Source organism: Meles meles, chromosome 10 (assembly GCF_922984935.1).
Source record: "Meles meles chromosome 10, mMelMel3.1 paternal haplotype, whole genome shotgun sequence".
In the NCBI taxonomy this organism is placed as follows: Eukaryota; Metazoa; Chordata; class Mammalia; order Carnivora; family Mustelidae; genus Meles; species Meles meles.
This window is the reverse complement of record NC_060075.1, coordinates 42,955,028-43,076,923: the sequence shown is the minus strand read 5'-3', so window position 1 is coordinate 43,076,923 and position 121,896 is coordinate 42,955,028. Positions and strand designations below refer to the sequence as shown.

At 39.5% G+C, this 121,896-nt stretch overlaps 1 protein-coding gene across 1 annotated transcript; it reads right to left on the bottom strand.

Annotated features, from left to right (window-relative positions):
• Positions 1-12,082: 12,082 nt before the first annotated feature.
• On the bottom strand, positions 12,083-71,679 carry TBX20 (T-box transcription factor 20). The gene is made up of 8 exons (XM_046021271.1): positions 71,553-71,679; positions 67,869-68,121; positions 66,626-66,790; positions 62,418-62,526; positions 57,805-57,963; positions 48,202-48,278; positions 15,197-15,309; positions 12,083-12,423 (listed from the first exon to the last, which is right to left on the bottom strand). Exons 1-8 carry the CDS (start codon positions 71,677-71,679, stop codon positions 12,083-12,085), a joined length of 1,344 nt encoding a protein of 447 aa, XP_045877227.1.
• Between the last annotated feature and the right edge of the window lie 50,217 nt (positions 71,680-121,896).

Genomic DNA, 121,896 nt, shown 5'->3' with positions numbered 1-121,896 from the left:
ATTAACAGAATAAAGCATATTCTTATATCCTTGGTTTAGCCCTTGAAAGTACTAATCTGGTCACTTTTTCCATTTAAAAAATAATTTTTATAAGAATGTTCATTGTATTATTATTTCTACTGGTGAAAATTAGAAACAATCTCAACATCAAGTAATGAATTATAGAACACTCATGCAGTGACGTGTCCCCAAATTGACAAATTCATTCATTTGAATATTGAAAAATACTCATGATATAGTGTTTAAAGTGTAAGAAGCAGGATGTATATGATTTAGGCATATAGTAAATACATAATTAAATATATGGCAAGTTCCATTTTAAATCTTTTACATAGTGGACTCATACGTGGAAGATTACTGTGGTGCAAACTTAAGCTAGTAACTTAGCCACTCTAATATTAATTTTCTGAAAAATGCTAAAGCAAATAAAACAAATACATGCTTAATTAAAAAAAGTTCCTATATCTTGCCCTAGATTGACCATATTAAAATTACACTGGTCAGTATTACTTAATATTTTCCTAACCTGAATTCTTTTTCATTAAGTTATATTTCTATGTAGTTCTATTACTAGACAGTAATATGAGTTCTAGGTTCATTAGTTAACTAAAAAAAAAACTGAGAGTTGCATAAATATGCGTTTTCTTACTAAGAAGAGGAAGAGATTTGTATATGTGAGGGAAAACATGGCTGAATAGAATTATGGCACATTGTCATCTTTCTATAACTTCCACAGCAGTCACTTATTTTACTTAGTTATTTTGAACAGTTTTTTGAGTTGTATTTTAGTTACATTCTTATTAATGACAGTATCTTAAACCAATATGCCTTACACTTATCTATGATGAACTGATAATTAAAATAAAACATTATAATTTGAGGGGTACCTGGGTGGCTCAGTGCGTTAAGCCATTGCCTTTGGCTCAGGTCATGATCTCAGGGTCCTGGGATGGAGCCCCTCATCGGGCTCTCTGCTCAGAGGGGAGTCTGCTTCCCCCCTCTCTCTGCCTGCCTCTCTGCCTACTTGTGATCTCTCTCTCTCTCTCTCTGTTTCAAATAAATAAATCAAATCTTTAAAAAAAACATAACTTGATATAATACAATATATTCTTGAATATTATATCCTATTTAAAGTGAATATGCCTCGTGATTTAGCAAATCATTTCTCTTACATAGAGATTTCTAATTTAGTCTGTTATATAAAACTCATTTGTTTTCTCTTTGTCTCTCTTAGTAAAGCCATTGGTAATTTTTACCCAAAAAATGCAGTGAAACAAAATAACCAGCAGATGGCAATAATGACTTGTAAATCAGAATTTTTAAAATTTTGGTAGTTTTAAAATTTATTCTTAAAAAAAGAAAAAAATCACTGTTCTTGTAATAAATCAGTTTACTAAATATGAAATCTAGGGAAACTCCAAATTTAATCCCACATAAAAATAATTCTGTTGCATATTTTATATATCAAATGATTAAGATACTCATGACCAATATTTGGTTTTTGAAATAATAATGACTGCTTAAATTCATTCAATTAATTTTTTATCAAGTTTAAATGTTTGAACTTTACATAAATATAAATTGAAGTGGATAGCTAAGTTATATCTATATCTAGCTTGATTATGTGGATCAGGAAAGAGAGGTAGTTCAGTGAACATCATTTTGAAAGGTTAAATTTTCCACTACAATTTAATAACTTACCAATTTCACTTTAATTAATACTCTTCTGCATAAAAGATGGGTTGTTATCTGTGTTGTTTCACAGTTTCTTATACATTAAGGTACTTTTTTCCTCTTCAGCGGTACAAGGAGTTGGAATTGGCGTCAAAGAGTGTACCTCTAGCCTGACACCATTAGATACTTCCAAAGATGGTAGCAGAGTTTTTAGGATCTCATAATTATGTCAACTGTAATTGAACTGCATATCCAAGATTCTTTTAGAGCCATTTTATTTAGTCATTTCTTCCTTTAAGAAGTTCTAGAAGGGTGAACCAAATGAAACTCTTCTTCTGTTTTTGTAGGACTTCCTATAAATTGGCAAAGATGAAAAAACTTTTTTTTTTTTTTTTTTTTTTTTTTTTTTTTTAAAGATTCTATCTATTTGACAGCGAGAGAGAGAGAGATCACAAGTAGGCAGAGAGGCAGGCAGAGAGAAAGAGTAAGGGAAGCAGGCTCCTGCCAAGTAGAGAGCAGAGAGCCTGATGTGGGACTCAATCCCAGGACCCTGAGATCATGACCTGAGCCGAAGGCAGCGGCTTAACCCACTGAGCCACCCAGGCGCCCGAAAAAACTTTTTAATTTAATCATGTATCTCTTTTTTTTTGGTCTCCAGAAAATAGGATATCTGTAGGTATGTGCTTCTTGGTGACTGTGGGTTTTCTAATTGGTCAGTTTCTATATGTTAAAAGATCTTTCAAATTCTTCGGCAAGTTGCCTCCACTGAAAGAAATGTTTTTGCACACGTGTATTTTATAAAACAACTACTTCAGTCTAAAACCATTACACATCTTGGATTGATTCATTTTTTAAATAGCATGTTTGATGCTGTTGATTTACTTTATAGATCCTCCTTTAATTCTAGTTGTATGCAGATGCTGCTTCATAGGAGAAAATGGGAAGTCACCAGGTTGTGGCTAAGCATACAGCTTGAACGTAAACACATCTGTATATAGTGCTTTGCATGAGGCTGCCTTTTCATCCACATGAAAAAGGTACCAGTGGTAAGTTGGAATTTCTAGTTCTAGTCTATTTTCTGTGTCCACGAGGGGCTTATTCTCTTTCTAAAACTGGAGCTCCTTCTGCCACCCATACTCTATTCAGTTGTTACCAAGCCTATACTAGATGAAATGAGATCTCTTTGCCCTTGATAGCTTTATATAGGCAGAATTCATTCAAAGTCTTTGATTCTGATTAGTATTTGTACAAATACTTAAGTAGTAAGAAAAATATGCATCTTGAGTCATACAGTGCCCTGTATCTAACTCTCTCTCTTCTTACCACTGCTTCCCTTCTCTCCTCATTTGCATCCAGCTACATTCGGATTCCACCCTGAGGGTCTTCCTCTCTGCAGTCTACCCCACAGTTTATCCCCATCCTGTACTCCAGTTGTTACACCTCACTGTCAGTCCAGATGAGCTAAGCCTATCTCCCTCTAACCTGTTCAGCTCAGCCCCAACCTGGCCTCCCCTCCATCCCTGGTCTCTGTTCTGGGTGGGTCCTCCCTGCTGTCCAGTCTTTTGGTATCATGGACTACATTACTTCCATGCTATAACAGAACTAAGTTGGAACCAGACTAAAAGGGAGAAGGAAAAATATCCCTAAGTGAGTATAAGTGTTTACATTAAAACCACCAGACTCTTGCTTTGGGCAGCAGAGTCCTGCTTTCACATAGATATTGACCCATCCCCAAAAGATAAATTTCCTATTCTTTGCCATAACCTAAAACTTTTCTTGAGATGCTTACCAGTGACAGTACTATAATCTACTAAGAAAGAATTTGTTGGGTCATGCAGATTTTATTTTTTTTTAATATATTTTTATTTATTTGACAGAGAGAAATCACAAGTACGCGGAGAGGCAGGCAGAGAGAGGAGGAAGCAGGCTCCCCACAGAGCAGAGAGCCTGACGCGGGGCTCGCGGGGCTCGATCCCAGGACCCTGAGATCATGACCCGAGCCGAAGGCAGAGGCTCTAACCCACTGAGCCACCCAGGCGCCCCAGGTTTTATGTTTCTTGATCAAGGTTGTTTACATGGGTTCAGTAAAGGTAATGTAGACTTTCAAAAAATTTTCTTAAAATTTAGAAATATTTGAGGGGGTAGCATAGTATCTCAGTTACGAGTACAGACAGGATTTGAATCCTGGCTATCTTGCCGATCTACATTTTGAGCACTAGTTTTCTCTACACCATAGCTTTTTCATACCTCATATGGAAATAATACTAGCTCCTATCTCAGAGAACTGTTGCATAGATTAAATAGTGTATATAAAGTGCATAGATATAGCAAATGTTCTATAAAAGAAGTTAATGCCATATCAAGGCTCAGGGAAGAGAGGGAATTATTTATATCATATTTTTCCTGCCCTAGGGAGTCCAGAGATTTAGTTATGATTCTTTCTAGGAAAAAAAACCTGGAGGGGATAAAAATAAATTAATATAAATGGAGGGTCTAAGGCCATACAGTGCTATCAAATAAGCAGTATTATCTTCCTTTTACAGGTTAAAAAAAAAATGAGGTAGGGAGAGGATTCTAGAATGCCCACTCTTAACTCACAAGTATTTAAGATTTATTCTTCTTGAAGTCCTTAAAGTTGACAAGTTGGGCACTAAAAATGGAAATAAAATATTTGCTGCATAGCTTTTTCTATTATGTTTTAAAATAACAATGAGGTATAATTCACATACCGTAGAAGACATTCTTTTAAAGTGTAGAATTCAGTGATTTGAGTATATTCACAAAGTTGTGCAACCATCATTATTAGTTCCATGTTTTCACTACCCCCCAAAAAAGCCCCCATGCCCATTGGCAGTAATTCTCATTCCTCCTTCCTCCCAGCCCTGGGTAACTGCTAATCTGCCTTCTATCTCTATGACTATACCTATGCTAGATATTTCATATAAATGGAATCAAACAATATGTGGTTCTCTGTGTCTGGCTCCTTTTACAGGTTTTCAAGTTTCATCCACGTTGTACTATTTATCAGTACTTCATTTCTTCCTATTCCTAAATATTCCATTGTATTAATATGCCAGATTTTACCCATTCACCAGGGCTTTTTCTACATTTGTCTATTATGAAAAATGCTGCTGTGATATTCATGTACAAGTTTTTATGTGGACATGTGTTTTCATTTCTCCTAGGTGTATCCCTAGGAGTGGAAGTCCTGGGCCGAATGGCAACTCTCTTTAACCTGTTGATGAATTGCCAGGCTGTTTTCCAAAGCGGTGCACCATTTTCCCAACCAAGGTACAAGATTTATTTTCTTGACCCTATATTGTTTGTTAATCTGCTTGTCTATTATTTCACCAATACCATACTACCTTTATTATTTTAATTTCATAGTAAGTTCTGAAGTCAGGTGTGGCCAGCCTCCAACTTTGTTCTTCTTCAGTATTTTGTTGGCTATTCTGGGTCTCTTACCTTTCCATATAGAGTGAGTTTGTTGGTAGCCACAAACATTGCTGGGATTTTGATTGGGATTATGTTCCGTCTATAGATAAAGGGGAAAAGAACTGACATTTTGAGAATATTGAGTCTTCTTATCCACAAACATGGAATATCTCTCCATTTATTTAGATCTTTGATTTCTTTCATCAGAGTTTTATAGTTTTTCTCATATTATATTTATACTTCAGTATTTTCTTTTGCCTTTTTGGGTGCTGATAATAAATAGTGTTATGTTTTTAATTTCAAATTTCAATAGTCCATTGCTGATATATGGGAAAGCAATTTACTTATTTATATTAATCTTGCATTCTATAACCTTGATATAATTTCTTACAAGTTCTATGAGTTTTTTGTTGGAAGCATGTTAATGTTCCACGTTTTTTAAAAAATCGAGAAGAATGAAAAGGAAAAAAGTCTTTAAAATTGTAAGCAACTGGCTGGCTTGGTTGGTAAAGCATGTGACTCTGGAACTTGGGGTCATGAATTCAAGCCCCACGTTGGGTATAGAGCTTACTTATTAAATAAATAAATAAATGTTTATTATGAAGAAAAAAACCTATTCGAAACTGGAAAGTGAACCCAGTTGTATTGTGAATGAGTGACATAACCATACAGGAGGATAAAAAAGAAACTGATCTAAATAACTGCTATATATGTGACCTGACTGTATTCCCTTAGTTGGGGGTGGGGTGGCAGGGAGCAACTGCAAACAAAAATCTGAACTCTTTCTAGGTTTGTTTATTGTAGTTTTATGAGTGAAGCAGTATGAAATTATTTGGGGTATATGGTAGAATTGAGTAAGTATGTTGATGTTGGGAGCCAGAGTTCTCCCTGTGGAAGAAGACACATACAGATATGGAACAGGTCAAAAGCACGGGAAAAAGTCCCCTATGGGAGTGCACTGGAATTGGAAATAGCAGTATAACCCCATGATGTCTTATACATCCTGTACACACACACATGTATGTGTGCTTATATACATATATATCCCCAATTATGTTGGCTGAGATGGCCTAGACACAAACATACCCCAGTGATCACATCTGGCATCCAGATTTTGATTTCTAATATAGTTCCTCAACTAAAAGGAATCTGATTCCTTGGAGAAATAGCTGGTTCCAGAAAGCGTACAAGATGAGCCTCGAACAATGTGTTATGCCAGAAACTGAAGTGCAAAAACACACACACTAAAAAACCAATTAGGGCATGTCAAAAGGACACAGCCAACTTGAGGGGCTCCAGATGACCAAATCTGGGGTGATTTGAGCATTAAGATAATTAAGAATGGTAATAAATCATAAAATATTGAAAAACAGGAATTCTTTTGCCATGAAAGAGACAGGCCAAAGAACTGTACTAGCTTAAAGGACTGAAGAAGCATGATGACTACAAGCAAGATGCACTCCTGCACTGGATCTGTGCTGAAGGAAGAAATATGCCACAAAGGACATCACTGGGTCATTTGACAAAATTCGAATACAGATGGTAGTACACGGCATTTTACCACTGTTAATTTTCCCAAATTGGTAACTCTCCTGTGGCTATTTAATGGAATCCTCTTGGTTTTAGGAAGTGCACTTTGAATTACTTAGGGATAGTGAAGCATGATATGTGAAGCTTACTCTCAAATGGAGGAAAACAATTTGTATATATTACATGTGGAGGGGGGCGGTACATACACTACCTCAGTGTGAATGCAAATGACCAACCAAATGGGGGGAAGTTCACAATGGATGAATCTGGGTAAAGAGTATTTCTTTATACTCTTTATACAGTGTTTCTTTATACTATCCTTGCAGCTTTTCTGTCAGCTTGGATTTATTCCAAATAAAAGATTTTTTAAAGGTTGGTGTTTGGCATGCACAAAAAATTAAGAAAAATAGAGCAGACTTCTGAAAGCCGAAGGTATGATAAGGTCAGATATTCTGAAGGACTGCCATGTGGAAGGATTAAGACTTTGAATTTAGCTAATCTTATTTTATATCGGCCTGCTTTGGGTAATACCATTACAGCACATTCAAGAGTTCAGGGCTGGAATGAGAGGTAGTTGTTTAAGCTTTATGGAGTCTTCAGTATCATTCCGTACAGAGAGGAGAAGTCCCATGATTCTAAGTGTTCATCAGGAGGAGTAAATGAGTGAAAGGGATTAGGTGTAGAACGGGAACCAGTGGGAACTTGTGAGCAGTGTCTTCTCTACAATTAAAGACAAAAATCAAATTCTGTATAGCAATCTTGTTGGTGGTGTCTGGCCTGAGAGTGGCCAGCTATGTCCCCTAATATTACCTAATCCATTTTTTTTTCCAGGTGAGCAAACAGGTACTAAAAGTCATGAAGCAAGTGTGTAAGATAAAGAAAGGTGTAAATGTGTGCATATATATCAAAACACACCATTTTTAATGAAAGAAATTAATATCCGCACATGTGTACTTCTGTACAATTTTGGGTAATATATAATTTTAAGCTGTTTACAAATAACATGTAATGCTTCAAATATTACATAATGTTGATAATACATTTCTAGCAGAAATAAATATATTGCACTTAAAAAGAACTTCATTAGATGTTACTTCATAGTATTAGGCTTATAACTTCTTTTTTCATAAAACATTTCCCCTGCCCTTCCCCCCACCCCCAACACACACACTTCATTACAGTGACTGTTCTCACACAATTCATTAAGCAAATGAACACAGCAAACGACAGAACTGTGATAGAGTCTACTAAAGAGGCTATATCAATTTTATCCTTTAGGAAATAAAAGACATTCTTTCATGTTTCTGAAAATAAGAAAAAAAATGAATACACATTTTAATGTATCAGAAGTAAAATACAACAAATTGTATTTTTTGTCCAGATGTATTATTTTACCAATGTTTTTATTTTCTTATTATCAGGGGAAGGGATTAGAATTGAGGGAGGGACAGAGAAAGAAGGGCCAGAAAATACTTACGGATTATTTGCCTATCAAATATTTATAAATGAACCTTTGCGTAGTTAAGCATGCTGAAAAAAGATAAATATTAGAATATTTTATAATTGGTATGGAATATTAGGGAAGAAATTATTTTATGGTTTCCTAAAGTTTTAAGAATCTGTAACCTTCCCTTTGCTTGCTTACAGAAAATCCTTGCATTCTGAAATAATATAAAAACATGTAAAATCCATTCTTCCACCCCAGCTGCCTAAAGGAGTCAGCTGAAAATCTTTTCTGTGTCCACTGCTTGCTTTCTTTATAGTCTAGACTAGGATATAATAGCTTTGTTTTTAATGATTATCAATTCCATACATGTTTATTAATGTAAAGTTTCCTTACTTAGTGGAAGACTGAATAAAAATACTGTTTTTCTTGCAATATGTGACCCTGCATATTACATAACTGAGTTTTTGGAACTTTAGTTGCTGAGTCATGGCTAAGTTTGACTGCATATTTAATGGGGTGATAAAGCCATTCTATCCATTTTATTCAAAGCTTATTTTTCTCAATAGAATTCAGTTTAAATAGTAGTAAGACCGCCTGAAAAGCTAACATGAGATTTAGAAATGGGTTAAATACCCTAACCTCTCTCTGAAAAATCCATAGGAGTATGGGAATAGAGATCCTTCCAAAGCTATTTTTTCTTGGGCATTTGGAGGGTGTCTTTTTTCTTTTTTTGCATGAGGGGCTGGAGAAGTGTAGTAACAGATGTGGATGAGAGTGGGGGAGGGGAGATCTTGGAATACCCCAGAAGTTAATGTAACTTCTATTAGTATGACTCTACCACAGGGTTTTTCTTAGTATCTTTTTAGTACCTCCCATTCAGTGCCATCTACTAGGAATAATAACAAACCTTTGTTAGAATCTCAAAAGGACTCGCAGTGCAACCTAAATTCATTAATATAGAACTTGTAACCTAATAACTTGTGAAGTATTAGACACCAGATGGATATATTTAACACCTATATACTGCTAAGAGTGGACAGAGGAGGGGAAAGACTTGAAAAAGTAGTAAAAGAAATAACTGAACTTACTCAGCATTATTGATACATGTTTTAAAAACAAATCAGGTCTGCAGAACCTACTAAGATTTGAATTAATCCCTTCACGTTAGATAAAGCAGTTCTGGAAGGGCCTCATTTTAGCAGCACTGCGCATTAGCCATGCATTTTGATACTGTAATAAACCTTGGGGGAACCCTGGATTTATTCCAAATATACTATAACTCGTGCTCTGAATTATTCAATTGGCTTTCCCAGTATCTAGTTCTTGCAATTACTTTTGGTAGGATAGATTTTAAACTTTAAAATCTTAAATACCCAATACAGTTAAAGAATCAACAACTGGAATAGCTCAGAAAGACCCCGATTGGAGTAAATTTCTACCCTTGGTTCTCATGGCTAGGATGACTTTGATCAGTTTAAGCTCCATGTACCTTGTGCTTTTTATTTCTGGTTCAAACAATGCCAGATACTTCAAGAATACATCCAATTTAGAATTTCAGGTGTTACTTCCAAAGAGCATGCTTTGGTATCCTAGTTTTTGCTTTTCTCTAAGCACTCTACTTATTTTATTTATTATTTATTATTTATTGCTTAATTACAGTATCAAGTTATGGAGTCAGGAAATACTGGCATAAAACCATATTTAGCAAAAAAACACACCACCCTACTTTAAGATATGTCAATTGGGAAAAATGTCTAAGTGGTATTGAACTGATCCTGCCATTCTCATCGGAAAGATTCACTTTAGTAGACCAGTAATTTACCAGAGTATCGAGTAGCATCATGTTAAATAGCATCTAGTTTTGTTATTCCTGCCGTAAGCAGCAGTACTGTGTATTGAAAGGAGCACTTGGCAACAGGCCAACTATTAAGTGTCAAATCCCTATCCTAATCTGTATGGTTATTTAAACATTACTCATAGCTGCTTTTTTAAAGAAATGCATTATCTATGTTGTGGAAACATAGTTTGTTGAAAACAAACTACCTGTGGATACTATAGCATAACATGCAAGAAGTTAGAAATTAGCCTATGATGTCTGCCATAGGACCTGGAGATGCTTGGCTGGCACAGCCCATGCTTCTCCATAAGTAAACTATGGGACATAGTGGAGAAAATTGACAAGTCCAGCAACAATGGCATCACATAGGCTATGCCATTATGCCTTGTCTCATAGACTAGAAATGCCCCAGAAAAGCATTTGGTATGGAAAAGCATAACAGAACAACCAAATAAAATTCCATGCAGTCTGATAAGTATATTGCGTTTACTCCCGCCTCTACTCTCAGCAGTGATATTTCCCATCTCTTTTAACAGGTTCAGGACTTTTACAGTCAGAACAAAGTAGATACAACATTTAAATTAGGTTAAGATAGAGTTTTGGGGAACACTATAAAGAAGACAGGTTATATCTCATAGCTAGAATGTATTATATCTAAAGTTGAAGGACTATAATCTTCACTAAATTTCTGTTGTTAAGGAAACGGACTGTTAAAAAATTCCAAATACACTTCCCTGACTGTAAATGCTTAGATGCATGTTGCCACCCAATACAGAGATTATATATCGCTAAAATATCCTCAATTACTAAACACTAAAGGAAGGCTTAAGACATTAAGAATGCAAAATAGAGGGTAAATGCTTTACATTGATTTACAAGCACTGCCAGTGTTTTAGTCAGGGGGTCACTGAGTTGACCTATGATTTCATATAATGGACTAGAAAAATGGTAAAGGAGTCACTGAATGAACGTAAGAAAGAAGGACAAACCAGATATAGGTGCACATAAGTCCTTGTAAGCATAGGTTAAATGGTGGCTATATGGGCATTCGGAATGGTCATTCACAAATCCTTGTCAATCAGTGGTAACAGCTAATCTAATAATAAAGCAGATTTACCAAAAATGAGAATTTGGCCCAGGACATTTTACCACCCAAAAGGTCTCTCAAAGCTGAACTAAAAATGAAGAGATCTTTGGTACCCATGGCAGAGAAATTCCCTTCAGAACAGGGCAACTGTCTTGTTACTGCAGACTGAGAGAAAGTCTCACATGGCATCTCATAGAGGCTTTAGAAATGTTCCTCAGTGAGTAAGTCAGTAGTGCACTTAGAATGCAGCCCAGAAAAATAAAACCTCAGTTTTACGATGTAACACATAGAGCCTCTTGCTTCAGAATTGTGTATAGGTTTTTCCTACACAAATGACAAGTAATTGCAAGAAAGAGAATTAGGAAGAAAGAAGACAAGACTGGGAAAAAGAGCTTGTCAGGTACTGGCCCTTCAGTATTACAAAAAGAAATTTGTAAAGTCATTACTACCTATTCATCCACAAAATAGGATGCTTTGGCATTGTCTCAACCCCTTCTCCAGCAAACTAATACAAAGAGAAACTAAACATGCTTAAGCTACCACACTACAAATGTTTCTCTATTGGCTCCCATTTTTCTACAGGGAGAAATGGACTTAAGTTAGTCACTATGCATTATAGTCGGTATGTTATATATATTGCCTCTTTGAAGATTCTTTTAACCTGTGGAAAGCAGAAAGAAAACCATATCTACACATTGATTTTATACATTACTGCACTGACACAGCATTTTTAACTGCTAGGTATAATGCACCTTAAGATTCATCTGCCTTGTGTTATTAAATTTCCTGGATAAGTTAGTTACACTATTAGCTGCTGGACTTAGGCAGGCTAAGTCTACATTGATTCTCTCTCGAACCCAAGAGCTGTCCCCAAACTACACATGACTCCCGGTCTGTGGTGCACTCCTTCAGCAGTAGGCTTAATTGTGAGTCCAGCTCTCCTCTTTAATAGGTCCCATGTCTCCTGGAGAGCTCCTGCTCTAATACCCAACATCCCACCCACCCAACCCTGCCCCGTATTTCCATACCCATTTGCACATTCTAGATCTGGATTCTCCTAGGTTTAGAAGAGTCATACAAATGGTGTCATCACAGCAGAGGAATGGCGCAGTCCTTGGATAGCAGCGTAGGGTCCCTGCTGAAAGTAGTGATGGTACCGGGGCATGTGGAATGAGGGGAATGTCGGGCCACTCCCCTGCATGGAGCTGGCAATAGCTGATGGTGTCAGAGGCATCCCAAGTCGGCCATAGGGTGGCAACGAGCCCTGTATAGGGTGAGGAATGGGGGTTGCTATGGATGCTGTGCTGGTGCCCAGTGCAGTCAGGGGCTGGTGGTGCTGAAACCCGGGGAAACTGGATGAAGAGGACACCCAGGAGCTGAGAGACAAGTTTTCGGATGTTGTAAAGGCTGACCCTGGAAAGAAAAGAACTCATTAGACTAGGAACTCTATTTTAGTGTGCAAATCAAGAATTACATTATCTGTAAGGACTGATTTATTTATTTATTTTTATTTTTTTTAAATATATAATAGATCTACAATTTAAAAAGACAAGCATGTCAACCATGAGTCACAGCTACCTTTCCAGGTAAGATATCATTTATACCATATATGGAAGAGAAAATTTATGAAATAGAAAAAGACTTATTAGATGGTCTACATACTCCTAGAGAATGGCCAAAACACTAGAACTTTGCCTGGAAGTGATAACTGGATTCCCTTTAAAGGAGCCCAGGTGGCTGCTATCTGTCCTGACCTCGACAACATGCCTGGAAGGTAGGCTGCACATATGAGCCTCAACAAACCCTGGTTTCTAAAGGCATTGTGAAAGCTCCCAAAAATGGTTTTCTTTTTATAGCTTTCATAATTCTTTATTAAATATTTGACAAGTTGAGGGGCACCTGGGTGACTCAGTTAAGCCACTGCCTTCGGCTCAGGTCATGATCTCAGGGTCCTGCGATCATGCCCCACATCAGGCTCTCTGCTCAAGCAGGGAGCCTGCTTTCCCCCCTCTCTCTGCCTGCCTCTCTGCCTAATTGTGATCTCTCTCTCTCTGTGTCAAATGAAGATATAAAATCTTTTTTTTAATTTATTTATTTTCAGCGTAACAGTACTCATTGTTTTTGCACCACACCCAGTGCTCCATGCAATACGTGCCCTCTCTATTACCCTCCACCTGGTTCCCCAACCTCCCACCCTCCGCCCCTTCAAAACCCTCAGGTTGTTTTTTAGAGTCCATAGTCTCTCATGGTTCATCTCCCCTTCCAATTTCCCACAACTCTCTTCTCCTCTCCATCTCCCCATGTCCTCCATGTTCTTTGTTATGCTCCACAAATAAGTGAAACCATATGATACTTGACTCTCTCTGCTTGACTTATTTCGCTCAGCATAATCTCTTCCAGTCCCGTCCATGTTGCTACAAAAGTTGGGTATTCATCCTTTCTGATGGAGGCATAATACTCCATCGTGTATATGGACCACATCTTCCTTATCCATTCATCCGTTGAAGGGCATCTTGGTTCTTTCCACAGTTTGGCGACCATGGCCATTGCTGTTATAAACCCTGGGGTACAGATGGCTCTTCTTTTCACTACATCTGTATCTTTGGGGTAAATACCCAGCAGTGCAATTGCAGGGTGATAGGGAAGCTCTATTTTTAATTTCTTGAATCTCCACACTGTTCTCCAAAGTGGCTGCAACAACTTGCATTCCCACCAACAGTGTAAGAGGGTTCCCCTTTCTCCACAACCTCTCCAACACACGTTGTTTTCTGTCTTGCTAATTTTGGCCATTCTAACTGGTGTAAGGTGATATCTCAATGAGGTTTTAATTTGAATCTCCCTGATGGACTTTTGGGACTTCCTCAAGATCAAAAGCTTCTGCACAGCAAAGGAAACAGTCAACAAAACAAAAAGGCAACCCACGGAATGGGAGGAGATATTTGCAAATGACAGTACAGACAAAAGGTTGATATCCAGGATCTATAAAGAACTCCTCAAACTCAACACACACAAAACAGATAATTATATCAAAAAATGGGCAGAAGATATGAACAGACACTTCTCCAATGAGGACATACAAATGGTTTATCAGACACATGAAAAAATGCTCATCATCACTAGCCATCAGGGAGATTCAAATTAAAACCTCAAAAGATATAAAATCTTTAAAATATATACTCAACAAGTTGCAAGAGTAAGAGTTTCTTATATTACAGCATCCTTAAGTTTTAAAAAAACGTTGACACTGAATTTTCTAACTGTATAATTAATTACTAGTAGTACATTTGGATTTAGTTTCAAGAGATGTCCTGTATTTTGAAAGATTACACTATTCCATATAAAGGACATAAAAATATGACAGAGGGCTCTGTCCCCACATGAACATCCTTGTGTTCAGGGTTAGGCACCTTCTGGACTCCCAGCTGCAAAGTGCTCCTCTGTGAGCCTTTGGGACAGAGGAACTTCTCAGTATTCCCCCACTGTCACCACTGGGGCCACTGCCTGTACATAATGCCCTTCACTAGGAAACTCTTCTTCTAAAAAGTGTTTTCTGGGGTACCTGGGTGGCTCAGTGGGTTAAGCATCTGCCTTTGGCTCAGGTCATGATCCCAGGGTCCTGGATTGAGCCCCACACTGGGCTCCCTGCTTAGTTGGGAATTTGCTTCTCCATCTCCCTCTGTCCTTCCCCACCCCTGCTCATGCACAGGTGAGCTCTCAAATTAATAAAAACTTTTAAAAAGTAAAGCAAAATAAAATAACTAAAAGTGTTTTCCATTCTAGTCATCGATCCTAATAAGATAGTTCTGGAATATCTTAGAAACAGATACAGTCCCTGATTTCAGATTATAAAATTGGGGTTCAGAAAGACTAAAGGACTGCTCCCAGAGTCCAACAGCTCTTTGGTGGTAGATCACAGACAAGTAACTCCTGAGCCCTGACTCAGAGACTTGATGTCCTTTCACTAGAAAATCACAGGAAACCATCAGGTAGAAAAAGTACTTAAGACTCTGAAGCAAAATAATGAGCTGTATGAAAATCAGCCTCAAGAGCTGTCCTTCCTCAAGAGACTCCTAAAATACTTCTGGGGCAGAATGCCCCTGAGAACTACAAGTTTCATCACCTACTTTTCTTTCTCATTCTGGGCGCTCTTGCTCCCAGCAGTTACTCCACCTGGTAGCTATCTTACCTCGATTCTGTGTTGTCTGAACCTCATCCCCCAGCACATCCTCTTCTCCTCCATAGGTACGGATGGGTGAGCGGGCATAGGAATGCTTCTGGATCAGGCTCTCCACGCTTTCCCTAAGTTAGAGAGGGACACATCCTGAATAAACCACAAAGTCCTTGGAGATGGAGATGGGTCTGAAAGATAATTTACTAGTCAGTAAAACCATCTTCTCAGCCAAAAGATGCCCACTTCAGGGAAAGGTGACATTCAAAACTTGTATATTAATGCCACTATAGACTCCTCAGAAACATGACCTCAGACATGCAAATATAAGCAAACGTAACTGGATAGGATAGGGACAATCCCCGGAAAGCCTACAACATGGAGGACAAAGAGGTGAACAAGGAGCCCGAATGTAGAGTTTAGAAACATATGAATGTAGAGTTTAATGGTTTGAAAAATGAGGGAGTGAAAATCCTGAGGAACTGCAATGACTCTTCGAACTTCATCAGCTAATGAATATAAAACAAAGGCTTGACTGAGACGAACTGCACTTACTCAGCATTTGATGAAATGCTGGCCAGAAGTTCAGAATGTCATTAGTCATAAAAAGACAACGTTCACTAGTAAACCCAGTAAGAGCACAAACTACATGACAATATGGGTAGTTGGGATAATGTACACTTGGAGATTCCTGTTGCTTTAAAACTGAAAATTACAGAAAACCTGTGAAGGACACAAAATGGCCATTGGGAAATTGAGGCCCCCAAATAAATTGGTCCATTGACTTTAAAAGTGGTTTTCCAGGGTGACTGAGTGGCTCAGTGGGTTAAAGCCTCTGCTTTCAGCTCAGGTCATGATCCCAGAGTCCTGGGATCAAGCCCCACATCGGGCTCTCTGCTCGCCAGGGAGCCTGCTTCCCCCCTCTCACTCTGCCTGCCTCTCTGCTTACTTGTGATCTCTGTCAAATAAATAAAATCTTAAAAAAAAAAAAGTGGTTTTCCTGTTGAAACATAGTCTAACATAAAGAATGCAGTTAACTTTAAAAATGAGAATTATATTGGTCTTGGCCCATTTAACCAGCTGTTGTTTTGGGGGGGGGGGGGAAGTCAGCAAGAGTTTAGCCAAAGAATTATTTGCTAAAAATGAAGTTGATAGCAGGTTTCAGGATTACATAGTATACATCTCTAGAATAGCTGTGGCCTAAAGATCAACATTGAATTAACTACCAAAGGACAGAAAAAAGAATTAAACAATTGAAAAAATTTGTGTTTTGAATGAAGAACAAATCAAACATCAAATTTCACATTGAGGGGACAAGGAAAGCAAGTAAAATGTCACAATAGCTTTTCAAAATGTAACACCTGTCAACATTTCACATAGATATATAAACTTTACTGGTGAAAAAGTACTAACAGTGAACCTGGCCTTCTAGAAAATTGTATATTCAGACATGAAAGCATTTTGTCATATACTTGCAAGTGAGAACGTAAGGGTAAGCTTAAAAGAAAAGTTAATTGTAACTATTCAAGTTACATCTCCATTCCCAGGGAGTTTTAAAATAAGCATACAATACCAACATGCAGTCAAAATGATTGAGATCCATATCCAATAAATTAACATACAGCTAGCTTAAAAAGTAAAATCATTCCATATTTATTGATATGGAAAGAACTCTAATATATAGTAAGTGAAAAAATTACAGAAGATATATAGGTATAAAGTATGTTACCATTTATGAATTTAAAACAAGGAATATATATGCATATATATATGCATATTTCTGTATATGTATATGCATATTTCTGGAATGTTCCAGTTTCAAAACAGGAAACTGCCTAGAATAGGTCGTCTCTGTATGGCGGAACCAGGGATTTGAGGGACTGAGGCAGTGTTTCCCAACTTTGTCTTGACTCTCAAATTTGCCCCAGTTCCACTTGAGTCCCCTGGGGCTCTTAACAAAGAAAAACTAAATTGAGGTATAATTAATATACAACAAATGGTATATATTTAAAGTTTACAATTTGACCAGTTTTGGGCATATGTGACCAGTGACACCACCACCACAAGTAAGAGAACAAACACACCTAACACTGACAAAAGCTTCCTCATGCCTCCTGGTCCCACCCCAACAAGTCTGACCGAGGAAACCACTAATATGATTTCTGTTCCTACAGATTAGTTTGCATTTTCTAAAACTGTATAAAAATGAAATCATATCTCATGTTTTCTTTTTTTTTATGTTTTCTTTATTAATCTGGCTTCTTTCCACTGAGCATAACTATTTTGAGATCCATCATGTTGGAGCGTATTATCAATAGTTGAATCTTATTCGGAGGAGTGCTGTGGTCCAAGCTATAGTATGGACTATAGTTTACCTATTCACCTGTTGAGCAACATTTGCCTTGTTTCTAATTTCTGTTACACAGGAAGCTGTTACCCATATTCACATAAACTTTTTTTAAGCGGACATATGTTTACACATCTTATTTTTTAAAAAGGTTTTTAGTTACCAAAAAGGTTTTTAATTACAAATTTCAAAGCTATCAGTCTGAAACCACAAGAGACTCTTAATCTCACAAAACAAACTGAGGGTTGCTGGGGGGAGGGGAGAATGGAGAGGGTGGTGGGGTTAAGGACATTGGGGAAGGTATGTGCTATGGTGAGTGCTGTGAAGTGTGTAAACCTCGTGATTCACAGACCTGTACCCTTGGGGCTAATAATACATTATATGTTAATAAAAAAAAAAACTATCAGTCTGTTTCTTCTTGAATGAATTTTAGTAGTTGTGCCTTCACGGAATTTGTCCATTTCATCTAAATTGTTGAAATTATAAGCTAAGTATTCATAATATTGCTTTATTATCCTTCCTTTCAGTATCTGCAGAATCTGTAGTGGTTAATCCTCTTTTTCCTGGCTATGGTAGCTTGTGTCTTCTCCCCTTTTTTCCTAATCAGTTTGGGTAGAGGACTGCCAATCTTAATAATCTGCTTTGTTTTTCGGTCCCACTTATTTTTCTCTATTGTTTTCCTATTTTCTATTCCATTTATTTCCATACTGATGTTTATTATTTCCTTTCTTCCACTTATTTGGGGTTCTTGTTGGTTTGCTCTTCTTTCCTAGTTTCTTGACATGAAGCTGCAGTCATGGATTTGAGATTTCTGTTCACTCCTACAGCAGGAATGTAGGGGTGGCTCAGTCAGATAAGTGTCTGACTCTTGGTTTCAGATAAGGTTATGATCTTGGTGTTGTGGGATCAAGTTTGCATTGGGCTCCACACTCAGTGCAGAGTCTGCTTAAGATTCTCTCTCCCTCTGCCGTTCCCCCTGCTTGCTCTAGTTCTCTCTCAAATAAATAAATCTTAAAAAAAATAAAAATAAAGTGGGAATGTAGCCTATAAATTTCCTCTATGTTTTAGCAGCATCCTCCAAGTTTTTATGGGCTACATTTACATTTTCATTCGATTCAAGATATTTTCTAATTTCCTTGTTGATATCTCCCATGACCCTTGGGTTATTTAGACATATGTTATTTAGTTTCCAAATGTTTGGGAATTTTCCAGTTATCTTCCTGTTACTACTGCTTTCTAATATAATTCCATCCTGGTCAGAGAACATACTTTGTATGACTCAAATGCCTTTAAATTTATTGGGACCTGTTTTTTGGCACAGGGTATTGTCTATCTTAGTAAATGTTCTGTGTGCACTTGAAAAGAAAGTATATTCTGCTGATATAGGACAGAAAATTTTATAAATGTCAGTTAGGTGAAGTTGGTTAACAGAGTTGCTTAAATCTTCTATATTTTACTCATGTTCTACTTGTTCTATAAGTTTTTGAGAGAGGAATAGTGAGGTCTCCAACTATAATTGTTTATTTTTCTATTTCTCCTTACAGTTCTGTCAGTTTTGCTTCATGTACTCTACTCTGAAGGTCTGTTAGGCACATAAATATGTAGGACTGTATGGTCTCCTGATGAATTGAACCCTTTACAGGCATACCTCAGAGAGACTGTGGATTCAGTTCCAGGCCACCCCAATAACATAAATATAGCAATAGAGCAAGTCAAATGAATTTTCTGGTTTCCTGGTACATATAAAAGTTATGTTTACACTACACTGGAGTCTATTAAGTGTACCATAGCGTTATGTCTAATGAAAACAATGTATATACCTTAATTAAAAAATACTTCATTGTTAAAAAATGCTAACCCCATCTGAGCCTTCAGGAAGTGGTAATCTTTTTGCTGGTAGAGAGTCTTGCCTCATTGCTGATGGCTGCTGACTGATCAGGGTGGCAATGCTGAAGGTTGGGATGACTGTGACAATTTCTTCAAATAAGGCAATGAAGTTTGCCATATAGATTGACTCTTCCTTTCACAAATGATTCCTCTGGGGCATGTGATACTATCTGATAGCATTTTACCCACAGCAGAACTTATTTCAAAGTTGGGATCAGTACTCTCAAACCGTTACTGCTGCTTTATCAACCAAGTTTATGTAATATTCTAAATCCTTTGTTGTCACTTCACCAGTCTTCACAGCCTTTTCACCAGGAGTAGATTCCATCTCAAGAAACCACTTTCTTTGATCATCCCTAAGAAGCACCTCCTCACCCATTAAAGTTTTATCATGAGCTCATGGCAATTCAATCACATCTTCAGGCTCCAATTCTAACATTAGTTCTCTTGCAATTTCTGCCCTATCTGCAGTTACTTCCTCCACTGAAGTCTTGAATCTCCAATTTGTAAAAAATGCAGCCTCTACAAATCACAACAAAGCAATGTGCAATGTAATGCAGTATGCCTGCTTCAGTATGAAATGATCTACTATACCCATGGTAAGTGCTTTGCTCTGAAATCTGTGATATCAATAGAGTTATTCCAGTCTTTCTTTTGACTAGTGTAAACATGGTATATTTTTTCTATTGCTTTCTTTGAATTTGTTGCCTTTATATATAAAGTGCCTTTCTTAAAAGACAGCATATACTGGGATTGTGCTTTTTAATCCAAACGGACAATCTCTCCCCTTTAATTGGGTATTTAGTGCATATATATTTAATGTGATTATTAATATGGCCAGGTTGAAGTCTGTCAGCTTTCAATTTGCTTCTTACCTTCTCATCTGCCATTTACCCTTTTCTTTTTTTGTCTTCTTTTAGGTTGCTTTATTCTTTCATTTCATCTCCTTTGTTTGTTTATTAGCCATAACCTCTATTTTAGTAGTTGATTTAGTATCATAGTAAATATTTTTAACTTACTACAATTTACTATGCAAATGATATGATACCACTTCAAGTGTACTCAAAACTTATAAGAATATATTTCCATTTCTCCCTTCCATCCTTTGTGTTATTGTCAAACGTTTTACTTTTAAATGAATCTGGCGGGCGCCTGGGTGGCTCAGTGGTTTAAGCCTCTGCCTTCGGCTCAGGTCATGATCTCAGGGTCCTGGGATCGAGTCCTGCATCGGGCTCTCTGCTCGGCAGGGAGCCTGCTTCCCTCTCACTCTCTCTGCCTGCCTCTCTGCCTGTGATCTCTCTCTGTCAAATAAATAAATAAAATCTTAAAATAAATAAATAAATAAATAAATGAATCTGGCATTACATTGTTGCTGTTTTGATTAAATAATTATTTTTAAAAGATGTAAATAATATGAAATCTGATCTACTTATCCTTGTAGTTACCATTCCCACTGCTCTTCATTCCTTTGTGTAGATCCAGATTGACATCTAATCTTCTTTCTACCTGAAGGACTCCCTTTAACATATTTGTAGTATATTTTGCTGATGGTGAATTCTTTTAGCTTTCATATATCTGAAAAATGTTTTCATTTTACTTTTATTTTTTTGAAGATATTTTTGCTGAGTATAGGATTCTAGGTTGACAGACACGTTTTCTTTCTGTACTTCAAAAATGGTGCTCTACTATCTCCTCACCTACTTTTTTTTTCTATTTACTTTGTTTTTGTAAAGAAATCTGCTTATTGTTGTTCCTTTTATGTGATATCTTTACTTCCCTCGTTGCCTTCAGTATTTTCGCTTCATCATACATTTGAGCAATGTTAGTATGATGGGCCCTGGTGTTATTTCTTCAAGCTTCTTGAGCCTCTTTGGATTATGTGTTTTAAGTTGTCATTAAATTAGAAAAAAAATTTGGATATTACTACTTAAATATAATTCTTCTCCCACCAACCCCCAACGTCCCATCTATCTTTTAGGTTCTCCAATTACACACATATTAGACTGCTTAAAGTTTTCTCATAATTTACCAGTATGCTTCATCTTTAAAAATGTCTCTTTGTTCTCTGTGTTTCACTTTGGATAGTTTCTATTGTGTGTCTTCAGTAGAATTTTGATTTGAATATTTTGGACATCTTCCATCTCTAATTTTTTGAACATAGATAATAATAATTGTTTTAATGTCCTTGTCCTGTAATTGTAATATTTGTGCCAATTTTATTTTTAGTTGATAAGTTTATCACATTATCGGTCATATTTTTCTACATCTTTATACTTCTGTTAATTTTTTATTAGATGCAAGACTGAATTTTATCTTCTTGGGTGCTGGATGTTTTTGTATTCCTATAAATATTCTTCAGCTTTGTTCTGGGATATAATTAAGTTACTTGGAAAAATCTGATCCTTTTGGGTCTTACTTTCAAGATATCTGAGGGAAGATTGGAACACTGTTTTAATTTTTCCTCATCATTGAAGCAAAAACCTTCTGAGAATTCTATCAAATGCCCTGCAAATCAGAAGGTTTTCCAGTCCATCTGTTAGATGTCAGAACAGGCACTATTTCCACTCCTGTATAAATACTAGGCCCTGTTTCCTCTAATCTTTTCAGGGGTGTCCTCCCCCTCCCCCAGCCTGTGGTAGTTTCCTTGGATGCATGTGCTAATCCGATCTCTGCTGAACAGTCAAGAGGGATCCCCTAAAGATCTTTGGAGTTCTCTTATCCTACAGTCTGTCCTGTGGATTCTGTTTTGGTCTCAGCAGACTCTTAGCTCTAACTGTTAAACTCGGGAAATTTGCCAAGCTCTGCCTGTATTCTCTGCCCTTGTGCTACAGCCTAGATATACTCTCAAACCATATGCTAGTGCCATCATAGGTCTCACCTCATTTGATTCCCAACCCTTGGGGAGTACTGTCTTTTTTTTTTTTCCTAATGTCCAATATAATAAAAAAAATTGTTTTATATATTCTTAATTATTTAAGGCAATAGAGTATACTTGGTCCTTGCTACTTTACCTTTACCTGAAGCAACGTCCCTCCTGGAGATCTTCTAAAAATTTGAAAATCCAGGCCACACCAACAGAATAAGTAAACCACAATCTCTGGGGGTGAGACACAGGCTTTGGTAATTGTTAAAGTTCCCTAAGTGACTCCAATGGGAATGCAAATTTAAGAACAGAGGAAAGGTATGTGATGGATGTTTTTCACCAGATACTCCCCTGTACCCTCTGAACTTTGAACATATGTATTGTTTATTCAAAATTAATTTGAAATCATAAAAATGTCATGAAAGTAATACCATACCAATTAACAACAACAACAACAAAAAAAACCACTGCTGAATTAAACATCAATACTTGGTAAATTTCTTATAATGAATTGATAAAACTTATCATTATCATGCTGATTTTTATATAGTATTGAAGTGTATATTTTATATAGTATAGCATTGAAGGTAGAATGGAATATTGGAAATATCATGGTTTTTAAAGTTATTTATCGAACGGATGAATGTTTAGATGAGTAGGTGGACCACCTAGAATCATTTTCACATTCTAGTTCTATTACTTCCTTAATCTCTCTTCATCTCTAAATTGAGGAACATAATACAGCCTCACATGGCCATTAATTCATCCAAAAATATTTACTAAATACTTATAACCGAACAAGGGACTATTTCAAGAATTGTGGATAGAGCAATAAACAAAACATAAAAATCCCTAACAGGACAGTAGTCTAGAGGGAAAAGAGAGAGGGAGGCATTAAGAAAAATATGAAGCATATTAGGTGACGATAATAGTGCTAGGGAAGAATAAAAATAAAACAGTGATAAGAACTGTAACTGTGAGGATTAACTATGATAAGGCATTTGAACTGGCCAAAACAGTCTGGCACAGAGGAGTACTTAGTAACCCATAAAAGTATCTAAAGCAGGTAAAAAATATTTTATTCTCTTAGATTATATTTGTCTCCAATTTATTCTACCCATCTGAATAATCCTAATTCAGAATAATGAGATCCAAACAGGAGGTTTTCTTCTTGGTGACAGAATACTAAAGTCAGCAGAGAACTTGACTACAGTGTTATCTGCAGTTCTGCTATAAAATTAGATCTATCGTGGACATAAAATGTTAAGCTTAAGTAAATCCGTATCACCTGTTTAAAAGTGAAACCTATTTTAAAAAAATCTCTTGAACAGACTTGTTGAATCCTTTGACTTAGACGTATTGAGATGAAAATAGTTCATTTACTAAGAGGCATAGTAAATACATGAAATGCAAAAATTAATGGAAAGCATAATCTGGCATGACATGGATCCTAATTAATCAATTTGCCAACTGCCCTATATTTTAACCTTTCTATGCCCACACTCTGGTAATGTCGGACCCCCCACAGCCTTAACAGCAGATGTCACTTCCTCAAGGACTTAATTAACTACAATATTAGAGAGTCGCTGTCTTTGTGGGTAACTCAGGTCATTAAGAAAAAAGGCAAGTAATCTTGGCAACCCTTACTAAAGTGAAACTGTAACATACCAAGCTGATGTCCTTTTAGTCCTTTTAGTCACACCAGTGTGTGTCATACTGTTAATATTTACTTAATATTTAATTATTTAAAGTGAACTTAGGTGGTTATCTTCACATGAGAGAGGAACTTGCTTCAAATACCCTAGGAAACATTTCTCGCTGTATAGTTACAAAGGAATGGCCATCAATGAGCCCATTTTGGATTATCTATTTCTGAGGTATATTCCTCTTCCCATCCTATGCACATAAACTACTCAACCCAAGCATTTAAATTCAAAACCAAAATGTAGTATTTGCTTCTCTAAAAGTACCCTTATATAAAATCACTTAAACATCTTTCACATACACACCCAGATAAATCACTTCTGAAATATCATAATGAATCACTGCCTTCTGAAGTATCTTGCTTTTCTATAAGAAGTACATTATATTCATTTTGTCCTTGGTAGATCACTGGTATCATTACTTATTCTCATCTCTAAGAGGGAGGAAAAAAAGGATTTTATCGAAGTGATTTACTTGTGTCAGGCCTGGAAGTGAACTGAAAGCAATGGCAGTTCTTATATAAAGGATGGCATAATTGAATTATTGCCTTTTAAGTGATTGAAAACAGTGGTGCAATATCAGGGCCATCTCTTTGAAGATGTTGCAAAGAGTAGACAGCCCACTTTGTTTACTTTGTGTCTAATCCCTGTTTCTAGCAGGATGAAAAGTACAAAGAATTTGTTAGCCTAGAAACCCTATTGCAAGGACTTCTAAAATCTGTACCCTGAAAAATAAGGGATGACTCACCTAATGGGTTAAGTGACTTAGGTATCACAAGCTATGACAGTGTCTTGTAATGCTCAAATCTCTAAAATCCCAAAGCAAGAGACTGTAGCTTTTGTAGGCTTCCTTTGGATTTAATAGATAAATAAAATAGGGTACCATTACTAAAGTACCATTACCGGCCGCTCTAAATATCTAACACTATATTATTTTTCTAGGCAGAAAAAGTACATTATTACCTTACATATCTTTAAAAGATCTCTTTTGACTACCATGTAACCATCAATTCCAAGAATAATATATGTGTGAGAGATGCTATCATAGTCAGAAGGTGGGCAAGATAAAGGGTAGCTGCAATGATTATGTTGATCCTGCCAAAATGTTCAGACCTGTTTGAAGTCACTGTTTGTTCAAACTCTAGATAAACAAAACCAACACTCTCTATCAGTATTGGAACTGATCGTCCATCATTGTCTCTGAAACTGGAGTGCAAATTTCTCAGCGTTCAAAAAGCAAAACCTTCCTTTTCTCCTCACTTCTTCCTTTGCACCATCACTATATCTAATATATTCCTCTTCTACCGTACTTACTAGATTGATCACAGTCATGGGATGGCATGACTGTCTCTACTACTGTGCTGTTGGCCTTCAAACAAGGAGAGAATAATACTTAATCTAGGCAGTAATTCTCAAACTTCAGTGTGTGTTGTGGACTAAATGTCTGTGTCTCCCACAAAATTCCCATGTGGACATCTTAATTCACATTGTGATGGAAGTAGGAGGCAGAGCCTTTGGTAGACAATTAGGTCTTGAGGGTGGAGCCCTAGTAAATGGGATTAGTGCCCTTGTAAAAGGAGACAGGAAAGCTTCCTCTGGTTTTCTCTTTTCTGCTTTTCAGCCATGTGAGGACACACTGAGAAGATGGCTAAGAACCAGGAAGCAGGCCCTTATCAAACACAGAATCGGCCAGCTTGCAGAACCAGGAGAAATAAAGATCTAGTGTTTAAAAAAGCCACTCAGCCTGTGGCATTATTGTTAGAGCAGCCCAAACTAAGACAGTGTGCATCAGAATTAACTGCTGGACTTGTCAAAACACAGACTGTTGAGCCCCACCCTTGAGTTTCTGATTCATTAGGTCTGAGGTATGGCCTGAGAATGTGATTTCCTGTGTTTCCAGGGGATGCTGATGCTGCTGAAACAGAGACCACACTTGGAGAACCACTGACCCTAGTGTCAAGGTTACAAGTATGTTCACTGGCACTTCCTTCGCTTGAATCCTAGCTCTGCCACTTGTGAGTTGTGTGCCTGTGGGCAAATTGCTTCATTTCTCCATGCCTCAGTTTCTTCATCTGTAAAATGAGAATATGAATATGGTCTAGCTCTTAAGGTTATTATTAAGATTATTAAGATTCAATGAATTAACACACATAGAGAGCTGGGATATAATAAGCATTAATAAATGTTTATAGATAAAATTAAATTCTTGCTGTTATCATTGAGTAGCAAGATCAGGTGTTCCTCAAGCTGGTTACAGAATCATGACCATTTTAGATAACATTAGGATTTACAGACACTATAACTTGCCATGTTTCATTTAAACCATCCTATACTATATAGGTCAAGGAGAAAATTAAATAGAATTTCAATTTGCATTCTAACTTTCTCTCCTAAATACAGGCCTGGGAAAAAACTGTTTAGGGAGAAAACGTCATTCTAATTTATAAGAAACAAAATATTTAAAGTTGTTCTTACTCATCAATTTGTTCAAGTTTACATCGTCTTCCTGGGTCTCTGTAAATAATTCCTTGTCACAATATTTCCCCAAAGATATATGCAGATAAGGTTATAAATTACTGGAAGACAATATATCAACATGTGTAGCTTCCACAAAGTACTTAATAAATGAAAACTTTAGATAATACAATTTGAGATGCTTTATAAATCATTAATTTTGAGAACTGAAATATATAACACAATTCATCTTAGAAAAGCAAAATAACTCTAATTTTTTAAAAAGCTTTTAGACTTCACTTTATTATTTATTTCACTTAATCCTACTGGTTTTTCTTTCCAGTAGTAATATATATTTCTGGTTTTCTATTATCACTAGCAACTTAAATAAGTAAACTGGACCAATTAGGGGTAGAGGGGAGAAGCTATTATGTTTAGTTTCTAAGTCTTACAGCTGTGGCAACTAGAAGAAAGCTCAAAGAAAGCAAAGTACAGATCACTCAGCCTCTAAATAAACTTTAGTAAATTGTGAGGTAGGGAACAAACGTCCTTCATATACAGATAGAAAGACACAAGCAAGAAAAAAAAAAAAGAGGACAATTTACAAGTATAAGCCAATTGTGAATAACTCTGCTACTCTAATTACCTGACTTACTGGTTTGTTTAACACTACTTTGTAAAATAAATGCTTCCTCTTATAAGCTCTGAATAAATGAATTAACATTTTCAATGCAGAAACACAGCTTGCTAGTTAAAGGAATATTGCAGTGACTGTAAATTGAAAAAAAATTAATTCTGTTAAAAGCCATATCTTCCTTGAGATTGTTGTCAACAGATTATTTTACTTTATTCAACTAATAGATTTTATTTAGTAGCAGACTTTAATCCAGTTACTAAACAAAACTGCTTTTCTTTTATGCATGTAGGCTCTTAGACTATCTCTCCTTTGGAAATGATTTTTTAAAAAATGTTTCTTCCCTAAGAAGGTGTGTGACTGGATTCCTTATTTGGATCTGGGTTTTGATTTCTTCTATAAAAAGAGAGTATGGTAGACAGCTGGTGGGCTGGATTAGATGATCTCTAAGATTCATATGGTGCTAATGATTTATGAATCCTTAAATATATGGAAAGGAAAAATTAAAAATAGCTATTTTGAAAAAGTCTAGTGCTAGTTGTAAAGAACCCTGGACTCTAAACCCCACATCTACTAAGTGTACCCTGAGCAAATCACTTGCAGTCTCTGGGCCCTCGTTGCTTCACTGGTATAATGATACATAAATTGTTGGATGGCTCCCCAAGTCTTTCGAGCCTCAAAATACATACTTCCTAGAAAGCTTGGCTGCAGTGTCTTTTTGGAAATTTAACCGCAAACTATCAAGGCACACTTAAGTATGAACAATTTAAAATATTTTTCTTATGTTGTAATCTGTATTTAAGAAAGAACTATATGCCAATAATTAAAGTCATTTTCATTTATACAAGATATACAATCACCTCAGAAATAAAATTCAGTTTTTAATTCTTTGATTTAATTCTTCATTCCTAGCAACATCACATTCCTGGGGTATATCCCTCCACGCAGAGGTGACACAGAAGTCTTCTGTCCTCCCCTACTACAGAAAGCCCCGGCCAGCTCTGTCGCTCCTGTTAAGGCAAGTGGGTCCCAGGGGAAAACTGTGGATCACTGGGAGCAGGGGTAGATCCAAAGGGCAGGGTTTTAGCAGACTTCACTGAAATTATATTTCAGTTTTACATCATTACAGACACTGCCTAATCTACTTTGTAAGAATCTCCGTAATGCTCAAGTATCATTGTATTCATGAAAGATTAAGGGAATTAGCAAGTTTTATGAGCATAACTATTTCTCTATTCACTCAGTTGAAGCTTAATCTACATATTTTTTCAGCTAATATGGTCCCCTTCTCCTAATATACGTTACTTCTCTCCTTTACCTAAATCTATTCTGCTGGTTTTTCCAAAGATAGGATGTAAAAGTGATACAAGAATTTATGTTGTTGGCTATCTGGGCAACAACTATGAGGCTGGACTAACCACTTCACAAAATGCATGACTTCGGGATTCCTAAATATCAGAGTTCTCTTTTTTCAAAAGCTAGCCAAAATGCTTAGAAGAAAGTCCAATATCAGCAGATATCCTGAGAAGAGGTAAGTGCAGAAGGAAAGGAAAGATCAGCTAAAAGTACAAAGAAGTCTCACTCTAGATCAAACCTCAAGAAAAAGGTAACTATTATGTCCAATGAGATGTCCTTCAGCAGATGAGTGGATAAAGCAGATGTGCTTCATATATACTATGGAATATTACTCAGCCATCAGGAGGGATGAATATGTACCATTTGCATTGACATGAATGGAGCTGGAGGGGATTATGCTCAGTGAAATCAGTCAATCAGTGAAAGGCAATTATCATATTGTTTACTCATATATGGAACACAGGAATAGCACAGAAGACCACAGGGGAAGGGAGGGAAAATTGAATGGGAGAAAATCAGAGAGGTCGACAAACCATGAGAGACTATGGACTCCAGGAAACAAACTGAGGGTTACAGAAGGGAGAGGGTAGGGGGATGGGGTAACTGGGTGATGGGCAGTAGGGAGGGCATGTGTCGTGATGAGCACTGGGTGTTATATGCAACTAATGAATCATTGAACCCTACGTCAAAAACTAATGATGTACTAGGTGTTGGCTAATTGAACATAATAAAAAAAAAAAAAAGAGGAGAGTTTTAAAGAAATAACTGTACTGTCAGACATCTGGAGAGAGTATTGAGCATGCCATCTATTCCACTCTACCAAGCAGTCCCACCACAGTGGTGCAAGTGCCAGGTGTCTGGAGGGGATCCTGGGAAATCCACATAATCCTCCCATTTCACTTCACCCATGAATTTCCACCTCTCTGCTTCTCAAGGTATCAGCAGAGCTTTTGACAATTCAAAAATGATTCCACTGGAAAGCTTATTAGAATATAGTGAAGGGAGAGTCTTAGATTATACTCCAATGACTACTCATTATAAGGAAGCACAAGGTACAAGGGGAGTAAATGAGTAACATTTCAGAGGACTGATGGCACCTTCTTTCCATCCCTTAACGACACCTATGAGTGAAGAAAACAGGAACACAGCAAGTTCAGGGAACTAGGGATCCTCCTCTGTCTTTTGATCAAGGACAATAAGGAAAAACAAGGAAATCTTTTGGTCATTCCAGAGAAGAGACTGTATCACTTAAATGGGAAAGAATATTAGCTTGCCACCAGAGGGCGACAGCCACACTTTACATCAGGAGACAATAACAACATAGTTAAGTTATGGTAGGAAAGAAAATGTGAGGCAAGGATTGTCTATCAAGTCAAACTGACTTTTGCAAATAAAAACGACAAACTCATGTTCATGCAAAAGGCAAGGAGTACTGGCCCCACGAGCTTTTCTTGAGGCATCTAGCAGAAAAGGAGCTTCAGAAAACCAAAATGGGGAGACAATGACATAAGATGCATCTGTGGTCATTATATCTATATTTACTTGAGGAACTAAGATTAAACCATGGTGATAAGAGAGTACATGTGGGGGCGTCTGGGTGGCTCAGTTGGTTAAGTGTCTGCCTTCGGCTCAGGTCATGAACTTTCGGTCCTGGGATCAAGCCCTGCATCAGGCTCCCTGCTCAGTGGGGAGTCTGCTTCTCCCCCATCCCCTGCTCTCTCTTTCGTTCTCAAATAGGCAAATAAAATCTTTGAAACAAAGAAAGAAAGAGTACCTGTGTGATGAGTCTATACTCTGACAAGGTAAATCAAATACAATTCTCAAGAATGGGAGGAGGACGGGGAGGGAAGATGGTAAGTAGAATAAGGTTGTCAGTCATCTGTATTTAACTGAGATAAAAGGGTAATGACTTCAAATGCTGAAAAACAGGGAAAGTGGGGGAAAGGGAAAAGTTACTAGTTAATTACAATTCTGTTCATAGGAGGGGACCTATAGAAAATTAGAAACAGGGGACTAGGAGTTTTTAAAAGACATTAGTGTAAAGGAAAACAGAGTAAGAGTACAAACCTCACTAGATACCAAAAAATAATAGTACAAAAAAAGGTTCCTAAGAAGACAGACCACACAGCAAGAGATTATTTACATAAGACGTGTTTATCTATTTAAATATAACAAAACAACTGAACAACTAAATTCAAACATATTAATATGTACATTATATATATACTTTATATATGTTTTAACTTATGTACAACGTATAATATTAATGTACATTGCTATGTAGAAAAAAACAAGGTAGAAAATGTATAGAGCATGTTAACATTTAAGAAAAAGAGGAAAAAATATATAAATGTATACCTGCTTATATTAAAAAACACACTGGAAGGATAAATAGTCCATTTTTTGTTGTTTTTTTTTAAATGGTTACTTATAGGAGAAGGAAGAAATAGGGTGGAGGGGATTGGGAGAGAATCTTGAGATCTTTGAATAAGCCACATTCTGTCTTAAAACCATGTAAATCATTTATTAAATAATCATGTAAGAAAATTACATTTTTAGTTCAAAAAAACCCAGAGAATACAGTAAAACAAATGAACCTAAATGTATATCACTGGGTAATAAGAAAAACTGCATAGGGAAATGCTCCCAAATGACTTTAGAAGACTCTAGTAGTGAAAGAAGAAAAAGAAACTAAATGAACCAAAAACACCCTGGCAGAATCCACACTAACAATGAAAAGAACTACCACAAAAAGATTTTCAGCTATTTTTAGTTGCCATATTGTTGCAGGTATGTGATTCACATATTGTGAGACTGCTGTGTATCTGTGCACTCTGAGATAAAGCAAATGAGTAATGACAGAACGGTCCATCATTCCCTGTATTAGCGAGAGCTGGATTCACAGCATAAGAGAAGAGATACAGACAGAAGGCCGAAGAGGTTGCGTAAAAGCCCGATCGCCCTGAATTTAAATGAAAAGTGTTAGTTTGAACTCATGTTGGATTTTAACTTTAAAGTCCAAGGGCATGTGCCCATTCTCTTCAAACTGAAAGCTTAGGTGGAGAGGTGGTGGCTCACATTTTACTTATTTGAAGTTTGAGTACCTGATTCTTATACATTTCAAGGATGTTACTTTGCCATTTTAAAACGCGAATCTGAAAAATATTAGAAAAAGCATTTTCAAATTCCCTCACAATAAACCGGATGATGTTTTAGGAGTCTTTCTCACATCTGCTTTCCCAAAAGCCTCTCATACTGTTCTCTGAAGACCCTGAAAGTTTTTAGTGTTCAGAGAAAAAAAAAAAAGTTACAGCCTATTTTCCAATTATTCATCACAGTTCAGGTTCAAGACTAGAAAATGGATAAAAATAACATAGATAATTGCAATCTACAGTCTGGGTTGTATGCATGCCTGGGTTGTCCCTTTGTTGCCCTACTCGGTCACCTTTCTTTGGCTTGACCTTAGGCACTAAAATGACCCTGTGAGCTTGCCTAACTACCACTGTATATCGGAAGGACGAGGTGCGGGCAGAGATCACATCTCGCCAGCTCTGTCAACACGCTCAAAATGAAATTCTAAGTTTCTTCATTTTAACCCAGAAAGAGGAAAAAATCATCCTATGGACATAAAATTGCTGCGTAGAAGTTTTCCTTGCTGTTAGTATTTCCACGGCCCCTTAAAGCTCAAAGCCAGGAATCAGCAAACTTTTTCTAAAAAGGCCAGACAGTAAATATTTAAAGTCTCACATGTTTTATGGTCTCTGTGAGATCCACTCCACTCTGTCTCTGTAGCAGAAAAGCAGCCACATGTAATACGTGAACTGAAAAAACGGACTGTGGTCCAATAAAATTTTATTTATACACAATAAAATTTAATTTCATATTATTTTTGCATGTCACAAAGCATCCTTTTTTTTTTTTTCAACCATTTAAAAATGCAAAGACCATTCTTACCATATGGACTCTACCAAACAGGCAGCCAGTAGTTTGCCAACCCCTGCTCTAAGCTATTTACCTGATTAGAGGTGGGCCCACTGACTCTGCACTGCTCCTCACAAATATCTTACTGCCTCAGAAGCTCCACAGGGAAGCTAAGAGCGCTGTCAGAACCAAACACTACTTCCTTTTTAGCACTGTAAGTCATTACGAAAGATCTAGAAAGTACCCATAAACTGTGAACCTCTTCAGCAAAGTGGCCAAAACATTTGTTGTTCCATGGTTTGATGCACGTAAAACTTCTATCCATTCCCAGAATATTAGATTTGCATCTTTCCTGAAGTTTCCTTCCTCATCTAAATTAATAGAGTGGCTTTGAGCTCTGAGCAAAAAGACCTGATTCCTACTGGGCTTGTGTCCAAATTTCATGTGTTTGTAAGTTTTATTCAATGCCAGGGGATTTTAAACTTATTTTATTGAGACTTTCAGTACAAATCCTGAATGAATAAGGTGAGATAAGCTTATGTATTTAATTCTCTGTCCCAGTGACATGATTGAGAAAACAAAAGAAACTCAGGAAATCAGGTACAATGCCAACTACACACTTAGATATTTTAGCCACAAACAGGAGAGGGTAAGGGAAGCATCAGTGTGCTGATGGGTGCCCAGTCATCACTGTACAAGGGAGAAAGCTAGCTGGGGAGGGAACAAATGAAAAGGCCTCTGCCAGAGCTTTATCTACACCCCACCTTGGAGCAGCACAGATTAATAATAAAGGCAGGTCTTTGAGCAGCTGACTGGGAGCAGATTCTCACGCTGCTGGAGGCTAGGACTAAGGAATCTCGCCACAGTGCTCTCAGCCAGCACAGGGTGGTTATGGGATACTGGAGACGGTGGGTCCGTGACTATGGCTAGCTCTGGAGGAGGGCTGCGAGGCTGCTCTGCGGGAAGGGTGGGAAGTGTGGTGTAGATGATTTCTAGCTGCTGAGGCAGACTGAGAGAGGAGGTTGGTCCCTGCATGGTGAAAACTCCCTTTCCAGGGCTATTTTCACCCACCTGCCATAACTCCCTATGTCAAACAGAGTAATTATACTTCCACAGTGGCAAATTACAATAAATTTAAATTGTCATCCCATTCTTGGGTCTGCACCTGGAAGATTTAACAAAGATCCACATGCTTTTATTCAAAATTAATCTCAACTTCAAACACTAAGCAAACAGACATCCTGTTCTATAGATGACCTAGAGCAAAGTAGCTGGACATTAACAAAACATTCAGCAATTCAAGAGATGAAAACGAATTTCAAAAAGCAGAACAAGTGCTCTCTTTTGAAACTGACTTGTTTCAAGACAAGGAGAGATATTTTAATTCTATATTTTCAAATTTGCAGCAAGATTTAATACTCTCTCTTAACAAAGCAGGCACTAATGGGCATGAAAAGGAAACCATATGGATGGGAAAGTATACTCAGAAATGGCAAATAATCACCACATCCTCAAAGAACTCAATACCCAAAACACTGGATGCCACAGAAAACAAAATCAACAAGTCAGAAGTCTTATATAAGAAATTTTCCCTACACCAGAATAAAAAGTTAAGGAGATGAAAATTATTAAACAGAGAAGAGAAACAGGGAATAGATTCAGGAGATCTAACATACATAATAATAGGAGTTTTAGAAGGTCTGACTACAGCAGATCACTTAGAAGCAAAACAAAGAGGAGATAAAGAAGAATGAGAAGACAATCTTCCCAAGCTGAAAAACCAAATTGAGTTTTGAATTTAAAGCATTTAATTATAGAGTAAATACTAATTTTTACAAAGCTACAACTGGACAAATACTGACACAATTTCTCAATTTCAAAGAAAATATTCTAAAAGCATTTTTTCCAGATAGAAAAAAAGGTTAGTTTCCAACAAAGGGAAGACAGTGGCTTTTATTCCGCAGCATTTAAAAGCCAGATGGCAAAGGACAGCTGAAAGAGTTCTGAGGAAAAAAACTATGACCACAATGGCAGCAGATCCTCTCGGATAAGCAAAAACTTATAAAGAAAAAGGAGCCATATATCCTTCTCTGGCCAATTACTTAACATTTACCAACAACTGAGAGTAAAGTCAGAACACAATTCCAAACATTGGAGAGATTATAGAAATGAGCAATTAACAAAGAAATGACTGGAATTCAATTTAAATGATTGTAGTTGAGGTACTATGAGCCTTACAAAAAAATTCTGAGAAAGAAAAAGATACACTAAATCTGGATTTGAAATCCCAGATTATTTAAACCGAAATGATGGGTTGAAGGAAGGGTAGTAGAAAGAAGTATCAAACACTAAGTATCTCCTATTTTACAAGAAAAGAAAGTATAGTTTCTGACAGTAACAGAGATATCAACTTTATGTCTTTTAGAATTTGAAAGCATAATTATTTAAAAAATACAATTAACATTAGAGAAAGGACTTTGGTTTCAGACAAACTAAAGTTGGTGTGAGGTTCAGCTCATACACAAATTGTGTGAATAAATAAACCAGTCCCTCTAAACTTTGCTATGTCATCTGCCAAATAGGAACAAAATGGTTCTTTATCATTGGATTATAGCATTATTTTGGATTATATAGGATTATTTTGACGAGTGACAAAAATCAAGTGTGTAAAGCATATAGTCCATTGCCTGACAAAAACTTGATAAATATAACAAAAGACAAGAAGAAAAAATAAAAATGTAAAGTAAATAGCTGAATTAAACATAGAGCAGAAATACCAAACATATCAGTTATTACAATATTGGGAGATGGATTACATTTTTCTATTAAAACACAAAGACCATCACACAAAATTTTTTAAACTACAGATATTCTGTAGTTACAGAGTATCTTTAAATCTATAGATACTCTGGGGTGCTTGGGTGGCTCCGTTGGTTAAGCAACTGCCTTTGGGTTAGGTCATGATTCCAGCATTCTGGGATTGAGCCCACATGGGACTCCCTGCTCAGCATGGAGCCTGTTTCTCCCTCTCCCCTTGCTCATACTGTCTCTCTCTCACTCTCTTCCAAATAAGTAAATAAATAAAATCTTTAAAACTATAGATACTCTGTAGATACACATCATTATTTACTCAACAAGTATGTTGAGTGTGTACTATGTACCAGCCACTATTCTAGGATCTAGGGATATAGTAGGAAACAAAAGACAAAGTTTCGGGGCCCCTGGGTGGCTCAGTTGGTTAAGCGGCTGCCTTTGGCTCAGGTCATGATCCCCCAGGGTCCAGGGATGGAGGCTCACATCTGCTTCCCTGTTCAGCGGGGAGTCTGTTTCTCCCTTACCCTTTACCCCTCCTCAACTTCTATGTCCTCTCACTCTCTCAAATAAAATCTTTTTTTTTTTTAAAAAAAAGGGCACCTGGGTGGTCCAGTGGATTGAACCTCTGCCTTTGGCACAGGCCATGATCTCAGGGTCCTGGAATCGAGTCCCTCATCCGGCTCTCTGCTCCACAGGGAGCCTGCTTCCTCCTCTCTCTCTTTTCCTGCCTCTCTGCCAACCTGTGATCTCTCTCTCTCTGTCAAATAAATAAATAAATAATCTTAAAAAAAAAAAAAAAGGACAAAGACTTAGACCTATTCAGATTTGAGGGCAGCATATTCCTTGCAGAAGATTAAAGTAAGTATAAAGGCCCTATGGCGAACCTGGTCCTGGGTATGCTAAGAAAAGTGAGCAAGAGAAAGAAAGGTAGAAGAGTTCAGAGACAGAACTGAGAAGGCTGGGGTCAGATTCCACAGGGCCTTTCAAGCCATGTCTGAACTGGGATTTTACCATCACTGAGAAGGTGAGTCATTAGAGAGCTCTGAGCAAGAATGATGTGGTCCACCTTGCTTTCTTCAACAAGATCCTTCTGACTGTTGTACTAGAAATGGATTTAAGGGCAGTAAGAGTAGAGGGAGAAAGACCAATGAGGAGATTAATGTAACAATCTAGGAAAGAGATGACGGGATCACAGATAAAGGTGATTGAGGTGGAGATGATAAGTAGTCATTGGATTCCTCTGAACAGTCTGAAGGATTAACTGACTGACTGGATGTGGGCAATGAAAGAAAAAGAGGAGCCAAGGATGACCGCCAGCCTTCTGGCCAGAGCAATGGGAAGGATGCAGCTGTGTGCAGCACAGGTGGGAAGAGAAAGAACAGGCATGGAAGAGTAGGACTGGGCACTCCTGTTGCAGATATGTGAAATTCGAGGTGTCCCAGCTGGAGAGGGAAGACTAAATGAAATAGCCAGTCAGATCTTTGACGCTGAGAGGCCAGAAGCAGAGATGTAAATTGGATAGTGTCAGCATATAGTGGCACAAAACTGGGTCAGATTAACCAGGAAGTAGGTGCAGACTGAGAAAAACAGGTCCCGGGACCAAGGCCCAGAACACATCACTGTCTAAAGACAGAGAACAAGAGGAAGAACCAAGCAGGGTGGGGGGAGGAAAGAATGGCCAGTAGAGGAGAATAAAAACCAGAAGAGTGTGAGGTCTTAGAAGCCAGGAGGAAAGTAGGAGAGAATAAACAGCAGTGTCAAACCCGACAGGCCAAAGCAGATGAGGACTGAGAGTGACCATTCGATTTAGCCATGCAGAGCTCACCAGTGACCCAGAAAAGGGTGGAATGGTGGAGAAGGGGGTGAAAGTCTGAAAGGCAGGGTAGGAAAGACAAAGGGAAGAGAATACACACAACTCTTAAGCAGCTTTACCATGAGATGGAGCAGAAAACTGAAGAGTCAGTAATTGAAGAGACAAGTGGAATCAAGAGAAGGTTTGTACCTTCATGGAAGAAGGTTATTATTATTATAATGTCAGGATATTGGATGATGCAAGAGAGAGGGGGGTATCCTGCTGTAGTAACAAGAGATTTTTAAAAATTAAAAGGCAAATAAAGCAAAAATTTTAAAACCATAATAATATAATACTAGGCAAAGTAGAATCCAAGACAAAGAGCATTAAATGGGATATATTTACTGATAAACTATGGAACTCAAGTAGTTTAATAAGTCTTCCCCATAAGAGTACTGTATCCAAAGGCACCCAGGTGGCTCAGTCAGTTAAGCATCTGCCTTCTGCTCAGGTCATGATGCCAGGGTTCTGGGATCGAGTCCCACATCTGCTCCTTCCTCCCTCCCATTCATGCTCTCTTGCTCTCTCACTCTTAAAATAAATGGATAAAATCTTTACAGGAAAAAAAAAAAAAAAAGTACTGCACCCAGATGAATTTATAGGCAAGACTGTAAAATGACTTCCTTGCTATTTAAACTGATCCAGACAACAAAGAGAAGGAACATATTTCAACTCATTTGAACAAACTAGCAGAAACCTGATACCAAAAACTGACAGAAAGGAAAGAAGAAAAAAGTAAAATCTGTTTCAAAGATTGATAAAAAAAAACAAACTTAAGTACAATACAAGTAAATTAAATCCACCATGTATTATAAGAAAGCCAGATAAAACCAATACAGGATTTATCCTAGGAATAAATGGAAAATTCAACATAGACACTATAATTGATACTATTATTATTTTAAAGTAGAAAAATAAAACTGTCTCAAATGATAAAAGAGCACTAAATATAATTTCAATTAATATTCAGAATAACAAAAAATTCTTTAGGCATAGAAGGGTATTGCCTCAATATGATAAAGAATATCCTCCTGAAACCCATAGCCAATAAAAATCATATATAATGACCAAACATTAGAGACATTGTTAAACAAGTCAAAAACAAGAGAAAAATGCCAACAATCATCATTACTTTTTAGTAGGGACCTGGAAATTTAAGTCAGTTCAATACAAGGAAAAGACATTTTTAAAAGCATAGCTATTAGAAATAAATACATGAAATTATCATTTTTTACAAATTATATAGCAATCTAACCGGAAAATTCAAGAAACTAAATGGAAAAATTATTAAAACTATTTTTTTGAAGTTCAGTAAAATGGCAGTACGCCAAAGACATAGGAATCAATAGCTTTTTACAGACTAAACTAGGTAGATTTCTAATTAAAAATTCTACTTCCAAAAGCAAGCTCTTTCCTCCCAAAAAAACTCTACTACAGTACTATTTAATACAAAGGTAGTGTGAGCCATATATGCAATTTTAAATAGTCTAGACATCACATTTTTTAAAAAATAGGTGAAATTAATTTTAATATATTTTATTTAACCCAACATATGCCCAAAATATTATTTTAACACCTAACAATATTTTAAAACTGTTCTTGAGATATTTTCCTTCTTTGTTCAAGGAGCCTTCAAAATCATGGGGTTTGTTTTTTGTACTTACAGCACATCTCAATGTAGAAAAGCCAAATTTCAAGCCCTCACTAGCCATCTGTGGGCAGTAGCTATTGATTAAATTGGACAGTGTAGCTCTAGTAGACTAGCTATAATCCTAAGAAAATACAGGCAGGACGTACAAACTTGAAAATATCAAAACTTCTGGGGCACCTGGGTGGCTCAGTGGGTTAAGCCTCTGTCTTTGGCTCAGGTCATGATCTCAGGGTCCTGGGATCCAGCCCCACCATCAAGCCCCTGCCTCCTGGCTCTCTGCTCAGCAGGGAGCCTGCTTCACCCCCACCCCACTACCACCCCCATCTCCACCCTCCCCACCTCTTTGCCTACTTGTGATTTGTCTATCAAACAAATAAATAAATAAATCTTAAAAAAAAAAAGAAAGAAAATATCAAAACTTCTAAAGAACTTAAGAAGACATTTCAGTAAAAGGACAAATATATGACATATTCCTAGAAGGAAGTTCCAAAACTGTAAAGATACCAATTTTCTCTCCCAAATCACTGTATAAATTGAACATAAGCCCAGTCAAAATTCCAAAGACTTTTTTGGGAAGACCTGACAAAATGGATCCAAAGACTGGAAGTCTAAATATCAAAGAATATAAAGAAAATTTGAAAATAACAAGTAAAAAGGTTTGGAGTTTGCCATATCAGATATCTAAGTACCATCAAATATTTATGTATTTTATCAATTTACAAAAATAAAAACAATATTGGAAGATCAATAAAGAGACTACAAAAACTACTACAGGCAAAAATTTAGTATATGATAGAGGGAATTATAAATAAGTAGGAAAGGAATATGTTAGTTAATACATGGTATTGGAACCACTTATAATAAACAGACATGTCCCTGTATATTTTTTAATAATATTTCTGTGTTAAAATATTCTATTTATCAAAAACATACACAGAAAGCTAATTTCAAACTGATAAAATGGTTCCAATATACAAGCAAGAAAAATACTCATGTAAGTAGCTTACATAGATCAATAAAAGATAAACAATCCAAAAGAAAAAAAAAAAGCTAATGACATAAACAGGCCAATTTACAAAAGAAAATACAAATTTCCTATCAAATTGGCAAAGATGAAAAATTATGTTTGACAAGGGTACAAGAAATGGGCACTCTTGACAATGCCATGGACAATCATTCTTTGAAGGAAACCTGGCAGTTTGTATGAAAAGCCTTAAAAGTGTGTATTATCTTTCCCATTATATAAATTATCTAAACTAGGCAAAATCATAAAGACAGAAAGTAGAACAGATATTACCAGGGGCTGGGGAAGAGGAATGGAGAGTTACTATTTAAAATAATGAGTACAGATTTTCTATTTAGGATGATGGACACACTGTAAATGTAAATGTAAAATGTAATATGGGGATGGTTGCACAACATTGTGAATATACTTAATGCCACTGAATTGTTTACTTAAAAATGAATAAAATGGGGGTGTCTGGGTGGCTCAGTGGGTTAAGCCTCTGTTTTCAGCTCAGGTCATGATCTCAGGGTCCTGGGGTCAAGCCCAGAGCCCTCTCTGCTCAGCAGGGAGCCTGCTTCCCCCCCAACCCCCAGCCTGCCTCTCTGCTTACTTGTGATCTCTGTCAAATAAATAAATAAAATCTTTTTTAAAAAATCATCAAAATAGTAAACTTTATGTTGCATATGTTACCATGATTTTTTTTAAAATTCCATTGCATGCCGTACACATTTATTAAACCATTTTCCTATTAGTGAATATTTAGGTCTTTCTCAAAGTTTTAACAAATAAAAAGATTATGATTTAAAAAAGTATATCCCTCCATCTATATGTAGCCTACAAGAAACTCATTTTAGATGCGAAGACACCTCCAGATTTAAAGTGAGGGGGTGGAAAACAATTTACCATGCTAATGGACATCAGAAGAAAGCTGGGGTGGCAATCCTTATATCAGACAATTAGATTTTAAGCCAAAGACTATAATAAGAGATGAGGAAGGACACTATATCCTACTCAAAGGGTCTGTCCAACAAGAAGATCTAACAATTTTAAATATCTATGCCCCTAACGTGGGAGCAGCCAACTATATCAACCAATTAATAACAATATCAAAGAAACACATCAATAATAATACAATAATAGTAGGGGACTTTAACACTCCCCTCACTGAAATGGACAGATCGTCCAAGCAAAAGATCAACAAGGAAATAAAGGCCTTAAGTGACACACTGGACCAGATGGACATCACAGATATATTCAGAACATTTCATCCCAAAGCAACAGAATACACATTCTTCTCTAGTGCACATGGAACCTTCTCCAGAATAGATCACATCCTGGGTCCTAAATGAGGTCTCAACCGGTATCAAAAATTGGGATCATTCCCTGCATATTTTCAGACCACAATGCTCTGAAGCTAGAACTCAATCACAAGAGGAAATTTGGAAAGAACCCAAATACATGGAGACTAAATAGCATCCTTCTAAAGGATGAATGGGTCAACCAGGAAATTAAAGAAGAATTGAAAAAATTCATGGAAACAAATGATAATGAAAACACAACAGTTCAAAATCTGTGGGACACAGCAAAGGCAGTCCTGAGAGGAAAATATATAGCAGTACAAGCCTTTCTCAAGAAACAAGAAAGGTCTCAAGTACACAACCTAACCCTACACCTAAAGCAGCTGGAGAAAGAACAAGAAAGAAAGACTAAAGCCAGCAGGAGAAGAGAAATCATAAAGATCAGAGCAGAAATCAACGAAATAGAAACCAAAGAAACAATAGAACAAATCAACCAAACTAGGAGCTGGTTCTTTGAAAGAAATTAATAAGATTGATAAACCCCTGGCCAGACTTATTAAAAAGAAAAGAGAAAGGACCCAAATAAATAAAATCATGAATGAAAGAGGAGAGATCACAACTAACACCAAAGAAATACAGACAATTATAAGAACATACTATGAGCAACTCTACGCCAACAAATTTGACAATCTGGAAGAAATGGATGCATTCCTAGAGACATATAAACTACCATAACTGAACCAGGAAGAAATAGAAAACCTGAACAGGCCCATAACCAGTAAGGAGATTGAAACAGTCATCCAAAATCTCCAAACAAACAAAAGCCCAGGACCAGACGGCTTCCCAGGGGAATTCTACCAAACATTTAAAGAAGAACTCATTCCTATTCTCCTGAAACTGTTCCAAAAAATAGAAATGGAAGGAAAACTTCCAAACTCATTTTATGAGGCCAGCATCACCTTGATCCCAAAACCAGACAAGGATCCCACCAAAAAAGAGAACTACAGACCAATATCCTTGATGAACACAGACGCAAATATTCTCACCAAAATACTAGCCAATAGGATTCAACAGTACATTAAAAGGATTATTCACCACGATCAAGTGGGATTTATTCCAGGGCTGCAAGGTTGGTTCAACATCTGCAAATCAATCAATGTGATACAACACATTAATAAAAGAAGAAGAACCATATGATACTCTCGATAGATGCTGAAAAAGCATTTGACAAAGTACAGCATCCCTTCCTGATCAAAACTCTTCAAAGTGTAGGGATAGAGGGCACATACCTCAATATTATCAAAGCCATCTATGAAAAACCCACTGCAAATATCATTCTCAATGGAGAAAAACTGAAAGCTTTTCCGCTAAGGTCAGGAACACGGCAGGGATGTCCATTATCACCACTGTTATTCAACATGGTACTAGAAGTCCTAGCCTCAGCAATCAGACAGCAAAAGGAAATTAAAGGCATCCAAATCGGCCAAGAAGAAGTCAAACTATCACTCTTCGCAGATGATATGATACTATATGTGGAAAACCCAAAAGACTCCACTCCAAAACTGCTAGAACTGTGTCCAGGAATTCAGTAAAGTGTCGGGATATAAAATCAATGCACAGAAATCAGTTGCATTTCTGTACACCAACAACAAGACAGAAGAAAGAGAAATTAAGGAGTCAATCCCATTTACAATTGCACCCAAAACTATAAGATACCTATGAATAAACCTAACCAAATAGGCTAAGAATCTATATGCAGAAAACTATAAAGTACTCAAGAAAGAAATTGAGGAAGACACAAAGAAATGGAAAAATGTTCCATGCTCCTGGATTGGAAGAATAAATATTGTGAAAATGTCTATGCTACCTAAAGCAATCTACACATTTAATGCAATCCCTATCAAAATACCATCCATTTTTTTTTTCAAAGAAATGGAACAAATAATCCTAAAATTTATATGGAACCAGAAAAGATCTCGAATAGCCAAAGGAATATTGAAAAAGAAAGCCAAAGTTGGTGGCATCACAATTCCGGACGTCAAGCTCTATTACAAAGCTGTCATCATCAAGACAGCATGGTACTGGCACAAAAACAGACACATAGATCAATGGAACAGAATAGAGAGCCCAGAAATAGACTCTCAGCTCTATGGTCAACTAATCTTCGACAAAGCAGGAAAGACTGTCCAATGGAAAAAAGACAGCCTCTTCAATAAATGGTGCTGGGCAAATTGGACAGCCACATGCAGAAACCTGAAAATGGACCATTTCCTTACACCACACACGAAAATAGACTCAAAATGGATGAAGGACCTCAATGTGAGAAAGAAATCCATCAAAATCCTTGAGAAGAACACAGGCAGCAACCTCTTTGACCTCAGCCGCAGCAACATCTTCTTAGGAACATCGCCAAAGGCAAGGGAAGCAAGGGCAAAAATGAACTATTGGGATTTCATCAAGATCAAAAGCTTTTGCACAGAAAAGGAAAGTTAACAAAACCAAAAGACAACTGACAGAATGGGAGAAGATATTTGCAAATGACATATCAGATAAAGGGCTAGTGTCCAAAATCTATAAGAAACTTAGCAAACTCAACACCCAAAGAACAAATAATCCAATCAAGAAATGGGCAGAAGACATGAACAGACACTTCTGCAAGGAAGACACCCAGATGGCCAATAGACACATGAAAAAGCGCTCCACATCATTCGGCATCAGAAAAATACAAATCAAAACCACAATGAGATATCACCTCACACCAGTCAGAATGGCTAGAATTAACAAATCAGGAAATAACAGATGCTAGCAAGGATGCGGAGAAAGGGGAACCCTCCTACACTATTAGTGGGAATGCAAGCTGGTGCAACCACTCTGGAAAACAGCACGGAGGTTCCTCAAAATGTTGAAAATAGAACTACTCTATGACCCAGCAATTGCACTACTGGGTATTTACCCTAAAGATACAAACGTAGTGATCTGAAGGGGCACATGCACCCGAATGTTTATAGCAGCAATGTCTGCAATAGCCAAACTATGGAAAGAACCTAGATGTCCATCAACAGATGAATGGATAAAGAAGATGTGGTATATATATATACAATGGAATACTATGCAGCCATCAAAAGAAATGAAATCTTGCCATTTGCAACGACGTGGATGGAACTAGAGGGTATCATGCTTAGTGAAATAAGTCAATCGGAGAAAGACAACTATCATATGATCTCCCTGATATGAGGAAGTGGAGATGCAACATGGGGTGTTAGGGGGTTAGGAGAAGAATAAATGAAACAAGATGGGATCGGGAGGGAGACAAACCATAAGTGACTCTTAATCTCACAAAACAAACTGAGGGTTGCTGGGGGGAGTGGGGGTTGGGAGAGGGGGAGTGGGGTTATGGACATTGGGGAGGGTATGTGCTATGGTGAGTGCTGTGAAGTGTGTAAACTTGGCGATTCACAGACCTGTACCCCTGGGGATAAAAATACATTATATGTTTATAAAAAAATAAAAAATAAAAAAAATTTAAAAAAAAAATTATATCCCTTTCTGCCCATGGGTCCTGTCCTCATGCTTTAAAAAAACAACCATTTGGCGCAAAAAAATAAATAAATAAATAAAAATAAAAATAAAAAAGTATATACCTAGACCCAGCATTTTTATTTGTTAGTATTTATCCTACGGTAATAATAAAGAATATAGGAAAGGTATATATTTTCTTCCTATCTCTGTCTGTAATAATGAAAAGTGGGAAACCTAAATAACTCAGATATAGGATTGGTCAAATAAATAATCATATACAGTAGAAAATTAGGCAGCCATTAAAAAGTATACTACAGACATATCTACTGATATTAAGCAGAAATGATTAAAAATAGTATGTACGCAGGGCGCCTGGGTAGCTCAGTCAGTTAAAGCCTCTGCCTTCGCCTCAGGTCATGATCCCAGGGTCCTAGGATCGAGCCCCACATCGGGCTCTCTGCTCAGCAGGGGGCCTGCTTCCCCCCTTTCTGCCTGCCTCTCTGCCTACTTGTGATCTCTCTCTCTGTCAAATAAATAAATAAAATCTTAAAAAATAAAAAAATAAAAATAGTATGTATGTAAACTTTAAAGGAATTAAATGCTCATACATGCATAGGAAAGTTCCTGGAAGAATGTCTTTGCCAGTGGTTATCTCTGAGTGAATGGGATTTGTTACTTATTTAAGTTCTTTTTCTTATTTGTTAGCATTTTTCTACAATGAGCATGAACTCTCTTTGGAGAAAAAAAAAGACTAACAAAAGAAAAATTTGAAGAAATCACTGAAAAACGTTCCTAGTTATTTTTCCTCAAAAGTAACACTGTGCTTTCCCTTACTGTACAAAGTTCCCCCACCCCAAAAAGAAAACACTAAGTGACAGTCAGTCTGTTTATTATTCTCTGACATACCAGCAGATAATTCTTTTCCTGAACAAAATAACTATAAATTCGGTTATATTGAGAAATCCCTTTAGGCTTTTGGTTTGCTTCTAAGCTGTCCACTATAGGTATATGTGCAAAGCATCTAATGAATGAAGGAGATGCTGTCAGGAGAGAGTAAGGCTACACATGGAGCATCCGAGACATTCAAGTGTCTGCGCAGGACCTAGTAAAATGAGAGCAGGGAAACTGTAATGCCTTATACAGTATCCCAAACGCTTGTGCAATTGTAGAGAAATAATATAATGAGTTTAGAGATATAAGGCAAACAGATCCAGTCCCAACAACATTTTTCTTTGGGTGTCCCACACAGAAGTTGTAAATCTGGAACAGGAAACTTGAAATCATTAAGGTCACATATTTATAACATCATATTCAATTAGGTTAGAAAAGTGCAATTTCTGTCATCATGTCATAAAAAGATGTGTTTTTGTCTCAGATCTCTTATAGGAAAAGTCCCCTATATTGTTACAGATAGGGCTGTTTTCAATCAGTTACAAGGAGCAATTCAATTACTAGATGGTTTAGTGCAGTAACTGACTCCAGACTAATTTAATTTCTTTAGGTCTCTAAAGATCAATTGATCTGATTTGACCCATCCCCAAAGGCTGTTTAGGGAAAATTCAGACTTAAATACCTGGAAATGAAATCCAAAACCTTGGCCAATTTCACACTAGTTAGGTCATCCTGCAAACTTTCAGCTGGTCACAGAAGATGCTCTCTTCGCCCTCAGACCATGGAAAGCTACTCAGCTTCATAGACATGTGAGTGCTCCCCACAGCAGGATGTTTATTCGATCAGTGGAAAATGTGCCTGCATGCATTATCAAATCTGCTGTTCTAAAGGGCAGTCTGGGGACTTGTATCTCATGAACACACGAGCAAATAAGGGGCTATTTTTACTCCAGGAGTAGTTTATTAAGACTATTAGAAGTACACTTAAATGGGGCAAAAAATTATAATTATTTCACATTTTTAGATTTATAAAGTGTTTCATAAATGCCACCTTACTTGATTCTCATAATAAACTTTTGAATGAGCGGGGTTATTTTTCCCATCTTCTAGGTGAGGGGACAGAGGCTAGGAGACTTCTCCAGGATCACTCAGCCAGTAGAAGGCAGAGCTGGGACTCTAACGCATGAGTTTGTCTCCCAGTAGATCATGCTCACCCCTTGATCAGAGACAGAAGGTTAAAACACACCACTACTGTCGCACTGAGCCACTGTCTTCGTTCTCACCTGCTACATGACTGAAACGGAGAGGTTCATTGTTTCTGGCTCTCCAGAAATAAGAGATGAAAAAGGTCATGCCTGAATGACAGCAGCCTTTATCAATGGACTTATTTGTCACCCACATTTGCCACATTCTCTCTGACTTGGGTCTCAAGGCCAAACTGCTTGCCTATGTCCCACCTCAACTGGGGAGCTATCCATTTGGTGTCTCAGTGCAGTCTGCAACCAACTTTCAACCACAAGCTCAAGTTTCCTTCCCTGATCTCAGCACCTTCAACCATTTGTCAAGTTCTCCAATGACTTAATTTCTCCCTTCTACTTAAATCCCACAGCACCTGCTCCACTCTCAGCCTCTCCTGCTGGCTTCTCTGCCTCCCTACTGAGCCTCTATATCTTTTCCTCCAAATCAAAACCACCCCGTTATACCTGCTACTTGGGAGGGCAGAGGGAAGGATCAGACAGATACTGCTAAAATGTGCAATGACCCCTTCATTTGCATTTCTAGGACAGGTTGAAGAGAAGTGGCAAAATCAGGAGATGTGACCATGTGTCAGGTAACAAAGAGTGTGACAGAAATGTGTAGCAGTTGGTGGGGAGGAAATCACACAAAGATTTGGAGGTAAAATACACCAGAGGCCTGGTGGCTAGGGTATACCATCTGTCAAATGTACACTCCGGGCCACATAAAGAAGTAGAGAAGATGAATAAGGTCTAAAGATCTAATGGATAACATAGTGACTAGAGTTGATAACACTGTATTGTATAATTGAAATCTGCCAAGAGAGTAGAACTTAAATATTCTTGCACAAAAAGGAAGTACAGAAAATTCCATAGCATGGGTAAGGGATACAAATAATCAGTTAGGTTGAAAAATCTTCTCCATTAAAAAAAAAATGCACTATTTTTTTGACATTCCTATGGGCAAGCTGTGGATCTCAACATAGACATTACTCACCACATAGAGGATCTCACACTGCATAAACCATTTTAACTAAGTTTTTTAAAGTGGAGTAAGTTACAGGCACATGATTCTCGTTTGTCTTCTTAAAGGTTCTGAAACCTGATGTCTCTCCTATTAAATATAAGCAGTCTATGCCACATTTAAAATATGGGCCTTGAATTAAATGACATCTCCTTGCTTCAAAGTTCCAAACTACTCATATTCTCCATGCTAGCAAATATGTCCACTTTAGAAAGCAAAGGCTATCAAGATTCCATGTCTCTGCACATTGCCACCTAAGAGAGGAAGCTTAGCATCATCAAAAGGATTGAGTCTTTGGTAAGGAAGAAATCCTATTTTTTACAGTTGAGTCAATGTCCTAACCAAAGAAACCACCTCCGCGCAAACACAGATGCAGGTGCGGCAGCTGTCCCAGTTTAAGCAGCCACATGTCTACAGGGCTTCTAGGTGGAAGGGAAGGTGGGGTGTGGGATCAGAGACTATCTACAGTAAGGTTATGGCACTTTGGCGTTGAAAGGACTGTGTTCTTACAAACCCACTCTTCTCTTTATCTTATCTGGACAGAAAAGGAAATAGAAAATTCTCATTACCTCTCAATGTCAGTGAGCCTGGAGGAGTCCCGGAAGCCTTTGGCAAAAGGGTTGCTATCTATTTTCAGCTTGGTTATCTGCAAAGGAATGAATGGGTAACAGGACAATATCATTTCTGAGGTCAAGGAAGTGAAATCAGAAATAAAGAGTTTGTTCATTTCCCAGGCCACCCTCCAAATACTTAATGTTTCTTAGGATCTTGAGAAGGGTGGAAAGTGATAGAGAAATTCATGGGAAGGATGACTCACAGCCAGGTAGGACAACTGGTCAAGGAGGGCCTCAGAAATGAGGGATTTGAGGACTGGCTGGTCCTAGAAAATAGCCTGAAGGTCAATGGCTAGAGACAGTTAGGGAGAGGGACTTTCATGAATGATGTGGCTGCCCAGTGAAGAATTTAAGAGAACTGTGAAAGGCTAGGGCTTGCCTGGAGAATGGGAGAGCCCTAGAAGGCCAGCATTGGTGGGTAATGGGGAACACAAACAAAAATGTTGCCTCCTGCTGACTTGGCAGCATCATTTGTGAATCCTATGGGCACATACAGATAACATAATGGAGAAAAAGATCAAATGGCCAATAATAGTTTCATGTTCAATACTCTATTGAAATACATGACATAAATACATGATATAAACCTTTCAGAATATAAATTTACCCCTGCTCCCCTTTCCATCTGACTAAATTAGAATCAACCAGTCTTTTGTTTTCCTATTTATAGACTATTTATAGTCTATATTTATATAGACTATTTATAGACTCTGTGCTTGTATAAAAGAAAATATTCCCTAGTAAGAGCCATAGTCTGAAGTATTAAGTATCTAAGAAGAACTAGTCCTAATTCCCACAGCATTAATATTAAAGTAAAAAGATCCACTAAACCATATGCATGGTGACTCCAAAGAAACAGACATTAGGTTGTGAAGCAAAAAAAAAAAAAAATAAGCACTGATTAAAAGATACTTGACTTATAAAATTCCTGATTAGAGCCAAGAAGAACCCACAAGGACCAAGACACAGCTAGTCCCTATCTGAATTGGAACTTTAAGATTTTATTTATTTATTTGACAGACAGAGATCACAAGTAGGCAGAGAGGCAGGCAGAGAGAGAGAGGAGGAAGCAGGCTCCCTGCCGAGCAGAGAGCCTGATGCGGGACTCGATCCCAGGACCCTGAGATCATGACCTGAGCCAAAGGCAGAGGCTTAACCCACTGAGCCACCCAGGCGCCCTGAACTGGAACTTTAGACACCCTTAAAGACAGTCCTAGCTCACTGGCATCAGAACAAGAACCCACCCTAAACTTTAGAGAGAGATATACAAAATAATCTTAACCTAGAGAAAAGGTTATACATTGAGGCATGTCCTCCTCGTAAACATTAAACACAATCAAAATAGATAGCTTGAAATCCTCTCTCACCAAAACACAACTTCTTCTCTGATCACAGTGTATGAGCTATGCATTTTAAATCATTAACACCTATAGAACTGCTTTTTTCATTACAAAAGAAAGGCATTATTTCCCTTTTTGAATTTTCTGAACATGAGCTAACCAATACACATGCTGCAAAGAAGCTATTTACCTCACTTAAAATAGAACTTCCCACACTCTCCTATCCAGAGACCCCCTCTTTTTCTGTCATGAACATTGACCAGTTATAAGATTGATTATTTGATAGTATTAACTTTTAATTTTTAAGGGGCGTGCCAGTATCTTACAAATGCTCATTGTTCGCCTCTTCACTCTAGTGCAGCCAAAACAAACAAACAAAAAATTACTGATTTCATTTTTTAGCTTAGTTAATGGACTTGGTAAACAAGGAAGGAAGGAGGAAAACTTCTTCATGAGTAACAACAGCTATTTTAAATTTGCATATAAAGAAAGACCCAGGAACCTCTGAGGTTCTAACTCTAAGGTGTGGCCATCCAGAGCGGCTGCCACCACTGTCATAGCCATGGACTTTCTCAGGGCTGGAGTCTGTTTCAGTCATCCTTCAGACTATGATTTAGTCTTGCAGGTCCACTTTCAGGATGCAGGGGAAAATTTTATTTGTTTCAAATAAACTGGAAGCATCTTCAGAAAGCACATGCAATTCATATGCTCTAAGATTATAAAACACCAACAAGATTCTTAAATCCTCAGACAGGCGCTGCATCTCTTTCTACTGAATAATTACAAGTTAAAAATGCCTTCTATTTCTCAAACGCTTTCTAGTTCATGAAAATGCTTTCAAAGTAATTCATCGACAAATACTTAATGCGGACAGATGATTTATCGTGCACCATGCTAAGTGTTGGACGGGCAGAGATAAAGAGCATGCGTGCCCTACCCTAATGGCGCTTCAACGTGCCAGGCACAAGCGCAGGGATACATCGCTAATGAGAACTGAAAACGCTTCACCAGCCGCCAGAGAGAGTCCTGACTCCACATCCACCGCAGTGTTAGTGACTCAAGGGTCAACCAAACCCAGATGAAAATTTCCAACTGCAACTGTGAGGAACAATGAAGTCAAGCCTTCTTTCAAGCTCAATCTCTGTAAGCTAATTAATAAAATTTAAAAGGGAATAGATAAAATTTCATGGAGACAGTGACAGATATCTGATGGAAAAAGTCCTTGGACAGCCGTTCCTCTAAGATGCAAACCGTATCTCGCTTTGAGTCTTTCCAAACTAAAAGAATCATAAGTACGACCTATCTGCTGTGATGATTAAAGGGCTTTTGATCTGCTTGGCCCCTGTGAAGGATTTTTGAAAATTTTATTTGCTTTTCTCCATTATTTCCAAAAGGGAAAGGCTGTTGGTTCGGAATGTGATGACTGATAGAGAATAAATGCTCTCAGCATGAGTGTGTCGTTCAAGCAGGATGTCACCATATCTAATATTACTGCCATAAGCTTGAAGAAGTCAATTACATTCAACAAGTTTTCAGATTTCCTTGGAATTTTCTTTCATTATTAGAATGTTCTATTTCCAATATCTTACTAGTCTCCCTTTCATAATGCCCAAGCAGATTCCTGGTAACTTTTTTCTTTTTCACATTTGGATATAAGTTCAAACTATAGGAAAATTTTGAGAACAGAATGAGGTACTCTCATACACCTAGATTCACCAACTAGTTATAGCAATGATGTGACTTAAGTGTGTTAATTAGAGATGGAGCTTAAGGGGCCCCCGCGTGGCTTAGTGGGTTAAGCCTCTGCCTTCAGCCCAGGTCATGATCTCAGGGTCCGGGGATCAAGCCCCGCATTGGGCTTTCTGCTCAGTGGGGAGCCTGCTCTCTCTTTGTCTTCTTGTGATCTCTGTCTGTCAAATAAATAAATAAAAAATCTTAAAAAAAAAATGGAGTTTAAGCCTTTCTCTGTAGACCATTTTATCTAATTCCAGGGGAAAGTATTGCTTTTGGAAGCTAAAGGAAAAAAAGCTGAATGGATGTCTAATTAATAAAATTGTACGGGGGCCCTGAAGTAACACTACAATTTCAAACAGGTTTTATGGAGTACTGATCAGCAGTACAAAGACTGTGAGTTAATCTTCTTATTGTACTCACCGTGCTCACTGTGCTATCACTAGGCTCTGAGTTTACTGGGGTGTCAACAGTAAGCACCCCAGAAATGTTTGTTGAAGTTTGCTCCAAGGACAAGCAATCAGAAATAGGATTTCACCTTTTTACCAGTTATGGACTAGCAAAACTCTTCTTGAGTTTACAGAAATAGCACTTCATTTTGTTTCTAATTTTTAAGTAAAATAATTTTAAATAGGATTTCAACATTCTAGGTAATCATGCATTTTTAAGAGGTCAGGCATAGATTTTATTCCACGGATATGTCAATAAAAACAGCAGTAATATAGAAAGAAATTTATTTCTGAAGATACAGTTTTACATCCCTTTATGCCATTTGGGATAACTGAAAGAATTATACATCTGCGAACTGATGAGAAGGGACCCAAGTTACATACAGTGATCTGAGCTGGACATCATTCCATCTGGTCCCGGATACAGAATCCCTGCCACTATGTGTGACGTTGCTGAACAACATGATCCATGTCAACGGTGATACTGCATAAGGATCCCTAAAAGGCCAACTAACCAAATATGATATGTTTTAAAAAAAGAAACCTATATGAAACTACAGGTACAGCTTGTAACTCAAAAACCAAATTTAAAAGCAGCATTGTTTTTCATTTGGTGAGGAAAATGTGTTACAGGGCAGCTTTGCATGCTTATGAAATCCCCCTGACTAAATCCCCACTGACTAATTCAGGCCAAAACACGCTGCTATTTTTTCACCTGTTATCTCAATAATATAGGACATAATGCATTTCTTTGCCAGAAAATTCACTCCCAACATCTCCTTTATCTATAGATAATAAACGTATGCCAAACTAGAGAATAAATTTTTGACACTGCCAGCTGTGAGAGGAGAAGGGGACATTTCCCAGGGGTTATTACTCCATGCCATGTGGGATCACTGGGCTCTGAATCCAGCCACAAGGTAGAATTGGCCCTCAGGGACCATTTCTCCAATTATCAGGAAAAGATCTGTCCAAAGGCATTTAAAAATGAAACCTGACCTACACTTCAACTGCACAACAATGGTCGGCCTGCTCAAAAACAAGGTATGACCTTTAAATCTGAAATTATAAAATAGTTTGTTGAAAGTGTAATGTATTTAGGTTTTATCTAATAATGTAAAGAAATGCAATCATTTCCTCAAAAAAAAAAAAACAGCAAAATATGCCCCATTTTCATTTCTTATAAATAAAACTACCAGCCACAATACATGAGAAGCTTTTTCACAAATTCTGTTGGAAACTGATTTTGCTCTTAATAGATATAAAAATAACAGTCCTGTCCAAAGTTTAAGAGATATGAAGGTGATCCTAAAGGTGAACTTTTCGATCTTCCTCTCTTTTCTTTCTGTTCTTCATGCATGGAAAAGTTCTAATACTTAACACTAAGTACATGCTTATCTCCTATATATTTATTATATATCTGCTGTGGGAAAATAGTACATAAGCATGGATATAGCCGTGGAGAAATGGTAGATGTGGGGAGGTTTGAGAAAGAATCAAGGATAAGTGGGGTGCCTGGGTGGCTCAGTGGGTTAAAGCCTCTGCCTTAGGCTTAGGTCATGATCTCAGGGTCCTGGGATCGAGCCCTGCATCGAGCCCTGCATCGAGCCCTGCATCGAGCCCCGCATCGAGCCCCACATCAGGCTCTCTGCTCAGCAGCGAGCCTGCTTCCCTTCCTCTCTCTCTGGCTGCCTCTCTGCCTACCTGTGATCTCTGTCTGTCAAATAAATAAATAAAATCTTTGGAAAAAAAAAAAAGAATCAAGGATAAGTTTAGAAAACTGCTGAAGACTAATGAAAATACTAATTCCCAAACTGATTGTTTGATATGTTTATTGAACATGAATTTTGATTGGTCTTACGACTTTTTAAACCACCTGCAAAACTGGTTTATTAGCATACCAAATGAAATCTTTGACTATTATGTGAATTTCAAATATATATGTGGCATGAAAATTATGGGCTAAAGGTGGGTATAAAGAAAGAAACCAGACACAGCAGGATCTATTGAGAAAAATTAGTTCTGAATCTAATCACTTCTACTGTAGGTTATTTAGCAATGAAATGATATACTCACCGTATTAATCTTTATATTTAATGATGCAGTGAATGAGAGCTAGGAACTGGTAACTAGATTTTGAGCCCATTTATAATCTCAATTAGAAATAAACATTTGCAAGAAGAGCAACTGAGGTTAGGATGTATGTTTTTTAGTATTTGAGTCTCTTTTAATTTAGCAACATTTTCAAATTCACTTTCCAAACCTTGAAACTGTCAGTGATCACTTCCTTTGACCTGCACCAAAGAAGGCCACCAAAGGAGGCTTTAAGACCCAGAAGATGGCTTCTGTCACTTAGCAGATTCGTTACCTTGGGTAAATGTGGTAACCACCCTGAACCTGCTTTTTCATCTACAAAATGGGGCTTCCGGGGCCTTCTTCAGGAGACTAGTGTCAGAATTAAATGAGATATTGATAAAAAAATGTAGAGAGATTTTTTTCTAAATTAAAAGTCATAAACCTAGGCCATGGATGTTAGTTGGATCCTACTTCAAAGGGGGTAAATGAAAGGTCATAAAAAACATTTGTTGGTCCTCCCGGAAATTTTAGTATGAATTGAATTTTGGAATATATTAAGGAATAACTCTGATTAATTTTCTTAGCTGTGAAAAAGACATAGTGCTTACAAAAACAATACTCTTATTGTCAATATATACTTGTAGAAGTACTGACAGGTAAAGTATCATGATGTATGCTTATTTAGTTTCAAGTGATTCAGGAAAAGACAAAAATACAGAGAAATAGGGCAGGCGAGGTCCAGCAAGGTGACCTTGGATGAGTAATTTAACCCCACGCCTCAATTTTCGCAGCTATAATCACAACATACAAAGACTATTTGTTCCTATCTTATAATATCCTTGTGAAGATTAAATAAGACGATGCACTTTAAATGGTCCCTAGCACCTAGTAAGTACCCAAATATTAGCTATAATTACAATTATGTAGATAAAACCTCTGATTCCAGTGTACCATGAGCTGAGAGGTCCTGCCAACATTTATTCAGGACATTTATTCTTGCTGGAACTGTTAAGAGAAAATATATAGAATGGACCTATTGCTCATCAGCTTTATTTTTTAAACATACCACTTATTTTTTTGGAATTGTCAAAGACTATTTAGAGCTCATGATGCTTTCATTAAATGTTTACAACAGTAAATAGTTTGAATCCAGTAAATATTATTGGTTGTTGTACTGATCAATGCATGTTACCCATTCATCTGTTCTATAGATTACCAGTTTATTTTATGTGTCAAAATATCTGGAATGCTTTTGTTGAAAGTACTCATTTCACCTATTAAACTAAACACCTATTAAACTCCTTCACCTATTAAACTAAATCTAAGGTGTTATTTATTAGAAACCTTTCTTCAATTTTCTTGAAAATTGAAAGTTGGTCATTTTCACTTGAAAAAAATTATTCTTGGCGCCTGGGTGGCTCAGTGGATTAAGCCACTGCCTTCGGCTCAGGTCATGATCTCAGTGTCCTGGGATCGAGCCCCGCATTGGGCTCTCTGCTCTGCAGGGAGCCTGCTTCCTCCTCTCTCTCTGCCTGCCTCTCTGCCTACTTGTGATCTCTCTCTCTGTCAAATAAATAAATAAAATCTTAAAAAAAAAAATTATTCTTGCTTTGGTTTTCTTTACCGAGAACTCTGATAAAAGCAATGAAATTTTTACATGACAAGTTTCTGTTTTAGTCTCAAACATCAACAGACTTCTTGTAGAAGTACAAATCTACCATCTTATAGTATAAAAGCTATAAAAGTCTTATAGTATAAAAGCTCTAAATTCAAATTCGTGTAAAATGAATGTTTCAGGAATGTTCTCTGAATCTATATATGTGTTACACATGTCTTCAGATAAAAACTGGGATAGTTGGTGTCAATGTTTCAGATTCCCAGTGACACAGTGTTAGGGTTTTACATCCTGGTAGGCTTCAATCTACAGCCAGCTTTTTAGCTTAGGCATTCTCTGAAAGTTTCTAGTCTTACGTTGTTGCCTTAGAGATAACCAAAAGTTTTAATACTTTGCTTTTACTTTAAGATGATTAGTATGATAACATTCGTACCTTCATCTACCTCATTAAAAAATGTGCCACTACATATACACAATGGAGTATTATGCCTCCATCAGAAAGGATGAATACCCAACTTTTGTAGCAACATGGACGGGACTGGAAGAGATTATGCTGAGCGAAATAAGTCAAGCAGAGAGAGTCAAATATCATATGGTCTCACTTATTTGTGGAGCATAATAAATAACATGGAGGACATAGGGAAATGGAGAGGAGAAGGGAGTTGTGGGAAACTGGAAGGGGAGATGAACCATGAGAGACTATGGACTCTGAAAAACAACCAGAGGGTTTTGAAGGGGCAGGGGGTGGGAGGTTGGGGAACCAGGTGGTGGGTAATAGGGAGGGCACGTACTGCATGGAGCACTGGGAATGGTGCAAAAACAATGAACACTGTTACGCTGAAAATAAACAAATTCACACACACACAAAAAAGTGCCACTAACAGTTTAAAATCAGAAAAAGTGACAGAGCCTCTTTGAACACACTAGAGACAGTCCAATGGTTGCCATATGCCTTATTTTTAGGGTTCCTGACAGTTTCCAAAGGCACGTTTACACACAGCACCACATTTGATCCTCACAGGAATTCCCCAGATGTTCTAGGCAGTACTTAGCTCCACTGAACAGCTAAGGAAAATGGCAGCCATAGTGGTGAACTAAAATCTACTCCAAGTCAGACAGAGATTATACGTGCTTATGCTTTACAGACACACATCCACTCCTGCTCAATTTTCCTCATTTTCCTTCCCTGGGCTCCCATTTCCTCATTTGTGTAGGGTTACCTGGGCTCTCAGCTTCACCTTCTTACTTCTGTTGAGAGACACAACATCATATCTCCTCTGGCTGACCTATCCCACCCTGGCCTCTGAGCCATCTATCAGACATCACCTTACAATTACTGGCTCAGAACCTAAAATATAACAATGTCAAAACAAGAGGAGAGCCACAGCCCTGGCTACCTTAAAACTAACCAAATAAAAGCAAGCTACAAAGACTTAGAGAGGCCACAACCAACCAAATTTGTCAAGTAAAGTGAATGAATCCCTTTTACTGAAGTATATCAGAGGAATTCTATTTCTGGTCCTTCGTGGCCATGAAAAGTTACTATCCTCTCTTAGCTTCAGCTTCTTCACTACAGAATATTCCTGTTACCCGCCCCCCCACCTTCACGGTTATGCTGACTGGGAAAGAAGAAAATATATGGGGATCTACCAGCACCCAGCCCTCAGTAAGACTTTGACAGTTATTTATTCAGTTGGACTAAACCTTATGGATGAAGAAATGCATAAACATGAATTGTGATATATATCAAAGAGTACAAACTATAAAACTCAATATTATAAATTAGATATCTTGAAGTTAATTAAATATACACTGCTTATATGCTACAGTTTGTTATCTAAAGAGACATTTAAAATCCTTGTATTAGAATTATCTTAAATAAAAGCTGAATAAGCTTCACAAAATTTCTGAAGTATCAGTAGCCTGGGTAGTTGCCTGGAATACGTGTGTTAATTTAGTAGAAAAACTGAACCTCTACATTTTGTGAAGCAATGAGAATATGGTTATATACATCATGGGACTCTACCAGAACGAAGAAAAGGAAACAGGTGATTTTCCCAAAAAGAAAATTTGAGAAGTCAGATGGGGCAGGTCTGGGTGGGAGAATGGGCAACGAACAACTGACCGAGAGTATAAAGATTCTAGAAAAGATGCTACAATACAGACCTTAGTAACCTTGAATCATGGTCACTCAGTGCACTTAGAGGTTCTGAGGCTAATACCCAATAGCACTCACCAAAGTGAACTTTGATTTTGAGTACCAGGAGAGCCCTTCTCTCCAAGAGAATGAAAGAAGCTCCTAAATCTTCCCCTTATGTAGGAAATGAACGGTGAATGCTGAACTCACCAGTTGATTCTGGTAGGCAGTAACTGCTGTGAAAACGGTCTCTGGGAAGATGAATGTTCTGAATTCTTCAGACTTTAGATTGAGCAGAGAGGCTGTGTGGTCTTTCTTCTTAATGATGTGCACCCGTGGCTGGTACTTGTGCATTGAGTTCAAAATTATCTATGATGAAGAGACGGGAAGTACTGAATTTTAATGTCAAAGGCCAAAGTGCAATGAGGCAAAGAAAGAAGCATAAGATCTCAGCTTCAAATTCAAGTTTTAAGATTAGGATATACCCTTTCTGTTCACAAGGCAAACGCTTTTCATACGGTGCTGTGGAGTCACAGTGGTGAAATCATATTTTATCAAGACAACTGTACACAATACAGGTTGTTTCAAGGGTCCTTTCTAAAATGATGAGGGGGGAGGGCGTCTGGGATGGGCGCCACATATTCAGGTTCCCTGCTCAGCGGAGAGTCCACTTCTCCCTTGCCCTCTGCCCCACCCCCTGCTTGTGCACGCAGGGGCGCATACCCTTGCTCTCTGTCTCTGTCAAATTAAAAAACAAAACAAAAAAAATTAAAAAACAAAACACTTTTTTTTTTTAAATGATGGGGAAAGTCATCTGAAAGATGTTGATTTTTTTTTTAATCAAGTCTTTAAAATAGTTTTTGTTAGTCTGGTGAGACCAAAAACTGTATGGTCTAAATTTTCTAAGGTAAGAACTTGTACATTCTAGGAGGACAGATGCTATTTATGGTTGATGGGGGATACGAAGAATTAAGAAAGGCTGTGTGGTATGAGACAGACCTCCATTAGAGTGCTAAACCTGTTACTCTCTAGCTCCTTCATCTTGAGCCAACTGATCTCACCTCTTCAACCTTGTTTTCTTCAATCCAAAAGCATACCTCACAGAGTTGTAGGATTAGATGATGTAGCCCTTATAAATTACATAGCAAATAGGAAGTGCTCAGTAAACATGAACATTATTGTTATTCTTATTCTTTTTTTTTAATTAATTTATTTACTTGACAGAGAGAGAGACCACAAGTAGGCAGAGAGGCAGGCTGAGAGGGAGAGAGGAGGAAGCAGGCTTCCTGCTAAGCAGAGAGCCCAATGCGGGGCTCGATCCCAGGACCCTGAGATCATGACCTGAGCCAAAGGCAGAGGCTTAACCCACTGAGCCACCCAGGCGCCCTTTATTCTTATTTCTGACAGCTTCATTGATTCCTGGTTCCCAGTTATAAACCAAACATGAATGACAGTGATGACTAGTGAAAGTTGCCCAATACTTAGAAATCATGATCCTACTTTTGTTAACAAGGCAGTATTTTTCCTGTATCTTTTAAACAAAATACAATGATTTGCCATTATGAAATCTGAGCTATAAAATTCACTTTCAGATATAAAAGTTTTCCCCATATCTTCCCTCCTGCCACACAGACAGCTACCTACATCTGCAAAACTGGGTTCGACCTTCCTGGGATAATAGCGCTCACACTGTAGGCCCTTCACCCCAAGGGCCTAGCAGAGAGCCTGGCTCTCAGGGGAGGCATGTGATACATACTGTGGCAGGAGCAGGGTCAATGGCATGCAGTGTTGTTAAAACTAATGGCTCCCATGTTTTCTTGGCTAACATGGCTGTGGTAGATGAGTGTCTTTGCTAGCTGACTTTAACAGAGTTAAATACTAGTCACTGTGGGATGATTAATATGGAATCAGTCTCTCCCTGTGCTGAGATGTAAGCCAACTTAAAGTTACAAAGCATTAACTGGCATTGAATTTTGCACATGCCATCCTTTTATGGTCCCAAACCTGACTAGGAATAACTAAAACAAATGAGAACTTCAAATGAGTTGAAATAGACTTAAAAAAAAAAGTCATCTCTTTATATAATGTGTTTATTTCAGGGAGTTCAAGATATTTATGCTCACTCATAAAACTGGAATAAACTCAAAGTGATAAAAGTAAATTTCTAACAGTGATACAAGAAAAAACCTGGGTATTCATTATATGTTGTATTAATAAATTAGAAAGAATTTTCACACACACACACACACACACACACACACACACACACACACATACACACACTCATGGAAAAAGCCCTAAGCTTTAAATAATATCCCCTCTCCCGTATTTACACCCTCCCAAAGTCAATTTCCTTTGGGAAAGAGTGCCAGAGAGACTCAAACCTCAGGCTGAATCTCAGCCCCCAAGGTTCCTTGACTCTCTGCTCAAGACCTCATGGGGCTAAGGAACACTAATAGAAACGTCAACTTTGCTTCACTGAAGAAATAAATTCCCTGAAGTAAAAAATTTTCCTGTTATAAAATGAAAAATGCATCTATAAGAAGGGGTTCTTCAGAACTAATTTAAAGAACTTAACTGAATGACACGGGATCTAAAAATCTTTTCTTGTAGTTTTCAGAACACATTATTTATGGTGATAAAAGGTTATACTAAATAATAAAATTTAAAGCTAATATGGATATTAACAACAATCTAAGATAAAATAATCTGTCAAGGTCTAATCTTGGCATAATCAAATGAGAGAACTCAGGGGTCCTAAAATACAGCTTGGTGCTATTTCTACCCAGGAAGTTAATATTAAAAGGAAAACATATTAATTCTGGACAGCTGATTTCAAAATGAATTCCCAAATCTTTCTGGAAAGACCCAAATAGTGCTTCTAAAAGCTTTACATAAGGGCACCTGGACGGTTCAGTCCATTAAGCATCTGCCTTCAGGTCATGATCTCAGGGTTCTGGGATCCAGCCTCATGTCTGGCTCCCTGCTCAGCAGGGAGCCTGCTTCTCCCTCCCCCTCTGCTGCTCCTCTGCTTATGCTCTTTGCTCTCTCTCAAAGAAATAAATAAAATCTTAAATAAAAAAAACACACAAAAAATATATTCCAGGACTTTCCCAATGTTTTAAAAAATAATAAAATTAAAAATAAATAAATAAAAGCTTCACATATGGAAAATATCACAACTGTAAAAAATTTCATTTCTCCCTGCAAAGATTTCAGTGGAGTCAAGAAATTTTAATATGAATGACATGAAGAATGATCTGGCCTGCAGAAAATGTCCCCCTGATATTTCATCATTTTTAACCTGAAAAAAAAAAATCCATCAATGAAAACATCTCTTTAAAAAAGCATAAAAAGAAAATTATCCCAACATTCTTGAACATAAAAGTCAGTTATCTTTCCCAATACATAAAATAACAAAAACCTATTAACCTATTTGCAACATTGCAAAAGTGCCACCAGCAGAGTCATGAGTTAACCTGGTTACTCTGGTTTGGTCACAATAGACGAGGTCTCTTGTGGGCAAGTTGGTGGTAGCAATGCCTAAAGGGATTTATTTGGTTCCAGTTTCAATCAAACCATTTGAAATCATTGGCTAGAACTAATTTATATCTACTTATAACCATCCTTTCTGAGAAAAGTTCTGAAACTTCTAAATTGCACAGATCCAATCAAAACAAAAACTTTAAGTAACAAGAGTCGTACGTAATAAAGGGGTAGTGAGAGAATAATTATATGCAAAATATCTAAGCCAAGGGAACCAACCAGTGAAATGCCAATGTGTTTTCTGGCAAATCAAGGCAAAAAAAGAAAGAAAGAGTCCTCTCCTTATCAAAAAAAAGTATGGGGGCACCTGGGTGGCTCAGTGGGTTAAAGCCTCTGCCTTTGGCTCAGGTCATGATCCCAGGGTCCTGGGATCGAGCCCCACATCTGGCTCTCTGCTCTGCAGGGAGCCTGCTTCCTCCTCTCTCTCTGCCTGCCTCTCTGCCTAGTTGTGATTTCTCTCTGTCAAATAAATAAAATATTAAAAAAAAAAAAAGAAGTATGTAAGTCCACAGATTTCTTAGCATAAAAATCAAACAATTTTTATGTAAATCTTTCTTTTGTAACACAGGGTAACATCATCGTTTCCTTACAAAGCAGTCTTATCAAACGTGTAAAGGCCTGTGTCAATGGCTATTTGTGCTATTAATTAATGAAATGGGCTCATTTCTCTTTTCCCTTATTTTGATGAACTCTTTTTGACACAAAATGAAATTGTTTTGTTTTTAATTTTAAGACTTCTCTATGCTTCAATATTCATAAAACTCTACAATAAGCGTAGATAATGAGTCCAGAGCACATTCCCAAATTTATCTGGACATGAAACCCTTTTGTTCTATTGTGTCTCACATCAACAGGCTCTATAAAACACACTCTGGGAAATCCCCATAGGAGGTGTCAGCCCCATTTCCTTTATGCCGTGTTATCTAACATACCACTGACAGAAATCAGATGTATAACCCAAGAACTATCATAGCCGCCAGAATGCACATTCCCTTTGTGTAGCTGGTGCGGGTAGTGAAGTAGTTGCAGTCTTGGGAAAATCACAGTGCCGAACGTCCCAGACCCTCTTGCTCTGGAACCATATGCAGCATCCCTGTAAGTGGCCTCTTAAGAAGAATAGTCAGGATTCCCTGAACAGCACAGAAATGTTCTCACAGAATGATTGAGAGATAGAAGATGGGATGGGGAGAGGGAGGAGAACAAGAGACTGAGAGAAGTTCTGAGCGACTTCTCCATTCCATCCCAAGGAATCCACATAATCAAGGCGTGGCACTTACATGGCCATGCTGGTCCAGTTCATTGTTGGTGAGTTTCACCTTTTCAAAAGACACCATCTGCTTGAGTAGCTGCTCACCAGTAAAAGGAGAGTCTGGGTGTACGTAAAGCCTAAGAAAATTGTAAGAGAATGTTATTGAGTCATCTTTTAAAAATCTGTTCTTTGTGGGTTATAAAACAGTTTGATTCTAAAGGAATACAAAAACCTCATATAAATGGTGAATTTTACTTGCCCCAGATAATCTCAAATTTAATAATCAGTGTCAAAATAACTTTAATACATCTAAATATGCTTCTTCATGTACTGACCATCTAAAAGAGGTAATACCTATCGTCGGCTCAGCAAGCCATTTTTAAAAAGATACATATTTGGGGCACCTGGGTGGCTCAGTGGGTTGAGCCGCTGCCTTCGGCTCGGGTCATGATCTCAGGGTCCTGGGATCAAGTCCCGCATCGGGCTCTCTGCTCAGCAGCAAGCCTGCTTCCCTCTCTCTCTCTCTGCCTGCCTCTCTGTCTACTTGTGATCTCTCTCTGTCAAATAAATAAATAAAATCTTAAAAAAAAAAAAAAAGATACATATTTTTCCATCTATCTAATCAACTATTGGTCTGCTTCAGTAAGATATGAAATTTTATTACCGTTGTAGGTATCTTCAAACAAGAGACTAGTTTACACTAATTGTATAATGGGTGTGTAGCCTAAGTACTGCTAAAGAAATAAGTCAATCGGAGAAAGACTACTATCATATGATCTCCCTGATATGAGGAAGTAGAGATGCAACATGGGGGGGTGGGGGGGTAGGAAAAGAATAAATGAAACAAGATGGGATCGGGAGGGGGACAAACCAGTAAGAGACTCTTAATGTCACAAAACAAACTGAGGGTGGCAGTGGGGGGGGGAGGTAGGGAGAGGGGGAGTGGGGTTATGGACACTGGGGAGTGTATGTGCTATGGTGAATGCTGTGAAGTGTGTAAGCCTGATGATTCACAGACCTGTAGCCCTGGAGATAAAAATACATTATATGTTTATAAAAAAAAAATTAAAATTTTTTTTTTAAAAGTACTGCTAAAAAGCAATGAAGGCATAAAGAACTGAAGAGGAAACAATTCTAGAGAATCCATTCATTTATACTTGAAGATGACTCAGTTTGAAGTTTATCAATACAAGAAAAGTAATTTAAATACAGCAGCCTGGCTAACTTTTAATAGTCCACAGATCGCAGTCCATTGCTCCTTTACTACCTTAAATACTACGACTTTCATCTAGTTAAGGGCCCACTAAACGATACTCAAAATAAGCTGGGTAAACCTCTAATTATTCTACATTGATTGATAAACAGCTTATGGGAGGGACACTTTGATGGGAAAAAATATATTTATCAAGTATTTATCATTTATTGATCAGCTACAAAATGCAAGGCAATCTTTTCCTCATTCACAATTACATGCAGGCCATCTGTTCTACCGGCAAAGATAACACAGAGTACAACTCTTTGTAAATTCTAATCCTGGTATCCACTCAACATAAGCTTTTCCGAAGTCAGGGGAGATTACAGAATTCGGGAAAGAGAAGGGATAGGACAAATCCTTTTATCCATTTAACAGGTTATTTATATCTCAATTTTTTATAGGATCCTTATAATTTTAATTAAACATAAATATTATGGTTTGGGGGAAAGTCAGGGGGAAAAGTCACAAAACCTTTCCCTGCAGTACTTATAGAAAAAACCAAGAAGGCTGTGCCATGCTTTGTCACACAGAGGACTAAGAATTAGGTGTCCATGCTGACACTCTAAAGCCCACCAGAAGCAGAGCCCCAAAAAGGCATTAGAAATTCCTACCAAACCCATGGAAGAACTTTAAAGGCTGTAGGTGTGGGTTTGTCTGCCTGTTTGTTTTGGAGGAGTGGTCAAAAGTGTCTTTCAATTTAAGTACCCCTTGATGACACACTCATATCTTTTCAAGTACACCCCTCCAAGACTAGAACTTTACACATGCAATGGTTTTACCGACCAGCACATCCTACCTATTCCATCAAAAAAGTTTCAAAAATATTTAAACTCCTAGGAGCACATGAAATGTTCCCTCTTTATCAATTCCACAAGTGTAATCACATTAATAAAGTCTAACTCATTTAAATATCAGTTACTTTAAAGACAACGAAATGTTGTATATGAAAACAACATTATTTTAGATAATGTCTTGCCCGTTGTTGAGATCAAAAATGATATTGTCAAATATTATTTGTTTTGATTAGGAACAACTGGCTGGTAAACTTCTGTCTGAAATAAGCAACAAGAACCACAAGGAATTTCTACCATCAATACAAAAATGATCAACTCCCCTATTCCAAACCTTTCCCTTATGGAGCTATGAAATACAGCATTATTTTTAAATAATAATAAAAAACATTTGTTTAAATTATCTAGCATAACCTATAACACACTAAACATTTTTATCTAATATCAATATAAATAAACTTTGGTAAGATGAATGAAAAAACATACAGGAAGCCCCTCCTCTCTCAAGTCCCCCAGGACTTAAAATTCCAGCAATAGCTTAAACATGCTTCAGTTAAGATAGTGTATTGGTACGTGCTTTCCTTCTCCAACCAGAGCAGATTAGTAACATAAACAAGGCATGTCATATTTCCAAAGTCATGCTGGCCTGCACCAGTTCCCCAAACCTTCTGATAGGAAGAAAACATATGCTAAGTAAGAGTGATTAACTTCTTAAAGGAGAGACTTTGGGGGAGGGGGAGGAAGGATTTGCTTGTAAAAATAGTTAGGAATCTGCTGAAATGCCCTCTTCTCTCTCTCTTCCTCATTTAAAAAGACTTTGGAGAGCTTGGAAGGAAGCCTGAGAGTAATGTGAATCAGCTACTAAATAATAAAGAGTAAAAAATACTAATTATAAACTGCTAGAAACTGGTGAATCTCGATCAATTAAAAAAAGGGGGTATAACATTTTTTAAAAAGTTCTTAGTCTGCTTATTTGTTATTTAATATACTGATTTGGAAGGGTTGGGAAGATGTCCTTCCTAGTCTCTTGTGGGAGTGGAAAACTCTGAGAGGCTTCTTTTAATAAAATCTCTTCTCCAGTGTATTTAGCACACTGTAAGCTCAGTAATATGATTAAATCAGACTAAGTAAGCTTAATATTGCATCTGAACTAGTATGTACAAATTGTCTGTGTTGGTTCTGTGCCTTGACTAAAACTCCAGACTAGATACAAAGAACCAGTCATAACTTCAAAGTTCCTAAATCTGTACATGTAAATAAATAAATAAATAAATAAATTCTTAGTTCTGATATGAATTTCCAACCAATTACAAAAATTAGATAATAAAAAAACAACTTAAAAACAGTAAGGTTTGGTTTTAGAACCTTAAATGTAAAGTCTGCTAATATCCTCTGTTTGTATTAAAAGTATGCAGTTAGGTTCCTCTAACTTAAGCTACTACTTTTTGCATAAGCTCATATACGTATGCTCTTTTTTCCCCTAGAAGGCTAACTTGGGTCAAGCAGCAACAATAAAAACAGCATGTGATTTTTTAAACAGGGTTTCCCTTTCTGAAAAACATTATTACCAATGAATAGCACAAAAATAAACATATATGATCAGCACATATACTATGATCCCTAACATACCTAGTAATATTTCACATAAAAGAATAGTAACCTGACGTTGAATTACATGCATCTACTGAAGTTACTATGGAGAAGGGCAAAAAAAGAGTTAGCTTTTCTTACTTAAAATGTCTGAGTCCTTTATTGGTCAAAAACAACAGCATTTCCCCCAAATGACCTTTATTGTGTGCAGATATAACCATATTACTTAAAAATATTTACTATAAGCAACCCAAATGCACTCTCCTAAAAAGGACTTTTAGGGCAACCACTTCCTCATTAGGTGTATTCAGTCTGGTATTAAGTAGCCAACGAGAAATGATGGGTGCCAAAAGAAATGGGTTCGGATTTCTAATGAATACTCCAACTGAAATTAGGAAAGCATGGAAAGGAATTATGAGAAAGATAAAATTAAAGACAACACTGTCTCTGCAAACTCTGCCTTTCTATTTTGATATTTTGTGGAGTCAGTCCTGGAGCATCTGTGCTAGGAATGTTTTCTACCAGAGCTCACCACGGCGAAACCAGATCTGCTTGAAATGCAACCAATTTTGCTCTGCCCAAAAATCTGGAGGCACAAACCTGGCTGGCAGTGGCGGGTCTGCCTTGCCAGCCACCAGCCAGGAGGACCGGTGGTAGGCGTAGCGGTACCTCTTGTTGTCCACAGGGACGATGTCCATCAGGACTATGTACTTGGCCTCAGGATCCACGCCCGAAAATGACACTCGGATGGTAGGAAACATCCTCCTGACACAGGGAAACAAAGAGAATAGGCCAGAGCTCATACTGCCCAAGGAGCCCACCGAATTAAAGAGGGAGGTCCTACTCCCCTCCCTACCAGGCCCCCAAACCGTTTTTTTGTTTCCACAGAGAACGGAATTCAGAGACCTTCTTTCTCCCAAGCATAGATAGTTTTAGGTGTCACCTTTACAGGAGTCCTCACTGCTAGGTGAAAAGTTTTGTTTTGTTTTCTAATACCCATAGGTCTGCCATTAGGGGAAATGCTATGTTATATTAATTATCAAGCCTGTTAGGCTCCCAGACCAAAATCTGGAACAGACTGAGTCGCCCAGTCCCCTAGGGTTGCAGGGAGAAAACTTGCTCCAGCCTCAGAAATCTAGGGTGGAGTTTGGTTTCCGGAGACCCTGGGGTATTTCCCAGAATCCAGAGAGCTGGAGTGACCAGGGCTGCAATCGGCCACCGACCTTTAGAGTCTGTGCCCCAGGCCTGGGAAGCCGCCTCTGCCCCATGGCTTCTGCCTGCCCCCCCACCCCCCAACCCCCCCCCCCCCGCCCAGCTACAGCATCAGGGTCCCACCTCGCCAGCACTCCGTCCTACACAGAGTGTGGTCGTTTCAAATTTCATTCTTCTGCACAGGTTTTAATTTTAGTTTTTAATGGGAACTGGCGGCTTTTGCAAATTGAGGCCAATAAAAGGGAAGCTACTGCCTCGCTCCAAGCACCTAGCAGCCCGCCCTGCAATCCCAGCATGAGTTCCCTCTTTACTCCAGATGCCATCCCCCAAGCCCCAAGCCCTCTCAGACTGCAGCGTCCCAAGATCCCCATGCCACTCTCATCAAGGCCGAGGTGGGGTTTTCCATGGCCAGATCCAGAGAAAGCAAATGCTTGGACATCTGTCTCAGCAGTTTTTTCCAAAAGCAAGTCAGGGGAAAGAAGCCCCCATTAAGCTAAGCTTCCTCTAGGTGCTCTGGATTAGTGGGGTTTCACCCAGTTCCTGGGAACACCCTAGGCCACCCAGGCCACCATCTCACCACCCCATTCCTCACACACCAAGCCCCCTTTACCCCCCCCCCCAACCCTGCTACCTGCCCGACTTGGTAATGATCATCTCTGTTCCCAGCTCATGGAATTTGTCCCAGAGCTCCTTGGTCTCCAGGCTGCAGGCAATTTTGGCCATTTCCTCACTGGGGATGACAGGGGTGGTGGGAATCAGTGGTTCAGTACACAGAGAGGAAGAGGATGGGCTGCTGCTGCCCCCACCACCAAACTCCCCATGAGCATCCAGGCTGGTCAGTTCGCCCAGGGGTTGGGCACACGATGACTTCTCAACAAATTGTTCTGCAGGAAAAGAGAATGGAGGATGACAGCTAACACTATCAGGCAAAGATACAGGAAGGAGAACAACACAACTAAAATAGGCTCTGGACTTAACTTGGGAAAAGTTAAATTCAGAAACTCCAGGAAGGCAGTGATAACTCATCTATAAATATATATCTCTATATATCTCTAGATGTCTCTAGATATATATATAGATAGATAGATAGATATGTATCTAGATATAGATATATAGATATAGATATCCCTAGAGTGACATTACTGAACCAAATGAGTTCTAGAACTAATAACTTATTACTACCATTATGAAAGCCACTTTGGGAACTAAAAATGTAAGGAGTGGATAAAGGGAAAGGAGGTGATCATGAAAGATGAAAAGCAAGTATTTCTGTTGTTATCCCTCCCACATTCTAGACTTTGCTTGTGGGATCTGGTACCAGTCCTGCCTCTCTGACAACCAGGAGAGACTTTTCTCCAGGGAGACCAAGGGAATGAAAAGATCAGCACTTGGACATAAACTTTCCCTTCTGTCCTGAGCCTTCTCTCCATAAGAAAAAAAAAAATGAAAAGGGGAGGTGAAGTGGAGAAAAGTGGGGATGTGGTTAAGACAAAAACAAACAAACAAACAAATTAAGTAACTTCACTTCTCTGCCTGGCTCTCCGTTTTCTAGGCTTTGATATGAGTGCATTTTTACAATATCCCTCCCAGCCTGAGAGCTTACGAAAGACTCAAACATATCATAGAAGTGAGCTCCCCAGGCCATTTTGGGAACCACTGTGAAACAACTGCTTGAGCGAGTGTGTGTATTTTTCTCTCAAAAAGGTCCTGGAAGTATAAAAACAACCCCGACCCCCGGCTAGCAAAGTATTAAAGTAGGAAGAACGCCATCAGGCTGGAATACCACTGCCTATGAACCAAACATTCTCCTCCACAGCTGATAAGGGCCTAGGACTACACCAGTCACTTTGATGGAATACAGGGGGACTTTTGTAATTGTCCCAATTATCTTGCATCCCTTAAAAAAGAAACTACTTGAATCTGCAATGTGAAACTGATCTCTAAACAACTCTGTTCTGGGTACCCTCAAGGAATTGAAACAAGTTCTAAATGTAGGTTTACACATATACATGCCATATATCATAGAAAGCATTTTATTTCCCCTTGACTTGGGGCTGACAAGCGGGAAACAGGGAATTTTTTTTACCTTTTCTTCTCTTACAATAATAATCCAACTCATTGTAACATTTTAAATTAAGGATAACTACATTAATTATCTTAGTCTTATATTCCCAAATTCAAAGAAAGAAAAGTATGCCAGGGCACAGTCTTACTTGCAATAAATATTTTCAAAAATACATTCACATAATGTCTTCATAGGGAATCAACAAGTAGCCTCAAAAATTTTCTTATTTTCTGACAACTGAAAAAGCCAAGTCCCTAAGGTCCAGACTAATGACTGTGGGGGTTGAAAAGTGGAGGAGAAAAATGATACAGAACTGCTCTAACACAATATTATGTGTTATTATTATTAATTATTATTTATTATTATTATGTTATTATTTCAACAACAACAACAAAAATTTAAGAAATGTGCTAGTGGTCTAAAGCAGTTCTTCTAAATAGATTTAGTGTGTTTAAATGGGCAAATATGGGACACTTTAGAGTCCCCACCCCACAGCTGCTTCAACATCTCTGGTGTTCCAAAGCACCGCATTCTCTCTTAACAGAACCTCTAGGTGTTTCTCTTGCGGGGGTCCTCGGCTTGTTGTGCTCTGGAGAATTGGCCTGTAGAATGGACAAGAATGCCTTCTGGTTCTTTCAGAGCCTGTCTCAAAAGCCCAGGGGACGGATGCTCATTTTACAGACTATGTGTGTTTGTGGTGGGGGAGAGGTGATGGCTTTATAGCTTAGAATTTAGATAGAAGGTGAGTATTCTCAGGAAAAGAAACAGAAAAAGAAAGCAATACAGAAATGAGCTGGAAATGGCATGTTTCCCAGTCTGCTGTCTGTAATTCTGACAGGAATTTTAACCCCAAGTGCTCTTTTCCTGCTAGCTACCAAACTGCAGTGGGGGTGTTTATAAAGAATTCAAGAATTTATAAAGAATTCAAACTCCTTCTAAATAGGAGTGGATAATGCTGGGCAGTCTCAGGAATATAACTTTGAAACTGCTGGTTAATATTTCTGTAAACAGTTGGGGGTTTTGTTTCTTTGGTTGTTTCCATACATTTTCCGCAGGCTTGGATTTCGACAGGAGGGCAGGTGGGAAGAACCAGGGGAAAGGAGTGAAAAACCTTGGAGGGGAGAATTTTTGACCTTATATTTTCTGGAGCTCTTCCGGTTTCCTTTTCCTTGGTTCTAAGCTGCTCGGGGGATTTTAGCTCTTTCTTTTCTCTCGGCCCAGCCCTCTTATTTTTCATCTCTAACACTCTATCTTTCATACTAGGATTGTTGTTTCAGATGTGAGATGTTAAAGTATTGGAAAGGACAGAGAGAAAGAAAGAAAACATTGGGGAGAGTTAAAAAAGAAATATTACCCTAAGTTTGCTATTTGATGTTTCTCACCATTTTAGGGCTATCAGATGATCAGGATATAGAATGATTATTTCCCGGGGACCCAAGAAGTGTTGATAACACTCCTTTCTCTGTCAGTTATAAAGGTACTCCTAAACACTCAAGCCCAGCAGTTTCTTTCCCACACAGTTCACTTGTGCTCAGGGAACATAATCCTTATTTTCCCTTTACTCTGATCCTAGTGTCTTCTATAAATGGTAAAGGTTGTTAAATAAACAGTATAGCTAAAAGTTGAGGAATTTGGAAAATGGCTACTGGCTAATGTTTTTGCCAACCTCCACTGAAAACGATGTCTCACTGATAAGTCTGGAGCTTCTGTGAAGAAAATTGTTCATGTGGGGAGAACTGGCTTATTCTACAGCACTTGACAGTGGTTTTAAGGAGCCGGTTCTGTTTAATCGATTGAAATAAGAAGAAAAACAAAATTCCACTAGTTTCTCCCAAAGTCGCTAAGAGTCTCCTTGGTATCCAACTGCACACGCAGGTGTACACGCAGGGTAAATCCTGTTGAATCTTCAAAGGGGTTAATTAATGTTTATCCCTGTTTGTCCCAACAAAGTTACACACACTCTCATACAGACGACTTGACAAGGGGATTCTAGACGAATGCGTAGGGAAAGGGGCTACCGCAGAGATGAGACTCAAAACCGGCTGTCCTGGAAGACCCCAAAGAAAATTTGGGCGGAAAAGGAAAGACTCTCCCACCCCTAGCGTCGGGCCCCTGACCCGAGGATCAGAAGCTGCCTCGAGCAGGGAAAGGCAGCCACCCTCGAGAGCCTCCCGCAGGCAGGGGACGGAGGGACAGACGGATGCGCACGGCGCCCCTGCCCACAGCGGACATTCAGGCAGCCAGACTTACCCAGAGGTTTGATGGTGTTTTCGGTGCCCTCCTTCTCCTTGGAGCCGCCGCTCGACATGAGCGCGGCGATGGAGAAGGCGTTCGCCCGGGAGGAGAGCTGTGGCTTGGGCGACGCTGTGAACTCCATGGCCCCCAGCGTACGGTCCTGGCCACGGACCGGGCCTGCCGAACTGCCGTCCAGCTTCCCCCAAGGGAGACAAAAACCGACACAGAGCGCAAAGTTTCCAAGTGCAATCTCAGCGGAGTCGGGAACTCTAGATGAGTCAGCCCCAACCTCCCAAGAGCTCCACACTGGCCTCTGTCCCTTCACCGCAAAGCCCTCCAGCCCCAGAGACTTCGAACTAGCAGGAGAGGACAGGGGAGGACCAGCAGCGGGCTCAAGCGGGTGCGCGAACACTGGGGCGCTCCGGGGAACCACCGGCTGCGTCGCCGGAAGGTGGAGACGAGCATCGGACGCTCAAAGCCCAGGGGTCTTGCCGCACCCCCAGTGCGTCCTTCCTCCCTCCGCGCGCCGGGAACAGCCGGAGCGGCCCAAGCTGCAGGAAGGTGGCGACCGGTAGAGCGCCGGTGCGAGGGGGCGGACGCCAACGAGCGCGAGTGCAGGCGTGCGCTGCACGGCGCGGAGGACACTGCGCCCGGGCGCTTGCAGCCCGGCGCCTTAATTTGCTGGCGGCAGCTATCCCGGCGGCCCGCAGCCAGTCAGCACCGCTCCACGTCACCGCTTCCTGATTCCGCCGCCGGGGGCGGGGCCGCGGGCCGGGCAGGGAGGGCGCGCCCCGGGCGCGGTGCCCGCACCGCCTCGCCCCGCTTCGCCCCGCTATCCCCCGCAAACCTGCTTCCCGTTCGGAAAAAAGTGTCACCGCCTAGCTACCGCGGATGCCACTGGCCTGGTCTCCAAGTCCCAGGGCGGAAGGGACGAGCGCGCGATCGGGAGCGGTTATTTCTGAAGCAGCTAGGACGCGGGATTCTGGGAGTGGCCCAGTGCGGGAACCTAGATCAGGGGAGTTCCTGCTTCTTCCATTCTTTTTCTTCCCGTTGCTCAAAGTTCCAAAAGAAAGTGGGAAGCTCTAAGTAAAGCGGAAAACCGGTGCCACAGAGCCAACACCTACTGGCCGGATCCTATTCGCGGGACAGCTCCCAGGGCTCGTCCCCCGCACTCGCTGGGCTCCAAAATCTGCCTGCTTGACCAGGGAGACTGGAGAGACACAGCCCTGTAAAGGACATGCTAAGGGAGGGTTTCGAGCGTTTGGCAAAGGATGATGCTCTCAGAACCACGGCTTCTGCTACCCACCAGAGCGTCACTTACGCGGGGTTCCTGTTCCCGAAAGGGACTCGGAAAAGTGGGGCCTCCACGAAGGGAAGGTGCGGGGCGGACGCGGTCCCGGGGGCGCAGCACCCTGCGGGACTACGCGACGCGCGGTGGGAGAGTGAGAGATTTACAGCTCCTGAGTTTGGTAGACAAGGGTTCTTCTGCCTTCGCAAACTGAGCTGCGACCAGGACTTCCCACGGCCTTATGGGGGTCGTCCTGTTGGCCCTGTTCAGCTTGAATAACTCAAATTCTCCGAATTCGCAGGGTAATCCGCTTCACTCGGAGCCGTGTAAACTCAGGCTGACACACACACTCAAATTGTACATGTAAATATTTGCGCTCTTTTCCAGCCAGTCGGTCTGGCAATTAGGAACCTCTTGGTGGGTCTTAAAATTTAAAAGAAATAGAAAACAGCTTCCATTTCCCACCAGCCCTTTTCTCCCTTCCCTGTACCCCTGAGGGCCCAGCCTCCTGGAATAAACTTACGGGGAAAAGCTAAAAAGTCAGAAGCTGAGAACTATGAAAGTGAAATGATGACATCTGGGAAAGTCGTGATTTAAGCCACTCTTGCCAATGCGTATCAATAGCTTCTAACAAGGTGCTGCAAGCTGGTGACTAAAGATATTCCGCTATGGGTCTCCAGGTACAAAGCGTGTACGTGCAAATATTTGGGGGAAATTCGTAAAATCATAGGCATTATTACTGGAAGGGGTTTACACTGTCCAGTAGCCTATCTCCATTTGCCTTTGAGAAGGAAACACCAGGGAGGGCTTGGCAGGGGCACATCTCTCCAGTTCCCCCAGCCAGCTAGAGGCAAACCCCAGCACCAGACTGGCACTCCAGGCCACCCTCTTGGTCACACAATGGCCCTGCAGCTGTGCCTGCGCTGTTCGCGGGAGATCTATAGTAGAGGTAACGCCGGCTGAGAGCAGAGGCTCTCAGATTAAACGTTAGGAAAAGCAGAAACTAAGCCAACCGGGTGTGCCTAACGACCAGCTTCCATTCTTGAGCCTTTGGTCTTTTTGCTGTTTTGGAACAACTCAGACCCTCCACTGTTTTTGTTGAAAATCACTTGGCCCCTCCAGCGCAAACCCCATCTCAATGCAACAGTGACATTTCCCTCTTGAATGAAAGAATACTGGTTCCTTTCCAGTCTCCAGTCTCGGAAAGGGAGATTTCTGACAAAAGGGTTTTCTGTTTATTTTAACTTTTTATCGGAGTGAGGATGATGTCATGGTTGGTCCAGAGCGTAATATATGCTTCAAAGGGGGTGGCGAAGATCTTTTTGCTGGGTTTAGTTTTCAAGAACTAAGGAATTATACCTCAATTTTAAAAATTTGTCATCACACGTCTATGTAGAGGAAACATCGTTTCTTTTCGTAATTATCCTAATGGTTTAGAATGGAATTTGAATAATTTCATGACATGGATATTTTGGGGTAAATTGGCCCAGCCAGGGGAAAGCTGACTTGCTCCCAATCAGCTTCCACTTCCTTTTCCAATTGCGACGGGCTGTAGCCCAATTCTGAGTCTCTTGTGGGCAGGAACTCCTACTATTCATCCCATTAAAAGGTAAAATAGAAAGCACAAAAAGCAGGAGGCAAACCAGAGGAATTGAAAAGGCCACTTTAAACAAATCCGGCGCGAGAGGTGAGCCGTTTGGGGATCCCTAACAAGCTATGCATCTTGCTGGTGTTGAAACCGTGGCAGTAAAATGTACACTACAACATAATTATCGGGGGGACCACCTCGTTCCTTAGATTTATTGCCTTTGTGAATCAATATGGTGCTATAAAAACGGGGAACCAATGCTCGGTAGAGAGGTGCTGTCAAAGAGTGATTCGAAGGGGCCACTAAGCGGAGAGCGCTGAAGTTCTGAGGTCCTTCAAAACCTCAGTGTTAGCGCGGATTAACAGGTAAAGTCACCACAGGGGTTGGAACAAAGCAATCACATTAACACTTCCCTCCAGGCCTTGCTGGGGCTGAAGACAGGCGGGCAAGGGCTGCTTTGGGATACTGGAACTTGCAATCCGACTTGGAGAAGGCTTTGAATCTTGACTTTAGAGCGCTTTAGCCCTAAGACTTTGTATGGGTTATGTAAACCTCTCAAAGCCTCAGTTTCACTATCTACATTAAAATAGGGCCAATAATTTATTCTTTCCTGAAAGAAGGCTCTGTGGATTCATGAGATAACATGTGCAATACAAGCCCCTAAACCATATCAAACCTTAACACCACTGTATGTAAAACCTAAGTACAGAGTTTTATTATATTTAAATTTCGAACCTGTATCTCTCGCACATGCTTGTCGAGTTAACTGTAGGGACAGTCTTGGAAGGTGTTCCGAGGAGTGGAAGTCACATGGTGATAAGGGGCCCTTCCTTAAATCCCTTTAAATTTTGCAGCCTAAGAATTAAACCTTTTGGTTATACGTCTGAGTTTGGTTATACGGCGTTTGGAGGACTGGAAGATGTCTCCCTATACATTACACACTTTCAAATTCTCGTTTGTAGTCTCCGGAACTCGAAAGTTAGTGGTCCCAGAGACCAGCCCAGGAAGTAATTGGTTTCCCGCTTTTGGCCAATGATTCCTCGCTTAACGAATGCTTACGCAGAACCCTTCGCCGACAGCGGCTGGGACCGGTCCCTGGCTGGTCTCGCTCACCCGCTGGCAACACCAAGAGCCAGAGCGCGCCAGGGCTGCGGGACGGGGTGCCAGACTCAGAGCACCGCCCTGCCACCGCCCCCCCCCCGAGGGTGACAGCGGGAGAGAAGGTGAGAAAAGAGACCTGTTTCTGGGCACCCGGGCAGCTACTCGAGAACTTGGCCCGAGATCCCGTCCCCATCCTCCCTTTCTCTCTTTCTGGTAAATGCTTTAAAAGCGACAATAATGGTGCTTTGGGATTCCTAAATTCGGTTTACGGAATAGAAAAGTCCCGAAGCAGCGTGGGGAGGGTGGCCGCAGTCCCTCGGAGGCCGCCGCAGCACGTTCCCGGAGAGAGCAGCGCGCGTCCCCGCGCCGGGACACGGAGCGCGCCGGGAGGCCTCGGATTTCGACCGCTTGTCTGGAGGGCTGCGAGTCCCAGCCTTTCCTGGGAGAAGTGCGGGCCTTGGCTCAGACGTACACCCTGGCGGGGTTGCGTTTTCTTGAACTCAGATGGTCCCCTCAAGCGCCCAGCCAGCCCAAGCCCCAGGAACAGGCCCGCAGCATCCAGGGCTTCGCGCCCACCCCGGACGCCCCTGGGCCTTGGCGCTCCAAGCGCCCTCGCCCAGTTCTGACTTTAAGTGCAAGGCAAAGATCCTCTCCTCCAGGGGTGCGGCTGGAGCTTGTCCTCTGTTTGGTCCCACGTGGTGTGCATGTGCGTGTGCGCGCTTTTGGTTCTGGACTTCAAACTCGCGCCCGCCGGTGGTACCCAGGAAAGAGATGTCTTGTGTCTCTAGGGAGACACATCTCCCCTCTAGGGCCCATCTCCAGGGCCCGTGTCCTCAGGTGGTGAAGGGAAAGGTCCTTTGTGGCCCGTGGTTCTGCGACGTTACCCCACCGGACCTGGCTAGCGAAGTCCTGCCGCCTTGGGTGCCCGCCTCTCTTGTACACCCCAGGCCTCCCCCAACCCCGGTTTTCACCAAGAGGCTCCCCCACCCCATCCCCAGCCTGGGGCCAGAGATCAGTCATGGGGCCTCAGAGACTCCTCAAAGGATGCTCGCTCAGGGCCTCCACACTACTCGTCCCGCAAGAGCTCCCAACTTCGGGGGTGGGCCCTCAGCGCCCCTCAGATCTCCCCCTGACCAGAGAAGAACCCGTGCACTGGAGTGGAGTGCAAAACTCGCAGCGTGATCCTAAGATCAGTACAGAAGGATTTCTCCAGACACCGTGTGGGGCGTGGAATCCAGACCCATTCTCCCCCGCCCCCCACCCTCCTTTCTCCTCCTCGGTGAGTGGTCCCGCCTTCCTCCGTCAATGCTCCTCCTCCGCGGTCGCGGTTTTCCGAACCCAACCGCCCGGCTGCTGACAGATCCTGTCTTTATATAAAGCTAAGATATTTTGCACATAATGAATTTTTGCATGAATTTTGACTTCTTAAATTGCTGCGTTAAAATATGAATTATCGATTACTGATGTTTCTGTTGACCCTTGAATTTGGGGCTTTCACCCTACTCCCAGCCCTGTCAAGAAGGTGAAGAATCTGCTTCAAATTACACCGATTTAAGCGGTAGAAGGGGGGGGATTCCAAGGCAAATCCCTAGCTTGGAAAGCATGGCTCCTGCCATTACGGTGCACTCTGGACTGATTAAGTGAGATCTCCCACTAGGAGGAGGAAAGCAGGATAGAGGACAGCCCCGCTTCAGGATGAAGGTCCTGTTGGCCCGGTGGCAGGTGACCCCAGTGAGCTTCCTGAGTTTCAGTTTCTCAGATGTTTGAAGACAAACTCAAAACTAAATGAGACAACTTTAGCAGAAGAGCGACCTCTGTTTGCCAGCGCCCTTCCTCTCACGAAGTAGCATCAGTTTTGAAGATGTCACCTAATTAAACTTAAAGCATTTGCCACATTTCAGATGATCCAGCCTTCCAACAAACAACTGCTCCTTGAACCCTCTGGTGATTCCCAGGACACGTCCTGCCTTCCCTCTACAGGAACCATAGCTCGCTTTTCGTTGACTATCTGTATCTTTGCCAGGGGGTTTGGGAGACCAGAGTGAGGGAAGACAAGGGCAGGAAATAGTCTTCCAAGGTCTCTGCCACCAGCTCCCACAGCAAGTCACCCCAGAAACCATCAATTGAAACTCTTCTTATTCCTTGTGAAGGGCAAAATACACCCAGTAAGATCTGGGCTCCTATTCCCATGTGAGCATGCGCCAGAAGACTTGAAATATATATTCTGTAAGGGAGCAAAGATGTATGCATCTAACACAAGATAAGGAATGCAGAATATTTGTTCAGTGATCCAATATTACCTGGTACTTACTCTGGGCTGTGATGACCAGTAATCAGAACCCTAATATTCCTGCCTCATGCAACTCAAAAGTCTGGTGGGAGACACCAATAATAAGCCTATAAAAACCACAATAGAAATAGAAATTGTGATAAAGACTGGAGGAAACAAGGAGCAAAGATAGCTAATCCAATCTGTTTGTGAGCATTCATTCTTTCTGGACCAGGCACTGGCTTGGTGGGGTGAGATTAGCATTGGACAATTTGTATACCATCCCTACCCCTCCAGGCTTCAAAGCCCAGCTAGAGGTGTATAAAAAAACACCAACATGAAGAGTATATATTACATTCTCCTCAACACGAAACTCTTAGAATGAAGAGGCATAATGGCTTAACGTTAATAAAATAAAGCAGAATAAACAACTTTAATAAAAATCCTGGCAGAAGAAAAGTGTTGAGGTCTGGCATCAGAAACACTGGTTTGGAGCAAGCTGGGCTGACTCCTTTTCCAACTCTGTGAAGTGTGGTTACTGATGGAAACATCTATATCCAGAGTTTGTTGTGAAGAATAAATGGTGTAATATTGGTGTGAGGGCAAGGGACTTCATAAGCATTACTACTGGCCAACTCTGGAACTTGGAAAAAGCCTTCATTTCAACTTAGGGTTGATACAGATTAAATCTGATCAAGAAGTGTGTTCAAGAGCCCTGATTTCCACCCTGCACTCAAAAAAATGTAAGAAACAGCTTTATCTGTGGGGGCTGTAGAGGTTCTGGGTCTCAGTTCTATGGTGGAAAAGCCAGGAGGAAAGCTTCCCTGCAGAGACTCAGACACTCAGTCTCCGTGCTGTGAAAGCCTGTGCTAGAAAGCTTAGAGGCCCACAGTAGACCTCTCCGCTGCATTTTTTCCCCATTAATTCACCTAGTTTGAAGGCATTTTGCATATATTTCAAGTCCTGGAAGCTAGTTTTTCAGTGCATCATAAAGAGCTTTTATTGTGTTCTTAGTACGTGCCAGGCACTGTTCTATGCTTCCCAAGAAACACATAATGTTGATAATACCAGTCAGGTAGCATTATTCTGTGCATTTTAAAGTTGCAGAAAATGAGTCTGGGAAGACTAGCTTACTCGTTCAAGGGCACAGGGATAGTTTCGTGGTGGCACAGGAGGTGACCCCGGACTGTGTGACCCTATTGCTCCTCAATTTTCACCTCCGCCCCATATCGAATTCTGTCACTAACTTGGTTGGTTTCCTGTTGGGGAAGCTGAGGCAGTTCTGAGAGGAGGGCTCAATTTTCTTGGCCTGTTTGTAAATAGCAGACTCAGGCCCCGGAAACACGTGCATGTCTTTGTTCACCGCCCTGAGACCAGCAACTTTGTGCCCCAAAACGCGGGCTGATGGGACTGGCATGCCCACTGTCCACCCCCAAGGAGCATAAAACGGAAGGCAGGCCAAGTAAAGGTCTTTCGGTGTCGCACGTGGACCGCGGGACCAGGCGACCTTTGTAATTTTCTTTTTCTGGGGGTAATTACCGAGCAATCTGTAGGTTGTGCAGACTGCAGAGTTGGCGGCGGGGTGGGGGGGGGGGGTAGAGACGGAGGCGGGGCGGGCGAGGAGATCACGCACTGCTTGGCTGGAGTCTGTACAGGTTTACCGCCTGCATACCCCCAACTTTTGGAGGCAGACTGCCAAATTTTGGAGGTTCGAAGCCAGGTTTGTCATTTGCCTGCGATGTGATCTGGGCTATCTGGATTGCTCTGAGACTTAGTTTCCATATCTGTGAAGAAGGAGGTTCGCCCAGTACCAGGCGCTGGCTGAGCGCACGGGGCGCAGCGATCCCAGGTAGGGCGATGCGATGGCAGGAAGCGGGTACTTTCCGCAACCGAGCAGCGCCGAGGCTCACCTAGCGAAGGGGCTAGCGAGGCTCACTCTGGCTTCTCGAGTGCGGGAGCTGTTGGTTTTCTTCCTCCAGCCCACCCCAGCTTTCGCAGCGGTCTCAGTCCCAGACCTCCCACCTAGGAGAGGCCAAGGCAGACCAAGGCAGACCAGACGACTGGGGACAACGGCGCTGTGCGCCCCGTTCTGCTTAGTTCCACCGCTTGGGGACTCTAGACGTGGACTCTAGCTCCTGAAGACTCCTCCCCATGTGACGCTGTCGGGTCCCTAAGAACAGGGGACCAGGTCCCGCTTCTCGGCTCCCGGCCCCCCGGGCCATCCTCCCACACACGCGGGTCCCAGCCAGGACTTGAGGCCAGAGACGGCGCCCTCGGCTCCGGCCTCCGCCTTTCCCCGGACTGGGACACAGACGGCCAAGTTAGAGCCCCCGCCGCTGCCGGTCCCCGCTTAATCGGCGCGGTGACGGTGGCGCTGGCGGCGGCGGGGGCCTTCCCTTGGCTGCCCCGCCATTTAATCAGGGCTATTATCAGACTCGGCTTGCAGGATGGCGCCGGCGGAGCTTTACCCCCATTAGCGCAGGGCGGGGTGGGGGCTGGGCCCCCAGATCGCTGCCTGTCCGGCCGCAGCTGCAGGGCTTCTGGGGCGCTTAGAGTAAGGCCGAGGCGCGGGGTCTGGCAGCGGCTTGGCCAGTCTCAACCCAGCCCTTGTCAGGCTGACAGTTTTTATTTCCCAGCTCCCAGCTGGACCCACCCATGCTGGCTCAGTGACGTTGGCGCGAATCACGGCACTTCCCTCAACCTCGGTCTCTCACCTGTAAAATGAGTCCGGAAAGATTCTTAACTCAAGGTTGTCGCGAAGATGAACTGTGTCAAGATTAACTAAAATGATACATCTTAAGTGTTATGTGCGTGACTACTATTATTACACTGGAAATGTGCCTGCCTTTTTAAAAAGCCCCCCCCCCATTTGCTTGTTTGTTTCATTAAAAGGGAGAGGGGGTTAAAAATTTAAAGAAAAAAAAAAGAAAAAAGGAGGGGGAAAGAGAGACCGAGGCTGAATGTTCCAAAGAAGTCCAAGATTGCTTACAGACTTGCTGGTTTTATTTACGACTGACTGGGTTCGTTTCACCTTTGTCACTGGCTAACCCATAGGCCTTTGGGCGTTGGGTTTTCTCTCTCCGTGCCTCATTTGCCTTAGCTGTAAAAATGGAAGAAGTACTAGCACCTGCACTGCTGCAGTGTTGTGCACATAAATGAGATGATGCCTGTAGAATGCTGACCACGGAGTAGGCTCTTCAAACACACGTTATTTGTTATTAGCAAAAAAAAATTTTTTTTACAAACCACAGACTTCCTTCAGCCTTTCCTTCCTTCCTCTAAATCTTCCTACAAACGGGCAACGGTCTTCTGATCCTAAGGTGCATTTATGGGAGGGGTGGTGGTGGGAGGTAGCAGACTCAGGTTCCAGAGCTGAATGTTAGGCTGGGAACGCCAGGGAAAGGGACTGTGAATCACTGGACAGTGTCTTTCAGCCTCCAGAGCTTCCTCTTTACATTCCCACCACAATGCCCTACTGACACTGTCCATTTAAGATAAAAAGAAAACAGCAAAAGCAGTCACTATTATTTTTGGTTGGCTGCTAAAAAATTAGCACTTGCAGCAACCCCAGTGTTGTCAGTGGTAGTTTCTAATCAGTAAAATGTAATTAGCAAAGCAAGACTAATTATTAAAGTGACCTTCCAAGTAGTGAATGTTTGTAAATGGTTCTTAAGTGGGATGTGCTTGGGCACACAGCCCAGTCCTCAAGGACTGTGCTTAGTTTCAGCCAGTGCTGGCCCCAGCTCTCTTGCTTCCCCCAAAGACTCATCCGGTTTTTGAACAGACTTTCTTCCTCTGGCATGTAAATAAATGGCTCCTGATAATGATTAACTTATTTCAAGTGCCTGCATGTGCCTGGCAATATCCTAAGTACCTTACCTGTACTACCTCATTTGATCCTCCCCATTTTACAGATGAGGAAAATCAAGGCACAGGGAGGTTCTGTAACTTACTATCAATCACGCTGCTTGCAGGCGGTGATAGGTTGGAATTCTTGTCCACCTTTTACCAAGGCTCCTATGTCCCTGTCTCCTAGCACTTTTAGTCTCTACTCTTCTACAAATACAAAAACCCTTCAAAGAGGATGAAAGCTCAGTGAGTCTAGAGGGGAACCAACCAACCAACCAACCAACCAACCTCAGGATGTTCTCTGTGTCTAGGGAAGTACCCAGCGGTAGAAGATATAATACCTAGTAGGGATCTGAAGGCCTTACTGGTCAGAATGACTTCTTGTCAGTCCCTCCTCCTTTGAGCCATCATTACTTTTTTATTAAATGATCACATGCTTCTTACATATGTAATGGTTACATTATATAACTAACATTTGGTGAGATTTAATAACCTATCAAAGCCTGTGGTAGATGCTTTTAGGTACATCATTTCATTGTAAAGTAAGTTTCATAAAATTTATTTTATAATAAATATTATTTCACAGGGCTTTTGTGATGATCCAACGAGCCAAATTATTTAAAAGTATTTCAAAATAAGAGCTTATTAGAACTATTGTTGATTTTAAACATTTTGAAAAAAATACATCGTTTCTAATATGTGGTTCAAAGTCTACCTGAATTCAAAGCACTTAATACTTTTGTGTATCTTGGCTTCACCCAGAGTGACTGGACTCAGGGCCCCTGAAGCCCATCAGGGTGAGGCAGAGGGGGTGAAAATCCTTCTGAACCAAGCACCCCAAGAAGCTTGTGAACAACCAGTCCCCTTCATGGCACTCCAGTCTTCCTTTTGGCCACATCCAGCTTTAGATTTGACCAGAGCAAAGGAGGAACAAGAACTTCTCACCTCTTCTGAGAAGTCATCTGTGAATCATCAAAAAGTCCCACATTGAAACCTATAACTTTTATAATAATTTCCCAACACACTCTTAATCAGAAAGGTGGCTTCTGGTTCTGATATGTCTGTTGTTTCTTTCAAAGGTGAATACTGGAATAGTGGAATGACTGACTCTGTGCAGGTTGGGAAAAGAAAAGCCACCAGCAAGTCCCATCCCTGCCGCAGGCAAATATGTTACAGAGAGGGCAGAGTTGGAGGTGAGGTCTTTAGTCTGGATTACTACAGCAGGGACCAAAACGTTTCAGAATGTTTGAAAAGACAAGCAAGGTCACTAAAATCCCCCTCTTTCCCTATTTGTGGTTGAGGAAATTGAAAACCGAAGCTTGAGTCATACCATTGGCCATATCTTTGAACCCAGGTTGCTCACTTTGAATGAATGCTGACTTGTTTGACAGGAGCTTTTCTTAGGAGCAGAAAGCCTTCTCATCATCTATCATTGGTTTCCTGATACATGCAACTACACTGTCTGAGTCGTGGCCCACACGTCTTGGGCTTCTGAGGGATGATCATGAAGGTCATACAACTTGTCTAAGAGCTGAAACTGAATTCTACAGCATGACTTCATTTGGTCATGAGCAGGGAAGAAAACTTGGGAGTCTTGCTCTTGGCATCAAGGATTTGACTTCCAGAGGAGTTCCTGTTATCTGGGTTACATAACAGTCGTCTTTGGATTTTAAGGTTGACTGACCTACATGATTGATTTGCTCATTTCTGAGGGGTTGGGGGCAGAGTTACATATGACCAGATAGAATGCAAGCATTTGAAACAAAATTTTAAGGAGATGGGGTTGAAATAATGTGTGCATCAGTTAAGAGTCTATGTTTGCAACAATGGGAAATCCTTATCAATCTGGCTTAAACAATAACAGGAATTTTTTACCCTATCCACTTAAATAGTTTAGGTATAATTACTGGTGAAGTGCCATCCAAGGCTCAAAGGAAATTTCTTCTCATCTGGGGCTTTCTTGTTGTTAGTGCTATTTTTAGGCAGGCTTTCTCCTGGGGTCACAAGATGGCTATCAGCAGGTCTCATGGCTACATTTTGACTTGTTTGCACCCATTAGGGGTTCTCTCCTTCAGTAGCACCTACAGAGAAATGAGTCCAGGCAATGTCTTTACACTCATTAGAACTGGTTTAGGATCACGGGCCTTGAACTCAAAATCATGATCAAAGGATTGGCTCAACCAAGTCAGGGGTCCACCCCTGGAGTTTGGGGAGAATAGAAGTCCTCTCAAACCATGTAACTGAGACCAGCAAAGGGGTGACTTCATTAAGGAGAAATGGGATTCCCATTACATACTGGAGCTTCTGAAACTTTGCTGGAGAAGTTTCTGTTCTTTGCAGGAAACCTGGCTTGTGTTTCCCACATGAAGCTTTACAGAACACAGGTGGTTTCAGATGTTGCCTGTTTTTGCACATCTCACGAACTGAGGATGGCTTTCACATTTTCAAATGGTTGGGAAGAAAAATTTAAAAAAAGGACAGTATTTTTTGACACCTGAAAACTATATGAATTCTAATTTCAGTGTCCACAAATAAAGTTTTATTGCTGGAGGTGGCAAGCATTTTTTCTGTAAAGGGCCAGATAGTAAACATTTAGGCTTGCTGGCCATATGGTCTCTGTCACAATTATTTAACTCTGTCATTGTAACATAATAGCAGCATAGGCAATATATAAACATATGAAAGTGGCTGTGTTCTGATTAAAATTTTATTTATAGACACTGTATTTTGAATTTCATGTAATTTTTCATGTCAAAAAATATTATTCTTCCTTTGATTTTTTTTTTCCCAACCACTTAAAAATGTAAAGACCATTCTTGGCTAGCAGGCTGTGCAAAAACAGGTAACTGGCTAGATTTGGCTCCTGGGCCGTCATTTGCAGCCCCCTGTTTTATTGGCTGCTTCTGCAGCGCAGTGGCAGACCTGAGTAGTTGTGACAGAGACCACATGGCCTACAAAGCCTAAAATATTTACTAGTTGGTCCTTTACAGAAAAAAAAGAAAAAAAAGTGCTGACCCTTACTCTGGAGTGGTACTTCTCAAGCTTTAATTTGCATACAAAGCACCCAGGCATCTTAGGAAAATGCAGATTCTGATCCTGTAAGTCTGGGTCAGTCCAGAGATTCTGCATTTCAACAAGTTCCCAGGGAGACTCCATTGGGAGAATTTTTCTGTCATTCTTCTATGGATAACCCTTATCAGAAACCCGAGAGGAGCTCCTCTCTCACCCACCCCCTCTTGTTGAATTCGAAGCTTCTTTGCAGGGTGGTGGGAATCTGCATATTAAATAAGCAGATACATAAATCTGTGATTCTTTTTGAGAACCACTGATGCAGATGCTGTAACAGAGATTCAGTGACAAATTCATTGAGGATCTGTTATTAGCCAATTGGCCTCAGAGCTCAGGTGGGATTTTGGTGGTTTTTTGTTCAACAAAGGATTAATACTATATTTTAAAAACATCATTAATTATCTAATTACTTTGGCATAAGGATTATTTGTTGGTTAATTTCCAGAGAGCAAAAGCTGCTTAGCGCATCTTGATTTCACACGAAGGCAGTGATTTAGGCATTCAGAGTCTTAGGCATTCCATCTTCTCATTTCAGTTATGCATTTATGACCTGCCAGATCTCTTAATGTTCAGATACGTTTAAAGAGTGAGGATTGGATTTTTCTCTATTCTTCATGTAGTAGTAACGCAAATTTTCTATAAAATCCTATTAAGCCCTTTCCTTAAACCTCTTCCCTTCTTCCCTCCATTCTTTCCTTTCCTCAGTGTCCATCCATCATGAATTTTTAGTTTTATTTCCAACTTTACTAACTTCTGAAGAATTAAATTTCCCAAACCATGCCACTATTATATTAGAGTGAAAAAAGAAAAGAGGAGTGGAGAACTTTACTAGCCATGGGATTTGGGTTTATAGAATGTACACAAACTCTGGTCCCAGACAGCAAGGAGCAGCCAGCCTGGGGGCCCGGAAGGATGGAGACTGAGCAGCTGTGGAAATAGAACACTCTGGCCCCAAACTGAGTGGGGAACCTGCGTTGTGATATGCGATGTGTCAAACACACTGTTCAAACAGCAGTTGTGACACTGAGGGTCACATGAATGGAAAAGCACTGCTTGTTTTCTTCTGTTTTATACTTGCTAATGACTCAAAGCCAGCTTTATAATTCAATCCGTGCATGTGGTCATACAAGCCAGGCCTGTCAGTACTGTCTGCTTCTTCCTGGGGAGAGATGGGACAATGGGAAATGAGGAGGTGGGTAGAAGCAAACCCTGCATTTAAAGGGTGCAGAGAAGCCCAGGACATCTTGAGGACCCATTAACCTATTATTAATTTCCATTTTGGTTGCTTCACATTGGATCCTGATGGGGGGGGTTTATTTTTATTTAAATTAGCAGAATTTCCTAGGAAAAGAGAATATCAGGTAGATGAAAGTTAATAATGATGATTTTCAGAATGGCTATCTTGAACATTTTTAAATAGATAAATTCTTATTTAATAAGCCAAATAAGTACAATAACAATAACCCCCAAATCCATACAAGCAACTTGTCAGGGTTGGGGCCTGTGGGTACGGAGAGCCTTCCATTCTTGACTTGATGTTCACAGTAATGCAGAATGATTAGGCTTCTAGCTTAAAAGGCTACAGAGTAAAAGAAACCTGAAAATGAAAATCCCCTCAGACCTCTTAGAATAAATTATGTGGATTTGCTAAGTACACAGACTGGCCCTCTTAAAAGGGAGATAACCACTTTAACTGTTGCTTTGGAAAGAGAATCCATGAGGCCCGGTTATGAGTCTAATTTTACATTAGTGATTTGACATCAGTAAAAATAACCACCTTGGGTCCTTCACGAGGTGTTGTTTTAGAACAAAAACCAAATGAATTTGGAATCTGTTTACATTTCAAAGATAAAGCAGCAAAGTGTAGTAAAGAGTCTGCCAGACTAGCAGTCAGAAAACCAAATTCTCCCGACTCCTTCTGAGGAACCTTAGCAGGCCTGTGAGGCTCAGACTTTTCATCTATGAAACATAGAGAGAAATGTCAGCCCCATATTCTCCCTTTTAGTTAGTTGTGGTAAAGTTCATGGCACCTTTGTGAGCACAAATGGAATAAAGGCTATAAAATTCCCCTTTGAAAATTATAAATCCTAACAAAAGATATTTTGGGAGGTTGAGATAGGTTTATTGACACTGTAACATTCCATTTTTCATCTTTCCCTGCTAGTTTCAACTTTCTTGAAATAAAAATTAAAAATATCCGAAAGAGAAGGATGTGGAACTTTAAAAATATATATATTTTATTTATTTATTTACCAGAGAGAGAGAGAGACAGCTAGAGAGAGAAACAAGCAGGGGGAGTGGGTAAGGGAGAGGGAGAAGCAGGCCTCCACCAAGCTGGGCACCTGATACAGGGCTCGATCCCAGGACCCTGGGATCATGATCTGAGCCCAAGGCAGACACTTAACTGACCGAGCCATCCAGGTGCCCCAAGGATGCTGAACTTTCTTAATGACTGATCATATGTTCTGTGGTAGCCAGCCTCCAATATGGCCCTCAATGAACCCACCTTGTGATATCATATCCTTGTGATATATTATACCAGGATTGGCCTCTGTGACCAATAGTATGTATCACTTCTAAGATTAGGTAATGAAATAATGAAGCTTTCCTCTCTCATTCTCTCTCTCCCTCTCTGTCTTTTTCTCTCTCTGGGTTAGGTAAACTGACATGTTATGAGTAGCCCCATAGAGAAGCCCATAGGTCTACGACTTAAAATTCTCCCACCAACAACTAAACTTGGAAGCAGATTCTTCACCTCAAGTCAGGCTTCTAAATGATTTTATCTTATTTTTTTTCCCAACAGCTTGGTTGTAACCCAATGAATGATCCTGAGTCAGAACCACCCAGGGAAGTGGTTGTCACATTCTCTACCTATGGGCACAGTGTGAAATAATAAATGTTCATTATTTTAAGATGTTGGGTTTGGGGGTAATTTGTTAAGCAGCAATAGACAATTTATATAGGTTTTAACAGGGAGAAGAAGAGGCAGAGATGCTGATGAGGAATTCTTTTAACTTCAGAGAACTTGACCAAGAAAGCCTATTGGGCACACATTTCCTTACTCCTCAGTTCAGCTTTGAAAAGGATGTGAAAGGCAAAATGTCCATATATAGTAATTTAATCTAATGAAGGGTGGTTTAGTCTTCATGTTGCCATTGACAAATCATAGCACACAGCTGAGGCAACTGGGCAGCATGAGAGGAAGAGGAAACACTGAGAAGAAACAGGGTTTAGTCAGGCTCTCCTCAGGAAAACAGCCCATGCTGGATAGCTCAGTAGAGGCAATTTAAGATGGGGATCCTGTCACAGAAACTGAGGGAGCTAAAAAATGAAATAGGAAATGCAAGGGGCAGGGGCAGGCAACTGAGATTAGCAATATTGAGAAGATCCTAGTGCCTGGGTGACTGGAGAAATCAGGGTCATGTGCCAGGGACTAGAAGAACAATGAAAGCAACATGGCTGAAGAAGAAGTAGCTATTTCTGGAGTTGCTACCTTCAGTGGAGAGAAACTGGGAGCAATGCTGTGGCTCTGCTCCCTCCACTGGCCTTCATTGTCCACCAGTTGCACCATGAGTTAGCCTAACCAGAATCCTTTTATTTATTTTTTTTCTAATATTTTATTTATTTGACAGAGAGAAATCACAACTAGGCAGAGAGGCAGGCAGAGAGAGAGGAGGAAGCAGGCTCCCTGCGGAGCAGAGAGCCTGATGTGGGGCTCGATCCCAGGACCCTGGGATCATGACCCGAGCCGAAGGCAGAGGCTTTAACCCACTGAGCCACCCAGGTGCCCCTAACCAGAATCCTTTTAGAAACAGAACCCTGGAAGTATAGTTTTCTAGAGTCATCCCTTGGGAATCAGACCAGGGGAAGGATGGGGAATGGATCTGAGAATAAACAGTCAAGCAACTGGCTCAGTTCCCCTTTTTTGCTACTCAAAATCTATTCTCACTTTCCTACCCATATTTATTTCCCAAACAATATCAACTTTATGTGTCTATTATACATACAGATAAAGATTCTCGCCTTCCTATGATGAGGAGATACAAAGTTACAACAGTCATATCAAAGTCCATATCTGCCCATTTCAAGGTCTGGAATTGCCAGGTGATACAGTTATCCCCTTTAGGATAAGATGTGGCTCCTCATGGCCTGGTAATTTATAAATAAAGCACCCCCAAATTCCCTATTCAAATAATAGAGGAGTGGGGGGAAGGAAAAGAAATCATGTGTGCGCATGTGTGTGTGTGTGTATAGCTATATTATGGTATATTATATTGTAATGTGAATATATAGAGTACCAAAATGCGATTACTACAGTCCTCATTTCTGTAACTGGAAGCCATGTTAAAATTTATCACTTTCTTCTACCACCATTTCAAGTTCTCTTTGTCCTCAGCTTATATCTCAGCTAGTCAAAGATTTTTATTTGGTGGAAAGATCCAAAGTTTCACTCTTAAAGTTTTTTAAGTCTTAGTGCTATAGCTTTTATTGAATTTCTGTAGTCTTCCATTACACATATATAAAATAAATAAGAGGTGTCCCAGTGAATTTCAGTTCTAAAGAGTTCTCCATAACCCTGTTTTATAGCAGCAACCCAACTTCGCCTTGGTAGTTAGGACCTGACTCTTCAACAGCATCATACCACCTTCTTTTCCTGTTGGTTCAATGCCATGAGGAGCACAGAATCACAAGCAGATTCCATAGAAACACTGTGTCTCCTAATGGAATCTTCATCCCCTGGGAACCCAAGGCCTCTAAATAATCATAGCTGAAGGTCTTGGGATTGGGAAGTGAACATTCTTCAAGGAGGTCATTAAGTATAAAGGGACCACTCCTACTTCCATTTCTCTATATGTGGACCTTTGTATCATGGAGAAATAGCACTGTATATTGGTTGTGGCTCAGAGTATGTATTACATCCTGCACAATAGCATCTGTGGTAGGTAGAATAATGCCACCTCTCCTCCCAAAGATGTCCACGTCTTAATCTATAAATATGTTAGTCTACATAGCAAAGGAGAATTAACATTACAGATAGAATTGCAGTTGCTAATAAGCTGCTCCTCAGTTAGGGAGAGTATCTTGAATTATCCAGATGGGCCCACTGTAACCCAAAGAATCCTTAAAAGGAGAAGAGAGTGTGGAAGAGAATCAGAGGAGCAGATGTGATAATAAAGGCAAGGTCAGAGTAATGACATGTGAGAAGGACTCTTTTAATAGCTTTGAATAAGGAGGAAGGGAACCCTGAGCCACGCAATGTGGGCAGCCTCTAAAACCTGCAAAAAGGCAAGGGGATAGATCTGACCCAGAGCCTACAGAAAGAAAGGCTATCCTACCAAAGATATAATACCAGTGAGACCTGTGTCAGACTTCTGACTTCTGGAACTCTGAGACGATCAGTTTACCTTGTTGAAACCATTATGTTCATGGTGATCTTTTACAATGGCAACAAAAAACTAATACTTTAGTCTTGTAAGACTAGTGTTGTAGCAGAATCTGCAGTGAGCCATCTTACCATTTTGTCAGGCCAGAAATTTCTGAATGCTGGTTATATGGTAAGATCAGTAAGTTCTGTGAGGATGATTCCTTTACTAGATTTTTCTGGCTATAAAGTGAGTTCCCTGGGTTAGAAATGTAATAGTGAATGAAGCACTTCCTAATTTCATAGGTGGTGGTTTTGGCAGAAGCATTGTGGGCAGAGAAGGGGAATCCATGGAGAATCCCTATCACTCTGGATGAAGGTAAGTGCCATTAATCACCTCTGCCTACGCCACCTGGCCATTTTGTACATGGACCCATGGCAGTTCTGCATATGGGCCCAGTGAGCAAGCAAGCAGGCACTGGGGTAATGGAGGAAAGAGGACCACTTTCATTCATGGAACAGGCCACCTTGTCTACCTGAATATTGAGTCTTCTCTGTAGTGGAAGCCCTTTACAGAGCATTCCCATGGGACTCAAATATCTTTACACTCTATAGTCATTTTAGGTAATTCAGCCACTGATTTCATGTACTTTCTTGTGGTCAGCTTCATTTTTCGCAAGCTTTTGGTCAACTGGGAGACTTAGACACTGCCTATGAATAAGAAGAGATCCATATCTTGGGACATCTCTCCTTCTAGGCCAAGTGGACAACCAGATGTACTCCTTAAAGATTTTCTTACTTCCTTTCCAAGGCTTCCCTTCTCCATTATATTTAAAGCCACCTTAGCATGGAGCTTCATTAGCTAAAATTTCCAGCTGGAACCAACTTATCATGTAGATGTATATGTAAAATAGGCTCAAGTATTTCCTTCCTTCAACAAAGGGTCATATGGAATTCCTCATACGACCATAGGAATGGATCAAGGGAGAGGTGGGGATGTACTGAAGACGATCCCGGATAGTCTAAGTCAGCTACATATTCAAGCCTTTTTCTTGAGCTTTCTGGACCTGCAAATTTACATATATCATTCCGACTTGAGGATGGATTATTTTTGTGACCACCCCAATTTATGGCTTGATGGCTCAAATGAACACTGAAGTTTAATACAGGTGATTCTGTAGCATAGTCACTTGGTGTCCTGCAGTTAAGAGTCCAGAGCCTAGTAGTAACCCAGAGCTTGTTCTCAAAAGGAAAAAAAAAATATATCAGCAGAATGAGATATGGTATATTCCAACATATAGTGGTCTGTGTAGAATCTTTCTACTGTGGCTTGCCTTTGGGCCCATATAGCATCCCAATTTGCAACAGACACTTCAAGCACTTTTATATCTGCAAAGTCGGAAGATATGAGAGTTGCAGAGCAGCTTATATCACAGCTTGGAGAAATTAAAGGGTCTCTAAAAATTAGCATTCCTCCAGGTAACTCCATAAAAGACTTGAAGTAGCAAATTCCAATGAGGAGCCTTTGCTTTTAAAATGTAAAGAGGCCCACTAAGCAACATGAATCAATTTATCTTTCATTTTCTTTTTTTTTTTTAATTTAAATTCTAGTTAGTTAACATACAGAGCAGTATTGGTTTCAGGAGATTTCAGTGATTCATCACTTACATACAACACCCAGGTCTCAGCCTTGCAAATGCCCTCCTTAATACCCATGATCCATCTAGCCCGTCCTCCACACATCTCCCTCCATCAACCCTCAGTTCGTTCTCTATGATTAAGAGTCTCTTATGGTTTGTTTCCCTCTCTCTCTCTCTCTCTCTTTTTCCCTTTTCCATATGTTCATCTGTTTTGTTTCCTGAATTCCACATCTGAGTAAAATCATATATTTGTCTTTCTCTGACTGATTTATGTTGCTTAGCATAATATACTCTAGCTGCATCCATGTCATTGAAAATGGTAAGATTTTATTGTTTTTGATGGCTGAGTAATATTCCATTATATATATATATATATATATATATATATATATATATATATAAAATCTTCTTAATCCATTCATCAGTTCATGGACATTTGGGCTGTTTTTATAGTTTGGCGATTATTGATAATGCTGCTATAAACATCAGGGCGCACATATATCTTCAAATCTCTATTTTTATATCCTTTGGGTAAATACCTAGTAGTGCAAATTGCAATTGCCTTACTAGGTATTTACCCAAAGGATACAAAATAGAACTACATTATCTTTCATTTTCACCAAACGGTTCCACTTGTCTTTAACTGAGTAGCAGGCTCATGAATTTTTATGGGATTTATCTTCTACCTGCTAAAATGCACATGTCTTACCAAGGCATCTAAGATACCTGCTCTTGCTACTCACCAAGTCCAGTCAACATGATGTTATCAATGTGGTGGGCCACCATGATGTTCTCTGGAATGTCCAAATGATCAGGGACATGGTGGACAATACTTGACAAAGAGCGAGAGAGGTAACATAACCCTGAGGCAAGGTGTACTGCTGTTCCTACTAGCTACTGCTTCTGATTGAATTGGCTAATTGTTGAAGAAGATAAAATAATTGGTTGTATAAAATAATTGGCTAATTGATAAAGGAGAAAAAGCATTTGTCAAATTCAGTTGCATAATAAGTGCTAACGACTCTGTTATATTTTTCCAGTAAATATATCCACATCTAAAACATTGCAGTTAATACAGCACTTCATTAACTTAACAATAATTCCTGCCATTCTGTAAATGGAGTCATTCTCTATCTGACCAAAAAAAGGTAGGTTAAAATAGAGAAGAATAGGAATCACCACTTGCTAGCATTAGTCTTTGCAATTCCTCTAGATATGTGACATTACTTTTGGTTTACTATTTTGGTAGAAAGTGATAGTTCTAAGGTCTTCAACATACAAGCCCTTCCTCCCATACAAGCCCTTACATTAAGTCAGGGAGCCAGTGAAGATATTTTCCTAGTTCTGTACTATTAATGTCTTTCCAAGTATGCAACACCTGGGAAATAACCACACGGAAGGGGGAGCAGGCTCTCTAGGCCTATTCTGAGACTGAGTAGGACCCGAGCTCTCTTTGCCACATTAGGCATACATAAGCCTCCTATTATGACCTGTGGACCACAGTGAAATGTAAACTCAAAGCCAGTGTCTAATAACTTCTGAAAAGTTTTGATATTATTGGCTTTTTTCTCTTCTTGGTGTATTGCCACTTAATTAAATGGTCATAGGTCCCTTTTGGGTAAGTGTGGAGAAGGATTTACAGTACATACTTGTGGCAGTGGGACCTGCTTTTCCCTCAAATCAAAGGCTCTGGGTCTGTCAAGTGGCTTAGGTTTGTGAACTGGGTGAATGATCTTTCTTGATGGCTTGTTGTGGCAATACAAGTTAGAATTATGCTCCTAAGCCTACAGTTTTTCTGATACTATAAGTCAAGTACTATTTTGTTAGGCAGTCTATTTCATTCCTAGAGGAACCATGATCAGTTAACCCCCACAGTAGAGCCTTATGTGTCTAAATGCTCTGATTGCCGCTCAACCAACCCTGCTACCCATTATGGAAGTTGCACTCATCATGCTGCCACTTGGCTACTGTTTCTCTGAAATCCCACCATTTCCACTGAAATAGCACACCTATTTTAGCAGCAGTATCTTCAGCCTATAGAGGATAGCCACCACAAGATTTCCAAGGATCCTTGCTCTGTCCTCTCCAATGCATTTTTAAATTCCATGATGGACTCTGTCTTGACATCTTCCAGGATACACAGGGGTAGGTTGCCTGTAATAAATTCACTGAAATATGTACATCTCCTTAAGCTTTTTGCTTCCTTCTTCCACATCATACCCGAGAAGTTCTGGCATCTTGATCTCATTGGATATAGATCATCAGCCTACAGTTTCATCTATCTAAACCAGCAAAATATTAGATCCATTTTCAGCCAAGTAAGCTATCATATTACGTTCAGAACGTTGGGTAAATATATCCTTAGCCTATGTGATATAAGGTCTAACAATTATTCATTCCCACACATGCTGCCCAGGTTCTTACCAGTATAAGTTACCAGTAACTTAAACATGTATTCATATATAAGCTATAACTTTCCAGAATAGACTTTACAGTTCTCTTCCTGAGGTATGCTGGGATCTGACTTTAGATCTGGAGGCAATAAGGGAATTAGGGAATGGTCTTCCAAGAAGAGCCATCTCCTTGCAAAACAACCCCAAACAGGGAAAATATGATCTTAACCTTAATATAAGAGGTTTGCTGGTACTGTATATTCAACTTTCAGTAACCCAGCACAGGTTCAAATCTGATCATTAGCTATGTCTGCCCTGTGGCTATAAGAAATTATATTTTTTAAGATTGCTGTAGAATCTCTCTGATTATTGGAACATGCCTTCAGTTGGGAGTTAAATCACCATGCTTATAATTTTATTTCTGTTACTTCTCCAGGGCTATTAGAAATATCTAGCCCGTTCCAGTCTTTGCTATATTTATTAATACCATATGGCTCAATGCAGTGGCCATTTGATCTCTTAAAGACGTGCCTTCAACTGGCAGTCATCGTAAGCAACCACACATAATAACTAAAGTAATCTGAATGTCATCACATGCCACATATGATCAGTATTCTGTTTCCTAGTGGCTATGGGATCTTCCTGAACAGTGCAAAAACTTCATAACTATCTCATTCTATTTGTCCCCTTCCAACTTTTTATGCCCTTCTTTTCATATTTTACTTTACATATTTCATAGACTCCATAAGACATCATTATTGCTATCGTTTTAAACAATTGATATTTTAAAAATTTACATGTATGTTTACATTTTTCAGTGCTTTTCATTATTCTCTGAAATTCTCTGCTTTCATCTGAGATTATTTTCCTTTAGTCTGAAGAACTTGCTTTGACATTTTTTGTAGCTCGGGTCTGCTGACAATAAATTTTCTTAGCTCTTAGCTGTATGAAATGTCTTTATTACATCTTTATTTAATGCTCCTAACTTTATTTTCAGAACTGTTTTTAGTCTTACAGAAATATCACACAGATAGGATGGAGTTCCCTAATACATCCCACAAAGTTTCCCGTACTGTCAACATCTTATAGTAGTATAGCACATTTGTTACAAGTAATTCATGAACATTGATACATCATCACTGTGATTATTCATACATTATGAACTGAAATCTTATCCAGATCTCCATAGTTTTTACCTGATGTCCTTTTTCTGTTCAGGACCCCATCCAGGATCCCACATTCCTTGTAGTCACGGTGCACCTTAGTCTCAGTGTGTCTCTGACAGTGTCATTCAGGGATTTTTTTTGAATGTTATTTTCACTAGTTTTTTCAGTTATCACTTTTTTTTTTAAAGATTTTATTTATTTATTTGACAGAGAGAGATCACAAGTAGATAGAGAGGCAGGCAGAGAGAGAGAGAGGGAAGCAGGCTCCCCGCTGAGCAGAGAGCCCGATGCGGGACTCGATCCCAGGACCCTGAGATCATGACCTGAGCTGAAGGCAGCGGCTTAACCCACTGAGCCACCCAGGCGCCCCTCAGTTATCACTTTTAAGAGGTCATTGGCATCTGCAGTTTTTGATGAAAAATTAGGCAAAAACCTCCCCTTGTTCTTGTGGTAATAGTCATCTGTCTAGGAGTCCTTGGGTGGCAGAGGGGGGTGTACTGACAAGAAATGCTTCTGATGTTCTATGTATTGATTTGGGTAATAATTACATGGGAATACAATCATGTAGAGTTAGTTGAGTCATAAATATATATGATTCATGCACTATATGTAAAAGCATTAAAAATATCATTCAAAGACAAGTCTTGCTGGTATAGTGAGCTTACCAACTTAGTTCCAGACCTTTCTTTATAACCAACAATAAGTATGAATAAATTGAAAAAGATATAATTATTTAAAAAATTATTATTTCTATATGACTTATAAACTATTATTTTTGTATGACCTAAGACAGATTCATAGGCTTTGATTATGAAACCAAAGTCATGGTAAATAAACACCATACTCATGGTCATGGTAAATAAGTAAATCAACTCTTGTGGTCAAGAAATTATTCTGTAAAACAAGCTTGCGTTGAGTGTTAATACGATTTGCTGTATGAATCAACCTTATTAATCAATAGGGCAAAAAATGCTCCAGCTAGACCACTCTTACATTCAATATATTTTCATACTATATTGATATTTCTATATTTTCTATATATTCTATATTTCTATATAGAAATATATTCTATATTTCTATATATTCTATATATTTTCTATATATACATATATATATGATATACTATATTTCATACTATATTGAAAAAATACAATCATTAGCAATGATTAACAACACATTCAAAAGAATATGATGTCAGACACAATGGAGTTTGGACCTGGTTCCATTTCTTGCTAGTAGTGGAACCTTTGTGACTAAGTTACTTAACTTCTCTGAACTTCAGTTGTCTTACCTATAGAATGAGAATAATAAAACACCTCTCGGGATGCCGGGGTAGCTCAGTGGGTTAAGCCTCTACCTTCAGCTTAGGTCATGATCTCAGGGTCCTGGGATCGAGCCCCGCATCAGGCTCTCTGCTCAGCGGGGAGTCTGCTTCCTCCCTCTCTATCTGCTTCTCTGCCTACTTGTGATCTCTGCCAAATAAATAAATAAAATCTTGGGGTGCCCGGGTGGCTCAGTGGGTTAAAGCCTCTGCCTTTGGCTCAGGTCATGATCTCAGGTCCTGGGATCGAGCCCCGCATCAGGCTCTCTGCTCAGCAGGGAGCCTGCTTCCCCCTCTCTCTCTGCCTGCCTCTCTGCCTGCTTGTGATCTCTGTCAAATAAATAAATAAAATCTTTAAAATAAATAAATACATAAATAAAATCCTTTAAAAAAAATAAAACACCTCTCTTGGCATTGTGGTGATGAATAAAATTATATAATATCTATAAAGCACCTGACATCAAACAGATGCCCAATGTGTGGTAACTATTAATAATGACAATTATAATATGTTTCATAAGATAATTTGGATTATGCTATTTATTGCATGTATAATATTTCCCACTATCTAAAATAGTTTGTTACTGTCCATTTTGGTTTTATAGATACTCTTGATAGTCTCTATCCTGAAGCAGGCTAACTGTGCTTCAGAACTTATTTCTGACATCACAATTTTTCCCTTCCCTTTATTTAACATTCCCTAGGATAAAGCTCACTTAGCACAGTCAGTGTAATACCACAAATGCTACTAATTAGTGCTAAGGAAGTTCTCTTGCAAATGCTTGCTCTTGAGTTTGTGGTGACAGGTTGGCCACAGGACACTCATCACAATGAGATGGCTCCATCCCATCCCTCCGTCAGATGAATAGCAGTGACTTATTAATAAGAGAGGAAAATGATAGCAACCTTAGTGTATGGAAATTGTTACTATTTAAGACATGCCCTCCAGATAATTCAGAATTGTGCAGTGCCAGTTTTTGAAGACTTATGTGAATATGAATATGAATCATATGAATCTGGAATAATATGAATTATATAAAACCAAATCTCAAGTACCAGCACATTTCCTGGGTAAATAATTGATAAATTATGAATGTGTTGGGCACCTGAGGATGCAAAGAAGGGTAAGACTTGGCTCCTGCCCTTGGGGGATGTATGATTGAATGTCCAGCAGTATCCACCAGATTAGAATGTGATTAAATTGCAGAAGTTCAGAGGAGGAGGTTGGGAAGTCCTAAGTGGGATCCAGTCGGAAATGATGGATGAATAGGATTTATATGGGTGAAAAGAAATTCCAGGGGAGAAGAATCACATAAGTACTACAAGGCTAAAGAGTCAAGTTGAGGACAAATTGAGGAGGTAGAGTCTTTTTTATTTTTTAAAGATTTTATTTATTTATTTGACAGAGAGAGACACAGCAAGAGAAGGAACACAAGCAGGGGGAGTGGAAGAGGGAGAAGCAGACTCCCCGCCAAGCAGGGAGCCTGATGCAGGGCTCGATCCCAGGACTCCAGGACCCCAGGATCATGACCTGAGCCCAAGGCAGATGCCTAACGACTGAGCCACCCAGTCGCCTCGGGAGGGTCTTTTGTACAGAGATTTATTCTGTAGGAAAGAAGAGTTGGGAACCTTACAGGCTTTATGACAACCCAGTGGTGGTAAAAGGAGGGAGGGAGAAGCAGAGCAGACACAGTGCATGTGACGGAGAGTAGTGGTTGGTGATCTAGAGGCAAGGTGGTAGGTCCACATAAAAGGCAGAGGAGAGAGAAGTTTGTAAAGAAGGGCCAACAGACCTTGATAACCATTGGTTACAAAGATGTCTTTGTGGAGAGTGGGTGAGATTTTGATGGAAGAGGGAAGGTAGAAAGGTGGAAGTCCCAGAAGATTCTCAATGTTTGTATCTCCTTGGTTGGAAGAATGACTTTACTATATAGAGAGACATGAAAGTCAGCATCGAAGGTGAGTTTGGTTTCAGAGTTTGTGAGTGTGTGATAATCAGAGCACCTGAGTGCAGGTGACCTGAAGCCAGAGCTGGAATGGAGCAAACTGATGTAGATAGGAGTCGTGGCAACAGTGGTTAGTGTTTTGGAGTAACCTCTAGGCATTAGTGATAGGTAAAGGTCTCCCTTCTCCCCTCCCCACAACCTTCTACATGCAAGTGAAACCTCAGACAGACTCATGAACATCTATATCAAACATGAATGCAACCTGTTCCTGCAAGCTTGGAGAAACTCTGCTCTGTCCGACCTTAGGCCTTCTGACAAGCACTCAGCCTGAAATAGTCTTCAGGTGATGGATGCAAGGATATTTTGATGCCAGGAGCAAGCAATCTTTTTTTCATACTGGGAAACAGCCACCTGTTAAGTGGTGTGTGTGTGTATGTGTGTGTGTGTGTGTGTGTGTGTGTATTTTGAGGGAATGGGCCCAGGGCAAGCCCCATAGTAAACTGAGGGTAATCCAGAGAGCTTCCTGTACATCTTTCCTTAAGGGCAGATCTCCTAAAATCTCCCTAGCCAACCACGTATCATGCATGCCACCTTTTCACTGATTTAAAATGATTTTTAACAGCCCTTGTGCAAAATGACACTCTCTCTATTGCAGATTTAAATAACAGCGTTAAAAGTGCTTGTCACACAGGCACACAGAGGGGTGTGGCTTCCTGATTACGGTTCTTCACCTGCTAGCTAACCAGTGCCAACATGTACATACACTAAGCTTGACTGACTCTCTCTCTCTCTCTCTCTCTCTCACACACACACACACACACACACACGCACATCATACACAAGAGGATTTTAGAGAAAGTGACTGCACAGGAGGCAGTCCCAGAGAGAGAAAAGCTGAAACCACAGAGCAGCTCCCCGTGAGGCAGGGGGCTATTGGAAGGAAACAGTCATGAGATGAGAGTATTTTAAGACAGTAAAGAAGGTCCAGTAGCAGCAGATGCCTTAAAGAAAAGAGTTACTGGATTTGGTGATCAGATTGGTGATTCGTGATCATTGGGAGAGTTGTTTGTGCAAGTTGCTGGGGCTGACGCCAAAGCAAAGGGTGAGTGTGAGGCTGGGTAGCCAGCAAATGGGACCAATACGTGTGAACCGCCTCTTTGAGCCATTCCCTCCCCAAGACGGAGCATTCTTCTGGGACCACTGAAACATCATGATTAGAATGTAGAAAGCCATGCCAATGCCTGGGACCTTCATTTTATTTTATTTTATTTTTAAAGATTGTATTTATTTACTTGACAGACAGAGATCACAAGTAGGCAGAGAAGCAGGCAGAGGGAGAGGAAGGGAAGCAGGCTCCCTGCTGTACAGAGAGCCCGATGCGGGGCTTGATCCCAGGACCCTGAGATCATGACTTGAGCTGAAGGCAGAGGCTTAAGCCACTGAGCCACCCAGGTGCCCATGGGACCTCCATTTTAATGCTATTCTGAGGGGTCTTGGCAGCCAGGCTACTTTCTTAGGAGAGTCTTTCAGACATGGATAACTCACCTTCTTCGGGCAGGTCCATACAACTCTCCTTTTACCAAGTATTGGGCAGTGTCATGGAAAAGTTTCAGGGTATTTGACTTCCATTCTGCTGAAGCAATAATTAAGTCTCATTTATGTGTAGCGGTTTCCTTCTCTTCCTTCTTTGGGCAAAGGTAGAGTGAAGCTCTGGGTGTCTGGGCTGAATGGCTGGCTCAGCCGAGGCTCTGTCTTCCAGGACATAAGAGAGTCAGACAGGAAAGGGTATGGTCACAGCAAGGTTATCAGTAGCAGAGGCATGGGGCAAGTGTTGTGGACACGTTGCCTGGGACGTCTTCCTTAAGAAGATCTTGAAGGGTGCCTAGGAGTTTACAACCCAGCTAAGTAACAAAACCCACTAGAACTGATAAAACAAGAGTTTTGTTCTCAGATGGGAAAGGCAACAGAGTTCATGTTCCACCTCTCATTCTCCATACATTAGACATTCCATGTGCATTTCTGTCTAAAGAGAAAATAAAACCATGCTTGTATTCACATGACTTCAGTAGAGAGAATAGTTTTATACATATGGGCCAGATCTCCAAACAGAAAACAAGCGACTCAGATCACATTGTCATGTGGTCGCAATGTGCTTGGTCTGGGAGCTGCATGCAGAGAAGAGAGGTGATTTGCCCCAAAAGCTAACACTTGAATAAAATGCAGACACGCAGCAGAAAGCCAGGCCAACCCACTGTGCGAATGCAGGCAGTGACAAGATCTCATACCCTGGCAGGCCTTGTCCTCCTCAAGGTCTGGGTCTCGCCAAACCCTCAAAAGGAAGAAAGTCGTTTCCCCAATGTCCGGATCAAGGTGCAACGCGGATGTCTTCTCTAATCTTTTCTGATGACAGGCCTGGTGACCTTCCATGGCACACAAACTTTTTAAGGGGCAAGAAAGTATAAAGTACAGAAGTCTAAACAATGCGGTTCCCAGGATTAGCAGACCATGTCCAGCCTTCACCTTGAATCCTTCATCTTGCTCAACTTCCCATTAACATGAGACGAGGTATTAAAAATGTTGGGGTTTTGAACCAGAGACTGTGTGCTTGGTTTTCTTTATAGGTCTATCTTCGAGGCATAATTAAAAGCCTCACTTCACAAATTAATTTGCAGCTCACGAGGCCAAAAAGACATCTAAAAGTAATTTTCAGAAGAACGTTTTGTGGCCTGGGGAGGGGCACTCATGGTTCTCATGTGAAGCTACCTGTACCCGGTCCCCTTTCAATAGCATGTCAGGGAGCACAGCTCCCTGATGAGATCTGACAAGCGTATGTTCTAGAGGAAGCGGAGGGGAAGCACTCCGTTCATATGACTAATTAGACAGACTTCATGCTGGGTTGCTCTTTTTTGATGCAGGTCCTGGTCCTAATTGTCAGTTTGTTCCTCAGGAAAGTAAGGTTGAGTTCAAATGCTTACATGCCCTGTTTTCTTTTAGCATTCCTGACCTGAAACTGATGCGGGGTGACAGGGAACAGACGGGAAAGGCTCCTTGTTGTACTCAGAGTAAACCTTTTCAAGTTCCCCACTAGGAAGACTGGACCACTAGAAGCAGCTTCCTGAACTGTGTTTATCAATTCACAGGCTCCCTCTAGCTGGGAATTCTGCCCAGGACAGTGCCAGCCTCTGCGATGGGCAGCTAAGCCCAAGTGAGGAGATCAGGGATACTTACTGGCCAGGTCTGTCAGATAGTTCTCCAAAGGCCAAGGCAGTTATTGGCACAGACATGGCGGTGTGTTTGGAGATCATGCTGGTAAATGGGGTTTGCAAGAATGGCTGCAATGCTTTACTCCTCCCTATGGCCGAGCCCTTAGAATGTTCCTTCTAACTAGAGGCGGTGGTGCTGTTGCTCACCCTTCAGTCTGGACTGGCCTTTTGACTTGTGTTGACCAATTTAATGCAGTAGAAATAAGTCGATGTTAGTTCCATCCCTGGACCTTAAGAGGTTTGAGCACTTACACTCTTCTCTTGAGAAAATGCCACGTGCACAAGTGCAAAACAATGAGAGATCACATGAAACAAGGCTAAAGCATCCCACTTGAGGCTATTCTAGATCATTCCATGCCCAGCTGACTCACCGCCTGACCGTGATGCATGAGCAAGCCCAGCTGAGGCCAACCTAGCATGACGTGGGCCAGAAATACCACCCAACCAACCTGTGAACTGATGAGCAAAAAGAAATGTTTATTCTTTTAAGTGATGAAACTTTGGAATATGTGTTAGTCCACGTACTCTGAGAAGCAGATGCCAAGTTAGAAAGAAATGTTCGGATTTATTGGGTGAAATGCTGTTGAGGGATAAAGAGGAGAGAGACAAGGAAAGGTAGGGAGATCCTTCAGAACTGAGCGTCTGGCCTCTGTATAAGAAAGAGGGAAGGAAGGAATGTGTAGGGAGAGTGCCAGGCTGCAGCACAGGGCTAAGGAAGTTCTGGCCAGCCTGGTGGGGAGTCCTTGAGTCCACTATGAAAGGAGTGGTTCTGCATTAACGCCCCTACTGAGCTTGTCATTGAGAGTGTGGCCTCACTGCCTTCCAGGTGGATCCAGAAGGGCAACAGCTGGGGCTATTACTTGGTTACACTCCCCCACAGCAGGAGGTCTGAGCAACATGGACAGTTTGTTATGCAGTGAAACTGAGACAACAGCTTACTCATCCCTGGGGCAAACAGGTTTCCATGCCTCTGGAGATTTTTGTTAGGGCCTGAGCTTGACCTGTCTTACTCAAAAATGTCTCTTTGACTCAAACTAGAGCAGACTCTTCCCTAAACAACATCAAAGTTTTAAAATGTTCTTGGCCAACTGTAGCACCTAGACCTAGAATGTCCTAGAGCAGACCTGACATTCCACCCCCAGAGGGCATATTTTTTGTTCATTACTTTGCCCAAGAAGACCTGCCAGAAAGAGACAGAGTCCTTGGCTAAAAGGTCTTAATTACCTAGATTTGAAATTGGCTTCGACCTGTGAGACAAAATTTATGGAATATTGTTGTCGCTGGCAAATCCTTTATGTGTCTATGCGGCCCAGATTGGCATGCTTCATTATTATTGTTTTTATAAAGCAATTTAATTACTGAGCATCAGCAATCACTGTTATTAATTAGTTTTTTATAGAGATCTGGGAAGAAGATACAACCTCAGATTCAATTAACATTTATGGGGCTCCTTCCATATGCTGGGCACTTTGCCAGGGACATATTTTATTGAATTTTCACCAAAACCATGGGAGGCTCTTATTATCACCATTTGTCTCAGCAGTTGTCCTGCTGGTAAGTGGTAGAGCACAAACTTGGAGTCAGATCCTCTGACTCTGTAATTCACGTACTCAGCAACAAACATTCACTAAGCATCTAGAGTATGCTAGGAGCTGGAATATTTGACAGTAATACTAACACAGTCCCTGTCTCAAATTGTCCACAGATGAGTAGGGGAGACACGTACCATATTTGTCTATACTCAGTGAGATGCTGCTATGACTAAGAAGCACAGGGTACTATAGACCCTGAGAAATGGCACCTGTGATGGCTGAATTGTGTCCTCCCCAAGGTCATATGTTGAAGTCCTAACTCAGTACTCAGATGTGACTGCATTTGGATATAGGGCCTTTAAAGAGGTAATTAAGGTAAAAGAAACTCATAGAGTTAGGTCTTATTTCAATATGACTGGTGTCTGTAGGAAGAGATTGGCCACAGACATGTGCACTTATGTCAAGTGGCTTAGGTTTGTGAACTGGGTGAAAGCAGAAACAAGGAGAGAGGCCTCAGAAGAGACCAAACCTGTTGACACCTTGATCCCAGGCTTTCAGCCTCAGAACTGTGATAAGACAAATTTCTGTTGTTTAAGTCACCCAGCCTGTGGTATTTTGTTATAGTAGCTCTAGCAAACTAGTATAGCACTTAACCATACTGGGCAGGCTGTGGAGAGAAAGCAGTTACAGGAGTATCTCAGAAAGGAAGGAGTTAGGGAAATGAGGGAGGAGACATGGCTTTTAGTCCCTGCCTGCCTATGGAGTCCCTGAATAAACTTCAACAAGTCGTTTCCTCTTCTGGGCATCAGATTTCTCATCTGTGAAATGAGGGGATCATTCTAGAAGACTGTTTCTCAAAATGTGTTTCATGGATCCCTGATCCCCTGAGATGATTTTCAGGAAAAGGGCAAGGAGGGTCTCCATGGTCAGGTACTTTGGGGAACACTATATGTCAAATGCCTTTCTGGATATTCATCACGCAAAGCTGCACATGATAGTTCTGAGGAGTCCTGTAGGGGAAAGAGTTCTATTTTATGTAGAATTTGCCTACCTTATTTAACCACAATACTCCATTTCCACATCACACTCATTAATGCTAGTACTCCAAAGGATCCACTCTGGATAACTCAGCCCAAGTACCTCATTTCTTTATTTCCCAACTCCAGTACTTAGTAACTTAAAAAAACAAAATGTTAAAACCCCAAGCATAAAATCTTCAGAGACGAGGGGTTAGACCTATAACTTAAGTAAACCACTGATCCAGGGAACACCAGGGATAAATGGAAAGGAGATAGCATTAACTGGGTTGATGTTCTCCTGCTTGATACTTTCTCTTCATTTCTTATATTTAAACTTCGGGTTTTTTTTTCTTGTCCTATTTCTTTAACAAAAAGTTACTGTACAGTGTTGAATAATAGTAGTGATAGTGGGAATCCTTGGCTTGCTTTTGACTTAAATGCAAACATTGTAGTGTTTCACAATTAATTTGATATTGGCTATTGAGCCTTACTATGTCAAGGAAATATCTTCCTTTTATTTATAGTTTTAAAGAATATTTAACAGAAAGTACTATTGACTCTTAAGATCCTTTTTTACTTCTATGAGGATAATCATACGATCTTTTAGTCTTTGATTACTAATAAATGCTATTCATTGGTAAAATTATCCCTACATTCTTAGGATAATGGTAACTTGGTCATGATTTAGTGTGATGCACTGATTGATTTAAGAATTTGAGCTGAATATAATTACTGACTTTTGGCCGACTATAACTAGATACATATATTACAAAAACACTTGAGACAAAATAGATGGGTGCCACTGAAAATTTTACCAAATTAAAAAGAAAAAAGAAAATTTTACCAAATTATACCAGGGTGTGTTAGTTCCCTTACATAACCAAATTGCCCAACTCTGATTCAATGTGATATCAGACAGCTGTTAATCTATTAGACTATTCAGTAATGTATGCAAAGAATTTGATGAAACATGGCCAATCTGCAGAGAGGGTCTTCTAAAGGAAATTCCATTATGTAAATCTCAGTTTATATATATTAAGTGTAGCAAAAACAAATATGATAGAAAGAGTTGTTTATTTAAGGTCAAGTTATAAAATAAGACAATGAAAATAGTATTTTAAAAAGATAATTAGCAATTATTTTTGCAAGTTCTCCTTTAATAACCCCACTTAATAAAATATTGATATATAAAATTATTTCTCTTATACTCAGTTACAGTTCTAGCTATGAAAACATCACATCTGATCTCTATTAACAAATACTCTTACCTGTTTCTGGTCACAAGATCCTAGCTGAAAAATGTTCTATTTTATCTAAACCTTTCCTCAAATTGACTTTTAGAATATTTAAAGAACAATGCTGGACTACTTGTTATGATAAAGTGGAAAACATCATCAGGACTGATATTCTCTATCTCATCTTGATAATGTAAAACAAAACAAAGAAAATAAAACCAAAGGAAATGACACCGGGCTGATTTATTTGGTAGTTAACCAGTTTGTTTCAAATTTATTATTGATTTAAATGCTTATTCAAATCTTGACAGCAATAGTCAGATACATATCAATGACAGATTATTCATTTATGCTCATGTCAGCAATGTTTCCCAACCATGGAGCAAATCAGACTTTGGAGATCTTCAGAAAAACACACATATATTAAGTCCACTAACATCATTAGCCTCTTAATCTCTCTTATGACCATAGCAATAACCATGAAGCTCAGGCTCTATAAAAGAACTGCTACTGAAGCCATATGATTGCTTCAGTCCCAGGGATTCTTGGACAACTTTTTTGCTAAATGAGGAGCACAACGGATTATGGAACGTTAGGGCTAAAAGAGCCCCTGATTTGCTGTTGGTAACTCAGTCAACTTTATCACATGCACTCTCTTGCTTTTTTGGGACATTTTAAAAGCGCTAAAGACAAATGTTGTGTCGATAAGTAGAAAGAAAGTCTCAGATAATAGCAGAGTGGTAAAACACCTTCTCTAACGTGCAGACCACATCTGTGAACCCAAACTAGAGATACTCTCCTATTTGAGAATCACAGAATGCAAGAACTGGGTATGAACTTAGAGATTTTATTGTTCTACTACCTCATTTTATGTATCATTCTAAAGTGAGTTCCAGAGTATTTGAATGATGTGCTTCCTCACTAGGGCACACTGCCTAGGTGCTCATCTGTCTCATTATTTCCACTGCATTGACTAAACCTGTGATTAGTAAGAGTTATGTTACTACCCGTGAGACGCGGGCACAAGTGATGTGTGCTATTCTGAGCCAGGCACAGTCCTCTTCTCTCGCTCACTACATAAATTCAAAGTATTTTCTCTAGTGGGGACTCAGGAAATCCTAGAAAATGGAAGCACAACAAGATGAAAAGAACTGGCATCCCTGAACTATTACATCGAAGACTGGACACATGATTGGACCACAACATGGGTGAAACTGTAGCATTAGACTACGAATGTCTTAGGAGTTGTTTGTTATAGAAGCTAGTGAAGCTATCCTGACTCATATACTGCTGGTGTCATTTTGTGGTGACAAAGTTGAGCACAGAATTTCCACTGAGCTGTTTGGGCTTTCAGTTACATACCCTCCTTTAGGCAGAAATGATCTCCAGCCCACGAGGAATGCTTTTCTTGTTGAATGAAAGGAGAGAAGTTTAACTTTTGCAAAGCTGAACTGACAGGCCTGGTTGTGGCCCCACTTAAGAGTTCTCAGTTTCTCTTACAGCAGTATATATTTTTATTCTTTTAGATACAGATGATGGATGGTTGCACAATTGTCCAAAGTGCAACGAGCTATGTTTTTGATTGCTTAGAAGGTGTGGAGGAACTTAGCAATGTTTAGGCACCTCTGGAAACTTCTTAGGAGTCAAGGGATATGACTCAATCTGCTTGGGGAAAATGGTCTCATCTGCTTTTAGTGATGCCTTTTATTCTTATCATTAGCTTAGAAAATGACTAAGAAGGCCATACATAGGTGGGGAATTTTCCACTTGATTCTCTGGCCTGTTGATTGAAAGTTGAAGACCTATTAAGTTGTGGGTGGTCTGTCTCTGTAAACTTACAAATGAGCTCCAGGATCATCTTATTTTCATGCTTATCAGGAGGTGGAGTGAATGTGGTGGTTCCTTCTAGCCACTGTGGTAGACTCATTGAGACACCCTGCTGTGCCAGAAAGGGTGAATTCTGTTTTCTATTTCCTATTTGGGAATACTCAACTTATTTTTTCTTTTTTAAAGATTTATTTACTTTGAAAGAGAGAGAGAAAGAGAAAGAGAGAGAGGGAGTGCCCATGGGTAGGGAGGCAGAGGGAGAGAGAGAAGTTAAAGCAGAATCTTTGCGGAGCATGGAGCCTGATTCCGGGCTTGATCCCAGGACCTTGCGATCATGACCTGAACTGAAACCAAGAGATTCAGGTGCTTAACTGACTGAACCACCCATGGAACCCACCCTGGAATATTCAACCATTTAGTGATATTTCTCGTGGGTTTTTTTTCATCCCTGTTATTTCTTTCTGATGGACTTAAAATCTTTTCAGACTATGATGAAGGTACTTTACTTTTAGTCTTTTCCTAGCACCTATTTTTAACTTTCTTAGAAAAATAAAAATTTTTGGAAAGAATAACATTCTTGATGAACACTTTTAACTTGAGTTGACCAATTGACATGTTGTCTGGTTCTCAGACTGGTGTCCTTCGGAGACTACAGTATAATTTTCAGGGGGGACTGGAAACAATTTGACTTAAACATCTATTTGAACAAGTCAGAAAAAGAACAACAAAATAAACTCAAATAAAGTAGAAGAAAAAGAAATAAACTGGAGAACAGAAATAATAAAATAGAAAACACAGATTCAGTAGAGCAGATCAAGAAAACCAAAAGTTTGGGTTTGTTTTTTTTTTTTTTTTTTGGAAAAGACTATTAAAATCGATCAAGGAATCAGGGACGCCTGGCTGACTCAGTCAGCAGAGCATGTGACTCTTGATCTCTGGTTTGTGACTTCAAGCCCCGTGTTGGGTGCAGAAATCACTTAAATAAATAAATTTTTAAAAAAAGAAATCATTTGGCAGAACTGATCGAGAAAAACAAGAAAGGTCTCTCTTATCTTCTAATATAGTCATTTAAGGCTATAATTTCCTCCTTAAAAATTCTTTTGGCTGTGTCCTATACTTTTTTAAATGTAGATTTTTTTTTTCTGTTAGCTTTATATTCAAATTTAATGTCTCATTCCAGTATGAGTTCTGCTTTGACCCACGGATTACTGAGGAGTGCATTTTCTAATTTCCAAACATATAGGTATTTTCTAATTTTTAGGTTTATTTCATTGTGATCAGAGGTCCTTCTCCACATGATTTCAATCCCTTGAAATTAGATAGGACTTTCTTTATGACCTAGTATGTTGTCTCCCCCCCTTCTTTTTACACTTCACCTGTGCTTGAAAGATGTGCATTTGGCCGTGGTCTCTGTATGTCAGTTGGTTAGAGTACTTAATCATACTGTTCACATCTTCTCTTCCACGTTCTTCCTGATCTTTGTCTGAGACTAGGGACACAGAAGATTCTTTTTTTTTTTTTTAATATTTTTATTTATTTGACAGAGAGAGAGATCACAAGTAGGCAGAGAGGCAGGCAGAAAGAGAGGGAGAAACAGGCTCCCCACTGAGCAGAGAGCCTGATGCGGGGCTCGATCCCAGGACCCTGAGATCATGACCTGAGCCGAAGGCAGAGGCTTAAACCACTGAGCCACCCAGGCACCCCGGGACACAGAAGATTCTTGTAGATTTATCTTTTTCTCCTTTTAGCTCTGTTAAAATTTCTCTTTAGATTTTTTGAGGTCCTATTTTTAGGTGTATACATGTTGGTGAACCAACCTTTATCATTATACAGTATATTTTTAATATATAGTGACTTTTTTGACCTGAAGTCTACCTAGTTTAATATGAATATGGCTTAATATGGTTGTTGTTTTCACAGACTATATAAAAACATCATTTATGTTATACATACGTTTTTTACTTTCTACCTTTCTTGACCCTTATATCTTAGGTGTTCATCTTACAAGCCATATATCATTGTTGTTATTGTTTTCTTAAACTCAGTCTGGGTTTTTTTTCTTAAATCCAAAATCTTTGTCTATTAATTGGAGTACTTAATCCATTTGTGTGGTGAGAGGTATTCTAGTGTATGTGCTGCCGAAGCGAGCACGGTGAGAGGTATTCTAATAGAATAATATGGCTAAATTTGTTTAAAAAACATTAGACCCAGGTTAGCAGCTTGGCTTTGGGGTTGTAGACAGTAAGACTTGTTTATGGCCACTGGCTGGGAAACTCTTCTCTGTGTTTCTGGACGGTACCCAAACAAGTCATAAGAAACGGTCCTCTGAGGCATTCCTTTTTGTTTCTCAGAGTCCTGTTATCTGAGGGAGCACATGGGTGGGAGGCAGGGGCAATGTGCCTGGCCTGCCAGCTCAGCCCCAGCCACCTTGGCTCTCACACACAACAAATGCCAGGGCTGATTGCCCTGATATCCAGGATGCCCTGAGGGGTGTTCCGTTCCTTCTCTGATCCCTGGTGACTGGGAGCAAAGTGGCCATGTGCAGATTCTCAGCCTTCTGTACACAGCTGGAGCCGTGACATGGGAGAGGAATATTTCTACTTTTGGTATTTATCTAAAGAGATTTTCCTTCTGAAGGATGACAACATTTTTCCCCCTGTATCTCAGATTGGAAAATCTGATGGTATGATTCCAGTGCTACCAAACTGTGAGTCTCTAGATCAGTTTTGTTTTGTTTTGTTTTTACCTATATAAGTTTTCGTTTCCTTAGTTGAAAATAAAGGATTAGAAGTTCTATAAGACCTCTTTCAGCTCTTATGTCCCCCAAATCTATAATTTCTATGTAAAAGAAATATGAATGGTTTCCCTGGATTCTAAAAAAGAGACTAAGTGTACCCCCAAATCACAGGAAAAAACTAAGTCTGAAATGATTTTCCCCAAAGAAATGAAACATAGGCAGTGAATTGCAGGCATTATGGCTCATTTCTATTTGGGGGAGGGGGGGATGGGAAGGAGATTAAATAAAAAGAGAGTAAAAAGTTTCATGATTTCAAGTGAATTTGCTGAGAAATAATTTATAATGTCTTTGCTTGCCTGTTTGTTTCATTTTTAACTTCCACTCTACCATCTTAACTCTTCTCCAAGGGCCAGGCTTTTATCACTGGGATCATTTGGTAAAAGTCCTACTTTGTTGTGTGACATTGCAAAAAGGATCTGTATACCCAGGAACATTCTCACCATTTCCAAAGTATCCAATTTTTGTCTCACTTGCTCTGTAGAAATGTTTCCCCCTGGGGTGTTCTTACTCACTTGAGTGCTTTAAGTCTACATTAATACACTTATTTAACTAGACCTTTAATCAATATTTCATGGGATGTTTTGAGAAGACCCACTTAATCTCTTTTAGTCTCTGCAGGTGTAGGAGTGAGAGAAATCACTGGCCCAAGAAGACGGGTGTCATTTACACACAAATGATGATGTTCCTATCGATCATAGGCTTGTTGGGTAATACTTGTGATGAATCATTTATAGGAAGGGGACAAGGCATTTTATGTTTTACAGAATGGGACTTTTGGGTCTTTAAATATCTATCAGAATCCCACTACTGAAGGAGTCAAGGATAACCATGGGATTGACTTCTCAGCAAGGAAAAAAACTAATATTAAAAAAATGACTTGAATAGGGAGACCAGTTGGGGCCACAAAAGATTCCTTTTTATTATTATTATTATTATGTTATGTTAGTCACCATATAGTACATTGTTAGTTTTTGATGTAGCGTTCCATGATTCATTGTTTGTGTATAACACCCAGGGCTCCATGCAATCCATGCCACAAAAGATTCTAATATTTATAAATTGGGATACTCTGAAAAACAACCTGAAGGTTTTGAAGGGGCGAGGGGTGGGAGGTTGGGGGAGCCTGGTGGTGGGTATTATGGAGGGTACGCATTGCATGGAGCACTGGGTGTGGTGCAAAAACAATGAATTCTGTTACGCTGAAAAGAAATAAAAAAATATATATATAAATAAATAAATAAGTTGGGATACTCTGAAGAGATCTCAGAGTGTTGTCATCCATAGACAAGTAAGATTTGAGTGGGAAGTTTTGAGTGGCCTGTGGTAAGGTATTTCTTTTTGGTGATGTTTATAGTATGGTCGGTAAGTCACCTGGGACTTGGAGTCAGTGGCTCAAATTCTTGCTCCAACACTTATTATCTGTATGGGTGTGGGCATTTTATTTTGCTTAAATGTCACTTCCTGAGATGTAAAATGTTTGAGTAATAGTTCATTATGTTAAGTACTTACTATGTGCAAGATACTGACCTAAATTCTTAACATTATCTTTTATCTCAAATTAACCTTTTGAGGTTTTGAGATTTTTCTCAAAATATTATCTCAAAATAACCTTAATAGGGAGATATTATTGGTTACTGTAGCTATGTAGTAAGTCTATAAAGTGGAATTTTTCCTGCTTTTTTCTTCTTTTCAAGATAGTTTTAGTTGGGTGCCTAGTTGGCTCAGTCGGTTAAGCATCTACCTTCTGCTCAGGTCATGACCCCAGGGTCCTGGGATGGAGCCCGGCATCAGGCTCTCTGCTGAGCAGAGAGCCTGTTTCTCCCTCTCCCTCTGCCTGCTACTCTGCCTACTTGTGCTCTCTATTTCTGTCAAATAAATACATAAAATCTTTTTTAAAAAGATAGTTTTAGTTTCTTTGTATTTTTATATAAATTTTAGAATGAGCTTGTATATACCTACAGGTATCTTGTTGGGATTTTTGGCAGGATTTGCATTAAACCTATGAATTGATTTGGGGAGAAATGACATCTTTATTGTATTAAGTCTTCCAGTACATGAAAATGGTATATCTATTTATTTAGATTTTTATATTCCATTCATCAACTTTCTGTAATTTTCAGCATATATATCTTATACATTTTTAAAAAGATTTATATGTAAGTATTTCATTTTTGGAGTGATTGTATATGGCATTATGCTTTTAACTTCAGTTTTCATACATTCATCTGCTATAGAAATATGATTGATTTTTGGTTTTTGATCTTATATTCTGTAACCTTGCTAAAAATCAAATAGTTCTAGTATTTTTGTTTTGTTTTGTTTTGTTTTCAGAGATTCCCTGGGGTTTCCACATAAGCTATCATGTTATGAGATGGAAAAGTTTAATTTCTTCTTCTCCAAACTGTATGCCTTTTATTTCATTTTCTTGCCTTATTAAGCTGGCTAAGCCTTCCAGTATTATGTTGAATAAGAATAGTGAAAGCTGATATTCTGCTTTGTTTCATATTTTTGGGAAAAAGCATCCAGGATTTAGTTGTGATTTTTGTAGATTATCAAGTTGAAGAAATTCTTTTCTGTTTCTAGTTTTAAAAATATGTTTATTCCATACAGATTTTATGTACTTATACATTTATACTTGTTTGTTATATTTACTTCTGTAATTATTTCTCCATGGGGAATTGAGTTACTCTGCTCTTTTTTCCTTTCAGCTTGAAAGATTCCCCTAATATTTCTTTTTTTAATTGTTAATGTCTTTATGTTTTATTATTATGTTTAGTTAGCCAACATATAGTACATCATTAGTTTTTGATGTCGTGTTCACCGATTCATTAGTTGCACTTAACACCCAGTACTCATCACAACACGTGCCCTCCTTAATGCCTATCACCTGGTTACCCCATCCCCCCAACCCCTCCTTTTGTAATCCTCAGTTTGTTTCCTGGAGTCCAGAGTCTCTCATGGTTTGTCTCCCTCTCTGATTTCTTCCCATTCAGTTTCCCCTCCCTTCCCCTATGGTTTTCCATGCTATTCCTTATGTTCCACATACGGGTGAAACCATATGATAATTGTCTTTCTCTGATTGACTTATTTCACTTAGCATAATCCCCTCCAGTTCCATCCATGTCAATGCAAATGGTAGATATTCATCCTTCCTGATGGCTGAGTAATATTCCCTTGTACATACGGACCACATCTTTTTTATCCATTCATCTGTTGAAGGACATCTTGGCTCCTTCCATAGTTTTGCTATTGTGGACATTGCTGCTATGAACATTGGGGGGCATGTGCCCCTTCTTTTCATCCCCCCAATATTTTTTGTAGGGCTGGTGGCAGCAGGGGATTCTCTCAGGTTTTGTTGATAAGGGATAGTCTGTTTCTAGTTTGCTGAGAGTGTTTACGATAAATGAATGTTGAATTTTGTCAGGTGCATTTTTGGCCCTCTATCAAAATGATCCTATGTTTTTTCTTATTTAATCCATAAATATAATGAATTACACTGAATGGTTTCCAATGTTGGTTTTCCCAGACTTGTTATTCCTGGGAAGAACCCAACTTGGTCATGCTGTATATCCTGTTATATATTACTACATTTGATTTGCTCATGTTTCCTTAAAAATTTTTGTATTGTGTTCATGGGAGATGTTGGTCACAATGTCTTTGATTCTGGTATTGAAATAACATTTTTAATATTACATTTTTGAATTGATATATATAGAAAAGCTATTAATTTTTCCACTTTGTTCTTATATCCAGCCACCTATTTAAAATTTTGTTTAATTCTAATAACTTTTTAATTGGTTCCTTGTATATTCTACATAGACAATTATAACTTTTGTTTATAAAACCACTTTGGTCTCTCCATTGTTCCGAATGAATACACTTTTTAGTTGTTTGTATCTGTGCATTATCTAGTTTCAAACCCAGCAAAAATGTTAGTAATTTATATTTTTATAAATTCACATATGGGATTTACTAATAAATTTAACCATCTTCCTATTCATTCCTAAATTTTACACATTTTCTCCCTCTCTCTCTCTCCTTACTGATTAGATATATCAGAATTTTAACTTTTTAAAATGTCTCAGCATCTTGTTTTCTTAAATTCCATGTATAAGTGAAATCATTTAATATTTGTCTTTCTCTGAGAACTTTAACTTTCTAATTGACCTTTAAAATAATAGCCTTTGATTTTATAATCATCTACTCTGTTTTATATTTTATTTATTTATGTTCTTATTTTTAATTAGTCTCTTCCTTATTTAGTTTCTTAGCTTCATTCATTGAACGCTTGGTTTATTTATTTTCAAGCTGTTAATTTTTCTCTGAGTTCCATTTGGTCAATTTTAAAGATATCAAACTGTAGTGTTTTCATTACCACTTATTGCTTGTTTATAATTTCAATTTTGTTGTCTTCTTCCTTCTGCTTTTTTGGCAAACACTGATCTTTTTTTCTGTCTTCATAATTTTTTTTTATTATTTTTAATTTATTTTTATTTGTTTATTTACAGCATAACAGTGTTCATTGTTTTGGCATCACACCCAGTGCTCCATGCAGTACGTGCCCTCCCTATTACCCACCACCTGGTTCCTCAACCTCCCCCCCCCCACCTGCCGCCCCTTCATAACCCTCTGGTTGTTTTTCAGAGTCCATAGTCTCTCATGGTTCATCTCCCCTTCCAGTTTCCCTCAACTCCCTCTCCTCTCCATCTCCCCATGTCCTCCATGTTATTTGTTATGCTCCACAAATAAGTGAGACCATATGATACTTGACTCTCTCTGCTTGACTTATTTCGCTCAGCATAATCTCTTCCAGTCCCGTCCATGTTGCTACAAAAGTTGGGTATTCGTCCTTTCTGATGGAGGCATAATACTCCATTGTGTATATGGACCACATCTTCCTTATCCATTCATCCGTTGAAGGGCATCTTGGTTCTTTCCACAGTTTGGCGACCGTAGCCATTGCTGCAATAAACATTGGGGTACAGATGGCCCTTCTTTTCACTACATCTGTATCTTTGGGGTAAATACCCAGCAGTGCAATTGCAGGGTCATAGGGAAGCTCTATTTTTAATTTCTTCAGGAATCTCCACACTGTTCTCCAAAGTGGCTGCACTAACTTGCATTCCCACCAACAGTGTAAGAGGGTTCCCCTTTCTCCACATCCTCTCCAACACACGTTGTTTCCTGTCTTGCTAATTTTGGCCATTCTAACTGGTGTTAGGTGGTATCTCAATGTTGTTTTAATTTGAATCTCCCTGATGGCTAGTGATGATGAACACTTTTTCATGTGTCTGATAGCCATTTGTATGTCTTCATTGGAGAAGTGTCTGTTCATATCTTCTGCCCATTTTTTGATATGATTATCTGTTTTGTGTGTGTTGAGTTTGAGAAGTTCTTTATAGATCCTGGATATCAACCTTTTGTCTGTACTGTCATTTGCAAATATCTTCTCCCATTCCGTGGGTTGCCTCTTTGTTTTGTTGACTGTTTCCTTTGCTGTGCAGAAGCTTTTGATCTTGATGAAGTCCCAAAAGTTCATTTTTGCTTTTGTTTCCTTGGCCTTTGGAGACATATCTTGAAAGAAGTTGCTGTGGCTGATATCGAAGAGGTTACTGCCTATGTTCTCCTCTAGGATTCTGATAGATTCCTGTCTCACGTTGAGGTCTTTTATCCATTTCGAGTTTATCTTTGTGTACAGTGTAAGAGAATGGTCGAGTTTCATTCTTCTACATATCGCTGTCCAGTTTTCCCAGCACCATTTATTGAAGAGACTGTCTTTCTGTCTTCATAATTTTACCTTTTCCAGAATGCTATGTATTTGGAATCATATGGTATGTAGACTTTTCAGATTGTCTTCTTTTATTAGTATTGTACATTTAAACTTCCTCAATATCTTCATGATTTAGTAGCTCATTTCTTTTTAGCACTGAATAATATTCCATTGTCTGGATGTCCCACAGTTTAATGACCCATTCACCTTCTGAAAGACATATTGGTTGCTCCTAAGTTTTGGCAGTTATGAATAAAGCTGCTATAAACAACCATGTGTGGGTTTTTATATGAACATAATTTTCATCTCATTTAGGTAAATGCTAGGGAGCATGACTGCTGGATCATATTGTAGGAGTATTTAGTTTTGTAAGAGACTGCCAAACTGTTTTCCAAAGTGGCTGTACTATTTTGCATTCCCATCAGCAGTGAATGAGAGTTCCTGATGTTCCACATCCTTGCCAACATTTGGTTACATCAGTGTTTTGGATTTTTGCCATGTAAATAGGTGTGCAGTGGTATCTCATTATTGTTTGAGTTTGCTTCTACCTAATCGTGTATGATATGGAACATCTTTTCATATGCTTATTTGCCATCTACATATCTCCCTTGGTGAGCATTATTTTATTACTGCAATGACCGTTCTTAAATTTTTAGTGAACATCTTTAGATATGTATTCATTACTTTCTCAAATTATAAAAGGAACACAAAATTGCTGTAAAAATTTCATTAGCATGAAATGTAAACAGTAAAAGTGAAAGTATATTCATACCCCTGGAAAAGTTAACAAATATTACACTTTAGATATATATCCATTCATATTCATAGTTATATATTCATCAATAAATAAATACACACATGGTTTTCTACACAAATGTGATTATTTTACTTTCTCTGTCACCACAAATTTCTGTTCAGTTGAAATTATATTTAATTCTAAGACTGATCAGTTTTGTTCCATATTTTGCCTCAATATTTTATAACAATTGCATCAAGATCATAACCGTAATAAAATACTTTAGCCTTGTAATTTAAATTATTTTTACTTATCACCAAGCATTTTATTTCAAGCCTTTCTTTTTGCTCATTTTACTTTTTGTCTTGCTGAAGAATTTTCTTGCACAAATTTTTTGAAAATTGAAGATATATATATATATTTTTACCTTACACATTAGTGATAATATCGTTGTCTTCTAGCATTCTGTATTGTAAAAATAAAGTTAGACATTGCGCAAATGCCATTTTCTTTGTAAATAATTCCTTCCTTTCATTTTAGAATGAGTTAGCAGATTTTCTAGGCTGTCTAGATAAGCATCTTTATTATCTTTCCTCAGTGATCAATAGTGAAATCCCAAATCTTTGTTCATCTCAATAAAATTATCCTAGGTTATTTCTTCTATTGTTTCTAACTTCTCCAGTCTGTTTTTCTTTCCTTTCTACTAAGTGGATGCTGGATCTTCTAAATATATACCCTAAGTCTTTTTTGTCATATTTTTCATTTCTTTGTTTATTGTTCCGTTTTATGGGACATTTCTTTGCTTTATTTTTTCCAGATCTCTAATTTGGGCTTTGGCTGGCCAAATTTTAATTGCTTCAATTTTTAGCACTTCTTTTGAGCATTTGCTTCTTATTTTTTGACTTCTACTTTAGAAATGACACCTAGTTTTAGTTCTTATTTCATGAATCCTCCTGAAAATTTTAGAGGATGCTAATTCAAATTTTAAGACTTCTCTTCCATTTTTTTGCATATTCCATTTTCTTCAAAATCAATCATTCTGCCTTTTTGTCTTTGTTCTTTTGTCACTCTCGGTTTTCTCAAATGTTTGTGGTCTTTAGTTGCTCACTCACATTTATAAATGAAATATTGGATGATGTATATTTGAAATTAGTAGAGATTTCCTCTTTTGTGTATATTTATTTCCATAATAGGTTTCTCCCCAACTAAAAGGGGTAGTTGTAGACTGGCCCTGCTGATGGGCACGTTTCTTTTTAGAGTGGAAGACAGGCACAGTGGGGTCCCATAAGCTTGCCAAGGTGAGGAAGACTTTACCCTACTACTAGAATACCTCAGTATTTTCATTTCTGGAAAAGCTGCCTTTCTTCCCTACCCACTTTTCCCCACGTGGCTGTTAGGTAGGACTAGCATTTCTTGGAGCTCTGTTCTACTTTTCTCTTTTTTCAAACTCAAAAATGCCAGGACACCCTGTCCTCCCAGCCCCAAAAGGAAGATTTGCAACCAGAGAAAGTGTTCTTGAGGCTTTGTCCTGGAGGGAAACACTATGACCATCCTTCCAGTCCTGGAGGGAGGGATGGGGGCTACAGACCCACAGGCTCGGCAGCCAGTCCCTTACTTAATTGTCCTGAGAATTGCCCCATAGTCACGGTCTCTTCTACTTCTGTATTCAGAGTCTCTGAGTTTGAAGATTGAAGCGCTGTATTAGGGAAGAATGGCTTTCTTTTCTTTAGCAGGCTTTCCCCCTCTGTTTTTTGTTGTAGTTTATTCTACTCTGGTTTCTCTATCATTCTGATATTATTAGTTTTTTAACTTCTAGAAATTTTCCAAAATACATGGTCTACTGGTGGTGCCCTTTCCTGGTTTCCAGGTTGCTATAAATTTATTTTTATATTATATACTTTGTGTCATTAAAAATCGATTTCGACAGAGAGCGGAGACCCACATGTGTGCTTAGCTTGCCATATTAAAATAAAATCTTCATGTATTTTTTATTCACAGTTAAGGTTTCTACAGGCTAATCAAATGGAAGCTGCCACCAGTATGTAAATTCTAGTTTAAATTACCTTTTAGTTTCTAAATGAAATGTCTAATCTACTCTCTAGGGGATTTCTGGAGAAAGAACTAGAATAAAGCCCTTTAAAATTTTTTTCATGGATTACTTAAAATAGCAGTGGATGAATAATGAAAGATAAACAAAATCTAAAACAGCACAGATCATTCAGGAAAATTTTACACAAGGTGACACAAGGTGACTTTTCCCTTGAATGAAAATATGACAGATTTTAACACAGAGAAGTTGCAAGAATTGTACAGTTTTAACAATTACATTTAACTCTATTTGCTTTATCTCATATCTATCCATTCCTCTATTCATCAATAAAGTTTTTTCTTCTTGATATATCTCTAAAGAAAGTACAGTCAGCAGTGTACCTTAGAAAGTACTTTTAAAATGACAATGCATTTTCTCTGATTTCATTTCCTCTTCTCTTCTTTCTCTCTTTTTGTCATCATATTCACATGACACTAAGAAGTGAGATTCCCTCTGGACATCAGGTCTTGGTCAGTTTGGCTGGCTAACTGAGTAGGTGTTTAGATGTGCAAACCAGACTGATTGCTTTAAGGACCAACAACAGAAAGCTCACCTCTTTGGTAAAGTCTTCCTTGATTGGGAAGGATTGGAAAGGATGGGTTGACAGTCCTTTTTCGTGATCTTAGAGCACTTTGGGCAGATCTCTGCTAAGCTCTTTAACACATTGGTATTGTGTCATTCTTTATAGGAATGGTCTCCCCTTTTGACTATAGAATCCTATAGATGTGTGTGTGTGTGTGTGTGTGTGTGTGTGTGTGCGCACGTGGTTGTGGGAGACAGTAGGTTAAAGACTGTGTCTTCTTTATCTCTGTGTCCAAGAGCTAAAATAGTTCCTAGAACATATTAAATCAACAAAGCTGTAGACGAACAAATGAATCAATGTTTGCCTGCTTTGACTAGATACATCAGTTCAGAATTGTTTTTATGATAATTGCTTTTTTATTAGCTTAGTTGGTTAAATTAGAATGGTTGCTTTGCTTAAGAGTGTTTGCAATCCACACAATTGGTATGGCTTTGTTGTATATAGTTCTTAAAGAAGGTAAGAAGATTGCCCAAGTGAGCCTCCTTGCATGATCCCAGATTTAATATCTCAAAGTCAAGGATGGATATCATAGTGCAAAAATAGAATCTGTCAAGTTGTAATCTCAGTTTCATGGACAAATGTAGTGTAATCTATATTCTGCTTTGCTGGTGTTATCAGAAAATTTTCATATTCTTTTATTAAGAATAATAGGCTCCATAACATTGTGAAGAAATTACTTCTGGTTTTTACTTCTCAGTTTTAAAAAATTTCCCAAGGTTAATTTTAGTAACTGATCTAATAATACTGATATTAATAGCTGGAGTAAAACCTTACATGTTGGCACAGCTTTTCTATATGCCAGACCTTCCTTTGAGCAGAGATGATTTAAGAACCATCCACAGTGAAGAAATGTAGGGCAGGTGTTAAATGAGAACCAACATTTATTGATGGACTGTGACATGCGTGGCACTATACTAGGCAACTTGTAGTGGGTTTTGTTGTTGTTGTTTGAAATGGCCTTTAATCGAGGGAAAATTGGATTTGCTGGCTGAAATCACTCAGTTGAACTAGCTACATGGCTACTGGTTATTGGTTGCTTGCTGGTTTGAGACCAAGAAATCCCTCCTCTCCTTTCATGTTTATCTTCATGATTTAACACCATATTCAAGAGTAGTATCAGAGTGTTTAGCCCCCTAACAAGGCTCACAGAGGATGTGGGTTCACATCAATATTCTGTTCAAAAATGAAAGGAGTTCAGAGATTTCCCTGCTGAACAAGACCTGGGGAAGACATTTTGGTCCCAGTTTTCGCTTTTGTTCAAGGTACAGATTTCCTGATATTTAAGACAAAGGACAGAGACACATCCTTCTCTTTCTCCTCACTCTCTTCAAGCAGGCTCTAGCCCTCTTGCTTCTTGTTGGTAGCCTAGGAATTCATTTGACCAAATGTAATAAACATGGCCTAGGAGGGGGACTAAAGCATGATTTACTGTGGGACAACTTCACAGTCCAGAAGACTTCCTGAGCTCAGTCCACCTACAGGAACTGCCCCAGAAGCCTGTCCCTGTCTTGTGGCTTGCAGGAACTTCCCATGCACCATTGAGTGGCTGGGTTCCCCAGGATGCTACTTTAGGGCAGTCTGTGCCTGTGAGAGCAGATAAGACGTGAGCTTAGAGGGGCCTTTTATCAGCTGCTATGTTCACGGAGGCCAGATGATCTTCAAGGAGTTGCTTAGAGATTTAAAGCACTGATGTGACAAGGATGCTTTGATTCCAATGTTCCAGCCATCTCCATGCAGCCAGTGTTTATGTAAACTTGAAAAAACCTGCCACTACTGTTCATCGCCCTCATTTTTCAACCTTAATGATAATTACATTCCACGGACTAGGAGAGATTTAGCATCCTTCGAGTCTGGGTTGGATTCCTCCTCACATGTGGCGATGGAGTGTTATAGTCCAGCTTCTGGGGGCATGGGAGGAGCAGGCTGCAGGAGACAAAGGAGATTGCTCTCCACTGGAAAGCTTTTTGTCCCTGGAAAGCTTTAACTTGTTTATTGATTATTTTGTATATGTAAAGTTCTGACTTAAAAGACTTGAAGTCTCTTTTTGCTTGAATGTATGAATCAACATTCAAGAACCACAATATGTGGATTTGTCAGTGCACTCGGTGAAGACTGTGATCTCTTTCCCAGGCCCTCAGCCTCCTTAATCCCCTCACTACCCTTTCCTCTCAAATTCAGATCCTATCTTCTCTCTTTTATGACCCTTCTTTTAATAGGAAAGATGGGGCTCTGAGAAACAGAGAGTGACCTGTTCCATCAGTTCCGAACCCCAAATCAAGACGATGGAAGGGACATTAAGAATTGAGACTGCTCCCCCCCAAATCATGGGCAAATTCTAGCCCTTTAGTTAGCTTTAGGTATCTCTTTCCTGCCATCCACTTCTAGGAGAACTTAGATGTCCCTCCCAGCATCACTTTTCTTCCTCAATCTATCTTTATCCCTATACCTACTGTCCTATAAAAGCAAAGGAAAAACAAAAGACTTTGCATAGGGGGTAGAGTTATGTGTGCAAATAT

Bases quoted from the DNA above. Each gene is read 5' to 3' on its own strand.
- TBX20 (XM_046021271.1), bottom strand. From the start codon at position 71,679: ATGGAGTTCACAGCGTCGCCCAAGCCACAGCTCTCCTCCCGGGCGAAC. The intron at 68,122-71,552 runs GTAAGTCTGGCT...CTTTTCCTGCAG, and splicing joins AAACACCATCAAACCTCTGG to AACAATTTGTTGAGAAGTCA. The intron at 48,279-57,804 runs GTGAGTTCAGCA...ATTCCTTTGCAG, and splicing joins CTGCCTACCAGAATCAACTG to ATAACCAAGCTGAAAATAGA.